Below are 138,961 nucleotides of genomic sequence, written 5' to 3'. Positions count from 1 at the left end.
GTACCGCGTAGAAAGCCGAGGCCATTGCATGGTCAGTGAGCTATTGCAGACACCTGGTAGACACCTGGTAGGCAAAAGTTAGTGGGCAACATGGAAAAGGTGATCTGTGCACAGCCAGTTAGGACACTCCGAAAGCTTGTGCTACCAGATAAACCTGTTGGACTTTAACCTGGTGTCGTGAGACTTCTTACTGTGCTTACCCCAGTCCAATGCCGGCATCTCCACACCATAGCCAGTTAGGGACAGCATGTCGTGTGTACATTTTAAACTGTGGCCTCTATTGAAACAGACCAGCTGGTGTGGCGGGCCGCTCGCTGCAGTGGAGCAGCCCCGACCTACTTCCGACCCATGGGCCGCTTTCTGGATGGAGGGCTGCTTGCGAACAACCCGACACTGGACGCCTTGACTGAAATTCACGAGTACAATCAGAATCTGAAGAGGAAGGTGGGCACCGCTTTGATAAATCTGCTGCTAACTCTTAAGGCAAATGCAGGAAGCTGGGTTAGCCTCTAACTAGGCGAGGCGATGGCTAATGGTATTACCGCTGGACTATTAATCCAGAAACTCAGCTAATGTTCTGGGGACCCGGGTTCGAGTCCCGCCATGGCAGATGGCGGAATTTGAATTCAATAAAAAATATCTGGAATTAAGAATCTACTGATGACCGTGAAACCATTGTCAATTGTCAGAAAAACCTATCTGGCTCGCAATGTCCTTTAGGGAAGGAAATCTGCCGTTGTTACCTGGTCTGGCCTACATGTAACTCCAGAGCCACAGCAATGTGGTTGACTCTCAACTGCCCTCCAAGGGCATTGAGGAATGGGCAATAAATGCTGGCCTAGCCAGTGACGCCCGTGTCCCACAAATGAATATAGACCATAAGATATCGGAGCAGAATTAGGCCATTCGGCCCATCGAGTCTACTCCGCCATTCAATCATGGCTGATTTGATTCTCACCACCATTCTCCTACCTTCTCCCCATAACCGTTGATCCTTTTATTGATCAAGAACCTATCTGTCTCTGTCTTAAAGACACTCAATGACCTGGCCTCCACAGCCCTTTGTGGCAATGAGTTCCACAGATTCACCACCCTCTGGCTGAAGAAATTCCTCCTCATCTCAGTTTTAAAGGAGCGTCCCTTCACTCTGAGGTTGTGGCCTCGAGTTCTAGTCTCTCCCACGAGTGGGAACATTCTCTCCATGTCCACTCTATCTAGGCCTCTCAGTATTCTATAAGTTTCAATTAGATTCCCCCCCCTCATCCTTTTAAACTCCATCAAGTACAGACTCAGAGTCCTCAAACACTCTTAAGACAAATGCAGGAAGTTGGGTTAGTCTCTAACTGGGGGAGGCGATGGCCTAGTGGTATTATAACTGGACTATTCAACAAAAATTGCTGCTCTCGCTGTTGCAAAGAGTGAAACGCAAGTTGTTGAAGATCCAATTGCCCCTTTGTTAGAAACTTGGGTCTTTTAGATGGGAGTAAAAGAAATCCAAAAAGAATTCCAGTCCACATTTTACCCATTTTTATTTTATCCTGTTAGTTCTGTTTCTGCACTGGGCAAAGGAACTTCTTGTCTAGAGATTTGTGCCCTGAACAATTATTCTGTGTCTTTTTTAATCCTATGAATTAGAAATTGAAAATGTGTCCATTTGCTTCCAATATCTTGGAACTGTGATGCTGAGTTTGGAGCAAAGAGTGTGACCATTCTCCCTCTTCTATTGTGAAACCATGTAGTTGGAGACAAAAGGGAGAATTTCTGCATTTAAAACATTGCTTTAAACGTGCTTGTCACTCTTCCACTGACTCTGAGGGTACGTGGACTCTATGGTGTGAAATGAACAGGAAAGGCTGGTTTGGCCCACGATCTTTGTGTCTTACTGACCTCGATTGGAGTGTCGCTGAGGCTGCTAGGGAAGAGCCCGGCTAGGGAGGGAAGCGGACGAAGGAGAAAATCAGTCGGCTTCTTGTTTGGTATCCACCTGGAAGAGTGGCACGGTGGTTACGACTGCTGCCTCACAGTGCCAGGGACCAGGTTCAATTCCGGCCTTGGGTCACTGTCTGTGTGGAGTTTGCACGTTCTCCCCATGTCTGCGTAGATTTCCTCCGGGTGCTCCGGTTTCCTCCCACACTCCAAAGATGTGTAGGTTAGGTGAATTGGCCGTGCTAAATTGCCCCTTAGTGTCCAAAGATGGGCAGGTTAGGTGGATTGGCCATGCTAAATTGCCTCTTAGTGTCGAAAGATGTGCAGGTTAGATGGATTGGCCATGCTGAATTGCCCCTTAGTGTCCAAAGGTGTGTAGGTTAGGTGAATTGGCCATGCTAAATTGTCCCTTAGTGTCCCAAGATGTATAGCTTAGGTGGATTGGCCATGCTAAATTTCCCCTTACTGTACAAAGGTGTGCAGGTTAGGTGGATTGGCCATGCTAAATTGCCCCTTAGTGTCCAAAGATGTGTAGGTTAGGTGGATTGGCCATGCTAAATTGCCCCTTAGTGTCCAAAGATGTGTAGGTTAGGTGGATTGGCCATGCTAAATTGCTCCTTTGTGCCCAAAGAAGTGCAGGTTAGATGGATTGGTCATGCTGAATTGCCCCTTAGTGTCTAAAGATGGGCAGGTTAGGTGAATTGGCCATGCTAAATTGCCCCTTGTTGTCCCCCTGACACTACAGTAAATACGTAGGGTTATGGGTATGTGGCGTTGGTGGGATTGTGGTCAGTGCAGGCTCGATGGGCCGAATAGCCTCCTTCTGTACTGTAGGGATTCTAGGATGTTGAGATCGGATGAGGGTGAGACTGAACCAGATTTAACTCAACTCTGCAGTCAGCCAAACAGTTGATCCCACGCAACAAGTCGTCCAGTCGCGCATGTATTGGAGAGTGAAGTTCATGAACCCTGGTGGAGAACTCCATTCTCTCCTCTGTGATGAGTTACACACAGTGGCCTGAAAAAGACTTGTGAATGCACCCTAATTTAATCAATGAACGTTACAAGGTGAGGAATGGAATTTCGGGAACTTTGCTTTGACAGTTTGTCCTTTTTATTCACACTGTTCAATTTGCAGGGTAGGGGGAGTCAGGCGAAGAAGCTGGGCGTTGTTGTTTCCCTAGGAACAGGAAAGCCCCCGCAGGTTCCCGTGACCTCTGTGGATGTTTTCCGCCCCTCCAATCCCTGGGAACTGGCTAAAACAGTCTTTGGAGCCAGAGAGCTGGGCAAGATGGTAGTTGACTGTGTAAGTATAACATGCAGGGAACGTGCTTTTGCTTTTGTTTTCCCCTTGCATGAATTTACTGTTCCTTAAAGTGGAGCGCTTACTGAAACACTATGCCTGTTGTTTTTGTGCGTCTTGTCACTTTTGGCCTTAGTTCAAATCCAAATGGGCGGCACGGTGGTTAGCACTGCTGCCTCACAGGGACCCGGGTTCGATTCCAGCCTTGGGCCACTGTGTGGAATTTGCACGTTCTCCCTGTGTCTGCGTGGGTTTCCTCCGGGTGCTCCGGTTTCCTCCCACAGTCCAAACATGTGCAGGTTAGGTGCATTAACCATGCCAAATTCTCCCTTTGTGTACCCAACGGCAGCATGGCGGGCACAGTGGTTAGCACTGCTGCTTCATGGCGCCAGGGACCCAGGTTTGGTTACGGCCTTGGGTCACTGTCTGTGCGGAGTTTGCACATTTCCCCCCCCTCCCCCGCCCCGTGTCTGCGTGGGTTTCCTCCAGGTGTTCCGGTTTCCTCCCCCAGTCCAAAGATGTGCAGATTAAGTGGATTGGCCATGCTAAATTGCCACTTAATGTCCCAAGATGTGTACGTTAGATAGATTGGCCAAGCAAAATTGCCCTTAGTGTCCCAAGATGTGTAGGTTAGATGGATTAGCCATGTTAAACGTGTGGGGTCATGGGAATAGGGTGGAGAAGAGGGCCTGTTTACGAAACTCAATCTGAGAGTCAGTGCAGACTCGGTGGGCCAAATGACCTCTTCTGCACTGTGGCCGTTCTCTGATCCTATGAAATTAAATCTGCCTTTTACTACTATCCAGATAAGTTTCAAACTGGTGATTGTACAGTAGCAAACGCAACAACGCACTGAACGATTGGTTGCGTTGTGAACTTTACAGCTATATTTTATACTCCTCTGAACCTTGCTTTCCTGTTTCTGTTAATCATACCAGTAGACTTTGTAACAGCGTATGATCCTCCATCCTTCTTTCCCAGGAATTCTCTGCCTTTCCAACTCCTGCCATCTTCAGGGCTTTGAAATCTAAGCCTGGCACCACCTCATGACTTAGCTTGTGCTATCTTCTTTCCTGCTTGTTTTAGTCCTTTCATTTAATTTGGTACCTCAGTAAAAATGGAGCACCATTGCTTTTTATAACGAGTGCAGGCCTCACTAATGACAGGCACGGGATAAACTGATTTAAAATCTAATGGGTTAGCACTGCTGCCTCACAGCCCCAGGGAGCCGGGTTCGATTCCTGGTTTGGGTGCGGAGTTTGCACGTTCTCCCCGTGACTGCGTGGGTTTCCTCCGGGTGCTCCTCCCACAGTCCGAAAGACGTGCTGATTAGGATGCATTGGCCGTGCTAAATTCTCCCTCAGTGTACCCGAACAGGCGCCGGAGTGTGGCGACTAGGGGATTTTCACAAATTCATTGCAGTGTTAATTTAAGCCTGCTTGTGACGCTAATAAAAACTTAAAGCTTAAACTTAGCTTAAATAAACCAGATCCTTTTGAGTGTCCAAGGACCATCTAGCATTGAGGGTTGTTGTAATTTTTTTTATTTATAGAAGGTTTTAATATAATTATCATCATTAAAATAATGCAACCTTTTAAAAGAAAGTCTATCCTGGATATCTGTTGCCATAATTCGCAAAAAGAATGTTATATTCCTTCTCGACCCACACTGCCACATCTACGTTGGCTACTCTTTAGATCTGATGCCAGTCTGGGAGCAGGTTGCTCTGCCTGTGCTGGGCTTGTGGCAATGGGGAAAACACAATCTCTTTCGACTATGTGAGGAGAAAGTCTCAATGTGTCAGTGTAGTAACGGGACCTCCACCTTCTGTTTGTCAGTGCACTGATTCTGACGGTCGAGCTGTGGATCGAGCCAGAGCCTGGTGCGAAATGGTGGACATTCCGTATTTCAGGTATGGCTTATTATCATTCTCTGTCTCTCTCTCTCTCTCTCAGGGATGTGGGCGTCGCTAACTCGTCATCATCAAATGCTTGCCTGCTGAAGCTCTCCATTTAATGTAACGTCGAGGCCAAAACGTTGTGTGATTTCAAGAAGAAATTAGATTTAGCTCTTGGGGCTAAAGGGATCAAAGGATAGGGGGACGAAGGCAGGATGAGGTTATTACTTTGAAACATAGAAACTAGAAGCAGGAGGAGGCCATTCGGCCCTTCGAGCCTGCTCCACCATTCATTTTGATCATGGCTGATCATCGAGTTCAATATCCTGACCCCACCTTCCCCCATATCCCTTGATCCCTTGAGCCCCAAGAGCTATATCTAATTTCTTCTCGAAATCACACAACGTATTGGCCTCAACTACTTTCTGTGGGAGTGAATTCTACACATTCACCACTCTCTGGGTGAAGAAATTTCTCCTCACCTCAGTTCTAAAAGGTTTACCCCTTATCCTCAAACTGTGATCCCTAGTTCTGGACTCCCCCCCCACCATCTGGAACATTCTTTCTGACTCTACCCTGGCTAATCCTGTTTGAATTTTATAAGTTTCAATGAGATCCCCTCTCACTCTTCTAAACTCCAATAAATACAATCCTCACCGACTTAGTATCTCCTCATATGACAGACTTTGAATTTGATGATCAGCCATGATCATAATGAATGGCAGAGCAGACTCGAAGGGCCGAATGGCCTACTCCTGCTGCTAGTTTCTATGTATGTCTCCGATGCACGGCCGGTGTCGGTTGAATCCGGTTCCCCTCAGAGTGAAGATGCTCCACGGCAGCTGCAGCTGAGTGAGCCGCCCAGCTCCTCCTCATATCCCTATCCCGACTCGCCCTCCGTCAGCTCCTGTCCCCTGTGCAGCCCCGGCAGCCGGGCCTGATGGCACAGCTGTGGCGGGTGAGCACGGCAGTGGGAGTGGCGGCGGGTTTGGCAGTCGGCCGTGAGATGGGGAGCGCGCTGGCTGGGGCTTCAACGGAGGAAGCTCAGAGCCAGCCCAGGCAGACGTTACATACCAGGAGCCCCCACTGGCAGCGAGTGGCTCCAGCGCAGCTTCAGAACCAGCGGAATATGCCGTGCCAGTTTGAAATGGGCGGCATGGTGGCACAGTGGTCGGCACTGCTGCCTCTCAGCGCCAGGGACCAGCGTTCAATTCCCGGCTTGGGTCACTGTGTGGAGTCTGCACGTTCTCCCCGTGTCTGCGTGGGTTTCCTCTCGGTGCCCCGGTTTCCCCCCTCCGTCTGAAAGACGTGCATTGGCCATGCTAAATTCTCCCTCAGTGTACCCGAACAGGTGCCAGAGTGTGGCGACTAGGGGATTTTCGCAGTAACTTCATTGCAGTGTTAATGTAAGCCTACTAGGGACATTAATAAAATAAATAAATTCCTAGCGTGTGCCCCGAACCAGTGCGACCTGACATAGAAACATAGAAGATAGGAGGAGGCCATTTGGCCCTTCGAGCCTGCTCCGCCATTCATTATGATTATGGCTGATCGACCAACCGATTAGCCTAATCCAGCTTTCTCCCCATAACCTTTGATCTCATTCGCCCAAGTGCTCTATCCAGCCGCCTCTTGAATACATTCAATGTTTTGGCATCAACTACTTCCTGTGGTAATGAATTCCACAGGCTCACCACTCTTTGGGTGACGAAATGTCTCCTCATCTCCGTCCTAAATGGTCTACCCTGTATCCTCAGACTGTGACCCCTGGTTCTGGACCCCCCACCATCGGGAACATCCTCCCTACATCTACCCTGTCTAGTCCTGTTAGAATTTTATAAGTCTCTATGAGATCCCCCCTCATTCGTCTGAGCTCCAGCGAAAACAATCCTAACCTGGTCAATCTCTCCTCATACGTCAGTCCCGCCATCCCCGGAATCAGTCTGGTAAACCTTCGCTGCACTCCCTCGAGACCAAGAACAGAAAAGGAGACCAAAACTGCACACAATACTCTAGGTGTGGCCTCACCAAGGCCCTGTATAATTGCAACAATGTAGATCAATTGCAACAACACATCCCTGCTCCTGTACTCGAAACCACTCGCAATGAAGGCCAACGTACCATTTTCCTTCTTTACCACCTGCTGCACCTGCATGCTTACCTTCAGCGACTGGCGCACAAGGACACCCAGGTCCCGCTGCACATTCCCCTCTCCCAATTTACAGCCATTCAGTTAGTAATCTGCCTTCTTGTTTTTGCTTCCAAAGTGAATGACCTCACATTTATCCAAATTATACTGCATCTGCACAGGGCGGCACAGTGGTTAGCACTGCAGCCTACTGGGTTCGATTCCGACTTCGGATCACTGACTGTGTGGAGTTTACACGTTCTCCCTGTGTCTGCGTGAGTTTCCTCTGGGTGCTCTGGTTTCCTCTCACAGTCCAAAGATGTGTGGGTTAGGTGGATTGGCCATGATAAATTGACCCTAGTGTTGGAGGGGGTGGTTAGCAGGGTAAATACATGGGGTTACGGGGATAGAGCCTGGGTGGGATTGTGGTCAGTGCAGACTCGATGGGCCAAATGGCCTCCTTCTGCACTGTAGAGATTCTATGATCTGCCTTTGATTTGCCCACTCACCCAACCTGTCCAGATCACACTGAAGGATCTCTGCATCCTCGTCACAGCTCACCCTCCCACCCAACTTGGTATCGTCTGCAAACTTCGAGATGTTGCATTTGTGTAACATCTTTGTGATGTTTTCAATGAGGTTTCTGGACAATGCAAATTGTCACAATGGTCCGTCCCAAAGTGGGAACTGCTGGTTGGGTTTCTGTGGGATGTGGGAAGGGAAAGTGGGAACGTGTGACTCTGATCCTTGTGATGATTTAATGATCAGACAGTGAAGATCTCAGTCACTCGATGTGAATAAAATTTTCTTGCGATTGGGGGGAAAAGAAGTATGTTTCCCAGGCTTGGTGGGAAGGCGAGCATGTTCTGTATTTGTCATCATGCCTGGACTGGACTGTTCCACAAGACTGGCCGTTCTCAGTATTGCTCCCTCGTCTGTCAACGAAGTTTGTTCGTGTAGGGCTGGCAGGTATCTACATTGCCCGGGGAAAAACAGTTGGGATGCCTTGCTGTGTAAAGTAAAGTTTATTTATCAGTCACACTCCAAAGATGTGTGTGTTAGGTGGATTGGCCATGCTAAAATTGACCGTAGTGTCGGGTAGATTAGCAGGGTAAATGTGCAAGGTTATGGGAATAGGGTCTGGGTGGGTTGTGATCGGTACAGATTTGATGGGCTGAATGGCCTCCTTCTGTACTGTAGGGATTCTATGATTCTATGAAATAAGGCTTACATTAACACTGCAATGGAGTTACTATGAAATTCCCCTAGTTGCCACACTCCGGCGCCTGTTCGGGTCGATGCACCTAACCCGCACATCTTTTAGAATGTAGGAGGAAACCGGAGCACCCGGAGGAAACCCACGCAGACACGGGGGAGAACGTGCAGACTCCGCACAGACAGTGACCCAAGCCGGGAATCGAACCCGGGTCCCTGGCGCTGTGAGGCAGCAGTGCTAACCACTGTGCCACCCCGAGTCTTGACTGTGTGTACGTGGGGTAACTGGGTGAACGCGTTTCGCGAGTGAGCCTAACGCGATGCTGTCGTTCCTTACCCCAGGCTCAACTCGCAGCTGAAGACAGACGTGATGTTGGATGAGATTGACGATGCTATTTTGGTCAACATGCTTTGGGACACTCAAATTTACATCCACCAGGAGAGAGAGAGAATCCAGCAACTGGCTCAGCTTCTGTTAACAGCTTGACTGTGGTGGGGAGTGGGGGGGAGGGTGGGGGGGGGGGGGGGGGGGGGAGGGAGTGGGGGAGAAAACGGAAGGATAAACTGAAGTCAACTTTGCGGGCACCTATCCCATAATGCTGCAGGAGCTGACCGAATATTTGACGTTCTATATATTGAATTTTTCTAACGCTGATAATTAAAACCAAACAATGCTGCTTTGTGCTACAATGCACCAATTGTCCCCCGGTGCGGACTCGCAGAGCCTGTGTGCCTTGCACAAAGAAAGACAAATAGAGAGAAGAAATAGTTGATCTCGAACGTACACGTCCATAAATGTCGTAGCCTGCCTTTTCCCATCACAGCTGCTTGCGTTTTTTTGTCTTGAGAAGGCTGTAGCCAATTGGTGGCCAGTCCCTAGTTTGTGGAAGCTAGGAGGCGGCTCGATGGGCCGAATAGCCTCCACGGCCTCTTGTCTTCTCACCAAGTCAGCTGGAAACGTTTTGGTTGCTTCCCCTTCAAAAGAAAAACCCTGAGTTTACTGCAAGTTATTAAATTGAATAAATAGCAGCAGTAGTACTCAGTACTGGGATGATGGCTCAATCTATAAATTATATCAAGCGTAATATGTGTAGCTGCGTAGAATTAAACATTTCTTAATTGTCGAGGATATAGCCCTCCTTTCGTTTACGAGCACTGGTTTATCAGAATTAGCAAATGGTTAAGCAGAATTAGCAGAATGACCGCAAATTATCAGAATTAGCCAGACACTTGAGCTAAGGAAGAGAAACTATTACTAACAAACAAACAAGGCACGGCAAATGGATGGTCATTATATATTTCTCTCTTTTTAAAAATTTGTTGTCTTTAAGCTTCTGTGCCGGTCCACGGATGTGTTCGAAACTGAGGAAATGTTTGTGGCCTTACTGAACTGACTGGACAATGTAAACTATTACCGTTAAGTTGTGGACCAATCATTATCGTTTGTTAATTAACCAACTGGGGAAAATGTGTGTGAACTGCAGTTCCCACAACACTTTCACAGTGTTACGGGAATTCTTCAATTTCTAAGTCACTTTCGAAGAACAATGTATTTGTATATTGTAGTGAGACTGGAAGAAAATATTGCTTTCTTTTTGATGCTTTGTTACAGGGGAGAGGAATGACTTTTTAGTGCATGGCGGCACAGCGGTTGGCACTGTTGCCTCACAGCGCCAGGAACCCAGGTTCGATTCCGGCCTCGGGTGCCTGTGGGCAGCACAGTGGTTGGCACTGCTGCCTCACAGCGCCAGGAACCCAGGTTCGATTCCGGCCTCGGGTGCCTGTGGGCAGCACAGCGGTTGGCACTACTGCCTCACAGCGCCAGGAATCCAGGTTCAATTCCGGCCTCGGGTGCCTGTGGGCAGCACAGTGGTTGGCACTGCTACCTCACAGCGCCAGGGACCCAAGTTTGATTCCCGGCTTAAGTCACTGTCTGTGTGGAGTTTGCACGTTCTCCCCGTGTCTGCGTGAGTTTCCTCCGGGTGATCCAGTTTCCTCCCACACTCCAAAGATGTGCGGATTAGGTGGATTGGCCGTGCTAAATTGCCCCTTAGTGTCAGGGGGACTAGTGGGTAAAATACTTGGAGTTACAAGGATAGGCCTGGGTGGGATTGTTGTTGGTGCAGTCTCGATGGACTGAATGGCCTCCTTCTGCACTGTAGGGAGTTTATGATTTGTAGTTGCCCCCCTCTAACTCAATTTGGTTGACCTAGAGAATGAGTTTACTGACAGCCTCATAGAATCCCTACAGTTCAGAAGGAGGCCATTCGGCCCATCGAGACTGCACCGACAACAATCCCACCCAGGCCCTATCCCCATAACCCCACATGTTTGCCACGTTAATCCCTCTAACCTACGCAACGTGGGACACTAAGGGGCAATTTAGCATGGCCAATGCACCTAACCCGTGCATCCTTTAGACTGTGGGAGGAAACCGGAGGAAACCCACGCAGACACGGGGAGAACGTGCAAACTCTGCATGGTCGGTGACCCAAGCCGGGAATGGAACCCAGGACCCTGGCGCTGTGAGGCAGCAGTGCTAACCCACTGCGCCACCATGCCTAGGCCTGGAGTTGTTCTGAGATACTAGTTTGTTTTGAGTTAAAGATATGATTTGGTAGAATGAAACCTTTAAACTCCACTCTCTTTGGTGAGTGTAAAACAAAATAGAGTCCTATCTGTGGGACCTCGCCAGATACTAATTGGCTGCTGTGTTGCTACAGTGCAACTGTGACTAGTCTTAAAAAAAAAAGAACTTAATTGGCCGCGAGACACATGAAGTCCTCCTGAGGCTGTGAAAGGTGCTATATTAATGCAAATCTTTATTGTAACGTCCTTGATGGAACAGAGGAGACACTGCCTCAGAAATGGGCAAATGTGATGGAACTGAATTTGTATTTTCATAATTTCTTTTTGTCCTAAGTTGAGACTGAACTGACCCACATTACTTAATGATATGTTTTAATTTATTTGCACTGCACACACTTGGTTTTTGGTGGCCGTGCGTCATGCAACATGTGGCTTCCTGGATCATGTCAAAGTTCTTCTGATCAGCCTGCTGAGATGGAAACTGAAAAATAATTCAATAAGAATCAAATCTCTCACTGACAAGATAATATGAAGGGTTAATACGCTACGCCTCTTGTTTGGCCATCTGTAATGATGAAATTCTGAGCCTTATTTTCACTGACAGTGTATAACGTGGTTACAATAAAAGGATAACTACAACTTCTCAGACTGTAACCGTTTAGACAAAGCACACTCACTTCCCCAAATGGTTGGACTGGACTCGCAGAAGGAAAATTTTAGTCATCGCAGACGGCTGTGGATAATTGGCAAGAATACGCCTGCTCCCATTTATGTAGAGTGTCTGGCAGAATGAAATGTCGTGAGTTGAAACGAGGTGGGAAAGATGCACTGTGAATGGGGAGAGAGAGACCGAAGGGAACCTTTATTGAGGAAGCGGGGAGATAGCAAGGCAAAGTGGCGAGAGGGTTTCGGAGATTGGTAACGGCAGGACTGGCCGTCAATAGCAGTGTGGAGTGCAAGAAGCCAATGCGGGGGGGGGGGGGGGGGGTAGGAGGATTTGATGTGTTGTGTGGAGAAACACACTGAGAGGAGGTTGCTTGGAGATCATAAAAAAATGAAGGACTTGAAGATGAGGTGAGGAGGCCACAGAACATTTTTCAACATATTCATATTTAGAAGTGGCACGGTGGCACAGTGGTTGGCACTGCTGCCTCACAGCGCCAGGGACCCGGGTTCGATTCCAGCCTAGAGTGATTGTGTGCATGTTTTCCCCGTGTCTGCGGGGGTTTCCTCCGGGTGCTCCAGTTTCCTCCCACACTCCCAACGATGTGCAGGTTAGGTGGATTGGCCATGCTAAATTGCCCCTTAGTGTCCAAAGATGTGCTGGCTTGGTGGATTGGCCATGGTAAATGCATGGGGTTACGGGGATAGGGCGGGTGGTTGGGGCCTGGCCAAGATTCTGTGTGCAGTTGGTGCAGATTCGATGGGCTGAATGGCCTCCTCCTGCACTGTAGGGGTTCTGTGACCTTAGAGGGAAGGTTTATTCCCAGAACATTGTTAATCCCCCAAACTTCAGCAGTACAGTGGAATGTTGTGACTATGTACCAACACTTGTAGGTCTTGCAATGAGTCCATTCTGGGGATTGCCTTTGAAACATTACAATTAAACTGTCACCGCGTGCCTCTCCAAGGCACCAGCACCCTACCTTCCGCACGTCCGCTGCTGTTTATTGTAAAAAAAAAGGACAATTCTAATAGGAGTTTTTTATTCATTCATGGGATATTTATTGCCCATCCCTAATTGTCCTTGAGAAGGTGATGGGGAGTTGCCTGCAGTCCGTGTGGTGCAGGTACACCCACAAACTGGAACACCCGGAGGAAACCCACGCAGACACGGGGAGAATGTGCAAACTCCACGCAGACAGTGACCCAAGCCGGGAATCGAACCCGGGTCCCTGGCGCTGTGAGGCAGCAGCGCTAACCACTGTGCCATTGGTCATCAGTCAATTCCAGATTTTTTAAATTGAATTCCAATTCGACCATCTACCATGGCGGGATTTGAACCCGGGTCCCCAGAACATGAGCTGAGTTTCTGTATTAACAGTCTAGCGATAATACCACTAGGCCATCGCCTCCCAGTGTTCCTGTGCGTCTGCTGCCTTTAAGACATTCTGAGAATGTGATGGAGCTACTGTTTCTTTTTCAGTGCTCCTTTTCCCAAAACAAAACTCACCACGATGAAGCCATCAACAGCCTGTGTTTAAACTGTCTTGCAAAGGCCCCACTAATATAAACCATCCTGTTAACACCTAATTTAATCTTTTGAGCAGATGTTGTGGCCCAGATTCAAGTTCAGTGATACAATTATAAGTGGAATAGTTTTTATATTTTTCTCAATCGAATAAACCATTAAGTGTGACTTCTCTCGAAGGAGGGGAATAAGACCCCACATCATAGAATCCTGCAGTGCAGAAGGAAGCCATTCGGCCCATCGAGCCTGCACCAACCACAATCCCACCCAGGCCTGATCTCCATAACCCCACGCATTTACCCTTGCTCGTCCCCCTGACACTAAGGGTCAATTTAGCATGGCCAATCAGCCAAACCCGCACATTTTTGGACTGTGGGAGGAAACCGGAGCACCCAGAGGAAACCCACACGGACAGAGATGTTTTCACAGGAAGGCAATGGCTAGTGATATTATCGCTAGACTATTAATACAGAAACTCAGCTAATGTTCTGAGGACCCGGGTTTGAATCCCACCACGGCAGATGGTAGAATTTGAATTCAACAAAAAAAAAATCTGGAATTAAGAATCTACTGATGACCGTGAAACCATTGTCGATTGTCGGAGAAAACCATCTGGTTCACTCATGTCCCTTTAGGGAAGGAAATCTGCCGTCTTTACCTGGTCTGGCCGACATGTGACTCCAGACCCGCAACAATGTGGTTTAAGAACATAAGAAATAGGAGCAGGAGTAGGCCATCTAGCCCCTCGAGCCTGCCCCGCCATTCAATAAGATCATGGCTGATCTGAAGTGGATCAGTTCCACTTACGCGCCTGATCCCTATAACCCCTAATTCCCTTACCGATCAGGAATCCATCTATCCGTGATTTAAACATATTCAACGAGGTAGCCTCCACCACTTCAGTGGGCAGAGAATGCCAGAGATTCACCACCCTCTGAGAGAAGAAGTTCCTCCTCAACTCTGTCCTAAACTGGGGGCGGTTTGGGGGCGGTACGGTGGTACAGTGGTTAGCACTGCTGCCTCACAGCGCCAGAGAGCCAGGTTTGATTCCCGTCTTGGGTCACTGTGCGGAGTTTGCACGTTCTACCCCGTGTCCGCGTGGGTTTCCTCTGGGTGCTCCGGTTTCCTCCCACAGTCCAAAGACGTGCGGGTTAGGGTGCATTGACCCGAACAGGCGCCGAAATGTGGCGGCTAGGGGAATTTCACAGTAATTCCAATGTAGTATTAATGTAAGCCTTACTTATGACTCGAAGATTAACTTTTAACTTTAATGTGCGGGTTAGGTGGATTGGCCATGCTAAATTGACACTTAGTGTCAGCGGGACTAGCTAGGGTAAAATGCATGGGGTTATGGGGATCAGGCCTGGATGGGATTGTGGTTGGCGCAGATTCGATGGGCCAAATGGCCTCCTCCTGCACTGTAGGGATTCTATGACTTGTCCAACCCTATTTCATGCTGAGGGAAGCAAATTCCATGCCATGTAATTATATGAGACACGCAATAGGGGGCAATGTCTACATGGTTAAATGGGTTTAGACCGATTGAGAAGCATTTCTTACTGCTTTGAGACCGCAGTGTATTAAATTGGTACACCCATTCCTAATATGCACAGTCTCATCTGAGGGGAAGTATGCAAGCAGGGACAGCTGGATCAGCTGGATAGGATTATGAGGCATTGAAAGACAGAGGGCGAGCCCTTGGGGAAGATGTACATTCCTACTGTAACATGTAAAACCCATGCGCTGCACGGTGAGTGACTAATTACTGTCAGGAGATGAGTTACTTGCCGCAGGATTCCCAGCCTTTGACCTGCTCCTCCTGTATTTGTACGGCTGGTCCAGTCACTTTCTGGTCAATGTTAACCGCCCCCAGGATGTTGATACTGGGGAGATTCAGCGATGGCAGTACCACTGTCGGGGGCTGATGGTTAGATTCCTTCTTGTTGGAGATGGCCATTGCCTGGTACTTGTGTGGCACGAATGTTACTTGCCACTTGTCAGCCCAAGTTTGGGTACTGTCCAGGTCTTGCTGCATTTGGACATGGACTGCTTCAGTATCCGTGGAGTCGGGAATGGTGCTGAACATTGTGCAATCATCGGTGAACATTCCCACTTCTAACCTTATGATGGAAAGAAGGCCATTGATAAAGCATAGAATCCTTACAGTGCAGAAGAGGCCATTCGGCCCATCGAGTCTGCACTGACGGTAGGGTGGCACGGTGGCACAGTGGTTAGCACTGCTGCTTCACAGCTCCAGGGACCTGGGTTCGATTCCCGGCTTGGGTCACTGTGTGGAGTTTGCACATTCTCCTCGTGTCTGTGTGGGTTTCCTCCGGGTGCTCCGGTTTCCTCCCACAGTCCAAAGATGTGCGGGTTAGGTTGATTGGTCAACCTAAAATTGCCCTTAGTGTCCTGGGATGCGTAGGTTAGAGGGATTAGTGGGTAAATATGTAGGGATATGGGGGTAGGGCCTGGGTGGGATTGTGGTCGGTGCAGACTCGATGGGCCGAATGGCCTCTTTCTGTGCTGTAGGGTTTCTAAGATGACCCTCGGGCAGAGTATCATATTCAGGCCCTCCCACCCTATCCCTGTAACCCCGCACATTTGTCAGGACTAATCTATCTCAACGAAGGGGCAATTTAGCATTGCCAATCCACCTAACCTGCACATCTTTGGACTGTGGGAGGAAACCGGAGCACCCGGAGGAAACCCACGCAGACACAGGGAGAATATGCAAACTCCACACAGACAGCGACCCGAGGCCGAGAATCGAACCCGAGTCCCTGGTGCTGTGAGGCAGCAATGCCAACCACTGTGCCACCCTACAACAGCTGAAGATGGTTGGGCCCAGGACACTACCGAGTGCCCTCCTCAGTTATTTTAATTGTAGAGTGCCCCGTGCTATATGGAAAGAACTTGATCTGATTGCACCTCCAGCCATGTCCAATTTGAACTGTTACGAGATGAAACTTTACAAATTTTTATAAATATATTTTTTGGGAGAAAAAAAGAATGTGGCCTGAGGTGAAGCAATGACCTTTGCAGCTGATCGTGAAGAAATTTGCCCACAAAGATTTAGCCGTCTCGGGGGCATGGTTTTACCCCATTTTACATGGCACTTCAATTCTGTCGCTGAGTCAAGGGGGTGCCTTGGCGTGCAATAGCCGCAATGCCAGCGAGTGGATAGATTAATAGGAGAGACTGGGATCCAAAGGCAGAGGCTCAGAGTAAAGGGACAACCCTTTAGAACCGAGATGAGGAGGAATTTCTTCAGCCAGAGGGTGATGAATCTGTGGAATTCATTGCCACAGAAGGCTGTGGAGGCCAGGTCATTGAGTAGAAACACAGAAACTAGAAGCAGGAGGAGGCCATTTGGCCCTTCGAGCCTGCTCCGCCATTCATTTTGATCATGGCTGATCATCAAATTCAATATCCAGATCTCCCCTTCCCCCCATATCCCTTGATCCCTTTAGCCCCAAAAGCTATATCTAATTTCTTCTTGAAATCAGATAACGATTTGGCCTCAACTACTTTCTGTGGTAGTGAATTCCACACAAGCTACTCTCTGGGTGAAGAAATTTCTCCTCAGTTCTAAAAGGTTTACCCCTTATCCTCAAACTATGACCCCTAGTTCTGGACTCCCCCACCATCGGGAACATTCTTCCCGAATCTACCCTGTTAGAATTTTATAAGTTTCTATGAGATCCCCTCTCACTCTTCTAAACCCCAGTGAATACAATCCTAACCAACTTAGTCTCTCTTCATATGACAGACCCGCCATCCCAGGAATCAGCCTGGTAAACCTTCGCTGTACTCCCTCTATAACAAGGACATCCTTCCTCTAATATGGATATGAAAACTGGACACAGTACTCCAGGTGTGGCCTGTCTTGAATACACTCCAGGGGTGGCATGGTGGCACAGTAGTTAGCACTACTCACAGCGCCAGGGAGCCGGGTTCAATTCCCGGCTTGGGTCACTGTCTGTGTGGAGTTTGCACGTTCTCCCCGTGTCTGCGTGGGTTTCCTCCGGGTGCTCCGGTTTCCTCCCACAGTCCGAAAGACGTGCTGGTTAGGTGCATTGACCCGAACAGGTGACTAGTGGAATTTCATGGTAACTTCATTGCAGTGTTAATGTCAGCCTTACTTGTGACTAAGAAATAAACTTTACTTTTGAGTGTATTCAAGACAGAGAAAGATAGGTTCTTGATTGGTGAGGGGAATCAAAGGTACGGAGATAAGGCGGGAGAATGAGATTGAGAAACATATCAGCCATGATTGAATGGCGGAGCAGACTCGATGGGCCGAATGGCCTAATTCTGCTCCGATATCTTATGGACTTATGGACAACCAGCCAAATTTAACATTGCAACCCAAAGCACTCAGAATCCTTCACTTTCAACTTACGTTTTCTGATAGCAAAATAACCCCACCGCTGTGTGAAGATAGAAGCTAAACTAAAGATAAGGGGTGGGATTTTCAGACCCCCACCCTCCCCGCCACCCCTCCCAGTGTGTTTTCCGTTGGCAGAGGAGGCTCACCATTGGCCGGCCTGTAAGACCTTCCAGTCCTGGCGATGTCTACAGTGTTTTTGCGTAGCTTGACTGTCCCGCTGCTGGGGAACTCAGTTGGGGGGACGGGGTTGGGGGGGGCTGGGGGGAGGGTTGCAAGTCATCTTCGGCGGGACTGGAAGATCCCACCAGTGGGAAGGGCCAGAAAATCCCAACCAAAGACCTCCTTAATGTTTTTACACAGTGGTATAGAAAATAGAAGCAGGAGGAGGCCAAACGGCCCTTCGAGCCTGCTCTGCCATTCATTTGGATCATGGCTGATCATCAAATTCAATATCTTGATCCCCCCTTCCCCTGTTTTTAAAAACAGGTGGCCAATTTGCCACCTTTGTGGAGTGTTCTGACATTCCACAACCGTTAGCTTCACTATTCCGGACGAGCGAAGTTATTTAGCAATGAAATGAAAGTTGCTGTTGTCCCAGATGACCGTAGGCTGCTCTCGCCTTTGAGGGGGAAGAGGTGACTGGTGATGATTTAACCTGAGGATCACCACACCTCAGACGAGGGGCAAGGTTGAGAAGGCGGGGGCCTTCATGCATAACCTCAGCCGGGACGGGAATTGAACCCACGCTGTTGGCATCGCTCTGCATCACAAGAGCTGTGCGGCCAATTGAGCTGACTGATTTCCCCCGACTCCGCCCCCATAGCAATATTGCCTCAGTCAGCACTTTGGAGGGGCTTAGAGCAAGACTTACAATGTCAGAGTGTGCAGTGGTGTGGCCCTTTAGGGGGTGGGAATTTCCTGAGGGCCACGTGTTCGGTGTGGACCCTATGGGTTGTCATGGCGGGAAGCTGAACTAATTGGCAGGAGGGTGTGTACCAGGGGTCGAGGCGGGGCTCGCAGTTGGAGCCAGGGAGTCCAGTAGAACAGTCAGATTTGTAATCTAGTCAGAACTTCAGAACTTCATTTTGGTAGGTCTAATTTAAATGTCAAAGGTAGGGTTCTGAAGACTGTGGAGGAACAGAGAGATCTTGGGGTCCATATCCACAGATCTCTAAAGGTTGCCACTCAAGTGGATAGAGCTGTGAAGAAGGCCTATAGTGTGTTAGCTTTTATTAACAGGGGGTTGGAGTTTAAGAGCCGTGGGGTTATGCTGCAACTGTACAGGACCTTGGTGAGACCACATTTGAAATATTGTGTGCAGTTCTGGTCACCTCACTATAAGAAGGATGTGGAAGCGCTGGAAAGAGTGCAGAGGAGATTTACCAGGATGCTGCCTGGTTTGGAGGGTAGGTCTTATGAGGAAAGGTTGAGGGAGCTAGGGCTGTTCTCTCTGGAGCGGAGGAGGCTGAGGGGAGACTTAATAGAGGTTTATAAAATGATGAAGGGGATAGATAGAATGAACATTCAAAGACTATTTCCTCGGGTGGATGGAGCTATTACAAGGGGGCATAACTATAGGGTTCATGGTGGGAGATATAGGAAGGATATCAGAGGTAGGTTCTTTACTCAGAGAGTGGTTGGGGTGTGGAATGGACTGCCTGCAGTGATAGTGGAGTCAGACACTTTAGGAACATTTAAGCAGTTATTGGATAGGCACATGGAGCACACCAGGATGATAGGGAGTGGGATAGCTTGATCTTGGTTTCAGATAAAGCTCGGCACAACATCGTGGGCCGAAGGGCCTGTACTGTTCTATGTTCTATTAACTTGTGTACATATGCATACTTCTTTTGACAAAGATTTGGTTTATTCTTGTCACATGTATTAGTATGCAGTGAAAAGTATTGTTTCTTGCGCGCTATACAGACAAAGCATACCGTTCATAGAGAAGGAAAAAAGGATACGAGAGAGTGCAGAATGTAGTGATACAGTCATAGCTCGGATGTAGAGAAAGATCAACTTAATGTGAGATAGGTCCATTCAAAAGTCTGACGGCAGCAGGGAAGAAGCTGTTCTTGAGTCGGTTGGCACGTGATCTCAGACTTTTGTATCTTTTTCCCGACGGAAGAAGGCGGAAGAGAGAATGTCCGGGCTGCGTGGGGTCCTTGATTATGCTGGCTGCTTTCCCGAGGCAGCGGGAAGTGTAGACAGAGTCAATGGATCGGAGACTTTTATTGATAGAGCCACATCGAGCCACCTTCGTTCTGTTACAGAGTGCAAGGGACCCTCTGCAGATCCTCTAAGGAGGAGAAACTTCTGGATTTCCATGTTATTCTACACGTTCAAACGCCTGAGGTTGCTGGGACTTTCAGAGGAGTAATGACCGCAAGGGCTGACGGTTGAAGTGTGATTGCCATGGCAAGTCCCGGGCCATTGTTTGATGTAATGCACTTAAAAGCCAATTGATAAGGAAACAAAGTCTTTCTCCACTCTAAAGCACAGTCTTAGTCACTTAATTATATTGCAGGTCAAATTCCACTGCGGTTGTGACACACATGAATAATAAAATCAATTTTTCCATAAATTTTACTCATCTCTGTGAACTTTGTGCAGGATCTTCCCAGTGGTCTATCGATGCATTCTAAAATTGAAGGGTGGGGAGGTGATTAGGGAGGGGAGCCTTCAACATGTCATTGATGAAGACGAACATCTCGCCATCCCCACACCCCCACTTCTTGCCTTCAAACAACCGCACAACCTCAAACAGACCATTGTCCGCAGCAAACTACCCAGCCTTCAGGAGAACAGTGACCATGACACCACACAACCCTGCCACAGCAACCTCTGCAAGACGTGCCGGATCATCGACACAGATGCCATCATCTCACGTGAGAACACCATCCACCAGGTACACGGTACATACTCTTGCAACTCGGCCAACGTTGTCTACCTGATACGCTGCAGGAAAGGATGCCTCGAGGCATGGTACATTGGGGAAACCATGCAGACGCTACGACAACGGATGAATGAACACCGCTCGACAATCACCAGGCAAAACTGTTCTCTTCCTGTTGAGGAGCACTTCAGCGGTCACGGGCATTCGGCCTCTGATATTCGGCTAAGCGTTCTCCAAGGCGGCCTTCACGACACATGACAGTGCAGAGTCGCTGAGCAGAAACTGATAGCCAAGTTCCGCACACATGAGGACGGCCTCAACCGGGATATTGGGTTCATGTCACACTATCTGTAATCCCCACAGCTTGCCTGGACTTGCAGAATTTCACTAGCTGTCCTGTCTGGAGACAATACACATCTCTTTAACCTGTCTTAATGCTCTCTCCACTCACAATGTTTGTACCTTTAAGACTTGATTAGCTGTAAGTATTCGCATTCCAACCATTATTCTGTAAATTGAGTTTGTGTCTTTATATGCCCTGTTTGTGAACAGAACTCCTCACTCACCTGAAGAAGGAGCTTAAGGCTCCGAAAGCTTGTGGCTTTTGCTACCAAATAAACCTGTTGGACTTTAACCTGTTAAACTTCTTACTGAGGTGATTAGGGCCAGAGCTGAGACTTCTTGTAACAGGTGATTGAAGTGGAAGGTCACCAGTAGAAAACATCTTTTTGAATCCCAATTGACACTCGGAATTTCACATGTCTAATTTTTCTTAATGAACGCCTGTCATTGACCAGTGATGTTTAAAGACAACCTTGGAACCAAATTAGTTGCTCCATGTTATTGCTTGTCCCTATGTTACAACAGTGACTACATTTGAAATGTACTGCATTGGCAATAAAATATGTGGGATGTCCTGATATTGTGAAAGGGGTTTGGCTGAAACGGGAGAAATGTACGTTTCAAACAGAAGGAGTTACCTACTTAGGGTTCAGGATCGATTCAAAGGTCCAAATGGCCTCCTATCGCCTGTGTTTTTCTATGTTTTTATGGGAGACAACTAGGGCAGCACGGTGGCACAGTGGTTAGCACTGCTGCTTCACAGCTCCAGGGACCTGGGTTCGATTCCCGGCTTGGGTCACTGTCTGTGTGGAGTTTGCACATTCTCCTCGTGTCTGCATGGGTTTCCTCCGGGTGCTCCGGTTTCCTCCCACAGTCCAAAGATGTGCGGGTTAGGTTGATTAGCCATGCTAAAATTGCCCCCTAGTGTCCTGAGATGCGTAGGTTAGAGGGATTAGCGGGTAAATATGTAGGGATATAGGGGGTAGGGCCTGGGTGGGATTGTGGTCGGTGCAGACTCGATGGGCCAAATGGCCTCTTTCTGCACTGTAGGGGTTCTATGGTTCTATGAAACTCCGGTTACAAGAACTGCATGACTCTCATCCAGTTCAAAGTAGAATGAAGGTCCTAGCCAGCAGTTATGTGTAGTGGCCGGGCATTGGCGGGGCGGCACGGTGGCACTGCTGCCTCACAACACCAAGGACCCGGGTTCGATTCCCGGCTCGGCTCACTGTCTGTGCGGAGTCTGCACATTCTCCCCGTGTCTGCGTGGGTTTCCTCCGGGTGCTCCGGTTTCCTCCCACAGTCCAAAGATGTGTGGGTTGGATTGATTGGACATGCCAAATTAACCTTTAGTGTCCGGGATGTGATAGGTTAGGGAGATTGCCAGGGTAACTAAGCGGGGATAGGGTCTGGGTGAGATTGTGGTCAGTGCAGACTGGATGGGCCAAATGGCCTCCTCCTGCACTGTAGGGATTCTGTAATTGACAAGGAAGTAGAAAAGATAGTTAGTCAGTGCCCCAGTTGTGAAGCTCAACAGGCTTTACCACCACCGGTGGATTTGCGTCCATGGGAGTGGCCTGGCTGACCATGGGCGGGTCTACATGTAGATTTGGCTGGGTCGTTTATGGGTCATATGTTCCTTATGATGCAGACTAAGTGATGTTAGATGTGCAAGTAATGAAGTCAACAACAGCCATGGCCACGAGCGACAAGTTAAGGAAGATATTTGCTATCCATGGCATTCCAGAGGTGGCAGTGTCGGATAATGGCACATCATTCATGGCAGAAGGATTCCAAAAATTTCTCAAGTATAATGGCATTCGCCATGTGAGGTAGACACCTTACCACCCGGTATCAAATGGTCTGGCAGAACGTGAGGTACAAACATTTACGTTGTCAATAAAAAAAACAGGTAAATAGACCTCTTTATTTACGCATAGCCAGTTTCATTGGCCATGCTAAATTGCCCCTTAGTGTCCAAAGATGTGCAAGTTAGGTGGATTGGCCATGCTAAATTGCCCCTTAGTGTCCAAAGATGTGTAGATTAGGTGGATTGGCCATGCTAAATTGCCCCTTAGTGTCCAAAAATGTGCAGGTTAGGTGGATTAGCCATGTTAAATTGCCCCTTAGTGTCCAAATGTGTAGATTAGGGTGCATTGGCCATGCTAAATTGCCCCTTAGTGTCCAAAAATGTGCAGATTAGGTGGATTAGCCATGCTAAATTGCCCCTTAGTGTCCAAAGATGTGCAGGTTAGGTGGATTGGCCATGTTAAATTGCCCCTTAGTGTCCAAACGTGTAGATTAGGGTGCATTGGCCATGCTAAATTGCCCCTTAGTGTCCAAAAATGTGCAGATTAGGTGGATTAGCCATGCTAAATTGCCCCTTAGTGTCCAAAGATGTGCAGGTTAGGTGGATTGGCCATGTTAAATTGCCCCTTAGTGTCCAAACGTGTAGATTAGGGTGCATTGGCCATGCTAAATTGCCCCTTAGTGTCCAAAGATGTGTAAATTAGGTGGATTAGTCATGGTAAAGTGCCCCTGATGTGCAGGTTAGGTGGATTAGCCATGGTAAATGCGCGGGGATGCAGGGATAAGGCCTGGGTAAGATGCTCTTTCAGAGAGTCGGTGCAAACTCGATGGGCCGAATGGCTTCCGCCTGCACTGTTGGGATTTTATTGGTGTGCGAGTGTGTAGCAGAGTAAGGTGATTGAGTAGACATCACCCAGCTCAGCTTGCGATGACGGGAAGGGGAGGTGGTGGTGGTGACAACAGCTGTCAACACTCTAACCATTTCATTACAGCTACCATCTCTCTGGGGGGGGTTGGGTTTGCAGTTTCCAGAGAGACTCTCAGAGAGACGGGGTGTGGGGGGGGGAAAAATCTGAGAAATTGTACATCTTACAAGAAAAGTTGTTGAAACCTCTGCTCTCTGACTGAATTCGAGCCGCTTTAAACCGGCTCCGTGGGAAAGAGTCGGGAGTTCCTGTCGGACACAGAGGAGTAACAAAGAGCAAAGGAACTTCTATACTAGTTAATAAATAATTAAAATGATCCGCCTTGCATCTGGGCTGTAGCTGCAGTCTCCGTCCTCCAACGCGGAGAATCTTAATGTCAGGAGGGGGGGGGGGGGGGAAAGAAAAGGACTTTTTTAAGTTGTTCTGAAATCTCTCCTGCGTTTCCCAACCTTATAATATTTATATTTCTTTGCCCTGCCTCGGACCATGGCTCTCTCAGCGGATCAAATCTATCGGTCGACACTGAACACCTATCAGGTGAGTGTTGCCTTACGTAGCTGTGTTATAGCAGGGATTGATTGGGGTCTAAATACTGGCCGTCCCTGTACTGCTTTCTAGAAAGTGTGGCCTCCACTCAATGAGCTGCAGTTACATCGGAACATGGGAACAGAGCGACACGGTGGTCGAGTGATTGGCACACCTGCCTCGCAGTGTCAGGGACCCGTGTTCAATTCCTGGCCTCGGGTCACTGTCTGTGTGGAGTCTACGCGTTCTCCCTGTGTCTGCGTGGGTTTCCTCCGCGTGCTCCGGTTTCCTCCCACAGTCCAGAGTTGTGCGGGTTGGGGGGATTGGCTCGATTGCCCCTTAATGTCGGGGTAAATATGTGAGGTTATGGGGATAGGGCCTAGGGGGGAGGATTGTGGTCAGTGCAGACTTGTTGGGCTAAATGGCTTCCTTCTGCACTGTAGGGATTCTATGAACACTCAGCCCCTCGAGCCCACTCCACCACTTAACAAGATCATGGCTGATCTGTGGCCTAACTCTATGTATCTGCCCTAGGCCCATATCCCTTGACATCCCTACTCAATAAATCTTTGTCCATCTCAGACTTAAACCTAACAATTGAACCAACATCCACTGCCATTTGAGGAATAGAGTTCCAAACCTCCCCCACTCTCTGTGTGTAGAAGTGTTTTCGAACATCTCTCCTCAATGGTTTGACGCTAATTTTTAGATTATGGCCCCTGATTCTAGAATCTTCGGAAACACTTTGTCCTTATCCACCCTGTCCTTCCCTGTAAATATTTAGTAGACTTCTAACAGATCACCCTCCCCTCAATCTTCTGAATTTGAGAGAATAATCTCTCAAATCTAATCTCCCCTCATAGTTTAACCCCTGAAGTCCAGGTATCGTTCCTGCTGTATGATTGGTTTGCAATAAACAGAAGAATGCATCAGCACAGAGTGGCACAGTGGTTAGCACTACTGCCTCACAGCGCCAGGGACCCGGGTTCAATTCTCACTGTCTGTGTGGAGTCTGCACGTTCTCCCCGTGTCTGCGTGGGTTTCCTCCGGGTGCTCCGGTTTCCTCCCACATTCCACAGGTTGATTGGCCATGCTAAATTGCCCCTTAGTATCAGAGGGACTAGCAGGATAAATACATGCAGTTACAGGGGATAGGGCCTGGGTGGGATTGTGGTCGGTGCAGACTCGATGGACCGAATGGCCTCCTTCTGCACCGTAGCGTTTCTATGATTCGATCTCAGGATATTTTAGCACAAGTGGCTTTTTGTACGGAATTTACAGGACAGAAACAGGCCATTCGGCCCAACCGATGTGCTGGCACAATCCCCATCACACATCCCCTCCCACTCTGCCACATTTAATCCTATCAAAGAACAATACAGCACAGGAACAGGCCCTTCGGCCCACCAAGCCTGTGTCCATACGTGGATTCTATCCCTCTGTTCGCCTCCGTTCATGTGTCTATCAAGATACGCCTTGAATGTGGCTAACGTGCCCGTTTCCACCACCTCCACTGGCAGCGCGTTCCAGGCACCCATCACCCTCTGTCTGAAAAACTTTCCCCGCACATCTCCCCTAAACTTACCCCCTCTCACCCTAAACCTGTGCCCTCTTGTAGTTGACCTTTTCCACCCTGGGGAAAAAGCCTCTGACTGTCCACCCTGTCTGTGCCCCTCATCATTTTCTAGACCTCTATCAGGTCTCCCCTCAGCCTCCATCTTTCCAGTGAAAACAATCTGAGTTTATCCAACCTCTCCTCATAGCCAACACCCTCGAGAGCCGGCAACATCCCCGTGAACCTTCTTTGCACCCTCTCCAAAGAAACCATGTCTTGGTAGTGTGGTGACCAGAACTGCACGCAATACTCCAAATGCGGCCTAACTAAAGTTTTGTATCAGGGGGTAGGAAACATTCTGAGAGGGGGTAGGGCAGAAATTATTCAGCCTTAGAATCCAAGCAACATTTGTTCCTGCAAAAACACAGTAAGAAGTCTAACAACACCAGGTTAAAGTCCAACAGGTTTATTTGATAGCAAAAGCCACTAGCTTTCGGAACAGGCTGTTCTTTCGTCAGGTGGAGTGGGAGTCCTGATCACAAACAGGGCACAAAGACACAAACTCAATTTACATGAATAATGATTGGAATGTGAGTCTTTACAACTAATCAAGTCTTAAAGGTACAGACAATGTGAGTGGAGGGAGCATTAAGCACAGGTTAAAGAGATGTGTATTGTCTCCAGACAATACAAGTCTCTTTAAGACTTGATTAGCTGTAAAGACTCACATTCCAATCATTATTCATGTAAATTGAGTTTGTGTCTTTGTGCCCTGTTTGTGATCAGGACTCCCACTCCACCTGACGAAAGAACAGCCTGTTCCGAAAGCTTGTGTGGCTTTTGCTACCAAATAAACCTGTTGGATTTTAACCTGGTGTTGTTAGACTTCTTACTGTGTTTACCCCCGTCCAACGCCGGCATCTCCACATGCTGCAAAAACAGTCAGAGAGACATTCACTGGACATCTTGTTGAGTTATTGCTGCTGTTGCCCTTCATCTATCATTCTACCTCAGTGCATTGAAACCTGACCCAGTAAAACACTTGAAGGTATTCTGGCTGCTTTTCCTGGCTGCCTTTTATTCCCCCCCAGGTTAGGGTGGCCAGAATGTAACTCTCCCCTCTTGCACTGTGAGGTAGAGACTGGAGTGGGGAATATCAAGTTCTGTTAATCAGTTAATTGTTGATCCTAAAGGTATCAGTTTAACAGCACATCATTTATTAACAGTAAACCTGGCGGGCTATTCTTAGCTCATTGTACTATGGGGAGGTGGTGGCAGAGTGGTACTGTCACCGGACCAACTGTGTAGAGATCCCAGCTCTGGGAGTTCGAATCCCACCATGGAATTAAACTGATGGCCATGAAACCGTTATTGTAAAAACCCAATCTGCTTCATTAATGCCACCTTATAGGGAAGGAGATCGACCATCCTTACCTACACGTGACTCCAGACTCTTAACTACCCTCTGAAATAGCCGAGCAAGCCACTCAAGTTCAAGGGCAATTAAGGATAGGCAACAAATCAAAGGGGTGGGTGGCACAGTGGTTAGCACTGCTGCCTCACAGCGCCAGGGACCCGGGTTCAATTCCTGGCTTGGGTCACTGTCTGTTGCGGAGTCTGCACGTTCTCCTTGTGTCTGCGTGGGTTTCCTCCGAGTGCTCCGGTTTCCTCCCACAGTCTGAAAGACGTGCTGGTTATGTGCATTGGCCGTGCTAAATTCTCCCTCAGTGTAGCCGGACAGGCGCAGGAATGTGGCACCTAGGGGATTTTCACACTAACTTCATTGCAGTGTTAATGTAAGCCTACTTGCGACACTAATAAATATACTCAACATTTTAAAATCTGACAATGACCCCAACCCTTGATCCAAGTTCAAATCTCGGTGGAACCTTGCTTTTTGGGTGGCACAGTGGTTAGCACTGCTGCGGCACAGTGGTTAGCACTGCTGCCTCACAGCGCCAGGGACCCGGGTTCGATTCCCGGCTTGGGTCACTGTCTGTGTGTGGAGTTTGCATGTTCTCCCCGTGTCTGCGTGGGTTTCCTCCGGGTGCTCTGGTTTCCTCCCACAGTCATCAGAAAGATGTGCGGGTTAGGTTGATTGGCCGTGCTAAATTGCCCCTTAATGTCAAGGGGATTAGCGGGGTAAATGCATGGGGTTATGGCAATAGGGCCTGGGTGGGATTGTTGTCGGTGCAGACTCGATGGGCTGAATGGCCTCCATCTGCACTGCAGGATTCTATCACACACCAAAGAAGGGGCTGAGAGCAGGAAAGGCAACCCCTGGAGGGGAAAGTTTAAAGGAGATGTGGGAGGGAAGATTTTTACACAGTGGGTGCTAAGTGCCTGGAATGCGCTATCAGAGGAGGTGGTAGAAGCAGATGCAATAGCAACGTTTAAGAGGCATCTTGACAGATACATGAACAGGCAGGGAATAGAGGGATACGGACTGCGTAGAGGCAAAAGGTCTTTAGTTGAGAAAGGCGTCATGTGTTGGCGCAGGCTTGGTGGGCCGAAGGGCCTGTTTCTGTGCTGTACTGCTCTTTGTTCCCCAGAGAGCCTTGACCTCCGACACTTGGCATGGTGGTTTTGTAAGGTTTTTACTTTAGCCACCTGCCCTGGCTCCCGAGGTCTCCCACATACCTCAGCAGCAATCGCACCTCCTCGGTGACACCGTTGAGGTTTAAAGTTGCCTGCCCCCTCACGAGCCCGCCCACTGCCCTTAATTGGTTGATAGGGGCTCACAAGCGGCCAATAAAGAAGCCACATATGGTAACATTGGTGAGTGGGACCTGTTACTGGCAGGTGATGATTCAAGACCTGATAGTTTTTCGCCCAATGGGGAAGGGCATGATGCCCCTCGCAAATTAAGAGCAACGTTTCGGCGCCCTTCCCTCTGAGTCACAAGGTTCTGGGTTCAAGTCCAGCTCCTGGCAGCTTGAATAGAAAAATCGTGACTAGCGGCCGGTCACCAGCTAGAGGAATGAATAATCTTATGAATGAGAAGTTAAACTGAGGGGCCACTTCTGCTGGGTCAGGTGGAGGCAAAAAAGAATTCCCGTGGCACTATTTTGAGGAGGAGCTCCCTGGTATCTTGGCCAATTCTTATCCATGGACCAACCCTTTAAACAGATAAATCATCCGACCCAACTGTTTGCCCCTCTCCCATGGCTACATTCATGGCCTTGTGTCCTTGGAGAGGGAGTATGCGGCCTCCACTAGTTTGGCACCGTCCGTGCTGTGGGCACCATCGGGGCTGAAGTGCGCTATTGGCCTCCAGAGCGACAATTTAATTTAATTGGGTAAAGTTCCTTTTATATATTTTTTTCTTTAATCATCGTATCCCTCGGGGGGGCTATCATTTCATAGAATCCTAACAGGGCAGGAGGAGGCCATTTGGCCCATAGGGTCTGCACCGATTCTCTGACAGAGTATCTTACCCAGCCCCACCACCCAGCTCGATCCCATGACTAATCCACCTAACCTACACATCTTTGGACACTAAGGGACAATTTAGCATGGCCAATCCAACTAATCTGCACATATCTGGGCATTAAGGGACAATTTAGCATGGCCAATCCACCTAACCCGCACATCTTTGGACACTAAGGGGCAATTTAGCATGGCAAATCCACCTAACCTACACATCTTTGGACAGTAAGGGGCAATTTAGCATGGCCAATCCATCTAACCTGCACATCTTTGGACACTAAGGAGCAATTTAGCATGGCCAATCCACCTAACCTGCACATCTTTGGACACTAAGGGGCAATTTAGCATGGCCAATCCATCTAACCTGCACATCTTTGGACACTAAGGAGCAATTTAGCATGGCCAATCCACCTAACCTGCACATCTTTGGACACTAAGGGACAATTTAGCATGGCAAATCCACCTAACCTGCACATCTTTGGACACTAAGGGGCAATTTAGCATGGCCTATCCATCTAACCTGCACATCTTTGGACACTAAGGAGCAATTTAGCATGGCCAATCCAACTAATCTGCACACATTTGGGCACTAAGGGACAATTTAGCATGGCCAATCCACCTAACCTGCACATCTTTGGACACTAAGGGGCAATTTAGCATGGCAAATCCACCTAACCTGCACATCTTTGGACACTAAGGGGCAATTTAGCATGGCCAATCCATCTAACCTGCACATCTTTGGACACTAAGGAGCAATTTAGCATGGCCAATCCACCTAACCTGCACATCTTTGGACACTAAGGGACAATTTAGCATGGCAAATCCACCTAACCTGCACATCTTTGGACACTAAGGGGCAATTTAGCATGGCCAATCCATCTAACCTGCACATCTTTGGACACTAAGGAGCAATTTAGCATGGCCAATCCAACTAATCTGCACACATTTGGGCACTAAGGGACAATTTAGCATGGCCAATCCACCTAACCCGCACATCTTTGGACATTAAGGGACAATTTAGCATGGCCAATCCACCTAACCCGCACATCTTTGGACATTAAGGGACAATTTAGCATGGCCAATCCACCTAACCTGCACATCTTTGGACACTAAGGGGCAATTTCGCATGGCCAATCCACCTAACCTGTACATCTTTGGACACTAAGGGGCAATTTAGCATGGCAAATCCACCTAACCTGCACATCTTTGGACACTAAGGGGCAATTTAGCATGGCCAATCCACCTAACCTGTACATCTTTGGACACTAAGGGGCAATTTAGCATGGCCAATCCACCTAACCTGCACATCTTTGGACACTAAGGGGCAATTTAGCATGGCCAATCCACCTAACCTGTACATCTTTGGACACTAAGGGGCAATTTAGCATGGCCAATCCACCTAACCTGCACATCTTTGGACACTAAGGGGCAATTTAGCATGGCCAATCCACCTAACCCACACATCTTTGGACACTAAGGGGCAATTTGGTTTAACTGACTTTTATTTTTCGTTTGGTTAAGCTGTTTGTTTTACCGGAAGTGTCTAAAGCTGGTCTAAACCCTTCATTATCACATTGCTGTTTCTGGCATCTTGCTGTGCTCGGATTGTTTTCCACAGTTGACCGCTTTTCAGAAAGTTCTTTCTTGACCGTAAGGTGCTTTGAGACGTCTGCCGATTGTGAGAAACGCAGTCATTCGATTCCCTGGCCTCTTGAAAGTCAGATCCCGTCAACAAAAATCTTAAAAATCGCAGAGTTTTTAAAAAAAGTGTAAATCTGCTTTCATTCCAACTCTTCTCCCCACCCTCCCTTAGTAATTTTATGTTAATATTTTGTCACGGGCTGCCAAAACAGGCATGGCGCTGTCGAGAGAAAATAACTGTGCAAAGTTCTCTGAGTGACAAAATGTTCCGATCAAGTATTTGCCTGCCTTTGGATCCGTAAGCCAAGAACAGCACAGTCTTTCTCTACTTACACTCCTGTTTTCTTTCCTTGAATTTAATAAAAGGCTCAGTAATTCGTTTGACCCTGTGGATCAAAGCAAGATGCACTTGGCCCTTTGTAATTCAATGCTTGTGTTGTCTGGTCCTCTAATTGTCTTTGTGTCTGATTGCAGAACATCACGGATCAGTTCAATCCGGGACTGCAGAATCTGGTGTTCCTTGGGAGCAATTTTGTCAAAGCTTTCCGCAGTAGGTATCCCATTCCTGCCATACTTTTTGTTCTCGTGTCCACGTTGTTTTCAGGTTAGTTGGACCCCAAGATTGAACGATAAGGGAGCAGATTTATTTCGGCTTACCAAACACCTTCAGAAAAACACTAACCCCCACCCAGTCGGCAAACGGGCTAACCCAGCCCATCCGGCTCTCCCCCTACTGCCCAGTTGGTTGTTCAGGGACCAAAAGAGAAAACGCTGGAAGATCTCAGCGGGTCTGGCAGCATCTGTAAGGAGAGAAAAGAGCTGACGTTTCGAGTCCAGATGACCCTTTGTCAAAGCTAAAAGGCCGAGAAAGTGGGAGATATTTATACTGCTGGGGGAGGGAATGAAAGCTGATTCATAGCCACAGAAACCGGGGGAAAGGCTGCTAATGGCAGCCCACAGAGAGAATAGAAGGTGTGAATGGCCAATGACAGAGAAGCTAAAACCATTCGGACCTCTTAGCCTTTCCCCTGGTTTCTGTGGCTATGACTCATCTTTCATTCCCTCCCCCTGCAGTATAAATATCTCCCACTTTCTCGGCCTTTTAGCTTTGACAAAGAGTCATCTGGACTCGAAACATCAGCTCTTTTCTCTCCTGACAGATGCTGCCAGACCTGCTGAGATTTTCCAGCATTTTCTCTTTTGGTTTCAGATTCCAGCATCCGCAGTAATTTGATCTTATCCATATGGTTGTTCAGGGAACTTTCTGTGCAAACTCCAAACAGACAGTCACCCGAGGCCTGAATTGAACCCGGGTCCCTGGCGCCGTGAGGCAGCAGTGCTAACCACCGTGCTGCCCGTTTGAGGGGAAGCATTGGCGTAGTGGTATTGCCACTAAGAATCCAATTCAAATTTCACCATCAGCCGTGGTGGGATTTGAACCCGGGTCCTCAGAGTATTACCCTGGGTCTCATGCCCCCTAAATATTATCTTGGGGCCTCTGGATTGCCAGGCAAGTAACAGCAACAGGGACAGAGGTTGTGGCGTACTGGTATTGTCACTGGACTAATAATCCAGAGATCCAGGGTAATGCTTTGGGGATCCGGGTTCGAATCTCACCACGGCGGATGGTGAAATATGAATTGAATAAAAGTCTAATTGCAACTATGAAAACATTGTCGATTTTCGCAAAAACTTATCTGGTTCACTAATGTCCCTTAGGGAAGGAATTCTTACCTGGTCTGGCCTATATGTGACTCCAGATCCACAGCAATGTGTGGATGTCTTGCTGAAGTTGTACAAGACATTAGTAAGATCACACTTGGAGTACTATTCACCCTATTATAGAAACTAGAAAGAGTGCAGAATAGATTTACTGGGATGCTACCGGGAATTGATGGTTTGAGTTATAAGGTGAGGCTGGATAGACTGGGACATTTTTCCCTGAAGTGAAGGCGGCTTAGGGGGTGATCTTATAGAGGTCTATAAAATAATGAGGGGCATAGATCAGTTAGACAGTCAACATCTTTTCCCAAAGGTAGGGGAGTCTAAAACTAGAGGGCATAGGTTTAAGGTGAGAGGGGAGAGATACAAAAGGGTCCAGAGAGTCAATTTTTTCTCATAGAGGGTGGTGAGTGTCTGGAACGAGCTGCCAGAGGCAGTAGTAGAGGCGGGTACAATTTTGTCTTTTAAAAAGCATTTAGATAGTTACATGGGTAAGATGGGTATAGAGGGGTATGGACCATATGCGGACAATTGGGGCTAGCTTAGTAGTTTTAAAAAAAAAGGGCAGCATGGACAAGTTGGGCCTGTTTCCATGCTGTAAACCTCTATGACTTGTAACTGCCCTCTGAAATGGCCTTGCAAGCCACTCAGTTTAAGGGCAATTAGGGATGGGCAATAAATGCCGGCCCAGCCAGCGATGCCCATATGCCAAGTAAGGATGAAAAACAGAGAATGTGCGTGAGAGAGGGTGTGAATGAGTGCGTGAGGGAGGGAGCGGTAACTGGGCAATCCCTGATCCTTGACAAAAATGATCGTTCTTCATGTCTGAGCCTGGGAACTGAGGGAGAGCTCGAAGGCACGTGGACTTGAATAATAGACAGCTCCAAATGTGCTTGGGGCCACATTCCACCAGGGCACTGAGACCTCCACAACTCAAACAGAATGATCAGAGAGCACCAGGCCAAAGAACCCGTGTCAGATTCCAGCAAAGTCAGAGCTCCAGGCAATAAAACTGAGCTCCTGGACACCGAACAAAGAACACGGCTTATGAACACATGGTTTGTTCTTGTTGTTGTTATATTTAAGCAGTCTTGCCAGTTCTGATGTGTATCAACTGTTGTACCTCATGATCTTTCATGTTGCTTCAATGGTGCCAAATTGCCATGTTTGTCTGACTGTGTTTTGTTTTTGCTGCACTCAGTCTGATACGGGGCTGAGTGCTGACTTGTTTATAATAATCGCCCACCTTCACTGGAATTACGGTCAGCGTTGACGCTTGTCGGGATGTGGTGTCATGGGAATCAGGTTCTTTCTCCTGACCCCCTCCCCACAAAGGGGTGGCACGGTGGCACAATGGTTAGCATCTGGATATAAATTGTCCCACTGGGAAGACGCAGCATGGGTTCATGAAGGGAAGGTCATGTTTGACTAATTTGGTGGAATTCTTTGAGAACATTACATGTGCAGTGGACAATGGGGAACCTGTGGATGTGGTGTATCTGGATTTCCAGAAGGCATTTGACAAGGTGCTGCACTAAAGACTGCGACATAAGATAAAGGTGCACAGTGTTACGGGTAATGTATTAGCACGGATAGAGGATTGGTTAACTAACAGAAAGCAAAGAGTGGGGGTAAATGGGTGTTTTTCTGGTTGGCGATCAGTCACTAGTGGTGTGCTTCAGGGTTCAGTGTTGGGACCGCAATTGTTTACGATTTACATAGATGATTTGGAGTTGGGGATCAAGTGTAGTGTGTCAACATTCGCCGATGACACTAAAATGAGTGGCAGAGCAAAGTGTGCAAAGGACGCTGAAAGTCTGCAAAAGGATATAGACAGTCTAAGTGAGTGGGCGAGGGTCTGGCAGATGGAGTACAATGTTGGTAAATGTGAGGTCATCCATTTTGGTAGGAATAACAGCAAAATGGACGATTATATAAATGGTAAAAAATTGCAGCATGCTGCTGTGCAGAGGGACCTGGGTGTCCTTGTGCAAGAATCTCAAGGAGTTGGTTTGCAGGTGCAGCGGGTAATTAAGAAGGTAAATGGAATTTTGTCCTTCATTGCGAGAGGGATGGAGTTTGAAAACAGCGAGGTTATGTTGCAGCTGTATAAGGTGCTGGTGAGGCCACACCTGGAGTACTGTGTACAGTTTTGGTCTCCATCACGAGAGAAAGGATATACTGGCACTGGAGGGGGTGCAGAGGTGATTCACTAGGTTGATTCCGGAGTTGAGAGGGTTGGCTTATGAGGAGAGACTGAGTAGACTGGGGCTTTACTCATTGGAATTCAGAAGAATGAGGGGAGATCTTATAGAAACATTTAAGATTATGAACGGAATAGATAAGATGGAGCAGGGAAGTTGTTTCCACTGGCGGGTGAAACTAGAGCTAGGGGGCATAACCTCAAAATAAGCGGGAGCAGATTTAGGACTGAGTTGAGGAGGAACTTCTTCACACAAAGGGTTGTGAATCTGTGGAATTCCCTGCCCAGTGAAGCAGTTGAGGCTACCTCATTGAATGTTTTTAAGGCAAGGATTCATACATTTTTGAACAGTAAAGGAATTAAGGATTATGGTGAGCGGGCGGGTAAGTGGAGCTGAGTCCACAAAAAGATCAGCCATGATCTTATTGAATGGTGGAGCAGGCTCGAGGGGCCAGATGGCCTACTCCTGCTGCTAGTTCTTATGTTCTTATGCACTGCTGCCTCACAGCGCCAGGGACCCAGGTTCAATTTCGGCCTTGGGTCACTGTCTGTGTGGAATTTGCACATTCCCCCCCGTGTCTGCGTGGGTTTCCTCCGGGTGCTACAGTTTCCTCCCACAGTCCAAAGATGTGTGGGTTAGGGTGGATTGGCCATGCTAAATTACCCCTTAGTGTCAAAAGTTAAAGCTTATTTATTAGTCGTAAGTAAGGCTTACATTAACACTGAATGAAGTTACTGTGAAATTCCCCAGTAGCCACAGTTTGGCATCTGTTCAGGTCAATGCACCTAACCAGCACGTCTTTAAGACAGTGGGAGGAAACCGGAGCACCCGGAGGAAACCCACGCAGACACGGGGAGAATGTGCAGACTCCGCACAGACAGTGATCCAAGCCAGAATTGAACCTGGGACACTGATGCTGTGAGGCAGCAGTGCTAACCACTGTGCCATCCCTTTTTGGGGGGGTCCATACCAGGGGGACTAGCTAGGATGAATAACTGGAGTTACCTGGATAGGGCCCTGAGTGGGATTGTGATTGGTGCAGACTCAAGGGGCCAAATGGCCTCCTTCTGCACTGTAGGGAATCTATGATTCTATGAATGATGGTTGCGATTGGATATTGGAAGACAATCTGATCAGTGCTTTGTTCTTTTGAGATATTTGGTGCTGGCTGCCTTCCTCATCCACTCTTCCTTGCCCAGAGGCTGCCTTCATTTGGCATCTAACATGTCCCAACTGGAGGACCCACTGGGCCCACCCAATACCCCATGGTGCAGTGAGGAGTTGGAGCCACGCCAAGGCTGTATCAGGTGAATCTGGCAGATTTCCCTTCTCTAAAGGATATTCTGAACCAGTTTGAACTTTTATAATAATACAACAGCACCCATAGAATCATGCATTTGTGCCACACAAGTGCCAAGCAGTGACCATCTCCAGCAAGAGAGAATCTAACCATCTCTCCTTCCCATTTAATGGCATTACCTTCACTGGATCCCCCCACTATCAACACCCTGGGGGTTATCGTTGACCAGAAACTGAACTAGACCCAGTCATATAAATACTGTGGCTACCAGAGCAGGTCAGAGGCTGGGAATCCTGCTGTGAGTAACTCACCTCCTGACTCCCCAAAGCCTGTCCACCATCTACAAGGCACAAGTCAGGAATGTGATGGAATACTCCCCACTTGCCTGGATGGGTGCAGCTCCAACAGCACTCAAGAAGCTCGACACCATCCAGGGCAAAGCAGCCCCGCTTGATTGCCACTCCTTCCACAAGCATTCAATTCTTCTGACACCCAATGCATAGTGGTAGCAGTGTGTACCATCTACAAGATGCACTGCAGCCACTCACCGAGGTTCCTTAAACAGCATCTTCCAAACCCACGACCTCTACCATCTAGAAGGACAAGGGCAACAGATACCTGGGAACACCACCACCTGGAGGTTCCCCTCCAAGACACTCACCATCCTGACTTGGAAATATATCGCCCGTTCCTTCACTGTCGCTGGATAAAATTCTGGAAGCAGTTTGAAGCAATGTGACATTTGTGTGTGTGTGGGGAAGCTCATTAACTCTATGGGTGGGTGCTTCCTAAAAATAAGACCAATTACTTCTTGTTGACCAAGTTAAACTCCCTAACAGCGCTGTGGGTGTACCTACACCTCAGGGATGGTTCAAGAAGGTGGTTCACGGACTTTCAAGATGGCACCGGGAATCGAACTCGGGTCCCTGGCACTGTGAGGCAGCAGTGCTAACCACTGTGCCACCCCCACGTCTCCTCACCATTTATTTCATGGGGTGAGGGCATTGCTGGCTGGAAACTATTGCAGATACATTACAAACTAGAGCAGACAGTGTTTGGGCTCCCCGATACCGTGTCACAGCAGATAGCTTGGAGAAATACTGATATCCCACACACAAATAAACCCAAAACTCCACATTGAATCTTAAATATTCCACAGCTAAATATTTAAACAGATAATAAAACTAACTCACCATTTTTAGTTGGAACGTCTTTATAGTTCCATCTACTTCTCTCCTGTGTATATAGGAGCTTGAAGATTGTTACTGTTTGGCTGCTCATCCCTAATTGGCCTTGATGTGTAGTCAACCCCCTTTAATCTCGAAGGCGGCACAGTTGTTAACACTGCTGCCTCACAGCGCCAGGGACCCGGGTTCGATTCCCGGCTTGGGTCACTGTCTGGGTGGAGTTTGCATGTTCTCCCCGTGTCTGCGCGGGTTTCCTCCGGGTGCTCTGGTTTCCTCCCACAGTCCAAAGATGTGTAGGTTAGGTGGATTGGCCATGCTAAATTGCCCCTTAGTGTCCAAAGATGTGCAGGTTAGGTGGATTGGCCATGCTAAATTGTCCCTTGGTGTCCAAAGATGTGCAGGTTAGGTGGATTGGCCATGCTAAATTGTCCCTTAGTTCCAGGGGGACAACAAGGTAAATACGTGGGGGTTACGGGGATAGGGCCTGAGTGGGATTGTTCTCAGTGCAGGCTCGATGGGCCGAGTGGCCTCTTTCGGCACTGTAGGGATTCTATGGATTCTATGATTCTACATGTTTAGGGTGCTGGGGGGTAGGTACAGGGGAGATGTTAGGGGGTAAGTTTTTCACACAGAGGGTGGTGGACGAGTGGAATCGGCTGTCGTCAGTGGTGGTGGAGGCGAACTCAATAGGGTCTTTTAAGAGACTCCTGGATGAGTACATGGAGGGTTACAGGTAGGTCTAGAAGGTAGGGATGTGTTCGGCACAACTTGTGGGCCGAAGGGCCTGTTTGTGCTGTAGTTTTTCTATGTTTCTATGTGACTCCAGATCCGCAGCAATTTGGTTGACTCTTAATTGCTTTATGAACTCAGTTCAAGGGCAATTAGGGATGTGCAACAAATGCGGGCGACACCCACAACCCATGAAAGATTTTTAAAAACACTTGACCTCCGACCTTCAACCTCCCACCCCAGCCCGCTATTGGTCACTTCATAGAATCCCTACAGTGCAGAAGGAGGCCCTTTGGCCCATCGAGTCTACACTGACCACAATCCCACCCAGGCCTATTCCCGTAATCCCACATATTTTACCCTGCTAATCCCCCTGACACTAGGCTCAATTTATCCTGGCCAATTAACCTGACCTGCGCATCTTTGGACTGTGGGAGGAAACCCACGCAGACAAAGAACAAAGAACAGTACAGCACAGGAAACAGGCCCTTCGGCCCTCCAAGCCTGTGCCGCTCCTTGGTCCAACTAGACCAATCGTTTGTATCCCTCCATTCCCAGGCTGCTCATGTGACTATCCAGGTAAGTCTTAAACGATGTCAGTGTGCCTGCCTCCACCACCCTACTTGGCAGCGCATTCCAGGCCCCCACCACCCTCTGTGTAAAAAACGTCCCTCTGATATCTGAGTTATACTTCGCCCCTCTCAGCTTGAGCCCGTGACCCCTCGTGATCGTCACCTCCGACCTGGGAAAAAGCTTCCCACTGTTCACCCTATCGATACCCTTCATAATCTTGTACACCTCTATTAGATCTCCCCTCATTCTCCGTCTTTCCAAGGAGAACAACCCCAGTCTACCCAATCTCTCCTCATAGCTAAGACCCTCCATACCAGGCAACATCCTGGTAAACCTTTTCTGCACTCTCTCTAACGTCTCCACGTCCTTCTGGGAGTGCGGCGACCAGAACTGGATGCAGTACTCCAAATGTGGCCTAACCAGCGTTCTATACAGCTGCATCATCAGACTCCAGCTTTTATACTCTATACCCCGTCCTATAAAGGCAAGCATACCATATGCCTTCTTCACCACCTTCTCCACCTGTGTTGCCACCTTCAAGGATTTGTGGACTTGCACACCTAGGTCCCTCTGTGTTTCTATACTCCTGATGACTCTGCCATTTATTGTATAACTCCTCCCTACATTATTTCTTCCAAAATGCATCACTTCGCATTTATCCGGATTAAACTCCATCTGCCACCTCTCCGCCCAATTTTCCAGCCTATTTATATCCTGCTGTATTGCCCGACAATGCTCTTTGCTATCCGCAAGTCCAGCCATCTTCGTGTCATCCGCAAACTTGCTGATTACACCAGTTACACCTTCCAAATCATTTATATATATCACAAATAGCAGAGGTCCCAGTACAGAGCCCTGCGGAACACCACTGGTCACAGACCTCCAGCCGGAAAAAGACCCTTCGACCACTACCCTCTGTCTCCTATGGCCAAGCCAGTTCTCCACCCATCTAGCCACTTCTCCTTGTATCCCATGAGCCTTAACCTTCTTAACCAACCTGCCATGTGGGACTTTGTCAAATGCCTTACTGAAATCCATATAGACGACATCCACGGCCCTTCCTTCATCAACCGTTTTTGTCACTTCCTCAAAAAACTCCACCAAATTTGTAAGGCACGACCTCCCTCTTACAAAACCATGCTGTCTGTCACTAATGAGATTGTTCCGTGAGGAGAATGTGCAAACTCCTCACCGACAGTGACCTGAGGCCAGAATTGAACCTGGGTCCCTGGCGCTGTGAGGGAGCAGTGCTAACCACTGTGCCAGCGTGCTGCCCAAGACTTGACAACTCTATCCTTGTGGCTCCGCCTTTCATGCCAATCCATTTCCATATTGGCCAGTTCTTGATAGCCTACCTTGTTCCTTATCGCAGCACTTTTTTTAGGATTAACAAATGCGCCCTGGTTTTCTGACGGCCCTCTAGTATTTACTTTCCTGCACGCTGTTTATTCAGGAGATTGGCGGTTAATTCCTGGAGATGCCAGGACGACTGTGAGGGGTTGGCTAACCTGACAATGCTGCCTTGGCACTGGTCTGGAGAGGGGCTTTGTGGGAAAAGGTCAGAGTGCGATGGATCCAAGGGCTATTCTGCCTGAAAGTCAAGTTTTTTTTCTGGTTGCCTTTGAGTGCGTGCAACTCCCTTAAGTCATGAGTCATGGTAACATGTTGATTTATTGTCCTTGTTATCCTGTGCTTGAGCAAGACGGATCCACTGTGTTATTTATTTAGGAACCACTCTCTCCTGAGTTCTTAACCGGCCAAGTGTACACACAGATCAACTGATGTTCCTGTCACAGTTTTTACGAGGGGGGATGTTAACCGTCCAATTTTTCTTTCCATTTTCTTGCACTTTGAAAAGTTTATCTATGGGATATTGGATGTCACTGGCTTTGTTACCCATCCCTAATTACCTTTGAACTGAGTGGCTTGCCAGACGGGCAATTAAGAGTCAACCACATTGCTGTGGATCTATGGTCACATGTAGGCCAGACTGGGTAAGGACGCCAGATTTCACAGAATCATAGAATCCCGACAGTGCAGAAAGAGGCCACTTGACCCATCTAGCCTGCACTGGCAACAATCCCACCCAGGCCCTATCCCTGTCACCCCGTTTATTTACCCTGCATGTCCCCCTGACACTAAGGGGCAATTTAGCATGGCCAATCCACCTATTCCACACATCTTTGGACACTAAGGGGCAATTTAGCATGGCCAATGCACCTAACCTACACATCTTTGGGCACTAAGGGGCAATTTAACATGACTAATCCACTAACCTGCACATCTTTGGGCACTAAGGGACAATTTAGCATGGCCAATGCACCTAACCTGCACATCTTTGGACACTAAGGAACAATTTATCATGGCCAAACTACTAACCTGCACCTCTTTGGGCACTAAGGGGCAATTTAGCATGGCCAATCCACCTAACCTGCACATCTTTGGGTACTAAGGGACAATTTAGCATGGACAATGCACCTAACCTACACATCTTTGGACACTAAGGAACAATTTATCATGGTCAATCTACTAACCTGCACCTCTTTGGACACTAAGGGACAATTTAGCATGGAATCCACCTAACCTACACATCTTTGGACACTAAGGGACAATTTAGCACGGCCAATCCACCTAACCTACACATCTTTGGACACTAAGGGACAATTTAGCACGGCCAATCCACCTAACCTGCACATCTTTGGGCTGTGGGAGGAAACTGGAGCACCTGGAGAAAACCCACACAGGCACGGGGAGAATGTGCAGACTCCACACAGACAGTGACCCGAGGCCGGAGCTGAACCTGGGTCCCTGGCGCTGTGAGGCAGCAGTGCTAACCTTTCCTTCGCTAAAGGGCCAGAAGGGTTTTTACGATAATCGAAAATGGTTTCACGTTTCACCATCTGCCATGGTGGGATCTGAACCCGGCTCTCCTGATTGCTAGTCCAGTGACAATACCACTAACGCCACCACCTCATTGCGGACATAGGGCCTCAGGATGTTCCACAGGGCTTTATAGTCAATGAAGTACTTCCTTCTCTAGCCTGTTCTCTGGTGTAAGGTCAGAAATACAGCAGCCACTTTACACACGCAGCAAAGTCCCCCAGGCAGCCGTTGTGCTAATGATTAACCTGAGATTCGTGATGTTGATTGAAGGATGAGTGTTATCTCGGATGTAAGAAAGAACCTAACCGCTCTTCTTCGAAACGGCAAAGGCGGGACCTTTGACATCAATCCGAGATGGGTGAGGGGATGCATGAAAAGTTGACACCTTCAACCCTGCTGCACTCCCTCAGTTTACACTCACTTGTCAGTGGGGGTTTGAAGATGTGCAGGTTAGGTGGATTGGCCATGCTAAATTGTCCCTTAGTGTCCATAGACGTGTGGGTTAGGTAGATTGGCCATACTAAATTGCCGCTTAGTGTCCAAAGATGTGTGGGTTAGGTGGATTGGCCATACTAAATTGCCCCTTAGTGTCCAAAGACGTGTGGGTTAGGTGGATTGGCCATACTAAATTGCCCCTTAGTGTCCAAAGACGTGTGGGTTAGGTGGATTGGCCATACTAAATTGCCGCTTAGTGTACAAAGATGTGTAGGTTAGGTGGATTGGCCATGCTGAATTGCCCCTTAGTGTCCAAAGACGTGTGGGTTAGGTGGATTGGCCATACTAAATTGCCGCTTAGTGTACAAAGATGTGTAGGTTAGGTGGATTGGCCATGCTAAATTGCCCCTTAGTGTTAGGGAGGTGAGTAGGGTAAATGCATGGGGTTACGGGGATAGGGCCTGGGTGGGATTGTTGTCGGGGCAGGCTCAATGGGCAGAATGGCCTCCTTCTGCACCGTAGGGATTCTATCATGGTGCCGCATTTTCCCAATACCTACAGTCGCTGACTCTTTATTGAATACCCACTTTGAAATCTTTCTAATTGTCTTCTAACCTTCCTTGCAGTGCTGGCCACGGCAGCGAACGTTTATTTTGTCGCGGTGGGGAGATTTGGCGAACAAGCTCTTCAGACGTCCACGTCTCAGACACTGGGTAAGAATCAATCCTCCTCAGGACCAGGGCTTCCAGGGCAGGGTCCCTGGTCTCTCCTGAGGTAAGATGGCCGCCTGACCTATGGGACGAACCAGCTCATGCAGTGGATCCCTACAGTGCAGAGAGAGGCCATTCGGCCCATAAAGTCTGCACCACCCACAATCCCACCCAGGCCCTATTCCCATAACCCCACACATTTACCCTGCTGATCCCCCTGACACAAGGGTCAATTTAGCATGGCCAATCAACCTAACCCGCACATCATTGGACCGCCTTATGTGCCGCCATTTTTTTGTCAAGTGTTCTCCAAGGCGAGGAGTATTGGATGCTACCGAATGGAATGCCTCCATTGCCAATGACTCTCGGAGCAGCTGCTACCTTGGTTAATGATGCGCTATCAATAAGGCGAAAGACTACCGATATGCCAATATAAGTGTAGACTTTTATTCACAAGAGAATCAGGAGCAGATCCCAACAATTAACCGACCTGGACTGAACAAGGGGGAGGAGACAGCCACCTTTATACTAGGTGCTGAGGGGAGGAACCAAACTGGAAGGGGATGTGTCCAGGTATGACAAACACACACAACGGTGGTCCATATAGGACAAAGGCACAACTGAGGTCCACCACAGTTAACTGCGGTGTAAACATTGATAACACCTCGGAATAGCAGCAACATAAGAGCTGTGCATTTCCACACCAGCATTTCTGTAACCTAAATGGACTGATCAATATCCTTTTTGTACGGCGGCACAGTGGTTAGCACTGCTGCCTCTCAGCGCCAGGAACCCGGGTTCGATTCCAACCTTAGGTCACTGTCTGTGTGGAGTCTGCACGTTCTCCCCCTACCTGTGTGGATTTCCCCTGGGAGCTCCGGTTTCCTCCCAGAGTCCAAAGATGTGTAGGATAGGTGGATTGGCCATGCTAAATTGCCTCTTAGTGTCCAAAGACGTGTGGGTTAGGTGGATTGGCCATACTAAATTGCCGCTTAGTGTCCAAAGATGTGTGGGTTAGGTGGATTGGCCATGCTAAATTGCCCCTTAGTGTCCAAAGATGTGCAGGTTAGATGGATTGGCCATGCTAAATTGCCCCTTAGTGTCCAAAGATGTGCAGGTTAGGTGGATTGGCCATGCTAAATTGCCCCTTAGTGTCCAAAGATGTGTAGGTTAGGTGGACTGGCCATGTCAAATTTCCCCTTAGTGTCCCCTTAGAATTGGTAGGGTGGATATGGAGATAGGGCTGGGATTGTTGTCAGTACAGGCTCAATGGGCTGAATGGTCCCCCACTGCACTATGGGAATTCTATGATTCTATTCTAGTCCTTTTCGGCTTTGGGTTTGATGCTGGATTGAGTCACTTTTGGCAGGGCTTCACTGAGGATGAGCAGACTGAGGAGACTTTGGGCTGGGTTTATCCTTACACTCTTCCATCTGAAGCGACTCTTCCGGGCCAAGCTGGTCTTGCTCCTTGGCCAACATCATGTCTGTTCCTTTAAGATTTCCTTCAGAATTGTCCATTCTTGATGGCACGATTCAGCCATAAAGGGGGTAGCTGAAATCACTCAAAACCAATTGCTACCAAAGGCCAACCAGGCTAATGTGCTGATTGGAAAACCCACCTATCTGTGGATAGTCATTCCTTAGTACCAACATCCTGGGGGTTACCATTGACCAGAAACTCAACTGGACTCACCACATAAACACAATGGCTACAAGAGCAGATCAAAGGCTAGGAATACTGCGGCGAGTAACTCATCTCCTGACTCCCCAAAGTCTGTCCACCATCTATAAGGCACAAGTCAGGAGTGTGACAGAATTCTCTCCACTTGCCTGGTTGGGTGCAGCTCCAACAACACTCAAGAAGATTGACACCATCCAGGACAAAGCAGCCCCGCTTGATTGGCACCACATCCACAAACATGCACTCCCTCCACCACCGATGCTCAGTCGCGGCAGTGTGTACCATCTACAAGATGCACTGCAGCAATTCACCAAAGATCCTTAGACAGCACCTTCCAAACCCACGATCACTTCCATCTCGGAGGACAAGGGCAGCAGATACATGGGAACACCACCACCTGCAAGTTCTCCTCCAAGCCACTCACCATCCTGACTTGGAAATATATCGGCACGTGGACTGCAGCGATTCAAGGCGGCAGCTCACCACCACCTTCTCAAGGGGCAAATAAGGATGGGCAATGAATGCTGGCCTAGCCAGTGACGCCCATGTCCCATGATTGAATATATAAACAGGAACTAACTCTGCAGCCTGTAGCTATCTCTTTAAAAGAAAATAAAATGACAAATACTTTGACCTGAATCTGAATTTTCACCGTACAATAATCATTGGTTGCTAAGTGACAATCTCATATATTACCTGGTTGAATTGGCTGGAAGGGAACAAAGGCGTGTTGTAAAATGTGTTCATCGCAAAGGTTCCTTATCTCCCACACGGTACATTAAAGTAGCCAACTTCCTGCTGCTCACTTTCTGCACCTTTCGGCTTCAATTGCAATAAGCTGAGGACTACAACATTTTTGCAGTGTAAGGGGAAAAGGCTTTAATCAGTTTACCTTAGAATCCCTGCAGTGCAGAAGGAGGCCATTCAGCCCATCCACTCTACACCAACTCGCCGCAAGAGCATCCCAGCCAGGCACAAGCCTCTGCCCTATCCCTGTAACCCTGCGCATTCACCATGGTCAATCCACTAATCCTACACATCTTTGGCCACTAAGGGGCAATTTAGCATGGCCAATCCCACCTAACCTACACATCTTTCGACACTAAAAGACAATTTAGCATGGCCAATCCACCTAACCTACACACCTTTGGACACTAAGGGGCAATTTGCCATGGCCAATCCACCCATCTTTGATTGGCAAAGATCCACACATCTTTGGACACTAAGGGGCAATTCAGCATGGCCAGTCCACTTACCCTACACATCTTTGGACACTAAGGAGCAATTTAGCATGGCCAATTCACCTAACCTGCACATCTTTGGACACTACAGGGCAATTTAGCATGGCCAATCCACCTAACCCACACATCTTTGGACACTAAGGGGCAATTTAGCATGGCCAATCCACCTAACCTACACATCTTTGGACATTACAGGGCAATTTAGCATAGCCAATCTGCCTAACTTGCACATCCTTGGACACTAAGGGGCAATTTAGCATGGTCAATCCACCTAACCTACACATCTTTGGACACTACAGGGCAATTTAGCATGGCCAATCCACCTAACCTACACATAACAACAAACAAAGAACAAATAAAATTACAGCACAGGAACAGGCCCTTCGGCCTCCAAGCCTGCACTGACCATGCTGCCTGACTCAACTAAAACCCTTCCGGGGACCATATCCCTCCATTCCCATCCTATTCATGTGTTTGGCCAGACGCCCGTTAAAACTCACTGTCGTATCTGCTTCCACTCCCTCCCCCGGCAGCGAGTTCCAGGCACCCACCACCCTCGATGTAAAATACTTGCCCTCGCACCTTAAACATTTTGCCCCTTGTGTCTTAAATCTTTGGAGTGTGGGAGGAAACCGGAGCACCCAGAGGAAACTCATGCAGACACGCAGGGAGAGTGTACAAACCCCACACAGACAGTCACTCAAGGCTGGATTCGAACCCAGGTCCCTGGAGCTGTGAGGCAGCAGTGCTAAGCACTGTGCCACCGTGCCATCCATCTAGTAGTAATGAAAACAGAAAGCAGCCCTCTAGCCCTCACCCCATCCCACCCCACACACTCACCATACCCAATCCGTGCCAACACATGGCACCTCATGTCTCCTATCCACCTCAATGACCCTTATACTCTCCACACCAACCTATGTCTCCCAACCCATGCTATGGCCTCTGAACCAACCTAGTGCCAACTCATGCCAACCCATAACCTCACTCATGGTTGACAGTCCCTATGCTAACTCAAACACCCCACCCACCACCCTTTGCCCTAACACCCTCCACACCAACTCACCTCATCAGCATGATGGGCAGAACTTAAGAGCCATACTGAGATGACATAAATTTTGAGGTATCTATTACAGAATTTGCTATATTAAAATAAACAGTCATTGATAAATGCCAATTTAATACATTTAAATCCCTGACAGTACTTAATCCCTTATAAAAACAAGCATTTGTATTCCTAACCCCACAGCAAAGATCGCTGATCTCTTTATGACAACTGGAAGCTGTCAATCAAACTGTGAACTTAGAGGTCAGGCACTTTGATAATGACACATTGTGGAAAAGGTCAAGCAGAAATAATACAATAATGATGGCACTCAGTCTTATGTCAACAAACATTGAAATTGCAAGCACCAATTTCTTTTAACTGCATGTTTTTTTGTCAAAATTTAAAGAGCAGGGGATTTAGAAAGAATCATAGAATCATAGAAACCCTACAGTGCAGAAGGAGGCCATTCGGCCCATCGAGTCTGCACCGACCACAACCCCACCCAGTCCCTGCACGCTAATCCCTTTTTTTTTTAAATGACTTGACAGCCTGACAGTCTGACAGACCTTATCTGTTTTTCCCCACATTTGTGTCCACTATTAACAATCCCAAAGAGATATATGTCATCCCCCCAAATGGTTAAGGCACCCCTCCCAAAGGGATACCTGATCCCACCAAAAGGGTACCTGACTATTCCAAATAACTGGGAGGCTTAAACGTTTGAATCAAATTGGTAAAGCTTCTGTTTCAGAAACATGGGCGACCACAATTTCTTCTGCGTGAAAGCAACCGCACAAATGTGCCTTTGCATTGGTGAACCGTCCCTCGCCCCCTCGAAAATGAGGCGGTGGGGGGGGGTGGCGAATGTTGCTCTCCAGCATCACTTTGGTTCAGGCAAATTTCGGCATGGTGGCACAGTGGCACTGCTGCTTCACATCGTCAGGGACCCGGGTTCAATTCTGGCCTCGGGTCACTGTCTGTGTGGAGTTTGCATGTTCTTCCAGCCACAGTCCAAAGATGTGTGGGTTAGGTGGATTGGCCATGCTAAATTGACCCTTGTGTCTGGGGATTAGCTGGATAAATATGTGGGGTTGCAGTAATAGGGCCTGGGTGGGATTGTAGTTGGTGCAGGCGTGATGGGCCAAATGGCCTCCTTCTGCATTGTAGGGATTCTATGATGCTATGAGGTCATAGTGTTCAAAGTTTGGAAAGGAATTCTCGGTGGAATGTTGGAGGGGATAATCCCGGACTCCTTGAGGATCCATTCGTTGCCACGATGGAAGAACTACAATGTGTAATTTGCCAAGAGGATGGGCTGAAAGGCCTCCTTCATGTGTACTGAGCCTCTGCTTTTTAATTCAGGTTAAATTTCAAACCAGGTTCCTAACGGTGAATGGGTAGTGGTTTGAATCTCTCCGCTGTTACCTCCTCACATTGATTTCCCTACTTGTTCTCCTGTTCTTGTTAAGGTCAGGTCTTGCTGCAGATGACGGATACTCAGAGGCAACTCAGCAATGACCTGGAAGTGATTGTAAGTACTTCCACTTTTAGGTGGGACATAATTCCAGATTATTTTGATTTGATTTATTATTGTCACATGTATTAGTATACAGTGAAAAACATTGTTTCTTGCACGCTATACAGACAAGGCATACCATTCATAGAGAAGGAAAGGAGAGAGTGCAGGATGTAGTGTTACAGTCATAGCTAGGGTCTAGAGAAAGATCAACTGAATGCGAGGTAGGTCCATTCAAAAGTCTGACAGCAGCAGAGAAGAAGCTGTTCTTGAGTCGGTTGGTACGTGACCTCAGACTTTTGTATCTTTTTCCCGACGGAAAAAGGTGGGAGAGAGAATGTCCGGGGTGCGTGGGGTCCTTAATTACGCTGGCTGCTTTGCCGAGGCAGCGGGAAGTGTAGACAGAGTCAATGGATGGGAGGCTGGTTTGCGTGATGGACTGGGCTACGTTTACGACCCTTTGTCACAAATTGGATTACACAGATTGCCTCGATTGGTCTGAATAATTGATGATTGGACCCAGACTTAGTCACAGAATCACTGGGGGGGGAGGTGGTGGTGTGCTAGTAATCCTGAGGCCCAGGTTGATGCTCTGGGGACATGAGTTCAATCCCACCAGATCAGCTGATGGAATTTAAATTCAATTAATAAAATCTAGAATTATTCTCAGTAGCAGTGACTGTTAGAATGTAACCAGTGACAATTTTGTATCGGATGTAATGTGACCAATAGTAACAAGCTGTAAGGGTCAGCTGACCCAGTAAACCATGGAACCAATTACAGAATGATGTGATGGTCAGCTGACTCACTTTTAATAAGAACTTGTTGGGAATTGTGGGGAGCTTGGATTGGCCCAGGGCAAGGCCTCAAGTTTGGACTAATGAAGTTTCTTTATTAAACCTTTCTTTGATTTATAAGTTGGAATAAGTTTTGTTATATTTTTATTGTCCGCATTTGAAGAGTGCCTTGACCATGAAACCATTGTCGATTCTCATAAAATTGTCGCAGCATGGTGGCACTGCTGCCTCACAGCGCCAGGGACCCAGATTCGATTACCAGCTTGAGTCACTGCCTGTGTGAAGTTTGCACATTCTCCCCCGTGTCTGCATGGGTTTCCTCCGGGTGGGGTTATGGGGATAGGGTGGGATTGTTGTCGGTGCAGACTCGATGGGCCAAATGGCCTCCTTCTGTACTGAAGGGATTCTATGATTCCATGTCTATGGGGATATTGCTTAAATTGGAACTATATTGGATAGCTGTTAAGAATTACACTTTGTTATCTTGAAGGATTTTAATTGTTAAAAGTTATGCTAATTCTTTTTGTTATATTCTAACCGTGATCTTAAATAAAGTTTGTTTTGATAAAAGCTTCCTAGTGGGTCGCTTGAATCATACCCAGAGAGAAACACCTTATACTCACCTTAATGCCAAATTCAAAAGTAAAAGTTGGGGGTCTGGGCTAAGTTCATAAAATACCTTGGAGTTTCTGACCTGGTCCCTAACCATATTCTCCTTACTCCCCTCCATCTTTTCTCCATCTCTTATTAATAGCCTGTGCTAGGCCACGTGCTTTAGTCCTTCATTTATAGACAAAAAGCACACACCATTGCATTATTAATCTGATGTCAATAAAGTTTGCATCCAATTCTGTGCATTTACGAACAGAATACCATGTCTTGAAACAACAGTGAGTCTTCTTAAAGATGATAAAATGTTCCAACGCTGCCAGATGTTTGCCAACTTGACAATGAGGCTTCACAGTGGGCCCGGCATTCTGACATTTGATGTTTGTGCTTTTTAGTTTCGCAGATTCAACGATGAGCTCCTGCGAGAGATGGACCGTAATATGGAGTTGGACGTAGAGTACATAACTGTGAGTAAATCTCGAAGAGTTTCCTTCATTATTCGGTTTCAACATGCATAATAGGAGGATGAGGCCATTCAGCCCCTCTAACGTGCCCCACCTTTTGATACGATCATAGCTGATCTGATCATAACAATCCCTACGGTGCAGAAGGAGCCAATTCGAAGCATCGAGCCTGCCCTGACAACAATCCCATCCAGGCCCTAGCCCCATAACCCCACATATTTACCCTGCTAAACCTGTGACACTAAGGGGCAATTTAGCATGGCCAACCCACCTAGCCCGCACAATTTTCCCATACTCTGTCAATTTTGGCAGTAGGGGGTTTCACAGCTGGTGGGGGGTGGGGTTGGGAGGGGTGGAGTCTAAGCTTGCTGGGGAAGCCAGTTGCAGACTGCCAGGCATGCGCCCTGGTTTCCCATATACTGTGTACAAATCTACACAGTTTATGGGAGATCTGTCAACCACCCGACCCCACACCACCATGGACTTTGCCCCCTCAACTCCGCCCCCCCCCCCCATGGACACCTCCCCAATTGCCACCCCCCCAATCACTAGCCTCCCACTCCGCTCTCCCCACCGATTGCTTGCTCCACTGATTGCTTGCCCTCCCATCACCGGCCACCTGATTGCCGTCCCCCCCCGATGGGCGGCCCAGATCTCTTATTGCCGACCCCATCACCAGCCACCATCAGCAGGGTACCCCACCTGGCTCCGCACCCATCTGGCTGCTCCCCGTGGGGCCCTGCTCCCTCAGGCGCCACCCCTTTGGCACTGCCAGCTGCCCAGTGGGCAGTGCCAGGTTGCCAAGCTGGCACTGCCCAGCTCTGCCCCCCCCACAACACCCAGGGGGGGTCTCAATGGCCTCTTGTCCCACCGACGAGGCCACCAGGTCAGGTCCCTATGAGTGGGAACCATCTGTGATCCTTGCTGGTGAGAACCTCCACTGGCGAGGTTAGAAAGCTAAGCGAGTCAGGACCATTACGTCCCAGGCTTACTAATCATATTTAAATCAGCCTATAAATATTTAAATTGCCCGGGCACGAGGCTGATTACATCATCAAAAATGGCCCGGGAGGATCGTGAAGGGCCTGATGCCCTTCATAGCTGATCTGATCATACAATCCCTACAGTGCAGAAGGAGGCAATTCAATGCATCGAGCCTTTTTATCCTCCCATTCAAATTTACCGCCCCGCTACGCTAATCGACCAGTGCAGTGGGCCGGAGAGATCACGCCCTGGATGCTGGATGTTGACCAACTCCCAGCCTTTCTCATGAGTTGCATTGCATGCATGTTGTCCACTCCCACGTAGCCAATCCCTGAGGGTCAGCGATTAAACTCCAGCTGGTGAGCACCTGGTGTCACCTCCGTTAATTATCACGTCCTTTCTGATCCAACTTTCACTCCACGCCCCCTGAAAGGTCTGCTCTAATTTCTGGCCATGAACCCCAGTCCTAAGTGCCCAACTGAAATAATTTCTCAGTCCAAAGATGTGCCGGTTGGGTGCATTGGCCACACTAAATTGCCCCTTAGTGTCCCAGGATGCATGGGTTAGAGGGATTATCGGGGTAAATATGCGGGGTTACAGGGTGGGGCCTGGGCAGGATTGTAGTCGGTGCAGACTCGATGGGCCGAATGGTCTCTTTCTGCACTTTAGGGATTCTATGATTCTACGTGACCTGCCATCGCCAATTAGCCTCTTAAGTACCAGGTGAGGCAACCCTCGATGCAATGCAACCTTTTAGGTGTTGGCCCATGTACGATCATGGTATCTGGTTCACGCAATGAGGAGTTCTGTTGTTATGGCCACCCCATTCTCCCTCACCCCCCAAAATTAAAAGTTTAAAGTTTATTTATTAGTGTCACAAGTAGGCTTACATTAACACTGCAATGAAGTTACTGTGAAAATCCCCTAGTCGCCACACTCCGGCACCTGTATGGGTACACTGAGGGAGAATTTAGCATGGCCAATGCACCCTAAGAGGATCAGGGGTGATGGGGAAAAGGCAGGGGAATGGAGATGGGAAAAATATCAGCCATGATTGAATGGCAGAGCAGACTCGATGGGCCGAGTGGCCTAATTCTGCTCCTACGTCTTATGGTCTTATGTCTCTCACCTGATGAAGGAGCAATGCTCCAAAAGCTCGTGCTACCAAATAAACCTGTTGGACTTTAACCTGGTGTTGTGAGACTTCTTACTGTGCCTACCCCAGTCCAATGCCAGCAACTCCACATTATGGTCTAACCAGCACGTCTTTCAGACTGTGGTTGGAAACCGGAGAACCCGGAGGAAACCCGCACAGACACGGGGAGGACGTGCAAACTCCGCACAGACAGTGACCCAAACCGGGAATCGAACCCGGGTCCCTGGCGCTGTGAGGCAGCGGTGCTAACCCACTGTGCCACCGTGCCGCCCCACTGACGGCAAACTCCAGACTGTTGACGGGCGCGGGATCCACTCCTGGGAGCAACTGTCGGAGACTCAACATTCCCTTTGCCCGGAACATTCCAGTTCTGAAATTGCGGACGGTTTTAATTCTTTGTAGGATAGTAAACGGCGATTCGAAATGGAACACCGGAAGAGGACTGAAGTCCTCGGGGGAGCAAATGCAGAGCTTCGGCGGCTGGAGCGGATGAGAAGCACACAGGCCAGGGACATGCAGGTAGGTGGGGTGGGGTGGGGAGGGTATGGGTGGGAGGGGTGGAGGGGAGGGGTGGGAGGGATGGGGGTGGCGGTAGGGATGGTGGGAAGGGTCTCTCATTGGTCATTACCTTGTGTAAAAATTGCATTTTTTGTGGTCAATGTCTTGAGGCCAAACGTCAGCCTTTTTGAGACGGCTAATATTTTCAAGGGATTGACATATGTGCGAGATTTGACCCAAGGTGGGTCACAATTTAAGCAATATCCCAATAGAAGTAAACTGCTCTGCAGAGTCAGTTAACATGCTTGTAAGATTTTTCAGCCATCCAGCCTTTTAACCCCTCTGGACAGAGAGACACACCTATCTCTCTTGGCAGCACAGTGGTTAGCACTGCTGCCTCACAGCGCCAGGGATCCGGGTTCGATTCCCGGCTTGTGTCACTGTCTGTGCAGAGTCTGCACGTTCTCCCCGTGTCTGCGTGGGTTTCCTCCCACACTCCAAAGATGTGCGGGTTAAGTCGATTGGCCATGTTAAGCTGCCCCTTACTTTCAGGAGGACTAACTAGGGTTAATGCATGGGGTGTTGGGGATAGGGCCTGGGTGGGATTGTGGTCGGTGCAGGATTGATGGGCCGAATGGCCTCCTTCTGCACTGTAGGGTTCTATGCTTCTGTGATTCTCAAACAGCAGAGCTCCAGAGAGAGGGAGGAAACATGTCTTGCCTTTTTCAGACCTCTTGAGAGTGATACCTATTATCTAGCACATCCCAGATTTTAATTTCCTGACACAGAGAGAGAGAAAGTGCTACTGCTCCTTTTCAAATTCAAACAGCAACTGCCTGCTTGTCTCTCTGTAAGCCTAGCTTCGCCCATTCACATGATTTTCTCCTTTTTTTTGTTCATTTGTGGGACATGGGCATCGCTGGCTGGGCCAGCATTTATTGCCCACCCCTAGTTGCCTGAGGGCAGTTGAGAGTCAACCACATTGCTGTGGCTCTGGAGTCACATGTAGGCCAGACCAGGTAAGGATGGCAGATTTCCTTCCCTAAAGGGACATTAGTGAGCCAGATGGGTTTTTCCCAACATTGACAATAGTTTCACGGTCATCAGATTCTTAATTCCAGATTTTTTAATTGAATTCGAATTCCACCACCTGCCGCGGCGGGATTTGACCCCGGGTCCCCAGAACACTAGCTGAGTTTTGGGATTAATGGTCTAGCGATAATACCACTAGGCCATCGCCTCCCTGATCGAATCAAACCCTACTCTAAAACCCCTAAAATAACAAAACTGCATTAACTTCCAAACACTCTAATAATTAGGAGCAATTATACTTCTGCAGTATGGGGTGCCAGCTGTAGACAATTGGCACCGTATTCGGAGCTGAAGTATAAACATACCCTTCACCAGAAACATGACAGTTAGTACATTTCTTAAAGGCACAGTGTGTCACAGTCCTCAATGGCAGTGTCAGCCTCGGTTTTGTACTCAAGTCGAGTAGGACTTGTACCCACGACTATTTGACTAAGAGGCAAGAATGTGGCCCACAAACCCACAGCTGGTACCTTTTACATAAACTATACACCGTAATTTTGTTGAGTGTAGCTATACTGCTTTCGTGAGTGTAAGCATTGCTGGAAAAAGGGACGAGTTGTCGAAGCGTCTCACCTTGCACTCATCAGGACTGATTCGCAAGATTGCCAAATCTCAAAGTGAATAACAAATTATACCGCACAAGAGGGTGCTGATTGGTTGGCAAGAAGACTCTGATTGGGAGAGACCTTGCCGTGGAGAATGCACCAGAGAACAGTTAACTGCTGAGCTCTTGTTTAAATTCAAACCAGGCAGTTTGATTCTGATTGGTCAAGGCATTGCCATGGGAAATAAACCAGGGAATGGCTGTCCCTGCACCCCCCTCCCCTACCGCCCCAAGCTTTTATTTAGTTGCAAAAGACACAATACATGGACATGCTTAGTTAACTGTTCCCTGGTATATTCTCCATGATGTGGAGATGCTGGTGTTGGACTGGGGTAAACACAGTAAGAAGTCTCACAACATCAGGTTAAAGTCCAACAGGTTTATTTGGTAGCAAAAGCCACTAGCTTTCGGAGCGCTGCTCCTTCGTCAGGTGAGTGGGAGTTCTGTTCACAAACAGGGCATATAAAGACACAAACTCAATTTACAAAATAATGGTTGGAATGAGAGTCTTTACTGGTAATCAAGTCTTCAAGGTACAGACAATGTGAGTGGAGAGAACGTTAAGCACAGGTTAAAGAGATGTGTATTGTCTCCAGACAGGACAGTTAGTGAGATTTTGCAAGCCCAGGCAAGTCGTGGGGGTTACAGATAGTGTGACATGAATCCAAGGATGAACACATCTCTTTAACCTGTGCTTAACGCTCTCTCCACTCACATTGTCTGAACCTTTAAGACTTGATTACCTGTAAAGACTCGCATTCCAACCATTATTTTGTAAATTGAGTTTGTGTCTTTTTATGCCCTGTTTGTGAACAGAACTCCCACTTACCTGACGAAGGAACAGCGCTCCGAAAGCTAGTGGCTTTTGCTACCAAATAAACCTGTTGGACTTTAACTTGGTGTGAGACTTCTTACTATATTCTCCATGGCAACACCTCTACCAAGCAGAGTCCTCTTGCAACCAATCAGCACCCTCTACTCATGCAGTATAAATGGTTCTTGTGTTAGATTTAGAATTCTTATAAATCTGTCCTGATGAGTGCAAGATGTAAAGATTCAACAGCATGTCCCTTTTTTCAGCAATACTCAATACCTCTCCTGCCAAGTGACTTTGAGTGCAAATATGTTGAAGAATGACCTAGACACAGTGCTGGAGAGAAAGGATTGAGGGATAATTGGGCAATGCTGCACCTCACAGGGGATCAGGTCTGTCGATAGGGGACATTTCCCAAATTGAGGTCTCAGTGAGTGTCGGCATCCTTCTGATCTCCGTCCTGGATGTATCACAGCTTGGTATGACTCCTGCTCTGACCAAGAATGCAAGAGAATCAAAGGTAATCGGGGATAGATGGGGAATGTGGAGCTCGAAATGCCAGTAGATCAGCTATGATCTTATCAAATGCTAGAAGGCTCAAGGGATCGAATGGCCCACTTTTGCTCCTCTCTTCCACCTTCTTCCTACCGGGCGGCACGGTAGCACAGTGGTTAGCACTGCCGCTTCACAGCTCCAAGGACCTGGGTTCGATTCCCGGCTTAGGTCATTGTCTGTGTGGAGTTTGCACATTCTCCTCGTGTCTGCGTGGGTTTCCTCCGGGTGCTCCGGTTTCCTCCCACAGTCCAAAGATGTGCGGGTTAGGTTGATTGGCCATGCTTAAATTGCCCCTTAGTGTCCTGAGATGTGTAGGTTAGAGGGATTAGTGGGTAAAGTGTGTGGGGGTATGGGGGTGGGGCCTGGTGGGATTGTGGTCGGTGCAGACTCGATGGGCCGAATGGCCTCTTTCTGTACTGTAGGGTTTCTATGATTTCTATGAAAAAAGATACAAAAGTCTGAGGACACGTACCAACCGATTCAAGAACAGCTTCTCTGCTGCCATCAGACCTTTGAATGGACCTATCATATATTAAGTTGATCTTCCTCTACACCCTAGTTGATTGGCCAGGTTAAAAAAAATTGCCCCTTAGAGTCCTGGGATGCGTAGGTTAGAAGGATTAGCGGGTAAAATATGTGGGGGTAGGGCCTGGGTGGGATTGTGGTCGGTGCAGACTTGATGGGCCGAATGGCCTCCTTCTGCACTGTAGGGTTTCTATGACTGTAACATTCTGTACTCTCTTGTTTCCTTCTCCGCTATGTACTCTATGAATGGTATGCTTTGTCTGGAAAGCACGCAAGAAACAATACTTTTCACTGTATCCCAATACATGTGACAATAATAAATCAAATGAAACCAAATCACTCTGGGAGCAAGGGATTGTGGTTAGGTGAGATTGAGATTCCAGACGTAGTCTTCCCTTTTGGCACTAACTCATCCCTGTTCCCTGATAATGGCAGACACTAGCGTCAGGTCAAAGTGGACGTCCCCACTGGCTCACTGCCAAGTTGAATAGACATGTGTTCCTGCGTCCAGTGACATATCTATCCATGTGTCTGGGCAGTGAATGCATGTATTCAAAGGTTATCGGGGATAGACCTTTGATTGAAGTTGCAACATTTGTTCCCTTATGGAATCCTCCCGATAAGACTACTGCTGACTAACCTGTTCCCAGACCTTCGGCTTTAAACTATTGACTTTTGCCATCATGCCTTTTGGTAACTTAGCTTGGCTAAAGTAAACAATGCATTTGAAATACAGTCATAGAGGTTTACAGCATGGAAACAGGCCCTTCTGCCCAACTTGTCCATGCCACCCTTTTTTAAAACCCCGAAGCTAGTCCCAATTGCCTGCAATTGGCCCATATCCCTCTATACCCATCTTACCCATGTAACTATCTAAACACTTTTTAAAAGACAAAATTGTACCCGCCTCTACTACTACCTCTGGCAGCTCCTTCCAGACACTCACCACCCTCTGTGTGAAAGAATTGCCCCTCTGGACACTTTTGTATCTCTCACCTTAAACTTATGCCCTCTAGTTTTAGACTCCCCTACCTTTGGGAAAAGATATTGACTATCTAGCTGATCTATGCCCCTCATTATTTTTATATGTTAAGTATGTTAAAATATTATAAAATATCAGCATACATGTTTTGAAATCACAATTACCCGTTTTGATTTACTTACTGCACTCACATATGTGTAAATTGTTAGTGTTCACTGGTCTAAGAATCATTTATAAATCCTTACTGATTTCTTGTCCTCTGTCTATAAATCTTATTAGCTGGTTCGGAATCTCCTTTCACTCTGCTACATTGTCATTTGTGTGGGATAGGAGTTTGTCTGTGAGTTGCTTCCCTTCATCCTCTCTTTACAATAGCTCATTGTGCACGCCCGTGTAAATAAGCTGGAACAGTTTGCTACTCTGGGGAGTAGGTCAGTGAATTCCGAGACGGTTTATTAATTTATTGGTGTTCTTTTATAAAGCAAATTGGTCAAAGTCTACCCATTAACTTACTCCATTTCATCGATAGCTAAAGGTCAATATTTCCCTTGTGACTAAGCTGAGCTTACAAGTTGATCCAGATTTAAGGACACAGTGGTTAGCGCTGCCGCCTCACAGCAGGGACCCGGGTTCGATTCCGGCCTCGGGTCACTGTGTGCATGGAGTTTGCACATTCTCCCCATGTCTGCCTGGGTTTCCTGCGGGTGTCACCCGGGTCCCCGGCGCTGTGAAGCAGCAGCATTAACCACTGTGGCGCTGTGCCGCCCAAAAGAACATGTTGCAAATCACAGGTAGGCCAGACCAGTTAAGGATGGCAGATTTCCTTCCCTACAGGGCATTAGTGACCTGGAAACTACCAGCTGAGTTTTTATGACAATCCATTACTGAGACTGGTTTTTAATTCCAGATTTGAATGCTAGTTCAGTGTCATTACTACTACAACACTGTCTTCCCTGATAGAATAATGGTGTTTAGATTTGGTATGGAATTGGAAAACATGTGTCAAAACTCAACAAGAACCATAGAACCCCTACAGTACAGAAAGAGGCCATTCGGCCCATCGAGTCTGCACCGACAACAATCCCACCCAGGCCCTATCCCCATATCCCTACATATTTACCTGCTAATCCCTCTAATCTACGCATCCCGGGACACTAAGGGGCAATTTAGCATGGCCAATCAACCTAACCCGCACATCTTTGGACTGTGGGAGGAAACCGGAGCACCCGCAGGAAACCCACGCAGACACGGGGAGAATGTGCAAACTCCACACAGACAGTGACCCGAGCCGGGAATCAAACCCAGGTCCCTGGAGCTGTGAAGCAGCAGTGCCAACCACTGTGCCACCGTGCCGTCCCTTAGACTTCTTAGGCAGCACCTTCCAAACCCATGACTTATACCGTCTAGAAGGACAAAGGCAACAGATACATGGGAACACAATCATCTGCAAGTTTCCCCCCAAACCACTCACCGTCCTGACTAGGAAATATATCGGCTGTTCCTTCACTGTACCTCAGTCAAAATCCTGGAATTCCCTCCCTAACAGCACTGTGGGTGTACCTTTTTTTGTATTCATTCGTGGGACATGGGCGTCGCTGGCTGGGCCAGCATTTATTGCCCATCCCTAGTTGCCCCTTGAGAAGGTGGTGGTGAGCTGCCTTCTTGAATCGCTGCAGCCCACGTGCTGTGGGTTGGCCCACAATGCCGTTAGGGTGGGAATTCCAGGATTTTGACCCAGCGTCTGCGAAGGGACGGACGATATATTTCCAAGTCAGGATGGTGAGTGGCTTGGAGGGGAACTTGCAGGTGGTGGTTTTCCCATGTATCTGCTGCCCTTGTTCTTCTAGATGGAAGTGGTCATGGGTTTGGAAGGTGCTGTCTAAGGATCTTTGGTGAGTTGCTGCAGTGCATCTTGTAGATGGTACACACTGCTGCTACTGAGCGTCGGTGGTGGAGGGGATGGACTGCAATGGTTCAAGAAGGCAGCTTGCCACCACCTTCTCAAGGGGCAATTAGGGATGGGTAATAAATGCTGGCCTAGCCAGTGACGCTTGCATCCTGTAAATGAATGGAAAATTAGTCGGCCTTCAGTCTCACCAGGTGATGACCCGTTTCTGAGCAAGGCTGTGGTAAGACAGGATCTGCAAGCAAATTAGTTGTGATTCGCTCTTTTGTGACACTTGTGTGCTGTCTGATCTGTTTCAGGAGAAGATCTACAATCTGGAGTCCAACATGGAAGTCTTTCTCAAGAGCAGTTACAGACAGGCCCTGGCTGAAGAGAGACGGCGTTACCGGTTCTTGGCCGAGAAACACTTCCACCTTTCCTATCAGTTCCTGAGCTTCTACAACAAGGTTGGCACCAAACACCGACTATCGGGTCCTGCTGACTCCTTATAAAGGCCTTCCCTGGGCCCCAAACCCATCTCCTCCAAAATATCCAGCACTGGGAGCAATGTCCTGCAACTGGCACACCAGCCGGTATCAATTCTTACGCCAACAGTTCCCTACCCGACTCTGTTCCCATCACTGGAGGTGTCCTATATACTCACCACTTAGCTCAATAATGGTGACCATGAAAGCATCTTCGATTGTCGGAAAAAACCCATCTGGTTCGCTAATGTCCTTTAGGGAAGGAAATCTGCCATCCTTACTTGGTCTGGCCTACATGTGACTCCGGAGCTGCAGCAATGTGGTTGACTCCCAACTGGCCCTCTGAAATGACCTTGCAAGCCATTTGGTTGTATTCAAGATGGCGGCTCACCATCAGCTCCTCAAGCGCAATTAGGGAGGGGCAACAGACTTTGGCTTTGCCAATGATGCTTACATTCTATGAGTGGATAATATGATCTTGGGGGTGGGGGGGGGGGGTGCGTGGAGTTCTCCGGCCGTCCACGCTGACCGGATTCTCTGGTGCTGCTGGTGGTACACCCGTGCCCACGGATATCCCGCTGGCCTGGGATGGCATCAATGGGAACTCCCATTGACAGCGGTGAGACCAGAGAATCCCACCGCCAACAAATGCCGCGCCAAATTCCATTGCCGAGGAGCACGTGGCTGGGAGGGCGGAGAATTCCCCCGCCCCCCCCCCCCCCCCCGCCCGATTTCACTTCTGTAGTGATCAATTGTTCTGTGTTTGATTATGTGAGTCTGGTAGCTGATCAATGCTCACTGTGCTTGATTGATAATCATAGAATCCGTAAATGCAGAAGGAGGCCATTTGGCCCATCGAGTCTGCACCGACCACAACCCCACCCAGGCCCTATCCCCCATAACTTCACATATTTACCCTAGCCAGTTCCCCTGACGCTAAAGGGCAATTTAGCATGGCCAATCCACCTAACCCGCACATCTTTGGACACTACTGGGCAATTTAGTATGGTCAATCCACCTAACCTGCACATCTTTGGACTGTGGGAGGAAACTGGAGCACTCGGAGGAAACCCACGCAGACACGGGGAGAACGTGCAAATTCCACACTGACAGTCACCCAAGCCGGGAATCGAACCCGGGTCCCTGGCGCTGTGAGGCAGCAGAGCTAGCCACTGTGACCACTGGGTGGTGACCCAGTGAACCACAGAAGCTATGCGAAACTGGGCTGTCGGCATGGGTGCTGACAGTTTGTGATTCCAGAGCTATTTTAACGTCTTGTAAATAGACCTGTTGCACACTTGGAAACAAGTGGGTGGGTTTCCTCCGGGTGCTCTGGTTTCCTCCCACAGTCTGAAAGACGTGCTGGTTAGGGTGCATTGGCCGGAACAAGCGCCGGAGTGGCGACTAGGGGAATTTCACAGTAACTTCATTGCAGTGTTAACGTTAGCCTTACTTGTGAGTAATAAATTAACTTTAAGTGTCATCTATGCATAATTCTAGTGTAGGTAACATATTCAATTGCTGCAATAGGCTTGTGAATTAAGCTATTGGCATCATTGATGTATTTTGAATCTGTCGCCCTGAAAGCGCTGTTGAGACAAGAATCTCACAGTGTAGAGGTTCACTGGGACTCAGACTCTTTCCTTCCTATAGTGCAGGATCACATGATTGTCAATGCCACAAGACATTAGCCTTCTCTCCATCATTAACCTTCCAGATACTCTCTGCCTCCCGCTGTTCCCTTTCTTCTTTCTCTCTTTCAGGCCCAGGAAACTCTACACAACAAAGTTCCGGGATGGAAAGAACACACCAGTCCCGTGACTTCCGGGAACAGATCTGGGAGAGCGAGTCCGCGGGCCTCTTCCACAGGAATGGCTCTCAGTCCGGTAATCAGCGACTCGGGAAGGGATGCTTCCCTCCCTTATCATTTTCCGGTCACGAAGTAACAGGATAGCGGAACACATGGGTGGCGCGATGGCACTGTGGTTAGCACCGCTGCCTCACAGCGCCAGGGACCCGGGTTCAATTCCGGCCTCGGGTCACTGTCTGTGTGAAGTTTGCACGTTCTCCCCGTGTCTGCGTGGGTTTCCTCCAGGTGCTCCGGTTTCCTCCCACGCTCTGGTTTCCTCCTACACTCCAAAGATGTGCGGGTTAGGTGGATTGGCCGTGCTAATTCGTTTTTCATTTGTGGGACATGGGCGTCACTGGCTGGCCAGCATTTATTGTCCATGTTAATTGCCCTTGAGAAGGTGGTGGTGAGCTGCCTTCTTGAATCGCTGCAATCCATGTGTTTGGGTTGACCCACAATGCCGTTAGGGAGGGAATTCTAGGATTTTGACCCAGCGACTGCAAAGTAACAGCGATGTATTTCCAAGTCAGGATGGTGAGCGGCTTGGAGGAGAACTTGCAGGTGGTGGTGTTCCCATGTATCTGCTGCTCTTGTCCTTCTAGATGGAAGTGGTTGTGGGTTTGGAAGGTGCTGTCTCAGGATCTTTGGTGAATTGTCTTTAAATTGACAATAAGGGACAATTTAGCATGGTCAATCCACCTAACCTGCACATCTTTGGACACTAAGGGACAATTTAGCATGGCCAATCTACCTAACCTGCACATCTTTGGACGCTGAGGGACAATTTATCATGGCCAGTCCACCTAACCTGCACATCTTTGGACACTAAGGGGCAACTTAGCATGGCCAATCTACCTAACCTGGACATCTTTGGACGCTGAGGGACAATTTATCATGGCCAGTCCACCTAACTGCACATCTTTGGACTGTGGGAGGAAACTGGAGCACCCGGAGGAAACCCACGCAGACTCGGGGGAGAACGTGCAGACTCCACACAGACAGTGACCTGAGGCCAGAATTGAACCCGGATCCCTGGCACTGTGAGGCAGCAGTGCTAACCACTGCGCCACCGTGTGTGACCCCCGTCATTGCAGTACTGTGAAACTGGACTTTCCTGGTATAGCGAATTGCGTAACTTGTGGGAAAACAATGAATTGAAGTCTGAGGGTTGACTGATTTTGTGCTTTTCTGTTTTGAATAAAAACTTCCGCCTGCAGAATGAGGACATCATCTCACGGTGCAGCTACATTGCCAGCCCCCAGCCAGTGAGACGTGAGTTAAATGGGGCGGAACTGATCTCATACCCACACTCAAACCATAGGCAAACCGAAGAAAGAGACCCCTCAATGAGTAAGATGTTTCCGAGATGCGTATCTCTCTTTCTTTCCCTCTATCTATCTCTTGCATATTTTTCTAATAACCTCACATCTGCAAGAACTTCCAGATGTTCACGCATTTCCTCATTCCACCTATTTAGGTTATAAATTCCGACATAACCCCGTTACTACAATCTAAACACCCAAATAATACTGAGATCTTTTTCCTTACAAGCCACCCAAGCTGCAACTTTAATGTTAATGTAAGCTTACTTGTGACACCAATAAATAAACTTTAAAACTGTCAAGGTGCCTCAAGATCTTGTATGTTTCAACCAAGGTGCCTCTTACTCTTCTAAACTCGAGTGGATACAAGCCTAGCCTCTCCAACCTTTCCTCATAACACAACCCGCCTATTTCTGGTATTAGCCGAGTATAAGGTAATGAAGGGGTTGGATAGGGTAGAAGTGGAGAGATTCTTTCCACTTAGAAAGGAAGCTAGAACTAGAGGGCACAGCCTCAAAATAAAGGGGGGTCAGTTTAGGACAGAGTTGAGGAGGAACTTCTTCTCTCAGAGGGTGGTGAATCTCTGGAATTCTCTGCCCACTGAAGTGGTGGAGGCTACCTCGTTAAATATGTTTAAGTCACGGATAGATGGATTCCTGATCGGTAAGGGAATTAAGGGTTATGGGGAGCGGGCGGGTAAGTGGAACTGATTCACTTCAGATCAGCCATGATCTTATTGAATGGCGGGGCAGGCTCGAGGGGCTAGATGGCCTACTCCTGCTCCTATTTCTTATGTTCTTATGTAAACTTTCTCTGAACATCTTCGAATGCATTTACACGTTTCCTTCAGCAAGGAGACCAATGCCGTTAGGTGGGGGGGTAATTCCAATACTAATACAATGCACAGTTCTCCAGGTGTGGTCTTACTGTACAAATGAAACATAATCTCTCTACTTTTGTATTCAATTCCCCTCACAATAAATGACAACATTCTGTTAGCTTTTCTACTTTCCAACACGCTCTGAAAGGTGTGTTGGTTAGGGGTGCATTGACCCGAACTGGAGCCGGAGTGTGGAGACGAGGGGATTTTCACACTAACTTCATTGCAGTGTTAATGTAAGCCTCATTTGTGACACTAATAAATAAACTTTACTGACCTACTTATTTGCAATTGCATATTAGCCATTTGTGCTTCGTGCACTAGGACACCCAGATCCCTCTGCTTCTCAGAGCTCTGCAATCTCTCACCATTTAGATAATATGTTCCTTTTTTAATTCTTCCTGCCAAAATGGACAGTTTCGCATTTGCCCACGCTATATACTCTGTTTAGTCATAGAGTCATAGAGGTTTACAGCATGGAAACAGGCCCTTCGGCCCAACTTGTCCATGCCGCCCCTTTGTTTTTAACCACTAAGCTAGTCCCAATTGCCACGATTGGCCCATATCCCTCTATACCCATCTTACCCATGTAACCGTCTAAACGCTTTTTAAAAGACAGAATTGTACCCGCCTCTACTACTGCCTCTGGCAGCTCGTTCCAGACACTCACCACCCTCTGTGTGAAAAAATTGCCCCTCTGGACCCTTTTGTATCTCTCCCCTCTCACCTTAAACCTATGTCCTCTAGTTTTAGACTCCTCTACCTTTGGGAAAAGATATTGACTATCCAGCTAATCTATGCCCCTCATTATTTTATAGATCTCTATAAGATCACCCCTCAGCCTCCTACGCTCCAGAGAGCGTAGAAGACCTTTTGCCCACACAAACTGTCTATGTCCTATTGTAGCCTTCCTATGTCTACTTTGACAACATACTTTCCTATCTATCTTTGTATCATCAGCGTGCATGCAGCCTTAGTTACTGTTGATATTTGCCATTCTTTTCCCAGGATCAGGCTCTGACGGTCATCTGTCAAGGTCTGGCTCACTTGGAGACAAGATCAACGCAATGAACAGCCCTCGTGTCCAGGCCATAGCCTCTCATTCTGCCGGCAGTAATCAAACCATGTTAAGTTTCGGGAAAGGGGATATCATTGCGATACTGGTGCCAGAGGCAAAGAATGGCTGGCTTTACGGAAAGCTGGAAGGAACACCCAAGTATGTAATACCGATGGTGGTGTGGTCGCACAGAGCTTCAATCTCGTTGATAAAAGAGAGACACATTGTCCAAATCTTTCATAGGAACATAGGAATTAGGAGCAAGCGTCAGCAATTTCAGCCCTTTGAGCTTGCCCTGCCATTCGCGGCACAGTGGTTAGCACTGCTGCCTCACAGCACCAGGGTCCCAGGTTCAATTCCGGCCTCGGGTCACTGTCTGTGTGGAGTTTGCACATTCTCCCCGTGTCTGCGTGGGTTTCCTCCGGGTGCTCCGGTTTCCTCCCACAGTCCAAAGATGTGCAGGTTGTGGCCATGCTAAATTGCCCCTCGTGTCAGGGGGATTACCAGGGTGAATGTGTGGAGTTACAGGAATTAGGGTCTGGGTGGGATTGTGGTCGGTGCAGACTCGATGGGCCGAATGGCCTCCTTCTGTACTGTAGGGATTCTATGATCCAATCAGATCATGGCTGATCTCTCCCTGGTCTCAAATCCACCTCCCCACCTGTTCCTCATATCATAGCAATCCCACCCAGGCCCTATCCCCATAACCCCATGCATTTACCCTAGCTAGTCCCCTGACTCTAAGAGGCAATTCAACATGGCCAATCCACCTAACCCGCACATCTTTAACCCGCTTTTAAAATCAGAAATCTATCTATCTCCCTCTTGAAACCATTCAATGATTCAGACTCCACCGCGCGATGGGGCAGCGAGTTCCACAAATTCACCCCCCTCTGCAAGAAGTAGTTCCTCCTCATCTCAGTTTTAAATCTACCGCCTCTCAACCTATACCTGTGACCTCTTGTTCGAGATTGTCCCACAAGGGGAAACATTTGGTCCACATTTACTTTATCAGTCCTTTTTAGTATTTTATCTACCTCAATCAGATCCCCCCTCATCCTTCTAAACTCCAGTGAGTACAAGCCCAAACTGTTTAACCTCTCCTCATACGTCAACCCTTTGATTACAACAATTTACTCTGATGAAGAGGCCCCAATCACACCCCCATCAGCCTGTTCACCAGCATATGAGAAATAACATTGAATCACAGGATCCCTACAGTGCAGGTGGAGCCCATTCAGCCCATCGAACCTGCACCGACTGTCCGACAGAGCATCTTACCCAGGCTCACCCTGCCCCATTCCCTTAACCCCACATATTTAGCATGGCTAATTCCCCCTAACCTACACATCTTGGGACAATGAGGGTCAATTTAGCATGGCCAATCCACCTAACCCGCACATCTTTGGAGTGTGGGAGGATACAGGAGCACCCGGAGGAAACCCACGCCGACATGGGGAGAATGTGCAAACTCCACACAGACAGTGACCCAAGCCGGGAGTCGGGCCCGGGTCCCTGGCGCTGTGAGGCAGCTGTGCCAACCACCGTGCTGCCCCATAATGTAGCTGTTGAAAAGACAGAGAAAGGTGCAGCTGGAAGGATTATGATTGTCGAGGGACTAATTCCTGTTGAACATGACAAACTTGTATATTCACTCCTCACAATCCAAGCCCTTCACTCACTCAGTCGTTCGAGTTTTTCTTCTCTATCTCTGTTTAATAATATATTTCTCCCGACAGATAATGGGCAGAGTATGTTGTCTGGAACTACCAGGTTTCCCAGTCCTTCTAAGGAACTCTTTTAAGCGAATAACTGCCCTTTACTGAGCAAATGTTACTTGGGTATAACTGTAATATTATCTTACTCAATTCTACCGCTCCGCCCTCCATAACCTTCAAACAAATCTCTCTCGCACTGTGCCAATCAGAATCATTTGCAGCATTGGAAGGACAAGGGTGGCACAGTGGTTGGCACTGCTGTCTCACAGCGCCAGGGACCCGTGTTCGATTGAGCCTTGGGTGACTGTCTGTGTGGAGTTTGCATGTTCTCACCATGTCTGCGTGGGTTTCCTTCCAGATGCTCTGGTTTCCTCCCACAGTCTAAAGATGTGTAGGTTAGGTGGATTGGCCATGCTAAGGTGTCCCTTAGCGTCCAAAGATGTGTAGGTTAGGTGGATTGGCCATGCTAAGGTGTTCCTTAGCGTCCAAAGATGTGCAGGTTAGGTGGATTGGCCATGCTAAATTGCCCCTTAGTGTCCAAAGATATGCAGGTTAGGTGGATTGGCCATGCTAAATTGTCCCTTAGTGTCCAAAGATGTGCAGGTTAGGTGGATTGGCCATGCTAAATTGTCCCTTAGTGTCCAAAGATGTGTGGGTTAGGTGGGTTGGCCAAGGTAAGTGCATCGGGTTACCAGGTTAGGGCAAAGGGGATGGGCCTAGGTAAGATGCTCTTACGGAGAGTCGGTGCAGACCCGATGGGCCGAACAGCCTCCTTCTGCACTGTAGGGATTCTATGGTTCTATGGCAGCAGATACTTGGGGAACACCACCGCCTGGAGGTTCCCCTCCAAGACACCCAGCATCCTGACTTGGAAATATATCGGCTGTTCCTTCATTGTCGCTCGGTTGAAATCCTGGAATTCCCTCCCTAACAGCACTGTGGGTGTACCTACACCTCAGGGACTGCAGCGATTCAAGAAGGCAGCTCACCGCCACCTTCTCAAGGGCAACTAGGGATGGGCAGTAAATGCTGGCCCAGCCAGCGATGCCCACATCCGGTTAATGAATGGATTTATTAAGTGTCAGAGTTACTTCACTGTTTCAACTCAATATTTATCTTTTTGTTCATCATGGAAGGACTTTGGCCAAAAACAGTAGCTTACCAGTGTGCCCTTGGTGTGGTTTCACATCTTGACTTTGTTTGCTCAATATTACTTTTGTTGATCTGACTGCCTCAGCCCTGCCTCTCTCTTCAGTTAGGACAGAGGTTCCCTCTCCTCAAACTGTGAGTCTTGTAATTCCCCCTTAGTTTGAGACCTCCCCTTTAGTTCCTGGGATGGCAGGTCTGTCATATGAGGAGAGACTAAGTCAGTTAGGATTATATTCACTGGAGTTTAGAAGAGTGAGAGGGGATCTCATAAAAACTCATAAAATTCTAACAGGGTTAGACAGAGTAGATTCAGAAAGAATGTTCCCAATGGTGGGGGAGTCCAGAACTAGGGTTCATAGTTTGAGGATAAGGGGTAAAACCTTTAAGGATTGAGTTGAGGAGAAATTTCTTCACCCAGCCACGGTGGCACAATGGTTAGCACTGCTGCCTCACAGCGCCAGGGACCCGGGTTCAATTCCCGGCTTGGGCCACTGTCTGTGCAAAGTTTGCACATTCTCCCCGTGTCTGCGTGGGTTTCCTCCGGGTGCTCCGTTTCCCTTCCACGGTCCGAAAGACGTGCTGGTTAGGGTGCATTGGCCATGCTAAATTCTCCCTCAGTGTACCTGAACGGGTGTCGGAGTGTGGCGACTAGGGGATTTTCACAGTAACTTCATTGCAGTGTTAATGTGAGCCTACTTGCGACACTAATAAATAAACATTAAACAGAGAATGTTGAATCTGTGGAATTCACTACCACAGAAAGTAGTTGAGGCCAAAACATTGTGTGATTTCAAGAAGGAATTAGGGGCTAAAGGGATCAAGGGATATGGGGGGGAGGGGGAATCAGGATATTGAATTTGATGATCAACCATGATCAGAATGAATGGCGGAGCAGGCACGAAGGGCCGAATGGCCTCCTCCTGCTTCTAGTTTCCATGTTTAATTGCATCCATCCCTTCAAATTTGACCAAAACACATTTCTCCACACCCGTGATGCCCTGACACACATCAATGCTCGCATTGGAATGTAATCAACTCATAGAATCATAGAAACCCTACAGTGCAGAAGGAGGCCATTCGGCCCATCGAGTCTGCACCGACCACAATCCCACCCAGGCCCTACCCCCACATATTTTACCCGCTAATCCCTCTAACCTACACATCCCAGGACTCTAAGGGGCAATTTTTTAACCTGGCCAATCAACCTAACCCGCACATCTTTGGACTGTGGGAGGAAACCGGAGCACCCGGAGGAAACCCACGCAGACACCGAGGAGAACGCGCAAACTCCACACAGACAGAGACCCGAGCCGGGAATCGAACCTGGGACCCTGGAGCTGTGAAGCAGCAGTGCTGACCACTGTGCTGCTGTGCCGCCAACTGTCTATGAGGAATGGAGTGCTGGCAACGCACTTCGTGTGGGAGTATGGCAACAGGTTCAAACCATTCAGCAGCCTTGCAATAAAATCTGTGCTCATTTGTTGGTAAATAAAGGCTGGAATGTTACCACTGTTCAGGTGGGATTTTCCCATCCCACTGCAGTAGATGGAGATTTGGCTGGGTGCCAAATTCTCTGACCTCGCTGCAGCGGGAGCGTGGCGTGAACGGCCGGTAAGATCGCGCCCCAAGTGTTGGAAATAAAACCTCGTTGAGTGGGCGGTGAAGAGTATCGGGTCTTGCCAGTGGAGAAATGTTTCCTTTTGTCATTAACCTGTGATTATTTATTGGTGTCCATTAACACTGTGCTCACAGGCAGGGCTGGTTCCCATGTTCGTTTGTGAGACCCTTGGAGGAGGAGATACGGAGACGGGAGCCCTCAGCCAGGTAACTGGGTCATTCGGCGTTTGGGAGATGTTCTTATGTATACCGTTCCCAATAGGTGTTCGAGGATTGGCTTCAGGTCTGCTTGGCATTTTTGGGGTGGCACGGTGGCACAGCGGTTAGCACTGCTGCCCCGCAGTGCCAGGGACCCGGGTTCGATTCCCCGGCTTGGGTCACTGTCTGTGCAGTCTCTGCACGTTCTCCCCGTGTCTGCGTGGGTTTCCTCCGGGTGCTCCGGTTTCCTTCCACAGTCCAAAAAACATGTTGGTTAGGTGCATTGGCCATGCTAAATTCTCCCTCAGTGTACCCGAACAGGCGCCGGAGTGTGTGGCGACGAGGGGATTTTCATAGTAAGTTCATTGCAGTGTTAACGTAAGCCTACTTGTGACACTAATAAAATAAACTTCAACTTGAAGGGGCGCCGGACTGTGGCGACTGGGGGATTTTCACAGTAACTTCATTGCAGTGTTAGTGTAAGCCGACTTGTAACACTAATAGATAAACTTTAAAGACTGTATGATCAATTGAAGTAAATCAGCTAAACAGAGGAACAAATTAAGGGGGCAACCCCTTTAAAGGATTACATAAGAGCACGAGCACAAGAAGTGGAGGCGATGGCCCAGTGGTGTTATTGCTAGACTATTAATCCAGAAACTCAGCTAATGTTCTGGGGACCCGGGTTCGAATCCCGCCACGGCAGATGGTGGAATTTGAATTCAATAAAAAAAATCTGGAATTAAGAATCTACTGATGACCATGAAACCGTTGTCAGAAAAACCCACCTGGTTCACTAATGTCCTTTAAGGAAGGAAATCTGCCATCCTTACCTGGTCTGACCTACATGTGACTCCAGAGCCACAGCAATGTGATTGCTCTCAACTGCCCTCCAAGGGCAAGTAGGGATGGGCAATAAATGCTGGCCCAGCCAGCGACGCCCATGTCCCATGAATGAATAAAAAGTGTAGAAGCAGGAGTGGCTACCATGCCCTTCTATCCTGCCCCGCCATTTAACTCGGGCAGTGAATTCCAGACACCCACCATTTCTTCCTCGTGTCCCCCTACACCTACTGCCACTTATCTCGTATCTATGTACCTTGGTTCTAGAATTCTCCACCAAGGGAAGCAGTTTTATCCTGTCCACTCTATCTCTTCCCCTCATAATTTTTTTTACAATCTCCCAGATAATTCAAAAAAGGAGAGAAGCTTGAACATATTCCTTTTGGATGCAGAGAACGGGTTTTGGGGGGGGAATGGGGTGGACCTTGCAGATAAACGTCCATCACTTCGAGCAAAGAGCCAGGTCAGGAGCTGGGCTGATCATGTTAAATTGGTTGTTTGTGTAGCCGTTAGCACACTCAGGAATGTTCAGCAAGTGCTGCCCTCTTGCAGAATCGCACTGGACAGTGGACATTTTACTTTGGGGTTTGCAAGCGCGGGCCAGTTGAGCAAGTGGGTCTTTTTTGAATTACCCAGGAGCTTGGGGAAGCTATAGTTCTGTTGAGGATTAACCAGGCAATGCACGGTGAGTACTCGATCTCCCAAACTTTTATTACTTGCTAGCAAGGAGAACAGACAGAGTGAATTTTACTATGGTTTTCTGTCGATTCAAACAGATCATTCGCAGTGATAGTTACTACAGCAAATGAGAAACGGGCAAATTTCAAATCCTTCATTTGCATACATGGTCCACCAATCATAGCATAGCTTTTTGCTCTTTCTTATCCAATAGAAAACCATTTCCTTCATTAGCATAATATGTCACTATATGTTATTTTTTGGAATTGTCATGGTAACATGTCTTTGTTTCATCCTGTGACCAAGGCCGGGAATGCAGTGTTTATGAAACTGACACAAGGTTTAGATTAGTCTCTTTCCTTGCCCTTCAATGAGGCCTTGTCTGATAATAAGCCTTTTCCATCCTTGCTGACAGAGCCATAGTTGTTGTCACTTAATTTCCACGTCACTTTCTCCATGGCAACAGCTTAGCCAGTCAGAGCCAACTTGCCAACCAGTCAACAGCCTTTCCTCCTGTGGTAGGAATTGGCGTGATTGTTTGAAATTTGGCATTTTTGCATTTGTCCTGATGAGTGCAAGATGGGAAACTTCGACAACATGGAAACACAACTCAATTGAACTCAATGGCCAACCAATCGGCGTAGCCCATGTTACACCGTACGCGTTGCTAGGGTTACTCCCTCGAGTGTGTTGCTAACAAAGGGTGGTGTTTGTGTACGAGGTTTTGATGGGGAGCTGAGCTGTACATTCCGTTTCTTTTCCAGGATGTATCCTTTGCGGAGTAGCCGCAGTGCCGAAGATCTATTGGATGCGAAGGATTACATGTTGCCGCCGGCGGATTACAGCAGCAGCAAAGCAACGTCAGTGCCACCCGCGCCACCGCTGCCTTCCGGCATCTCCACGAGGAGCCAAAGTCCTGCCCCTCCAAACCTGGGCAGCAGAAGGAACAGTGCAACCAGCCTGGCCGTGTCAGAGAGTGGCCGGAGCAGGGTGAGTTACGCAATCTCATTACTTCTGTTAAAATGGAGTTCATAGAAGAAGAATCATAGAATCCCTACGGTGCAGAATGAGGCCATTCGGCCCATCGAGCCTGCACCGGCAACAATCCCCACCCAGTTCTTATCCCTCTAACCCCACATATTAACCCCATCAATCCCGCTAACCTATGCATCCGGGACACTAACGGGCAATTTAGCATGGCCAATCCACCTAATCTGCATATCTTTGGACACTAAGGGGCAATTTAGCATGGCCATTCCACCTAACCTGCATATCTTTGGACACCAAGGAGCAATTTAGCACGGCCAATCCACCTAATCTGCACATCTTTGGACTGTGGGAGGAAACCGGAGCACCCGGAGGAAACCCCACGCAGACACGGGGAGAACGTGCAAACTCCACACAGACAGTGACCCAAGGCTGGAATCGAACCCAGGTCGTTGGTGCTGTGAGGCAGCAGTGCTAACCACTGTGCCACCGTACCGTCCTTTGCGTCCAATAGATCTTGTAGAAAACTCAGTGCGTTCTCTCTGATATAGTCCAGGAAGCCAGGTGATGAAGGATAGAACTGGAGCCAATACTTACACACTTTTAGAGGCATTTATTTACACAGTGGAAGATTGTCATCGACTTCAGGAAGCGTAGAGGAGAACATGCTTCTGTCTACATCAACGGGGACAAAGTAGAAAAGGTTGGGAACTTCAAGTTTTTAGGTGTCCAGATCACCAACAACCTGCCCTGGTCCCCCCATGTTGACAGTATCGTTAAGAAGGTCCACCAATGCCTCTACTTTCTCAGAAGACTAAGGAAACTTGGCATGTCAGCTTCGAGTCTCACCAACGTTTACAGATGCACCATAGAAAGCATTCTTTCCAGATGTATCACAGCTTGGTGTGGCTCCTGCTCTGCCCAAGACCGCAAGAAATTACAAAACCTTGTGAATGTAGCCCAATCCATCGCGCAAACCAGCTTCACATCCATTGACTCTGTCTACACTTCCTGCTGCCTCCGCAAAGCAGCCAGCAAAATCAAGTACCCCACACAGCCAGCATAATCAAGGACCCCACGCACCCCAGACATTCTCTCTTCCACCTTCTTCTGTCGGGAAAAAGATACAAAGGTCTGAGGTCACATACCAACCAACTCAAGAACAGCTTCTTCCCTTCTGCTGTCAGACCTTTGAATGGACCTACCTTGCATTAAGTTGATCTTTCTCTGAACCCTAGCTATGGCTGTAACACTACATTCTGCACTCTCTTGTTTCCTTCTCTATGAACAGTATGCTTTGTCTGTATAGCACGCAAGAAACAATACTTTTCACTGTATGCTAATACATGTGACAATAGTAAATCAAATCAAATAAAATCAAAAGATTACAAGCATGCACCTCCTAACCCAGTGACCACAGTTTCCGTATGTGTCTATCTATGGGAGCTTACGTGAATCATTGGTTAACATCCACCATCCAAATACAATTAAACGCAATGAGTATACAAACAGCTGTATATCTGAATGGTGAATTCACTCAGGTCTCCAGCTGATCCTGCACCTCTGATCCATCTTCACGATCGTGCAATTCATCCGCTCTCAACCCCCTTTTGAAATGTTCCACTCGCATTATCTTCCATCATTCTTTCAGCTCATAAATCGCTCCGCCAAAAAACAGAAATTCCCTCCAGCCCCCCTCTGAGCCAATCACCTTCATTGGTCTCCTTTGGTTCCTCCTACCAATGGGAATTATTTTTCGTTGTTTACCCTGTCCTTGTTCCTTCTACTTTGAAACACCTCAGTTGAAACCGTCTGACCCTTCTTTGCTTGAAAGAGAACGGCCTCAACCTCTTAAGCCCTGGGTGGCACAGTGGTTAGCACGGCTGCCTCACGGCGCCAGGGATCCAGGTTCAATTCTCAGCTTGGGTCACTGTATGTGTGGAGTTTGCACGTTCTCCCAGTATCTGCGTGGGTTTCCTCCGGGTGCTCCGGTTTCCTCCCACAGTCCAAAGCTGTGCGTGTTAGGTGGATTGGCCATGCTAAGTTGCCCCTTAGTGTCCAAAGATGTGTATGTTTGGTGGATTGGCCATGCTAAATTGCCCCTTAGTGTCAGGGGGACTGGCAGGGTAAATATACGGGGTTACGGGGATAGGGCCGAGGTGAGATTGTTGTCGGTACATGCCCGATGGGCTAAATGGCCTCCTTCTGCACTGTAGGGATTCTTTGATTGACTCTCGCCATTAGAATGCATACAATGCAGAAGGAGGCCATTCAGCCCATCGACCACATCCCATCCAGGCCTTATTCCCATAACCCCACACATTTCCCCTGCTAATCTATGGAGCATGAGGTTAGTCCTATAATGAACTTGTGAACTGACATGCACAGAACATGACAGATATTTGATGACAAAAAGGTCTGTGACCTCGCGATGAGCTTGCAGGCCACTCTTAAGGCCTTGGTGCTCGCAGTGTGAAGCCTTAATAAGCAATTCAGGTCAAAGCTGGATCTTTTCCTAACTTTATATCCTTCCTGAACAGTCAGGAGCGATTTTTTGATGTCGTGCCGACTGTCCCTTTAAGACCAGACTTACTGAGTAAGGGTCACATGGTCTGGACAACCAATCAACGCCGATAGTGGAATTCTCCGGCCCCGCTGGTCTACACGCTGGAAATTCCCGCCCAACAGTCAATGGGGTTTCACATTGTCCACAATCCGCTCACTAAAATTCCAGTGACGGGCAGGATGGGAGAATTCCGGTCCTAGTGTGGGGAATCTCCCTCAGGGAGGGAGATTTCCGAGTCAGAGGGAGTGTACAGTGACTAACTTAGAATTACAGATTCCCTACAGTGCAGAGAGAGGCCATTCGGCCCATCGAGTCTGCACTGACAACAATCCCACCCAGGCCCCTTCCCCATAACTCCACAAAATTACCCGACTAATCCACCTAACCTACACATCTTTGGACACTGAGGGACAATTTAGCATGGCCAATCCACCTAAACCGCACATCTTTGGACACTAAGAGACAATTTAGCATGGCCAATCCACCTAAACCGCACATCTTTGGACACTAAGAGACAATTTAGCATGGCCAATCCATCTAAGTTGCACATCTCTGGACACTAAGGGGCAATTTAGCATGGCCAATCAAATTAACCTGCACATCTCTGGACATTAAGGGGCAACTTAGCATGGCCAATCCGCCTAACCTGCACATCTTTGGAATGTGGGAGGAAACCAGAGCACACGGAGGAAACCCACGCAGACATGGGGAGAATGTGCAGACTCCACACAGACAGTGACCCAAGCCGGGAATCGAACCCGGGTCCCTGGCGCTGTGAGGCAGCAGTGCTAACCACTGTGCCACCATTAGCATGCAGCTAACGAAGCAACCTTGTCTCTAAATTTAGCCTATGGGAGTACATCTTCACAGATATATTTGTACCTTCTCTCCCTGTAAATGTATTAAAGTCTGTTGGCCATAATATACTCTGATCAGCGTACTGTAGGTGTGTGCTTTCTGAGAGCAGAGGTTCTGGGGATGCTTTTCCTTCCATTCTTGCCCACCCATCGAAAGAACAATCCATTCACACCCAGTAGCTAAAACTCAGCGTCATTAAGGTCGATCAATAGAGGCTCATGTTTTTGATTCGATTTAACTTATTATTGTCACACGTATTGGAATACAGTGAAAAGTATTCTTTCTGGGGCATCATAGTGGCACAGTGGTTAGCACTGCTGCCTCACAGCACCAGGGACACGGGTTCGATTCCCGGCTTGGGTCACTGTCTGTGCAGAGTCTGCACGTTCTCCCCGTGTCTGCGTGGGTTTCCTCCGGGTGCTCCGGTTTCTTCCCAAAATCCGAAAGATGTGCTGGTTAGGGTGCATTGGCCATGCTAAATTCTCCCTCAGCGTACCCGAACAGGCGCCGGAGTGTGGCGACTGGGGGATTTTCGCTGTAACTTCCTTGCAGTGTTAATGTAAGCCTACTTGTGGCACTAATAAATAAACTTCAAAAGAAAATCTGTACAGATAAAACATAATGTTCATAGAGTACATAGGGGAGAAGGAAAGGAGAGAGTGCAGAATGTAGTGTTACAGTCATAGCTAGGGTGTAGAGAAAGATCAACTTAATGTGAGGTAAGTCCATTCAAAAGTCTGATGGCAGCAGGGAAGAAGCTGTTCTTGAGTCGGTTGGTACGTGATCTGTCTTTTGTATCTTTTTTTCCCAATGGAAGAAGATGGAAGAGAGAATGTCCGGGGTGCGTAGGCTTCTTGATTATCGCAGAATAGAATCATAGAATCCCTACAGTGCAGAAAGAGGTCGTTCGGCCCATCGAGCCCACAACGACAATGATCCCACCCAGACCCGATCCCCATAACCCCATGTATTCACCCCTGATACTAATGGACAATTAAGCATGGCCAATCCTGCAGACTGTAACACTACATTCTGCACATCTTTCGGACTGTGGGAGGAAACCGGAGCACCCGGAGGAAACCCACACAGACACGGGGGAGAACGTGCAAACTCCACACAGACAGTGACCCAAGCCGGGAATCGAACCCGGGTCCCTGGCGCCGTGAGGCAGCGGTGCTAACCCACTGTGCCACCGTGCCACCCCAGGCTGGCTGCTCGTCAGGATGGAGCTTGTCAGTGTGGGTTTCTGGGTCCACTACTCCGCAGCTGGAGATGCCGGACTTCCCTCTGGGAGACGGCTTCCTCACTGAAGGCCGATAATTGGATATTTATGACGTGCATTATTCTCCCTCCAACTGCAGACAAAATTTGCTTCGATTCTTCTGGACACGACCTCGCAGCCAGATTTCTGGTGGCTTCAGGGCAGCTCCTCATTCTGCTAAAACGCGGGGACTCTCTGTAAGAAAGCATGGCTTTTTGTGACACCCCACCCCACCCTCCGCTGCTTGCAGTGTTTAACCCTCTCCCACTCCGCACAGTTCTCAAATGGCCATCGCACATTTGCAGGTGCCCCACTTGCCATCGTAGACACGACCTCCCCACGGCCAGTCTGGAAACTATTTTAATATTACATCAACAACAACTTACATAGCATCCCTCATGTAATTAGGGGAGGTGTGGAGGGTTGGTATTGTCACTGGACTAGTAAACCAAGGCGGCACGGTGGCACGATGGTTAGCACTGCTGCCCCACAGCGCCAGGGACCTGGGTTCGATTCCCAGCTTGGGTCGCTGTCTGTGTGGAGTTCTAACAGAATAGATCTGCAAATGCTAGGACACTTACATGTTTAAAGCACTCTCGTCCATTAGTATATAGGCTAAGATGCTGAAGGTGCTCTGGTTTCCTCCCACAGTCCAAAGATGTGCGGGTTAGGTGGATTGGCCATGCTAAATTTTCCCTCAGTACCTGAACAGGCGCCGGAGTGTGGGGGATTTTCATAGTAACTTCATTGCAGTGTTAATGTAAGCCTACATGTGACACTAGTAAATAAATAATCCAGAGACTCAGGATAATGTTCTGGGGACCCGTGTTTGAACCACACCATGGCAAATGGTGAAATTTGAATTCAGTAAAAATCTGGAATTGAAAGTCTAATGATGACTATTGTCGATTGTCGGAAAAGCCCATCTGGCTCACTAATGTCCCTTTGGGGAAGGAAATCTGCTGTCCTTACCCTGTCTGGCCTACATGTGACTCCAGAGCCACAGCAATGTGGTTGAGTCTTAAATACCCTTGGAAAATACCACTCAGTTCCAGAACAATAAAGATGCCCACATTCACTTAAAAAAACCAGTGTCCCAAGCACTTTGCCAGAGATTTATCAGACACAATTTGACACGGAGTCACCTAACGGGACAAGCTTGGTCAAAGAAGGAGGTCAAACAAGCAGGAGAGGTTAGAGTCGTATAACTCAGAACGAGGCCCTTCAGCCCATCTTGTCTGCGCTGGCCACCAAGCACCTATCTATAGGGCAGGGAGTTTAAAGTTTATTTATTAGTGTCACAAGTAAGGCTTACATTAGCACTGCGATGAAGTTACTGTGAAAATCCCTCAGTCGCCACACTCCGCCACCTGTTCGGGTACACTGAGGGAGAATTAAGCATGGCCAATGCACCTAACCAGCACATCTTTCAGACTGTGGGAGGAAACCGGAGCGCCCGGAGGAAACCCACGCAGACACGAGGAGAACGTGCAGACTCCACGCAGACAGTGACCCGAGCCGGGAGTCGAACCCGGGTCCCTGGCACCGCACGGCAGCAGTGCTAACCACTGTGCCGCCCTGCTGCACCTAGTGCTCAGACAGAACAGGTGGTGGGGCAAAGTAAGATGGGGATTCGCCGGAGGAGGACAGAGATGAGTACATTAAGGGGACAAATAGCAGACTTGAACCAGCGAAGTATCTGGCTCGGACTGTCTGGTTTGTGCACTTTGTAGGTTATCCCCTTCTCCATACTGAGATGTGACCTCTACAAGTGCTCCTTCCAAGGACCCGGTCCCCTGCTGTGTGGTACACGGTTATCGAGCACTCGATTCCCCTCCACTTCGGGGTGCTATCATTTCCCCACGTCCCTCTCCCCCATCCAACAGTTTGACTGAGATTCAGAGGGTGATCCAAGGCCTGAAACACTTGGCTGTGCACAAGCCTGCTATTGTGAAGCTTGTGTGTAAAGCTTCCATTCTACCCACTTGGGCCAATGTGTGCATGTGAAGACCAATCATTATGGAATCTACTGTTAAGGACCAGACCAGAAACTCCAAGGTATATTCTGAAGTTTGCCTGGACCCTAACTTTTCCTTGTGATTTTGGCATTAGAGTGAACAAAAGATGTTTCACTCCAGGTAAGATTCAAGTGACCCACTGGGAAGCTTTTACCAAAAAAAATTATTTAAGATCACAGTTAGAATACAACAGAATTATTTCAAATAACTTTTACCAGTTAAAGTACTTAAACACGACAAGGTATAATTCTTAACAGCTAGCTATCTCTATTGTTCCAATTTAGCAATATCCCCCATAAATCCCTTCTTTAGAACCAGCTAGCACAGAAACCAGAGGAACAGGATTTCCAACCTGTTGACACCTCTGGAGAATGTTCCGGACAGATACTTGTCTTCTAATTCTCACGCAGCATCTCCCAGAGAAATCTCCACCAGCAAACACCAGAATCTCAGAGAAAGAGAATCATAGAATCCCTACAGAGCAGAAGGAGGCCATTCGGCCCATCAACTCAGCACCGACCACAATCCCAACCAGGCCCTATTCCCGTAACCCCACATATTTACCCTAGCTAATCCCCTGACACTAGGGTCAATTTAGTATGGCCAATCAACCTAACCCGCACATCTTTGGGCTGTGGGAGGAAACCGGAGCACCCAGAGGAAACCCACGCAGACACGAGGAGAATGTGCAAACTCCACACAGACAGTGACCCAAGCCAAGAATCGAACCTGGGTCCCTGGCGCTGTGTGGCAGCAGTACTAACCACTGAGATTTATTTCTTAGCAGATTCCAGTCTCCAGACTTCGAAAGGAGCAAGAGATATAGAGAAAGCGACTTCTCTCTAAAGATCCCAAAAAGCAGGCTAACTTGAGTTCTCTGTGAAAGCCTCGCCGCACCCAGTCGTATGACCTTACCTGTCAATCAACCTAATGAAGCCCCGCTCTGAAATGCCAGGGGAAAACACAAAATAATGGAACCCTGCATTAGTTCAGATTAAAGCAAACACGGTGGCAATTAAGATCAGTTATGCTGCCGCTGTAATAATACGGTGCTGCTGGATCCAGATGGAATGGTTCCGAATGCAACAGATCATGCACAGGAAACATGACTAAAATACATTTCTTAAAGGCACAGTATCATCACATTACTTGGCGAAATTTGGAAAGCCATAGCTAATGGGCTCCAGGTGGTGTGTCCCTCTCTATAGTCAAGTAGACAGTCCTTGTTGGTGCAATTGCCAATATTTGAAGATTCCACCACTTAAATTGAAACCATTTGGGACGCCAGAGATGATCTAAATGGTGAACAGATGCGATTATGCAGTGAGAGAGGGTTGACATAAGTTGTTTTAACTTGGTGACTTTGACCTTTCCTCCAACACTGTGCATGTACGCCTGACCTGATGATCTGTGAGGTTCCACTTTTTCTCTCTCTATCCTTCCCTGGAGTTGTCAAACTACTTAAAGATAAGACCGGTTCTCAAATTTAGCCTCAAGGATCTGAGCCTGATCAAATGCACGATTGAAGGGGTGATTGGTAAGGTTTTCTGCGTGTTTGAGCTTGGCTGCCAATATTCTGGTGTTGAGTGTTTCCGCTGACCTCTGTTCTCACAGAATCCCTACAGTGCAGAAGGAGGCCATTCGGCCCATCGAATCTGCACCGACAACAATCCCACCCAGGTCCTATCCCTGTGACCCCACATATTTACCCTGCTAATCCCCCTGACCCTAAGGGGCAATTTAACATGGTCAGTCCACCTAACCTGCACATCTTTGGACACAAAGGAGCAATTTAGCATGGCCAATCCACCTAACCTGCACATCTTTGGACACAAAGGAGCAATTTAGCATGGCCAATCCACCTAACCTGCACATCTTTGGACACAAAGGAGCAATTTAGCATGGCCAATCCACCTAACCTGCACATCTTTGGACACTAAGGGGCAATCTAGCATGGTTCAATTCTGGCCTTGGGTGACTGTGTAGAGTTTGCACGTTCTCCCCGTGTCTGTATCGGTTTCCTCCGGGTGCTCCGGTTTTCTCCCACACTCCAAAGATGTGCGGGTTAGGCGGATTGACCATGCTAAATTGCCCCTTACTGTCAGGGGGAGTCGCAGGGTAAATATGTGGGGTTACAGGGATAGGGCTTGGGTGGGATTGTGGTCGGTGCAGACCTGATGGGCCGAATAGCCTCCTTCTGCACTGTAGGAGTCTATGATTGTATGATCTACCCTATCTATATCCCTCATAATTTTGTACACCTCAAGCAGGTCCCCCCTCAGACTTCTCTGCTCTAAGGTAAACAACCCCAGCTTATCCAGCCTCTCTTCATAGCTGTAACACTCCATCCCAGGCACCACCCTGGTGAATCTCCCCCGCACCTCTCCAGTGCAATCATATCCTTCCTATAGTGAGATGACCAGTCGAAACAGGGTATCAATTTCTAAACTTTGTCAGTTCCGTTCGTTGTAACTGGAATGCTGTGGAGTCGGAGACTCTGTGGAGAATAAATACCCAGATCCTTTGGAGAGAGAAGGAGAGAGATAACAGTAGGTGGTGCTGTTGCATTAAGGACGGTGAGGAACACATTCGGCCTGGTTTCCCATCAGCCTGTTCAGCTCCGAGAAACGCGTCAAGTGTTCATATCCCTCACACATGACTAACAATGCTGTCAATGCCCACATTCTCCAAGAAAGAGGGATGCCCAGTTGCAGAGGGGGAGGTTGCGTGTGGGGGGGTGGGGGTGGAGGGGGGTGGGGGTGGAGGGGGGTGCGGGCGTGGGGGGCAGGGTTACACATGGCATGCATTCCTATCTCATTCACTGGCAGAAACAGAGACCCGATGGACAATTCTCTGATAAAAGCAAAATACTGCGGGTGCTGGAATCTCAAACAGAAAATGCTGGAAAATCTCAGCGGGTCTGACAGCATCTGTGGAGAGAGAGAATCGAACCAACGTTTCGGGTCCGGATGATCCTTCATCCTGCTCTGACGAAGGGTCATCCAGACTCGAAACGTTGGCTCTATTCTCTCCCCACAGATGCTGTCAGACCTGCTGAGATTTTCCAGCATTTTCTGTCTGTGCGTTGGACAGTTTTCCTGTGTGTTATGGACTGGTGTTGTTCTCAATGGTGGAATCTCAATGGGCGGCGCGGTGGCACAGTGGGTTAGCACTGCTGCCTCACAGCGCCAGGGAGCCAGGTTCGATTCCCGGCTTGGGTCACTGTCTGTGCGGAGTTTGCACATTCTCCCCCGTGTCTGCGTGGGTTTCCTCCGGGTGCTCCGGTTTCCTCCCACAGTCCAAAAGACGTGCTGGTTAGGGTGCATTGGCCGTGCTAAATTCTCCCTCAGTGTACCCGAACAGTTGCCGGAGTGTGGCGACTAGGGGATTTTCACAGTGACTCCGTTGCAGTGTTAATGTAAGCCTACTTGTGACACTAATAGATAAATTAAGGTGTTGGGGGAGGGGGGTGTAGGGTGGGTGACCTTGGTTGCTGTGTGCTGCCTGGGCGCAATCTTCTCTCAGTGAGTCCAGCTGCTGCCTTCTGGGACAGAATTTTACCCCCCCTCCTACCCGTGCGGGGATTGGGGCAAAACATTACAGTCCCGCTTTCAATGGCTCCCCTCCCCACTCCCCGTGCATCCACCATGGATGGGGGAGAGGAGGAGGTGGGGGAGACAGGCTGTGGTGGTACTGCGACATCCTGCCTTGTTCTGTGATAGGACGTTAAGTAAAAGCACCTCCTTACAACGGTGAGGTTCATTGGTTTGATGTTTAGTACCGCAGTAATACGTCACTGCCCCGAATACTGGAACTGCTGTTGTTTTATTACAGCTCCAAGCTTTGTAGGTCCTCTCATTACATCAACATGTCATAGAATCCCTACAGTTCAGAAGGAGGCCACTCAGCCCATCGAGTCTGCACCGACCACAATCCCACCCAGTCCCTATCCCCATAACCCCATGCATTTACCCCTAGCTAGTCCCCCAAACACTAAGGGGCAATTTACCAATCCACCTAATCTGCACATCTTTGGAGTGTGGGAGGAAACCGGAGAACCCAGAGGAAACCCACGCAGACATGTGGAGAACGTGCAAACTCCACACAGTGACCCAAGCCGGGATTTGAACCCGGGACCCTGGCACTGTGAGGCAGCAGTGCTAACCACTGTGCCACCGTGCCGCCTTTAACATGTCCCTTAACTCCTTCATTCACAATTTTCAAGTCTTATTGCATATTTACATGGATTGCATGTTTGCTTTAATAGCTGATCACATGATTTGATGGTGATGTCATTAGGGCGTTGCCACAGGTTGTGCTCTGTGCAGTGCAGAGAGCAGCTTTCAATAAACCTGGTTGTTAGTTTGAATCTACATGTGCAAACCATATTCTTTTCTTTTTTGTGAAAACCCACAACCCCCTAATATAGTTAGGACATTACAAGTTTTCATTCCTGACGTTACTAACATTACCAACGGTGGCACAGTGGTTAGCACTGCTGCCTCACAGCGCCAGGGACCTGGGTTCAATTCCGGCCTCGGGTCACTGTCTGTGTAGCGTTTGCTCGTTCTCCCCCTGCGTGGGTTTCCTGCGGGTGCTCCGGTTTCCTCCCATAGTCCGAAAGATCAGCCAGGGGTTCCTGCTCCTGATCACTGTCCAGTGATCCCTGGGTTAGAGAGAGCGGGGAAATCAGCCAGGGTTCCTGCTCCTGATCCCTGTCCAGGGATCCCTGGGTTGGAGAGAGAGGGGAAATCAGCCAGGGTTCCTGCTCCTGATCATTTTCCAGTGATCCCTGGATTAGAGAGAGGGGAAATCAGCCAGGGTTCCTGCTCCTGATCACTGTCCAGTGATCACTGGGTTCGAGAGAGAGGGGAAATCAGCCAGGGTTCCTGCTCCTGATCACTGTCCACAGGTTAGGTGGATTGGCCATGCTAAATTGCCACTTAGTGTCCAAAGATGTGCAGGTTAGGTGGATTGGCCATGCTAAATTGCCCCTTAGTGTCCAAAAATGTGCAGGTTAGGTGGATTGGCCATGCTAAATTGCCCCTTAGTGTCCAAAGATGTGCAGGTTAGGTGGATTGGCCATGCTAAATTGCCCCTTAGTGTCCAAAGATGTGCTGGTTAGGTGGATTAGCCATGCTAAATTGCCCCTTAGTGTCCAAAGATGTACAGGTTAGGTGGATTAGCCATGCTAAATTGCTCCTTCGTGTCCAAAGATGTGCAGGTTAGGGGGAGTGGCCATGCTAAATTGCCCCTTAGTGTCAGGGAGAATGGTGGGTAAAATAATTGAAGTTATGGGGATAGGGCCTGGATGGGATTGTGGTTGGTGCAGGCTCGATGGGCTGAATGGCCTCCTCCTGCACTGTAGGGATTCTATGATTCTATGAAGTTCATTATCAGACAGAACACTCGCAGACAGTGAAACACATAAAACAAACTTCACCTAAAAGTTGATATATTGTAAAAATTTACATTGTAAATTGGACTCATGTTTAATTAAGGCTTTATAATTCTCTCCCCATAATTCTTCGCCACATAAAATCTTGAAGTTTAATTTCTGCAGAACCTTTGTTATGTGTGACTGCCAATTACACGGGGAGCAATTTTTATGATAGTCAGGAGAGATGTGTCTCTCTCTCTGTGGAGATGCCGGCGTTGGACTGGGGTAAACACAGTAAGAAGTTTAACAACACCAGGTTAAAGTCCAACAGGTTTATTTGGTAGCAAAAGCCACACAAGCTTTCGGAGCTCTTAGCCCCTTCTTCAGGTGAGTGGGAATTTTGTTCACAAACAGAGCTTATAAAGACACAGACTCAATTTACATGAATAATGGTTGGAATTCGTCTCTTAAAGACTTGATTAGTTGTAAGTATTCGCATTCCAACCATTATTCATGTAAATTGAGTCTGTGTCTTTATAAGCTCTGTTTGTGAACAGAATTCCCACTCACCTGAAGAAGGGGCTAAGAGCTCCGAAAGCTTGTGTGGCTTTTGCTACCAAATAAACCTGTTGGACTTTAACCTGGTGTTGTTAAACTTCTTACTCTCTCTCTCTGGACAGTGATCAGGAGCAGGAACCCTGGCTGATCTTTCGGACTATGGGAGGAAACCGGAGCACCCGGAGGAAACCCATGCAGAAACAGGGAGAATGTGCAAACTCCATACAGGCAGTTATCCAAGGCCAGAATCAAACCCAAGTCCCTTTATGATAACCTGCACATCTTTGGACACCATCCTAATAACTACAAAATCGAAAAGGGCGGAAGGATCTTTTTTGTTTTGTGAGGAGATTTAACTCCTGGACAGACCAGGCCGGGGTAGGATTGGATTGGCTGGTGATCTCTGCTTATTGGGAACCGCGGAAATATTGACTTATGTTAGTGTGAGATAGCTCTCTCTCTCTCTCTCTCTCTCCCCCCGCCCCCCCCCCCACCCCCACCCCCCCATCCCCCTCCATTCCCCCTCCATCTATAAAACTATCACAGTTCATAAACCCTTTGGTAAGCATGAATATATGATTTTTAAAAGCACATGTGTGTACCTGTCTGTCACTGAGAGTTTCAACTGAATGTGTTGCGACATCCTGTCTCCCAACGAGCAACGGTAACCCCAAATTCCTTCTTGTCTTTTTAGATCTTAAGTGGCGCAGATTCCCAACTGGAACTCTTCCCGAGGTAAGATGCATTCCTAGTCCAGCGATTCTCCAGATAGAGGGCGTGCCTCAAAGCAGTGCTCGCTAAAATCAGCTGTGTTTGGACATGAGGGCTAACATTGGGCACGGCCTGTTTGTTAGCCGAAAGAATCACTTTCATAGAATCATTGAATCATTAGAATCCTGTGCAATGCAGAAGGAGGCCTTTTGGCCCATCGAGTCTACACTGACCACAGTCCCACCCAGGCCCTATCCCCATAACCCCACGTATTTATCCTGCTGGTTCCCCTCTGACTCTAAGGGACAATTTAGCATGGCCAATCCACCTAACCCACACATCTTTGGACACTAAGGGACAATTCAGCATGGCCAAGCCACCTAACACGCACATCTTTGGACACTAAGGGGCAATTTAGCATGGCCAATCCAACTAACCTGCACATCTTTGGACACTAAGGAGCAATTTACCAAAGCACCTAACCCGCACATCTTTGGACACTAAGGGGCAATTTAGCATGGCCAATCCACCTAACCTGCACATCTTTGGACACTAAGGGGCAATTCAGCATGGCCAATCCACCTAACACGCACATCTTTGGACACTAAGGGGCAATTTAGCATGGCCAATCCACCAAACCTACACATCTTTGGACACCATCCTAATAACTACAAAATCGAAAAGGGCGGAAGGATCTTTTTTGTTTTGTGAGGAGATTTAACTCCTGGACAGACCAGGCCGGGGTAGGATTGGATTAGCTGGTGATCTCTGCTTATTGGGAACCGCGGAAATATTGACTTAAAACCGGAGTCAACTAAATTGCTGTGGCTCTGGAGTCACACGTAGGCCAGACCGGGTAAGGACAACAGATTTCCTTCCTAAAGGACATTAAGTTTAACGTTTATTTTATTAGTGTCACAAGTAGACTTACCTTAACGCTGCAATGAAGTTACTGTGAAAATCCCCTAGTTGCCACACTCTGGCGCCTGTTCGGGTACACTGAGGGAGAGTTTAGCACAGCCAATGCACCTAACCAGCACGTCTTTCGGACTGTGGGAGGAAACCGGAGCACCCGGAGGAAACCCACGCAGACACGGGGAGAACGTGCAAACTCCACACAGACAGTGACCCAAGCCGGGAATTGAACTGGAGTCCCTGGCACAGGCCCGTGTCCCTGACTATGTGAGGCAGCAGAGCTAACCACTGTGCCACCATAAGCGAACCAGATGGGTTTTTCCGACAATGGTTTCATGGTCACCAGTAGATTCTTAATTCCCAGGTTTTTTTTATTGAATTCAAATTTCCACCATCTGCCATGGGCGGGATTCGAACCCGGGTCCCCAGAACATTAGCTGAGTTTCTGGATTAATAGTCTAGCAGTAATAGCACTAGGCCGTTGCCTCCCCTCGTACAGGGGAGGGTATTGAAAGGAGGAACAGGTTCAAGGCCGAGCGGTCCACTCCTGCTCCTATATCTAACATTCTTATGAAATTTAGAGGAAAGAGAGGAGGAAGGGGCGGCACAGTGGTTAGCGCTGCTGCCTCACAGCGCCAGGGACCCGGGTTCGATTCCCGGCTTGGGTCACTGTCTGTGCGGAATCTGCACATTCTCCCCACGTCTGCGTGGGTTTCCTCCGGGGGCTCCGGTTTCCTCCCACAGTCCCAAAGACGTGCTGGTTAGGGCACATCGGCCGTGCTAAATTCTCCCTCAGTGTACCCGAACAGGCGCCGGAGTGTGGCGACTAGGGGATTTTCACAGTAACTTCATTGCGGTGTTAATGTAAACCTACTTGTGACACGAATAAATAAATGAACTTTAAATGAACATTAGAACGGATGCAAATTCTTTTTTGCTTTTTGTTTCAAATCTCTCTCTCTGTTTCAGGGGAACCAATCCTTTTGCCACGGTGAAACTCAAACCGACTGTCACTAACGACCGATCAAAACCCTTTGTGAGGTAAAATGGATGCCTTCGAAAGCAAGTCCCGTTGCACTTTAGACCGGCAGCAGGAAGAGCACGATCAGGACTGTTGATTTATTTTCCAAACCCTTTATTGTGCTCCTGCATCGAGACGCCTGAGGGAAATAAAAATCTAATCTTCTGCCGGGGAGGACGTTAATTAGGAACTGCATCAATGCTTCTACTTTCACCATGCCTGGGAATTTTTATGATTAGCAGCTTAATTACAGATGCCACACGAAGGAAGATGAACGGTTGGCCAGCCTGCCATGCATTCTCCTCAGTGGTCCTGATTCAGAGAACAGTATTAGCTACCAGGGCCTGGGCTTCCAGCGGTGAGGGAGGGGGGGAGGGGGGGGGGGGGTGGTTGGGTGGTTGGTTGTGCGGAGGGGGGGAGTGGATTGCGATGGGAGTTCATTTATTTCAGCGGGAGTCAGTGAGGCACTCTCCTTCCATTTTGGCTCTCTGTAGCATTGTTGGATTTGAGAATATCACTTCCCCCCCCACCCTGATTGCAGGGAATCTTTGGGAAGCGGAAACGTCCATCAACCATGCCCCTTGTCCCAGCGGTGCAGAATTCCACTCGGGTCTCTTGACCATAGAATCCCAACAGTGCAGAAAGAGGCCATTCGGCCCCATTGGGTTTGCACCAGCCACAATCCCACACAGGCCCTATTCCCGTAACCCTGCTAGTCCCCCTGACACTAAGGGGCAATTTAGCATGGCCAATCCACCTAACCTGCACATCTTTGGACACGAAGAGGCAATTTAGCATGGCCAATCCACCTAACCTGTACATTTTTGGACACTAAGGGGCAATTTAGCATGGCCAATCCATGTAACCTGCACATCTTTGGACACTAAGGGGCAATTTAACCTGGCCAATCCACCTAACCTACACATCTTTGGACACTGAGGGACAATTTAGCATGGCCAATCCACTTAACCTGCATATCTTTGGACACTAAGGAGCAATTTAGCATGGCCAATTCACCTAACCCGCACATCCTCGAACTGTGGGAGGAAACCGGACCACGTGAAGGAAACCCACGCAGACGCGGGGAGAACGGTGAAACTCCACATAGACAGTGACCCAAGCCAGGAATCGAACCCGAGTCCCTAGCACTGTGAGGCAGCAGTGCTAACCACTGTGCCACCGTGCCACACCATTGTGGAGAAGGTCAGAAACTCCAATGTATTTTATGAAGTTAGCCTAGGCCCCAACCTTTCCCTTTGATTTTGGCGTGAGGGTGAGCATAAGATGTTTCACTCCAGCTATGATTCAAGTGACCCACTAGGGAGCTTTTATCAAAACAAACTTTATTTAAGATCACAGTTAGAATATAACAAAAAGAATTAGCGTAACTTTTACCAATTAAAATACTTAAACATGACAAGGTATAATTCTTAACAGCTGGCTAAGTCCTGTAGACAGATAGATCGAGGAATAGAGGACTAAGGGGAAATGGTACAGAAAAGGAGTTGAAGCTGGCATAGATCAGCCATGATATTAAATGGTGGGGCAGGCTTGAAGGGTCTGGTGGCCTACTCCTGGTTTTACGTCTTGTGTTCTTGTGCTTTTCATTTAAACTCCCCGTCTGGATCCTATTTGCCTTTGTTGCCACTTTCCTGGCATCACAGAGCAGAAACGGTGTCAGACCCATGGATGTTGAATTCTTTCGTGAGGTAAATTTAGGCCATTTAAGAGTCAACCCCATTGCTGTGGCTCTGGAGTCACACATAGGCCAGACCAGGTAAGGATGGCAGATTTCCTTCCCTAAAGGACATTAGTGAACCAGATGGGGTTTTTTTTACAACAATTGATGGAAGTTTCATGGTCATCATTATTGAGACTAGCTTTATTTACCACTTGTTTTATTTTATTAACTAATTGAATTTAAATTTCACCATCTTCCGTGGTGGGATTCGAACCCGGGTCCCCAGAGCATTACCCCGGGTCTTTGGATTACTGGTTCAGTGACAATACCAGTAAGCCACCACCTCTCCCTGTTGCTGTTACTCGTCCAGCAATCCAGAGGCCCCAAGCTAATGCTTAGGGGGCATGAGACCCTGGGTAATGCTCTGGGGACCTGGGTTCGAATCCCACCACAGCAGATGGTGAAATTTGAATTTGATGAATTTCTGTAATTAAATGACAATCATCCATCTGGGGATTTCTTCACAAATTTCACCATCTGCCATGGTGGGATTCGAACCTGGGTCCCCAGAGCATTACCCTGGGTCTGTGGATTACTAGTCCAGCCACAATGCCAATATGCCACCACCTCTCTTTCCAGGGAAGGAAATCTGCCGTCCTTACCCGGTCTGGCCTACATGTGACTCCAGACCCACAGCAACATGGTGTGACTCTTAACTGCCCCACTGAAATGACTGAGCGAGACACTCAGTTCATGGGCAAATCAGGGATGGGCAACAAATACTGGCTCAGCCTGCGACGGCCACATAGAAACATAGAAGCAGGAGTAGGCCATTCAGCCCTTCGAGCCTGCCCCACATTTCATTTTGATCATGGCTGATCATCAAATTCTATATCCTGATCCCACCTTTCCCTCCAAATCCCTTGATCCCTTCAGCCCTATCACATCAGATCAGCCATGATCTCATTGAATGGCAGAGCAGACTTGATGGGCCAAATGGCCTACTCCTGTGTCTTACGCTGGTGTTAAGATTGGCCTTGCCTGTAGGACGATGAGGGTATTGGTAGAACAAATCTCCATCCGTTTCCTGCCATCTCACCCGATCATGGCAAGGAACAGAAAGCTCCCTTGACACAAGAATCTGTCTTGGAACTTGGAGCTATATCTAATTTCTTCTTGATAGAAACACAGAGTGAATTGAAAGGAAATTAGCGCCACACCACCATCTTCCCTTGACTGGTTGATGCTCCACTTGAGTCTTCTTTCTTCATCTAACCCTGTCCGAATCTAACCAATATCCCCCTACGCTTTTCTCCATCATGTCCTTATCTGCATTCTCCGACTCCTTTGTGCCGACCAGCAGTGTTACTCTGACTGGGTTCTGATGTCATAAGACCATAAGACATAGGAGCAGAATTAGGCCACTCGGCCCATCGCGTCTGCTCCGCCATTCAATCATGGCTGATATTTTTCTCATCCCCATTCTCCTGCCTTTTCCCCATAACCCCTGATCCTCTTATTAATCAAGAACCCATCTATCTCTGTCTTAAAGACACTCAATGACCTGACCTTCACAGCCTTCTGCGGCAAAGAGTTCCACAGATGCACCACTCTCTGGCTGAAGAAATTCCTCCTCATCTCTGTTTTAAAGGATCGTCCCTTTAGCCTGAGGTTGTGCCCTCTGATTCTTATTAGTGGAAATATCCCCTCCATGTCCACTCTATCTGGGCCTCGCAGTATCCTGTAAGTTTCAATAGGATCCTTCCTCATCCTTCTAAACTCTAACGAGTACAGACCCAGAGTCCTCAACCGTTCCTCATACGACAAGCTCTTCATTCCAGGGATCATTCTTGAGAACCTCCTCTGGACCCTATCCAAGGTCAGCACATCCTTCCTTAGATACGGGGCCCCAAACTGCTCACAATACTCCAAATGGGGTCTGACCAGAGCCTGATACAGCCTCAGAAGTACATCCTGCTCTTGTATTCTAGCCCTCTCGACATGAATGTCAACATTGCATTTGCCTTCCTAACTGCCGACTGAACCTGCACGTTAACCTTAAGAGAATCTTGAACAATGACTCCCAAGTCCCTTTGTGTTTCTGATTTCCTAAGCATTTTCCCATTTGGAAAATAGTCTATGCCTCCATCCCTCCTTCCAAAGTGCATAACCTCGCACTTTTCCGCATTGTATTCCATCTGCCACTTCTTTGCCCACTCTCCTAACCCGCCCAAGTCCTTCTGCAGCCCCCCCCTGCTTCCTCAATACTACCTGTCCCTCTACATATCTTTGTATCATCTGCAAACTTAGCAACAGTGCCTTCAGTTCCTTCCTCCAAATTGTTAATGTATATTGTGAAAAGTTGTGGTCCCAGCACCGACCCCTGAGGCACACCACTAGTCGCCGGCTGCCATCCTGAAAAAGACCCCTTCATCCCCACTCTCTGCCTTCTGCCAGTCAGCCAATGTCAGATAATAAACAACTTCTCCCCATCCAAAATCCATTCTCCCAAGGTGAAAAGGTCCGTCAAGTGTAGCCTCGCTCCCGAAAGACCCCGGCTTTCTTCACTGGTAAAAGGGTAGAAGTGATTCAAGGTGACATGCTCTTCCGATGAGACGTTGAAGACTGAGGTTGCTGGCTGGGTGAGGTTACATCGATATGGGATCCGATCCTTCTCCAGTTTCACAGCTCCTGTGGATTTTTTTGGGTTGGTTCGAATCCAGCTTGGGCGAATTACTGGTGGCTCCTGTTTCCTTCTGGATAAGTGTTTAGTCTCTGGGGTCAGGGTTCATAAGCAGTGCAGACGGATCAAATGTAGGCTCTTTCGTGAAATAATCAGTCTAGTTCCAGATGGATGTGGGTTCCTAAAAAAAACAAAGCAATTCCTGTGGGAGGTAGCATGGCCCAGGTGGAGATATTGGGTCAGAGAGATTCAGATGTTACGATACAGGTTCTTGTGTCAAGGGAGCTTGTTTCGTTCCCTGCCATGATAGGGTGAGACGGCAGGAAATGGAGAATTGTTCCACCAATACCTTCACACATAGTCCGACAGGCAAGGCCAACCTTAGCACCAGTGTAAAACACAGGAGCAGAAGTAGGCCATTCGGCCCATCGAGTCTGCTCTGTCATTCATTGAGATTGTGGTTGACCTGATGTGATAATCCTCAACTCCACTTTCCCACCTTATCCCCGTAACCCTTGATTCCCTTACTGATTAAAAATCTGTCCATCTCAGCCTTGGACCATACTCAATGACCCAGCCTCTACGGCCCTCTGTGGTAAAGATTTCCACCGATTCACTACCCTCTGAGAGAAGAAATTCCTACTCATCTCTGTCTTCAATAGGTGACCCCCTCACTCTGAGATTATGCCCTCTGGTCCTAGACTCTCGCACAAGGGGAAACAACCTCTCAGCATCTACCCTGAGAATCCAATATGTCTCAATAAGGTCACCTCTCATTCTTCTAAACTCCAATGAGTACAGGCCCAATCCACTCAACCTCTCCTCATGAGAAAATCCCTCCATACCCGGGATCAACCTAGTGAACCTTCTCTGGACTGCCTCCGATGGCAGTATGGGTGGCATTCTCTGGTCTCCCCGTGGGGTCTTTCTCACGGCAGGCGGTGGCGCGCCTTTGGCCAGCGACAGGATCTTCTGGTGAAACGCCTTTTGGAAATCAATGGGATTTTCCAGTCTCCACACTGCCAGGAAACCCACAACAGGGGGCGCACTTTCAGTGGGACCAGAAGATCCCGCCGGTGTGAATGGCTGGAAATTTCTGACATATATCATGGTAAATTGCCCCTTAGTGACCCAAGATGTGTAGCTTTGGGGGATTTTGTAGCCCAATCCATCACGCAAACCAGCCTCCCATCCATTGACTCTGTCTACACTTCCCGCTGCCTCGGCAAAGCAGCCAGCATAATTAAGGACCCCACGCACCCCGGACATTCTCTCTTCCACCTTCCTTCGGGAAAAAGATACAAAAGTCTGAGGTCACGTACCAACCGACTCAAGGACAGCTTCTTCCCTGCTGCTGTCAGACTTTTGAATGGACCTACCTCGCATTAAGTTGACCTTTCTCTACACCCGAGCTATGACTGTAACACTACATTCTGCACTCTCTCGTTTCCTTCTCTATGAACGGTATGTTTTGTCTGTACAGCGCGCAAGAAACAATACTTTTCACTGTATACTGATACATGTGACAATAATAAATCAAATCAAAAGATTAGCCATGGCAAACATGTGGGATTATGAGGATAGGGTGGAGGGGTGGGCCTGGGTGGAATACTCTGTCAGAGTCACTCCAGACTCAATGGGCCGAATGGCCTCCTTCTGCACTGTTGGGATTCTATGAACCTGCTCATCCCCAATGTAGTTTCCAAATATGGATTGACTGATGTTAAAAATATGGAAGAAAAATATGGAAGGCTAATAAGGTTAGTGTTGAGAACAACAGTTACTGGTCACTTATATAGAAAGGATATTATTAAACTAGAAAGAGTGCAGAAGAGATTTACTAGGATGCTACCGGGACTTGATGGATTGAGTTATAAGGAGAGGCTGGATGGACTGGGACTTTTTTCTCTGGAGAGTAGGAGGCTGAGGGGTGATCTTATAGAGGTCTATAAAATAATGAGGGGCATAGATCAGCTAGATAGTCAATATCTTTTCCCAAAGGTAGGGGAGTCTAAAACTGGAGGGCATAGGTTTAAGGGGAGAGATACAAACGGGTCCAGAGGGGCAATGATTTCACACAGAGGGTGGTGAGTGTCTGGAACAAGCTGCCAGAGGTAGTAGTAGAGGTGGGTACAATTTTGTCTTTTAAAAAGTGTTTAGACAGTTACATGGATAAGATGGGTATGGAGGGATATGGGCCAAATGCAGGCAATTGGGACTGGCTTAGGGGTTTAAAAAAAAAAGGTGGCATGGGAAAGTTGGGCTGAAGGGCCTGTTTCCATGTTGTAAACCTCAATGACTCTGTGACAGTCTGACCTGACCAACTATAATTATTGGGGAAAAGGACTATTAGTTATATACTATAATGAAATGCAATAAAGAATATGTAATAGATTCTCATAACAAGATCATTTCTATTTTATTTTTAATTGTATTTAATCTGTGCATTCAACCGTCTTAAAATAGAAGTTGGATAACTCCATTCTGGAGAGCTTGTTGAAATTGTAATGTAATTCCTGTAGAGTGTATTTTGCAATAAAGTATTGACCTGATGTGCGTGTACTCTTATGTGTGCAGAGGCTGTTTGCCAGTTTCGTATGGTCAAATGTCTTGCCACTAGGTTGGGGCAAAGAAGTAGAGGTTGGACTCTACACAAGAGTGTGCCACATTTAGCTAGGTTTGGGCAAAGCACCTCGATTCCCAGATGGCAAAAAAAACAGGGAAATAAGGGCCGGAATTCTCCGGCCATTCACGCCTTGAATCATAGAATCCCTAAAGTGCAGAAGAGGCCATTCAGCCCCTCGGGTCTGCACCGACTCTCTGAGAATATCTTACCCAGGTCTCCTTCCCCCTACCCTATCCCTATAACCCCACATGTTTACCATGACTAATCCACCTAACCTACACATTTTAGGACACTAAAGGGACAATTTAGCATGGCTAATCCACCTAACCTATACATCTTGGGACATTAAGGGGCAATTTAGCATGGCCAATCCACCTAACCTACACATCTTGGGACATTAAGGGGCAATTTAGCATGGCCAATCCACCTAACCTACACATCTTGGGACATTAAGGGGCAATTTAGCATAGCCAATCCACCTAACCTATACATCTTGGGACATTAAGGGGCAATTTAGCATGGCCAATCCATCTAACCTACATGTTTTGGGACACTAAGGGGCAATTATAGCATGGCCAATCCACCTAACCTTCTCATCTTGGGACACTAAGGAGCAAGTTAGCATAGCCTATCTTCCTAACCCGCACATCTCTGTGGGAGGAAACCGGAGCATCCAGAGGAAACCCACGCAGACACGGGGAGAGTGTGCAAACTCCACACAGACAATGACCTACGGCTGGAATCGCACTTGGGTCCCTGGCGCCGTGAGGCAGCAGTGCCAACCATTGCACCCCGTGCCACTGCTCAGCCAAATCCCCATTTCACTGCAGCGGGGCTGGAGAATCCTAGCGGCTGGTGAGGTCAGAGAAGCCTAAGAATATTGGCGGGAGTTGCTTTTTTATTCCGTCTGAGTTGGGTGCTTTGAAGTGGGGATTGAACCCACGGTCTAACTCAGAGGCAGGAATACTACCAACTGGTACATTCTCACGTTGGCTTTCAGAGCTGAATCGTTGAGGTTCCTTGACATCATTGCCACGCTACGATTGGCTTTGATCCCGAGGTCACCGCCATGACCTCACAATCAGTTTGGAACACCACCAAAAAATTGAATCCAAACTGTTGGTTGGAAAGGCTGAAGATGGTCAAAGGCTGCGAAATCTCGCTGAAGGTATGGCTGTAATCATTGTCCAATTTTTCTTCAACCATTCATGGCATGTCAGTTGGGAGGTTAATCATTCTTATGGGTATATCATTTTATTTACTTATTTACTTAACACTGCAATGAAGTTACTGTGAAAATCCCCTAGTCACCACAGTCCGGCGCCTGTGCGGGAGAATTTGGCATGGCCAATGCCAGCACGTCTTTCGGACTGTGGGAGGAAACCGGAGCATCTTGAGAAAACCCACGCAGACACAGGGAGAATGTGCAGAGTCCGCATAGACAGTGACCCGAGCTGGGAATTGAACCGGGTCCCTGGCGCTGTGAGGCAGCAGTGCTAACCACTGTGCCGCCCCACATCATGGTGGAGTTGACAATGTCTTAACAATGCTTCCTCTTGTGGCCATTTGAATTAATCATGAGGGGCAGAGATAAGGTGAATAGCCAAGGTCTTTTCCCCAGGGTAGGGGAGTCTGAAACTAGAGGGCATAGGTTAAAGGTGAGAGGGGAGAGATTTAAAAGGGGTCAGAGGGGCAACCTTTTCACACAGAGGGTGGTGCGTGTATGGAATGAGCTGCCAGAGGAGGTGGGAGAGGCGGGTACAATGACAACATGTAAAAGACATTTGGACGGGTACATGGATGGGAAAGGTTTAGAGGGATATGGGCCAAATGCAGGCAAATGGGACTAGTTCAGTTTCGGAAACCTGGTCGGCATGGACAAGGGGGCCGAAGGGCCTGTTTCCGTGCTGTATATCTAGAATCGTAGAATCCCGACAGTGCCGAAGGAGGCCATTCGGTCCATCGAGTCGGCACTTCCCTGTAACCCCACATATTTACCTTGCCAATCCCCCTGACACAAAGGGGCAATTTAGCACAGCCAGTCAACCTAACCCGCACATCTTTGGAGTGTGGGAGGAAAGCGGTACACCCGGAGAAAACCCACGCAGACACGGGGAGAACGTGCAAGCTCCACACAGACAGTGACGCAAGCCGGGAATCGAACCCGGGTCCCTGGCGCTGTGAGGCAGCAGTGTGCCGCCGTGCCGCCCTATGACTCTATATGGTTTACCCCGTATCCTCAGACTGTGGCCCCTCGCTCTATACATCCCCATCATCGGGAACATCCTTCCTGCTTCTACCCTGTCTAAGTCCAGTTAGAATTTCGGGAGATTCCCCCCTCATTCTTCTAAACTCCAGCGAATACAATCCTAACCCACTCAATCTCTCCTCATACGTTAGTCCCGCTATTCCCAGGAATTAGTCTATGGTTGATGTCAATTTGATCAGATTCCATTTGGTTTTCAGCCATTTACAAGTTAACACGTAACCAATGTGTCCTCAGGGCTCTGCTGATTAGTGTGGTGGGTGGCATTAGCACTCCCAGATATTGAGGGAAAAGAGAGCCCCGGGCAGTTACATCGATTAGTAATAAGGGTGGCACAGTGGCTAGCACTGCTGCCTCACAGCGCCAGGCACCAGGGTTCAATTCCCGGCTTGGGTCACTGTCTGTGTTCTCCCCGTGTCTGCGTGGGTTTCCTCCGGATGCTCCGGTTTTGTCCCACAGTCCAAAGATGTGCAGGTTGGGTGGATTGGCCATGCTAAATTACCCCTTAGTGTCCAAAGATGTGCTGGTTAGGTGCATTGGCCATGCTAAATTGCCCCTTAGTGTCAGGGGAGGAGCTAGGGTAAATACGGGTGTTCTACGGATAGGACCTGGTTGGGATTGTTGTCAGTGCAGGCTCGATGGGCCAAATGGCCTCCTTCTGCACTGTAGATTCAATGATTCTTCAGGTTGTCACCCCGAGCCTGTTTGGCCGCATTTTGAACGCACCTTCCTCAGTCCTCAAGTCCTGGGGTGGGACTCGAACCCGGAGCTTCTGGCTCAGAGGCAGGGACGCTCACCCCACTGCGCCACATGGCCTCTGTGTCAAGGAACACGGTCTCAAGGAGTTCCTGGAACAGAGCCCAGGGCCGGAAAGGCCAACTCCGATTTTGCTCCCGTCTCTAATGGATTCCGCTCCCACCTCACATTCTGGGAGGGGTTTCTGTGAGCTGATGACATTCTGTGTAGAAAATGTTCTCTCAGCCTCTCCCATCAAATGCCAAGTGACTGTTCGCCACCGTGGTGACCCCAAAGAGGAAATAAGAGTTGGAGTTGCGGGGTGGAGAGGGGCGTAGGTGGGGACGTGGGGGGGTTGTGGGGGGGGGCCGACAGGAGGTGGGAGTGTGTGGACAGGGGTGGGGTGGGCAGTGGGTGGGTGGGAGGATGTGGGCAGGTTTCGGGGGGGGGGGGGGGGTGCAGAGTGTGGGGTGGTTAGAGGGGAGAGGAGCCAGGGGTTGTTGGAACTGTTAGGGGGGACTGTTAGGGCTGTCTATAAAAGAACGAGGGGGATAGATCAATTAGATAATCAATATCTTTTCCCAAAGGTAGAGGAGTCTAAAACTAGAGGGTGTCGGTTTATGGTGAGAGGGGAGAGATACAAAAGGGTCCAGAGGGGCAATTGTTTCACACAGAGGGTTGCGAGTGTTTGGAACGAGCTGCCAGAGGTAGTAGTAGAGGCGGGTACAATTTAGTCTTTTAAAAAGCGTTTGGACAGTTACATGGGTAAGGTGGGTATGGAGGGATATGGGTCAAACGTGAGCAATTGGGACTAGCTTCGGGGTTTTAAAAAAAGGGCGGCATGGACAAGTTGGGCCGTCGGGCCTGTTTCCATGCTGTAAACCTCTATGATTCTATCGGTAGAATTCTGATTGCATTATCGAGAGGTGGTGGCACAGTCAGTACAGGACAGCTGCAGATTCAAAGCAGTTGAGTGGACAACTGCAGTGTAAATAAAGCTTTCGCGTGTCCTTGGGCGCTATATTTAGTCCCGAATCCCCAGCGTTTGTGTTGTACAGCCTTCCGTTTGAGTGCACTAAAAAATGTCAAAGGTGTAGCTTCCCCAGCTGTTGCCGAGCGGCCGGTCCAGCAGTCAAGGCGCTACCTTACCAGGCTGGGTAACTCGACCAAGCACCAAGCGCAGATGTTTCTGGGATCTCGGGCACTTTCCACACTGAGTCACGTGACAATGACAGCTGGGCTGCTGCCACGAGCAAACCTTATTGACGCAACGGGGCTTCTCGATATCATTTGCAGGCTTTCCGATGGACCTCATCCAAGAAATTCTGATACCCCCCTGGGTGATTCCTCTTGTCAGCTCGGAGTCCTGGCTATTTCTGTGTGACATCACGTCAAACCCCTGGCTGTGGAGGGTGCTGATGATACTCTTGTTCCTCTTGTGAGTATTGGCCCCCTGGCATTTTCTCACTTCCTCTGCCATTGTACAATTGGTGAGTTGTGTTTTCATCGGTTCACTTCAGCCTTTCTCTTCCCCCTGTTCCGCATTCTCTTTTAAACCCCCCCCCTCCCTCCCTCCCTCTCTAAGAAATGGTAATCCGCAGGGGGCACTTGCAACAGAGGCGGGGCATTCCCCCGGGAGAGGCCATTTTTAATCATAGAATAGAGCCATAGAATTGCGACAGTGCAGAAGGAGACCATTCAGCCCATCAAGCCTGCACCGACTCTCTGACAGAGCATCTTAATCAGGGTCTCTCCTCTGCGTAACCCCACCACACATTTACCATGGCCAATCTCCTGAACCTTCGCATCTTTGGACACTAAGGGGCAATTTAGCATGGCCAATCCACCTAACCTGCACACCTTTGGACATTAAAGGGCAATTTAGCATGGCTAATCCATCTAACCTGCACATCTTTGGACACTAAGGGGCAATTTAGCATGGCCAATCCACCTAACCTGCACATCTTTGGACACTAAGGGGGCAATTTAGCATGGCCAATCCACCTAACCTGCACATCTTTGGATACTAAGGGACAATTTAGCATGGCCAATCCACCTAACCTGCACACCTTTGGATACTAAGGGACAATTTAGCATGGCCAATCCACCTAACCTGCACACCTTTGGATACTAAAGGACAATTTAGCATGGCCAATCCACCTAACCTGCACACCTTTGGACACTAAGGGGCAATTTAGCATGGCCAATCCACCTAACCTGCACACCTTTGGACACTAAGGGGCAATTTAGCATGGCCAATCCACCTAACCTGCACATCTTTGGACACTAAGGGGCAATTTAGCATGGCCAATCCACCTAACCTACACATCTTTGGACACTAAGAGGCAATTTAGCATGGCCAATCCACCTAGCCTACACATTGTTGGAGTGTGGGAGGAAACCGGAGCACCCGGAGGAAACCCACGCAGACACAGGGAGAACGCGCAGACTCCACACAGACAGTGACCGGAGGCTGGAATTGAACCTGGGTCCCTGGCGCTGTGAGCCCGCAGTGCTAATCACTGTGCCACCGTGCCACCCCAACAGTGGAAAGAAAAACCTATAGTATTTTTTTAAATGGCAAAGTTCATTGAACCCAATCTCCATCGTTCCATTTTGTCTTCACTTTTGATATCCCATGATAACGGTCACCGAAAGATTGTAAAAATTGCACTTCTGCCCATTTTAATCATATGTTTTCCTCACAATCGTTAATCTGTCTCTTCCTTTCTCTGTCTGGGTCCTGATATTGTCTGGAAGGATGGTAGCTACAGGAGTAAGCTACAAATTTCTCTTCCTATCTCACTTTGCCGCTTTTTTCCCTTCTGACTCTGTCAGGGAAACAGCAGAATGAACCCTTTTATAAATCTATACGGTTTGTTCTGGGCTGCTTGGTGTTGCTATGGCAATAGCAATTTGCATTGATGTAAATATGTTTAACTGATAGGAATATTTTGTCACAAAAGCATGGCACAGAAGCAACCAAAGAGGATGTTTGGAGGAGCAAGATCTTGGTGGAATGGGTTATGAAATGTGTTGGATAGCTATGGTTTTGCCACAGTTCACAGAAGTTACTTTATCCAGCATTGCTCACTTTTCTGTGGGAAAGTGGTCAGGGATTTTGTCCTCCCCGTGTTGTTAAGTGACAGCCTGAACTGCTACCATTTCCCCCACAGTCCAAAGAGTAAAGTAAAGTAAAGTTTATTCATTAGTCACAAGTAAGGCTTGCATCAACACTGCAATGAAGTTACTGTGAAATTCCCTTAGTCGCCATACTCCGGTGCCTGTTCGGGTCAATGCACACTAACCAGCACGTCTTTCAGACTGTGGGAGGAAACCGGAGCACCCGGAGGAAACCCACCCAGACACGGGGAGAACGTGCAAACTCCGCACAGACAATGACCCAAGCCAGGAATTGAACCCGGGTCCCTGGCTCTATGAGGCAGCAGTGCTAACCACTGTGCCACCGTGCCACCATGTAGAGGTTAGGTGGATTGGCCATGCTAAATTGCCCCTTAGTTTCCAAAGGTGTGCAGGTTAGATGGATTGGCCATAGTAAATTGTCCTTTAGTGTCAGGGGGATAAGCAGGGTAAATATGTGGGGTTACGGGGATTGGGCCTGGGTGGGATTGTGGTCGGTGCAGGCTTGGTGGGCCGAATGGCCTCCTTCTGCACTGTAGAGATTCTAAGATTCTCTGAACTCCAGTGCTCAGGAAAAGGGCTAGCACAAACGTGATGGACCAAATGGCTTTTTTATGTATAGCGTGATTCTACGATTCTCTCTCTCCTTTCCTCGGTTCCTCTTTCTGGTTGGCATAGTTCTGGATTGTGAGGCAGTGATGTGATTGTGGCTCCCCTTGTTTCAGGTACACCAACTGGCCGTACAGTACGTTTAAGGAGCTGTGTGTTCCTGGACCACCTCCAACATTATTCCTTGGCTCGATTCCATACATCTGGCGAAAGGTGAGGAGTTAGACCGAACGTGGCAAGTCCTGATCATACACAGGAGTACATGTGGAGTAACCAGGGTTTTGTGTCCGGGGTGTTTCACTGGGGGACAAAATCTTCATAGTGTTATTAAGCCTCTTTCTTCTTTTCCTTATTCATCTGTGGGATATGGACATCGCTGGCTGGCCAGCATTTATTGCCCATCCCTAGTTGCCCTTGGCTTGGTCATTTCAGAGGGCAGTTGAGAGTCAACCACATTGCTGTGGCTCTGGAGTCACACGTAGACCAGACCAAGTAAGGATGGCAGATTTCCTTCCCTAAAGGGACATTAATGAACCAGATGGGTTTTTCCGACAATCGGCAATGGTTTCATGGTCATCAGTAGATTCTTAATTCCAGATATTTTTTCCTTATTGAATTCAAATTCCACCATCTGCCGTGACGGGATTCGAACCCAGGTCCCCAGAACATTAGCTGGGTTTCCGGATTAATAGTCTGGCGATAATACCACTAGGCCATTGCCTCCCCCTTATCTCTCTTGGCAGATGCTGGCAGACTTGTTGAGTTTTCCCAGCATCCTCTTCGTCCCTGTTTCAGATTCCGGCCTCTGCTTATTCATTCAACCAAAGAGGAATAGACTTCCTCCTGATAGCCTCTCCCATTGGCTGTGTTTAATGATTAATAACGCATAGCACTGTGTCTAGATAGACTGTTATTGATCCTATATATTCTAGTAACCGTTGTCATGACCACAGAAGTAAAGGGGGAGGGATGTTATATATTTAAAAGGGTTGCAAGGTTGCTTTAAGAGCAGAGCACAGAGCAGCTCCTCAATAAAACCTGTTGTGTGTTAGTTTGAATACACGCGTGCAAGCCAAGTCCTTTTTTTCTGTTTGAAACCCACAACCCCTAACATAGTTAGGACATTACACTTTCCAATTGACATAGGAAGGCAGTGCGTCACAAACATGGAGGTATTGGCTGTCCAATGGCTGGAGTGTGGGGGCAAATCATGTGACGAAAACACCAAGAATAAATTTAATCAAAGTTGGCAATAGTAGATCTGTAACGTTTTTTCCTTGTCTCATCTGTAGGACCTGCACGTTGTCGATGTGGAATGTTACAACGCGTTTGGCAATATCTGGGGGTAAGACTGCCCGTGCTTAGTCAAAATGAAACGAATGCACAAAGCACTGGAAATGTACAATTCAGATAGCATCTGTAAATAGAAATACGGGTTATTGGCATTTGGGCAATCCACACTCAAACTCAAAGACTGAAAGGTAGATATGCGAGATTGGAAAATCGAAGGAAACAGCCAGTTAGCTCAATTGGTTAATGTGTTAATAATGCCAGGATTGCGTTTCTTTGCTTTACAGCAGCGGTGGACAACCTGTGGCCCATGGCCCACCAGGGTTCTGAGTGCAGCCCACCTGTCAATGGTTAGCACTGCTGCTTCACAGCTCCAGTGACCTGGATTCAATTCCAGCCTTGGGTCGATGTCTGTGTGGAGTTTGCACATTCTCCCCCGTGTCTGTGTGGGTTTCCTCCGGGTGCTCGGGTTTCCTCCAACACTCCAAAGATGTGTAGGTTAGGTGGATTGGCCATGCTAAATTATCCCTTTGTGCCCAAAGATGTGCAGGTTAGGTGGATTGGCTATGCTAAATTACCTCTTAGCGTCCAAAAGATGTGCAGGTTAGGTGAATTGGCCATGCTAAATTGTCCCGTAGTGTCCAAAGATGTGCAGGTTAGGTGGATTGGCCATGCTAAACTGTCCCTTAGTGTCCAAAGATGTGCAGGTTAGGTGGATTGGCCATGCTAAATTGTCCCTTAGTGTCCAAAGATGTGCAGGTTAGGTGGATTGGCCATGCTAAACTGTCCCTTAGTGTCCAAAGATGTGCAGGTTAGGTGGATTAGCCATGCTAAATTTAAATTGCCCCTTAGTGTCAGCGGGATTAGCAGGGTAAATACATGGGGTTATGGGAATAGGGCCTGGGTGGAATTGTTGTTGGTGCAGTCTCAATGGGCCGAATGGCCTCCTTCTTCACTGTAGGGTTTCTGTGATTCCATTCTAAGATTCAAGGACCCGGGTTCGAATCCCGCCAAGTTTATTGAGCTCAATAAAAATCTGGATTTAAGTTAAGGATGAAACCATTGTCGATTGTTGGAAAAACCCATCTGGGTCACTAATGTGCCTTTCGGGAAGGAAATCTGCCGTCCTTACCCGGTCTGGCCTACATGTGACTCCAGAGCCACAGCAATGTGGTTGACTCTTAAGTTCCCTCAGAAATGGAGGATGGTCAGGGTCGGGCAGAAAATGCTGGCCCAGTTAACCAAGGGCACGTCCCATGCAATGAATAAAGAATAAAAAAGTTACGCCCAGGAATTCTCCCTCAGTGGACAGAGTGGATAGTCAGAAGCTTTTTCCTATGGAAGAAAAGTCAAGTACTCGGGGACATAGGTTTAAGGAGCGTGGGGAAAAGTTTAGAGGAGATGTGCGAGGCAAGTTTTTTTACACAGAGGGTGGTGAATGTCTGGAACGCGCTGCCCAGGGAGGTGGTGGGAGCAGGTACGATAGCGGCATTTAAGGGGCAAATAGATGAATACACGAATAGGATGGGAATGGAAGGGTACGGACTCTGTAAGTGCACACGGTTTTAGTTTAGGCAGGCATCATGATCGGCACAGGCTTGGAGGGCCGAAGGGCCTGTTCCTGTGCTGTACTGTTCTTTGTTCTTTGACTCTGTCAGTGAGGTTGAAGGACCCCAGACTTTGTGACAAAGCAAGAGGGATACATTGGGACAGGTGGTCTTGTAGATGGTGGCGTTTCTTTCCTTTAATTAATCAATGCTCTTTCTCTTTAATCTGGAATAATATTTGTAGGCTGTACTTGGGCCGCCAGGCAGTCCTTGTTCTCACTGACACGGAAATAATCCACAACGTGTTTATTGAAGATAATTGCGAAATCTTCCACAACCCTAAGGTGAGTTAATACTGTTGACTTTTATACTGAGTGAATATTGTTAGCACGGTGGCACAGTGGTTAGCGCTGCTGCCTCACGGGACCCGGGTTCGATTCTGGCCTCGGGTGACTGTCTGTGTGGAGTCTGCATGATCTTCCTGTGTCTGTGTGGGTTTGCTCCGGTTTCCTCCCACAGTCCGAAAGACGTGCTGGTTAGGGTGGATTGGCCGTGCTAAATTCTCCCTCAGTGTAACCCGAACAGGCGCCAGAGTGTGGCAACCAGGGGATTTTCACAGTAACTTCATTGCTGTGTTAATGTAAGCCTACTTGTATTTATTTGAACAGCATTCCAGTAGAATCTTATTTTATTCGGTACGTTACTTGTTTAGTTAAAGTTCCCGGTTAGTTAAATAAATAAATCGTTAAGTGTTCATTTTAAAGTGAGTGTCAGATATTTTACTGAACATTATTGAAGGACAGTTACACCTCCCCACACACTTTTAACACATTACAAGGCGAGGTATTCCTCTTTGGGGGATATAACGTCACGTTTCAAAAGGGGGACAACCTCCGTATCGTAACACAACCCTCTGAGAGAAAAAGATTTTCCTCATCTCTGCCCTAAAAGGGTGACTCCTAATTTAAAATGGCGGCCCCTAGTTCTGGGCTCACCCACAAGAGGAAACATCCTTTCCACGTCCACCTTGTTGAGCCCATTCAGGATCTCATAAACTTCCATCAATTCGCCCTCTCACTCTGCTAAACTCCAGTGGAAACAAGCTCAGTCTGTCCAACCTTTCCTCATTAGACAACCCACACATTCCAGCTATCAGTTGAAGCTTGGATTGTTTTCTCCACAGCAGAGGAGGCTGAGGGGGAACATGATTGAGGTCTATAAGTTTATGAGAGGCATGGGCAGGGTGACTAAGGAGCAGCTGTTCCCCCTTGTTTGAGGGGTCAATCACGAGGGGGCAGAGTTTTAGGGTGAGGGGCAGGAGATTCAGAGGGGATTTGAGATAAAAAGAATTCACCCAGAGGATGGTGGGAATCTGGAATGCGCTGCCTGGGAAGGTAGTGGGGGCCGGAAACCTTACAACCTTTAAACAATATCTGGATGAGCACTTGAAATATCATAACATTCAAGGATATGGAACAAGTGCAGGAAAATGGGATTAGTGCGCCTTTAGTAGTAGCTATTGTCGGTGCAGACTCGATGGGTCGAATGGCCTTTTCGGCTCTGTACGACTCTATGGGCGGGAGTTTCCGGTTGTGCTCACTGGAGTGGCATGGCGGCACAGTGGTTAGCATGGCTGCCTCACAGCTCCAGGGTCCTGGGTTCGATTCCTGGCTTGGGTGACTGTCTGTGCGGAGTCTGCACATTCTCCCCGTGTCTGCATGGGTTTCCTCCGGGTGCTCCGGTTTCCTCCCACAGTCCAAAGATGTGCAGGTTAGGTGGATTGGCCATGCTAAATTGCTCCTTAGTGTCCAAAGATGTGTAAGTAAGGTGGACTGGCCATGCTAAATTGCCCCTTAGTGTCCAAAGATGTGTAGGTTAGGTGGACTAGCCATGCTAAATTGCCCCTTAGTGTCCAAAGATGTGTAGGTTAGGTGGATTGGCCATGCTAAATTGCCCCTTAGTGTCCAAAGATGTGTAGGTTAGGTGGATTGGCCATGCTAAATTGCCCCTTATTGTCCAAAGATGTGTAGGTTAGATGGATTGGCCATGCTAAATTGCCCCTTAGTGTCCAACGATGTGCAGGTTAGGTGGATTGGCCATGCTAAATTGCCCCTTAGTGTCCAATGATGTGCAGGTTAGGTGGATTGGCCATGCTAAATTGCCCTTTAATGTCCAAAGATGTGTAGGTTAGAGGGATTAGCGGGGTAAATATGTGAGTTTATGGGAATAGGGCCCGGGTGGGATTGTTGTCAGTGCAGACTCGATGGGCCGAATGGCCTCCTTCTGCACTGTAGGGATTCCAGAAAATTTTGCCTGAGGTCAACGGACCTTTACAGGGTCCGTGTCCCGTCCGCTACGATTCCCATGGCGGGCGGGACGGGAAAACTCCATCTGATGCTTGCCCACTTATACCCACTGCCGGTTGATAATTTTTTATTTTTCCCTCAGGCAGGCCAATCTCAGTATCCATTTAGTGAGAGTTTCTTTCAGCCTGACGATGATGATTGGAAGAGATATCATCTGCTCCTGACTCCAGCTTTCGCTCCCACTCAGCTGAAGCAGGTTTGTGTTCGCACTTCTGATATCCTCGTGTCATGGGTGGCCCTCCTTCGTCTCAGTGGGCCACAAGACCGAAACCGGGCTTGTTCACTAACCTTGACCCCAGGAATAAGATTAAATACATAGAAACATAGAAACTATGTTGGAATATAGTGTTAAATTCTGGTCTCCACACTACCAGAAGGATGTGGAGACTTTGGAGAGGGTACGGAAAAGATTTGCCAGGATGTTGCCTGGTATGGAGGGCATTAGCTATGAGGAGAGGTTGGAAAATCTTGGTTTGTTCTCACTGGAACGACGGAGGTTGAGGGGGGACCTGATAGAAGTCTACAAGATTATGAGGGGCACGGACAGAGTGGATAGTCAGAAGCTTTTTCCCAGGGTGGAAGAGTCAATTAATAGGGGGCACAGGTGCGAGGGGCAAGGTTTAAAGGAGATGTACGAGGCAGATCTTTTACACAGACATGGATTTCTTTCTTTCCTCTCCTACTGGACTCCCGGGGGAGATAGTGGAAGCGGATACGGTAGTGACTTTTAAGGGGCGTCTTGACAAGTATATGAATAGGATGGGAATGGAGGGATATGGTCCCTGGAAGGGTCAGGGGTTTTAGTTCAGTCGGGCAGCATGGTCGGTGCAGGCTTGGAGAGCCGAAGGGCCTGTTCCTGTGCTGTAGTTTTCTTTGTTCTTTGCTCTTTGTAGAAACAGGAGGAGGCCATTCAGCCCTTCGAGCCTGTTCCAACATTCATTTTGATCATGGCTGATCATCAAATTCAATATCCTGATTCCCCCTTCCCCCCATATCCCTCGATCCCTTTAGCCCCAAGAGCTGGATCTAATTTCTTCTTGAAATCACACAACGTTTTGACCTCAACTACTTTCTGTGGGAGTGAATTCCACACATTTAAATTGAATTTAAATTCAATTAAGCAATCTGCAATTAAAAGTTAGTTTTATTAATAGTTGATTGTTACAATGAAACATCTACACCATTTATATCTGTTAGGGAAGGAAATCTGCTGTCCTTACCCGGTCTGGCCTACATCTGATTCTAGATCAGCAATGGGCAACCTGGGCTAGTGAGTGGGCCGTGTGAGTGGCCCTCCTTCATCTCAGTGGGCCGCAAGATTGAAATCGGGCTTGTTCACTAACCATGACCCCATGAATAAGATTAAATACATTGAATACAGGCCGAATATTTCATATCGAGTTATAGAAAATGCTGAATCGTTTATATATTAATGGAACTGTTGTCAACTTCAAAGGGTAAAGACAGAAGAAATATTGATGCTTTGGACACAGAGGGAGCGCACGGCTCTCACAGTCAATGTTGTGAGGAATCAGCACCCACCTCACTTCACTCACCCTTGCTTTACGTGCGAATCACTTCAGTCACACCGGTAGGAAAAAAACTACACGGACGGGAATCAGCGGAGTGTGACAACCCTGCACCTGGGCAACGGGCAACAAAATGTCTCGTGGGGCCGCATTCAGAGCCCAGATGGTTGCATGTGGCCCCCAGGCCGCAGGTTGCCCACCGCTGATGCATTGGTTTCACAGATCAGGTGGTGTAGGTGGATGGATTCTCGGGAGCCCCATGCTGAAGGATAGAGAGGTTATTTAAAGACTCTTTCAGAGGGCCCCATGAGGGAAGGTGGATTCTAGATTGAGTGAGATTGACAGGGACTTCATCTGCCAGGAACAAAGAGACACGGTCTCAGAATAGATATGCTCCCACGCTGGAATGGGGCTGGAACCACAACACTCAAGTGCAGAGATGTCAGTGCTACTTGACTTGATCATTCCAATGCACTCCATGTTCTAACTTCCATGTCCTGCAACTAGTGTAATGAGAATTACAGTGTGCATTTTACGGCACAGTGGCACGATGGTTAGCACTGCTGACTCACAGCACCAGGGACCCGGGTTCGATTCCGAGCTTGGGTCACTGTCTGTGTGGAGTCTGCACATTCTCCCCGTGTCCGCGTGGGTTTCCTCCAGGTGCTCAAATTTCCACCCACAGTCCAAAAGATGTGCTGGTTAGGTGGATTGGCCGTGCTAAATCCTCCCTCAGTGTACCCGAACAGGTGCCGGAGTGTGGCAACTAGGGGATTTTCACAGTAACTTCATTACAGTGTTAATGTAAGGCCTACTCGTGACACTGATAAATACACTTTAAAACTTTAAAAACGTAAAAAAACATTTAAAAACTTTAAATTTAAGACTTTCATGCACAGATTGTACCAGCAGAGGGAGTCCAGAAGGAGAGTAAAGGAATCCATGCTTTGTCAGCATGTTAAATATGGGAAATTCTGAAATTGTGCCTCCCCCCCCCGCAGTTCTATATTCCCTCATGAGGGGAAAGACCCTCTCAGCATCTACTCTATCAAGCCCACTCAGAATTTATATTTTAAGGTCACCCCTTGTTAGGGTACGAGATCAGAAACCCCAAGGTATATTATGAAGCTGGACAAGACCCCAACTATTTGCTACTTTGGCATTAGTGTGAGGATACAATGTTTCACTCCAGGTACGATTCTATTGACACACTAGGAAGCTTTTATCAAAACAAACTTTATTTAACAATACAGTTTAACTATCCCTAAAGGGATAGATTAGCAATTAATTCAATTCAAGAAATATTCCTCTTATAGACTTAAACCCCCTCTTCAAAATCAGTTGGCAAACATCACAAACTGACATGCTTGTACTTGGTAAAGAGCCTTTTGAACACCTCTGAAGAGAGAAAGAGTCAAAGAGAGAGGGAGAGACACCTGTCTTCTGACAGCCCCAACCAGCAGCCTCCAGAGAGAGAGAAAGAGTCCTCTTGCTTCTTTCTGAACCGGACAGAAAACTGACTATTTTAAAACAAAAGAGAAGCCGTGTATCTTCTCTGCAAACATAACTCCTCCCATTAGCACATGGCTCTGTCTCTTGTCAATCAACCTCATCAAAACCCTGAAACCCCAAGGGAAACCTAAGTAAACAGAAATGCATTAACCCGATTTAGAGTCCTGCAGGAAGGGTCAGAACATTTCAGCCACTGTGAGCAGGTTTAGCCTACATTCATTGAGTTTAGAAGATTGTGCTGAAACTGTGCCTTTAAGAAATGTATTTTTATCATGTTTCTTGTAAGGGGTATGTTTAAAATTCAGCTCTGTTTTACATGGTGCCAATTTGTCTGGGCAACACGTTGCAAATGCAGGACAATGACTGAATTTAGCAAATAGTGTGTTTGTCTAAATTCCTCTGGGTGCTCTGGTTTCCCCCCACAGTCTGAAAGACGTGCTGGTTAGGTGTATTGGCCATGCTAAATTCTCCCTCAGTGTACCCGAACAGGCGCCAGAGTGTGGCGACTGGGGGATTTTCACAGTAACTTGATTGTAGTGTTAATGTAAACCTACTTGTGACTAATAAATAAACTTCAATTTTCTAATTATTAGGGCCAAACCATTCAGGAGTGATGTTAGAAACACTTCCACACGCAGAGAGTGGTGGAGATTTGGAAATCTATTCCTCAAACGGCGGTGGATTCTGGTTCAATTGTTAGATTTAAGTGTGAGATAGACAACTTTTTTTTGAGCAGTCGTGTCAAGGGATATGGGCCTGGGGCAGGTACACGGAGTTAGGCCACAGATCAGCCATGGTCTCACTAGGCACAGTAAGAAGTCTCACAACACCAGGTTAAAGTCCAACAGGTTTATTTGGAATTACGAGCTTTTGGAGCGCTGCTCCTTCATCGTGTGAGTCTCAACGCAGGCATCTCCACATCATGATCTTATTGAATGGCGGAGTGGGCTCGAGGGGCTGAATGGCCTACTCCTGTTTTTTTATTCATTCGTAGGACATGGGCGTCGCTGGCTGGGCCAGCATTTATTGCCCATCCCTAGTTGCCCCTTGAGAAGGTGGTGGTGAGCTGCCTTCTTGAATCGCTGCAGTCCACGTGCTGTGGGTTGACCCACAATGCCGTTAGGGAGGGAATTCCAGGATTTTGACCCAGCGACTGCGAAGGAACGGCCGATATATTCCCAAGTCAGGACGGTGAGTGGCTTGGAGGGGAACTTGCAGGTGGTGGCGTTCCCATGTATCTGCTGCCCTTGTCCTTCTAGATGGAAGTGGTCATGGGTTTGGAAGGTGCGGTCTAAGGATCTTTGGTGAATTGCTGCAGTGCATCTTGTAGATGGTACACACTGCTGCTACTGAGCGTCGGTGGTGGAGGGAGTGGATGTTTGTAGATGTGGTGCCAATCAAGCGGGGCTGCTTGGTCCTGGATGGTGTCTACATCCCGATTGTGGCTGGTCTCATCTCTTGGTTGGCGAACTTCCCTCGCTTTCCTCGTGTTGTCGACGACTCTCTTTCCCTCTGTGTTTTGCAGATATTTCCACTCGTGGTTACGAATGCGGATGATCTTGTGCAGTGCTTTGGAAAGTTCTGTAGAGAGAGCAGCCCCGTTACCGTGAGAGAGTGAGCACTATTCACCTCGCGCCTTTAGGCCTCATTCTACACTTGGGATTGAAGTACCATTGCATCCTTTGTGTTTATAGAGCGTGTGATTTGGTCGGGACTGTATAGCGGGACTCTGATCAGATTCCGTCAGCCAAATGGCTTTGGTTAAAATAGCTCCCGGGAGCCTGAGAGGAAATTTCTAACTTGCCGCCACACCCTGCCCATGAGGTTGGGCAGAAGCCCTGCAAGTTGGCGCAGGGGTGGGTAGCGGCTCAGTTGGTAACACTCTGGATCACTGGGTTCTGGTTTCGAGTCCTGCTTCAGGCCCTGTGCACAGAAATCGAGAGCAGGTACTCCAGTGCGGTGCGGAGGGAGTGCCACGCTGCCGGGGGTGCTGCCTTTTGGAGTTGAGAAGCTCGATCGAGACGCCAGAAGCCTGATCGAGTGAATGTTTCCAAGGTGCTGTTTTTCGAAGAACGGTGGGGGGGGGGAGGGGGTTATCTTTGGTTTCCTGTTTATCCCTCAGTCAACGAATGGGACTTTTTGGCCTGCTTGCCCCAAAACCAGAAAATCCTGTCCGAGATCAACGGATCTTTGCATGGACCTCCCCCCACCCCCAACCCCCACAACCCGCCCCCCCCCCCCAACCCCCTGCCCATAGCTAGTGGGACGGGAAACTCCACCCCCCCAACATCAAAAAACCAGATTATCTACTCATTGTCACACATTTACCCTGACACTAAGGGGCAATTTAGCACGGCCAATCCACCTAACCCGCACATCTTTGGAGTGTGGGAGGAAACCGGAGCACCCGGAGGAAACCCACGCAGACACGGGGAGAATGTGCAGACTCCACACAGACAGTGACCCGAGGCTGGAATTGAACCCGGGTCATTGTCACATTGTTGTTGGTGGGATCTTGCTGTGCACAAAATTAGCTGCTGCTTTTCCCACATTACGACAGTGACTACACTTCAGAAAGAGCCTCATTTTCTTTATCCACGGGACAGGCAGCACGGCGGCACAGTGGTTAGCACTGTTGCCTCACAGCGCCAGGGACCCGGGTTCAATTCTGGTCTTGGCTCACAGTCTGTGTGGAGTTTGCACGTTCTCCCCGTGTCTGTGTGGGTTTCCTCCGGGTGCTCCGGTTTCCTCCCATAGACTAAAGATGTGCGGGTTAGGTGGATTGGCCATGCTAAATTGCACCTTAGTGTCAGGGGGATTAGCAGTGTAAATATGTGGGGTTACGGGGCCTGGGTGGGATTATGGTCGGTGCAGACTCGATGGGCTGAATGGCCTCCATCTGCAATGTAGGGATTCTATGATTCAAGGGATGCGGGCTTCACTACTCAGCCAACATTCATTCCAATTCCCTTCCCTTACCTAATGATCCGTTTCTGTAGCTAGTAATTCCCGGAACAGGTTGCTAGTCTGTCGCCAGGGGCTTATAGCTTGAGAGGTGCCACTCCACATCAAGCGTGGCTGACCAGGAGTCTCTCCCACTCTTAGCGCCAGCCACTGGCATGTTTGGAAGGATTTTGCATGTTGACACTCAACCTGTTTGGCCGCGTTATGAATGCACCTTCCCGTGGCCATCAAGTCCTGGGATGGGACTCGAACCCGGATCTTCTGGCTCAGAGGCAGGGACGTTAACCCCACTGCACCACAAGAGCTCCCCAGCTTTCATTCCCCATCCCTAATTGCCCATGACTTTAAAATGCTTAGAGACATCTGGGGGCCATGAAAGGCGTGATATAAATGGAAAGTTTCCTTCTGTATCATTGAGCTTTAGTGAGATCGATTGCTCACACTTTGATGTTTGGTTCCTTTCTTTCAAGATTATTTACCCAGTATGTTCGGAATGTCCTGATGATGTCAGTCTTTGATCTGGACACCCGCAGGGATGACGCAAGCCACACGTTCCTCCATTACTGGGACCTCCTGCTCCAGGCCCACACTAGATACTCCACAATCTCGGTGACATGTGGGTAATGTATGCAGCATGTTCAGGTCTAAACGGGCTGCCTAGCAACACAGCAGTGTGTCTGGTCCACAACAACCATGGCGGAATAGACGGGGTGGTCTTCATCGCTGAAAAAAATCCTTGACTATCAGAGTAAAGGACATCTCTGTATACAAACAGGAAGCAAAGAGTGGCAGGGTGGCACAGTGGTTAGCACTGCTGCCTCACAGCGCCAGGGATCCGGGCTCGATTCCAGCCTCGGGTGACCCTCTGTGTGTAGTCTGCATGTTCTCCCCGTGTCTGCATGGGTATCCTCTGGGTGCTCCGGTTTCCTTCCACACTCCAAAGATCTTCAGGTTAGGTGGATTAGTCATGCTAAATTGCCCTTTAATGTCCAAAGATGTGCTGGTTATGTGGATTGGCCATGCTAAATTGCCGTTTAACCTCCAAAGATGTGCTGGTTAGGGGGATTGGTCATGCTAAATTGTCCTTTAGTGTCCAAAGATGTGCTGGTTAGGTGGATTGACCATGCTAAATTGCCATTTAATGTCTAAAGATGTGCAGGTTAGGTGGATTGGCTATGCTAAATTGCCCCTTAGTGTCAGGAGGATTAGCAGGGTAAATACGTGGGGTTACGGAGATAGGGCCTGGGTGGGATTGTTGACGGTGCAGGCTCGATGGGCCGAATGGCCTCCTTCTGCGCTGTAGGGATTCTAAGTACTGCATCTTTCTTTCTTTGATTTGGACAGGCTGAGTGAGTGGGCGAGGATATGGCAAATGGAGTATAACGTTGATAAATGCGAGGTTATACACTTTGGAGGAAATAATAACAAATGGGATTACTATCTCAATGGAAACAAATTAAAACATGCTACCGTGCAAAGGGACCTGGGGGTCCTTGTGCATGAGACGCAAAAGCCCAGTCTGCAGGTACAACAGGTGATCAAGAAGGCAAATGGGATGTTGGCCTATATTGCGAGGGGGATAGAATATAAAAGCAGGGATGTCTTGATGCACCTGTACAGGGCATTGGTGAGGCCGCAGCTGGAATACTGTGTGCAGTATTGGTCCCCTTATATGAGGAAGGATATATTGGCATTGGAGGGAGTGCAGAGAAGGTTCACCAGGTTGATACCGGAGATGAGGGGTTTGGATTATGAGGAGAGGCTGAGGAGATTGGGTTTGTACTCGTTGGAGTTTAGAAGGATGAGGGGGGATCTTATGGAGACTTATAAGATAATGCGGGGGCTGGATAGGGTGGAGGCGGAGAGATTCTTTCCACTTAGTAAGGAAGTTAAAACTAGAGGACACAGCCTCAAAATAAAGAGGGGTCGGTTTAAGACAGAGTTGAGGAGGAACTTCTTCTCCCAGAGGGTGGTGAATCTCTGGAATTCTCTGCCCACTGAGGTGGTGGAGGCTACCTCGCTGAATATGTTTAAAGCGCGGATGGATGGATTCCTGAGCGGTAAGGGAATTAAGGGTTATGGGGATCAGGCGGGTAAGTGGTACTGATCCACGTCAGATCAGCCATGATCTTATTGAATGGCGGGGCAGGCTCGAGGGGCTAGATGGCCTACTCCTGCTCCTATTTCTTATGTTCTTATGTTGTTATGTACTAATTTCCTCTTTTCTCCGGGTGGTTTCCAGCACACACAGATCTTCAATCTCTCTCTCTGTGACGGAGGTGTGGACTATCCTCTCTCGAATGGAGGCAAATTAACAGTAGTCTGTGGGTGGGAATCTCTGTCTGCGCTCGCCCCGAAACTGGAAAATCCCCCCCCCCGAGATCAACGGACCTTTCCATGGTCCGCCCCTCGCCTGCTCCGATTCCGTGGCGGGCAGGATGGTAAAATTCGTCCCATTGTATGTTTGTTGCTCTTGTCTTCCAGACTGAATGGAATATCTCACCATCGTTTCCCTAACATTTAGGTTCAATTTCTTGGATATTAACACTCCCTTCATTGTGACAAAGCTGGCCTCAGTATTGGTATAAGGATAATGTTATTATTACGTATTCATGGGATGTGGGCATTGCTGGCTTGGCCAACATTTGATGTCCATCCCTAATTGCCCCTTGAGAACATGATGGTGAGCCACCATCTTGAGCCGCTGCAGTCTGTGTGGTGTAGGTACACCCACAGTGCTGTTAGGGAGGGAGTTCCAGTTCCATTAAGTATGCAATCCATCTTAAAGCTCAGGACACGACAGTGATGCCTCTTTTGAATTCCTGCTGTCTTTCCCAGTGATATTCCCAGTCTTAATGCCCCTCCTTCGGAAGATGAAGTTCTACTTGTTTTGGAAAGGGGCTGTCGATTACTTCACAGACTTGGTCCGTCATGCTCGGGCTAGGAGGAGAGACTGCATGGACGCACAAGTACGATTCTAAATTTGTTTTTGCCGCAGTTTAAGGATTTTCCCTTTGAAAACCGTGCAAAGGGACCTGGGGGTCCTTGTGCATGAGACGCAAAAGCCCAGTCTGCAGGTACAACAGGTGATCAAGAAGGCAAATGAGATGTTGGCCTATATCGCGAGGGGGATAGAATATAAAAGCAGGGATGTCTTGATGCACCTGTACAGGGCATTGGTGAGGCCGCAGCTGGAATACTGTGTGCAGTATTGGTCCCCTTATATGAGGAAGGATATATTGGCATTGGAGGGAGTGCAGAGAAGGTTCACCAGGTTGATACCGGAGATGAGGGGTTTGGATTATGAGGAGAGGCTGAGGAGATTGGGTTTGTACTCGTTGGAGTTTAGAAGGATGAGGGGGGATCTTATGGAGACTTATAAGATAATGCGGGGGCTGGATAGGGTGGAGGGGGAGAGATTCTTTCCACTTAGTAAGGAAGTTAAAACTAGAGGACACAGCCTCAAAATAAAGGGGGGTCGGTTTAAGACAGAGTTGAGGAGGAACTTCTTCTCCCAGAGGGTGGTGAATCTCTGGAATTCTCTGCCCACTGAGGTGGTGGAGGCTACCTCGCTGAGTATGTTTAAAGCGCGGATGGATGGATTCCTGATCGGTAAGGGAATTAAGGGTTATGGGGATCAGGTGGGTAAGTGGTACTGATCCACGTCAGATCAGCCATGATCTTATTGAATGGCGGGGCAGGCTCGAGGGGCTAGATGGCCTACTCCTGCTCCTATTTCTTATGTTCTTATGTTCTTAAATTCTTTATTCTCTCTGTCTCTCCCCCCTGCTCTCCGTCTCTCTCTTTGTCTCTCTTTCTTTGTCTCCTTCCCTGTCTCTGTGTCTCTCTCTCTATCATTCCCTCTCTCTCTCTTTGTATCTCTCTGTCTCTGTCTCTCTTTCTATCTCTCTCTCTCTCTGATTTTCTCTCTCTCTGTCTCTCTCTCTGTCTCTGTCTCTCTCTGTCTCACTCTGTCTCTGTCTCACTCTCTCTCCCTCTCTGTCTCTGTCTCTCTCTGTCTGTTTTTCTCTCTCTCTCTCTCTCCCTTTCTCTGTCTGTCTGTCTCTCCCTCTCTGTCTCACTCTCACCCTCTCTGTCTCTCTCTCTCCCCTTCTCTGTCTGTCTGTGTCTCTCTCTCCATCTCTGCCTCACTCTCTCCCTCTCTATCTCACTCTCTCCCTCTCTGTCTCTCTCTCTCCCCTTCTCTGTCTGTCTCTCTCCCTCTCTGTCTCACTCGCTCCCTCTCTGTCTCCGTCTCTCTCTCTCTCTCTGTGTCTCTGTCTCTCTCTCTCTCTCTCTATCTGTCTCTCTCTCTCTGTCTCCTCCCCCACTCTCCCTCCACCCCAAGAAAGATCATTCAACGCATCCTCCCACAGTCCGAAAGCTGTGCGGGTTCGGTGGATTGGCCGTGCTAAATTGCTCCTTAGTGTTAGGGGGACTAGCTAGGGTAAATGCATGGGGTTATGGGGATAGGGCCTGGGTGGGATTGTGGTCGGTGCAGATGCGATGGACCGAATGGCCTCCTTCTGCACTGTAAGATTCTATGATCTCCCAACAAGGAGGGCAAGTCAGACAAGTAGCCTTGTTACTGATGATGAGAATAATTTAAGTGCTCAAGTTGAGTCTGTTCTATAGTCTGGACATCACAGAGCAACACAGACATGACACTGGTCTCTAAGAGTACCATGGATTTATTGACATGTTTTAAAATATACCCGCAACCACAAATTGTCTGCACACAACGCAGCTTGTAGAAGCGTCTGTTACTTTGCTCTGAGTCCACACCCAGGCTTAACCGAGTGAGCACAGTGAGCGGCATTCAGTTACCGGACTCACAAAATCAAACACAGAACAACGACCCCAAAGGGGTTTTTGTAACCATCAACAATGAACACCATTAGACTTTTAATTCCAGATTTTTACTGAATTCAAATTTCACCATCTGCCGTGGTGGGATTCGAACCGGGATCTCTAGATACCCCGGGTCTCTTGATTATGGATCCAGTGACAATGCCACTATGCCACCGCCTCCCCTAATAACAGAGGTAAAAGATTTAGAAGGACAGGCAGAGGTCACCGTCAACTTAAACCAGTTACTGATGGAGTTCCAGATCTCCAAGTCTCTCTATCCCTTGCATTATTCTTAGTCTAAAACCTCGTTGCCTCGTTGCAGAGAAATGCCAGTTTCCTTCAGTACTTGCTGGACCACGAGGAAGTCAGGACTGAGAGGAGAAAGAAGCCACTACCAGCCTCTGGTAAGTAACCCAGCTATCGGTTTCCTTTATTCCTACATGGGGCATTGTGGTGTCACTGTTGTAGGGTCTGTTCTTCTGTCAGAATAGACATGGGCAAAACTGGTCCAAAGTCGAACTTCTTTCATTGAGCGCCACTTAAAATTAACATGACAGAAAGCGGAAAGGACTGATTTACTGGAGAGGGAGAGAGACCGGCAGAAAGCTGGCCCCAAAATACAGATTTGATCCAAAACTTGCACAGAATTGAACTGAACTGATCTAAACAGATAGCTGTTACATACAATATATGCATTGTTATCCGTGTTATTGAAAGATCTGGGCACACATAGTCTCCAACTTACATAGAAACAGAGAAACATAGAAACCCTACAGTGCAGAAGGAGGCCATTCGGCCCATCGAGTCTGCACCGACCACAATCCCACCCAGGCCCTACCCCCACACATTTTACCCGCTAATCCCTCTAACCTACGCATCCCAGGACTCTAAGGGACAATTTTTAACCTGGCCAATCAACCTAACCCGCACATCTTTGGACTGTGGGAGGAAACCGGAGCACCCGGAGGAAACCCACGCAGACACGAGGAGAATGTGCAAACTCCACACAGACAGTGACCCGAGCCGGGAATCGAACCCGGGACCCTGGAGCTGTGAAGCAGCAGTGCTAACCACTGTGCTACCGTGCCGCCCTAAATGGGGCAATTGGCAGCTGTGTTGCCGTGAAAAGCTTTGTTTAGCCGTTTCTGCTAACATTGTATTTTGAAAGAATGCGGTCAATTTCTAAACTCATCCCAGAATTCCCAGCTGGGTTTTAAAATGTGGTTGTTTGCTTTGCAGCTTAGTTACACGGGCAAAAATACCTTAAAATGAACTATTTTAACTGCAGCACACCACATAAAGGATCGCACACACTGACAAGGTCAACATTTGTTGCCCATCCCTAATTGCCCTTCAACTGAGTAACCCACTTGACCGTTTCAGAGGGTAGTTAAGAATCAGCCATGTTGCTGTGGCTCTGGAGTCACATGTAGGCTAGACCGGGTAAGGACGGCAGATTTCCTTCCCTAAAGGGACATTACTGAACCAGATGGGTTTTTACAACGAGCTTTTCAATTCCAGATTTATCAATTGAATTTAAATTCCACCAGTTGCCGTGGTGGGATTTGAACCCTTGTTGCCAAAGTATTAGCCTGGGCCTTTGGATTACTAGTCCACTCATAGTATGATAACACCAACCTCATGCTTATAACCAATGCTACCGTCCTGGGGGATCTCCAATTCCAATTCCCTTCCCTTCCCTGGGCAGGCTTCCGTACTTTCCATAGATAGTTATTCCCAGAACAGGTCGCTAGTCTGTCGCCAGGGACTTATAGCTTGAGGAGGCGCCACTCCACATCAAGCGTGGCTGACCAGGAGTCTCTCCCGATCTTACCACCAGCCATTGGCATGTTTGGAAGGACTTTGCAGGTTGACACTCAACCTGTTTGGCTGCGTTATGAACAGACCTTCCTTGGCCACAAGTCCTGGGGTGGGACTCGAACCCGGAGCTTCTGGCTCAGGGGCAGGGATGCTAACACCACTGTGCTACAGCACCTCCAGGGTGCCCTGGTGATCTATCACACAACAATCTTGTCAGGAGTAAGTACAATTCTGATTATGGCTTCTTTACTCCTTCTCCAATTTTTTCTGACCAAATTTCAGAGTTCAGCAGGGCGGGGCAGGGGCTGCTGGAGAAAGAGGTGGGGCTGGATTTGATTTAACTTTCTTTAGAATCAGACCATCATGGGTTCGAATCCCACTGTACCCCGGCTGACACCTCCTGTGCAGTGCTGAGGGAGTGCAGCACAGTCGGAGGTGCCCATAATGTTAGCCTTTTTGTCCGAGGCCAATATTAACCCTCCACCAGTGTCCAGAAAATTGATTACCTAGTTATGATTACCTGTGGGAACTTGCTATGTGCCAATTGGCTGTTGTGTTTCCAAAATGGCCACCGTGACTGTCCTTTGTTGCTCGCAAGGCACTTTGGGATATTGTTTTGGGATTTGTGGAAGGTGCTACGCAAATACAACACACGTTCCTTCCATCTCTCCTTGAGCCTTCCATCGTCCATTTTGTTTTCCTTCGCAGTGTTGACTGAGGGTGAAATTGTTGCCCTGGTCCTTCGCTTTCTCCTCAGCGCGTACAAGACAGCGACCTACACTTTGGAATTTGCAGCGTACTTGCTGGCCAGACACCCCAGTGTCCAACACCAACTGCAGCAGGAGATCTGCACGACCGTGAGACACAAGGTACCAAGACCAGGCCTAGTACACCTGGCCATCAGTGGGTCGCCACAAGAACTTTGGAAATAGGATCGGGCATCGTACATCCACTCGAACCTGCCCTGTCAGTAAATACCATCACTGCTCATTTCATTTTGGCCTCAACTCCACTCGCCTCCCGCCCCATAACACAGTTATGTTATAATTACAACATAAGTTATAACACCTCACAATAGGCTCCCTCAATGCTGTACTGGGGTGGCACGGTAGCACAGTGGTTAGCACTGCTGTCTCACAGCGCCAGGGACCCGGGTTCGATTCCCGTCTTGGGTCACTGTCTGTGTGGAGTCTGCAGGTTCCCCCCGTGTCTGCGTGGGTTTCCTCCGGGTGCTCCGGTTTCCTCCCACAGTCTGAAAGAAGTGCTGGTTAGGGTGCATTGGCCGTGCTAAATTCTCCCTCAGTGTACCCGAACAGGCGCCAGAGTGTGGCGACTAGGGGAATTTTACAGTAACTTCATTGCAGTGTTAATGTAAGCCTTCTTGTAACACTAATAAATAAACTTTAACCCTTGATCCCCCCCCTTTGTTGCTCATAAATCTGCCAAACTCAACCCTGAGTATATTCAATGACCTCGACCTTGCTTGGTGAGGGAGAGAATTCCAAGCACTAACCACTCTCCGCAAAGAGAAATTCCTCCTTATCTCAGTCTAAAACTCAGTGTGCCTGCCCCCGTCAGATCCGGCTGGTGTTTTTAAACACAGCTATTGCACCAATGTATTCCACTTGGAGGCCATGTGTTGTTTAGATCAGTGGTGGGCAACCTAAGAGCCGGAGTGGGGGGAGGGGGTGGGGGGGGGGTGGGGGGGGGGGGTGGTGGGGGGGGCACATGCGGCCCATCTAGGTTCTGAGTGCGGCCCCCCACGAGACATTTTGTTGACTTTTGCCCAACGCGCAGGGTTGCCTCATTCCGCTGATTCCCATCCGTGTAGTTTTTTTCCTCCCGGTGTGACTGAAGTGATTCGCACGTAAAGCAAGGGTGAGTGAAGTGAGGTGGGTGCTGATTGCTCACAACATTGACTGTGAGAGCTGTGCGTTCCCTCTGTGTCCAAAGTGTCAATGTTTCTTTTGTCTTTACCATGTGAAGTTGACAGCAGTTCCATTCATATATAAACGATTCAGCATTTTCTATAACTCAAAGAACAAAGAACAAAGAACAATACAGCACAGGAACAGGCCCTTCGGCCCTCCAAGCCCGCGCCGCTCCCCGGTCCAGGATTGAATCCTGAATCCAGGATCCCCGCCCAATTTTCCAGCCTATCTACATACCAATATCCTATCCACCGAGCTGTCCCTCACAGCTACGATGCTTTGTTCATCACAACCTATTAACTCACCCCCACCCCCCCATTCCAGACCATGTGATCTCCAGGGAGAGGCGAAAACCCAGAGTGAAAACCCCAGGGCCAATATGGGGGAAAAAAATCTGGGAAATTCCTCTCCGACCCCCTGAGGCGATCGAAACGAGTCCAGGAGATCACACTGGCCCTGATCGGAAAATGCTTCCCAACCCTAGTCATTTCCACTTCCACGAACACCATATGAATTCCCTGCCCCCGAGACAGGTTCCCAACTATCCGCAGTCTCGCTCTGTACTGGCACCAGCAAGATGATCATAGAATGAAGCCTTGAAACGAGAAACAAGGAACAATTAGCCCGCGCCGCTCCCTGGTCCAAACTAGACCACTCTTTTGTATCCCTCCATTCCCACTCCGTTCATATAGCTGTCTAGATAAGTCTTAAACGTTCCCAGTGTGTCCGCCTCCACCACCTTGCCCGGCAACACATTCCAGGCCCCCACGACCCTCTGTGTAAAATATGTCCTTCTGATATCTGTGTTAAACCTCCCCCCCTTCACCTTGAACCTATGACCCCTCGTGAACGTCACCACCGACCCGGGGAAAAGCTTCCCACCGTTCACCCTATCTATGCCTTTCATAATTTTATACACCTCTATTAAGTCTCCCCTCATCCTTCGTCTTTCCAAGGAGAACAACCCCAGTTTCCCCAATCTCTCCTCATAACCAAGCCCCTCCATACTCGATATGAACTATTCGGCCTGTATTAAATGTATTGAAGTTTTAAGTTTAAAGTTTATGTATTAGTGTCACAAGTAGGCTTACATTAACACTGCAATCAAGTTACTGTGAAAATTCCCTAATCGTGTCAAGTTACTAAGTTATTCCCGGTGCCTGTTCGGGTACACTGAGAGAGAATTTAGCATGGCTAATGCACCCTAACCAGCACATAGAAATAAATAGAAATCATAGAAACCCTACAGTACAGAAAGAGGACATTCGGCCCATCGAGTCTGCACCGACCACAAACCCACCCAGGCCCTACCCCCATATCCCGACGTATTTTACCCGCTAATCCACGCATCCCAGGACACTAAAGGGCAATTTTAGCATGGCCAATCATCCTAACCCGCACATCTTTGGACTGTGGGAGGAAACCGGAGCACCCGGAGGAAACCCACACAGACAAAGAACAAAGAACAGTACAGCACAGGAAACAGGCCCTTCGGCCCTCCAAGCCTGTGCCGCTCCTTGGTCCAACTAGACCAATCGTTTGTATCCCTCCATTCCCAGGCTGCTCATGTGACTATCCAGGTAAGTCTTAAACGATGTCAGCGTGCCTGCCTCCACCACCCTACTTGGCAGCGCATTCCAGGCCCCCACCACCCTCTGTGTAAAAAACATCCCTCTAATATCTGAGTTATACTTCGCCCCTCTCACCTTGAGGCCGTGACCCCTCGTGAACGTCACTTCTGATCTGGGAAAAATCTTCCCACCGTTCACCCTATCCATCCCCTTCATAATCTTGTACACCTCTATTAGATCTCCCCTCATTCTCCGTCTTTCCAGGGAGAACAACCCCAGTTTACCCAATCTCTCCTCATTGCTAAGACCCTCCATACCAGGCAACATTCTGGTAAACCTTCTCTGCACTCTCTCTAACGCCTCCACGTCCTTCTGGTATTGCGGCGACCAGAACTGGACGCAGTACTCCAAATGTGGCCTAACCAGCGTTCTATACAGCTGCATCATCAGACTCCAGCTTTTATACTCTATACCCCGTCCTATAAAGGCAAGCATACCACATGCCTTCTTCACTACCTTCTCCACCTGTGTTGCCACCTTCAAGGATTTGTGGACTTGCACACCTAGGTCCCTCTGTGTTTCTATACTCCTGATGACTCTGCCACTTATTGCATAACTCCTCCCTACATTATTTCTTCCAAAATGCATCACTTCGCATTTATCCAGATTAAACTCCATCTGCCACCTCTCCGCCCAATTTTCCAGCCTATCTATATCCTGCTGTATTGCCCGACAATGCTCTTCGCTATCCGCAAGTCCAGCCATCTTCGTGTCATCCGCAAACTTGCTGATTACACCAGTTACACCTTCTTCCAAATCATTTATATATATCACAAATAGCAGAGGTCCCAGTACAGAGCCCTGCGGAACACCACTGGTCACAGACCTCCAGCCGGAAAAAGACCCTTCGACCACTACCCTCTGTCTCCTATGGCCAAGCCAGTTCTCCACCCATCGAGCCACTTCTCCTTGTATCCCATGAGCCTTAACCTTCTTAACCAACCTGCCATGTGGGACTTTGTCAAATGCCTTACTGAAATCCATATAGACGACATCCACGGCCCTTCCTTCATCAACCGTTTTTGTCACTTCCTCAAAAAACTCCACCAAATTTGTAAGGCACGACCTCCCTCTTACAAAACCATGCTGTCTGTCACTAATGAGATTGTTTCGTTCTAAATGCACATACATCCTGTCTCTAAGAATCCTCTCCAACAACTTCCCTACCACGGACGTCAAGCTCACCGACCTATAATTTCCTGGGTTATCTCTGCTACCCTTCTTAAACAATGGGACCACATTCGCTATCCTCCAATCCTCAGGGACCTCACCCGTGTCCAAAGAAGCGACAAAGATTTCCGTCAGAGGCCCAGCAATTTCATCTCTCGTCTCCCATAGCAGTCGAGGATAGATGCCATCAGGCCCTGGGGCTTTGTCAGTTTTAATGTTCCCTAAAAAACCTAACACTTCCTCTCTTGTAATGGAGATTTTCTCTAACGGGTCAACACCTCCCTCCGAGACACTCCTGGTTAACACGCCCCTCTCCTTCGTGAATACCGATGCAAAGTATTCATTTAGGATCTCCCCTATTCCCTTGGGTTCTAAGCATAATTCCCCTCCTTTGTCCCTGAGAGGTCCGATTTTCTCCCTGACAACTCTTTTGTTCCTAACGTATGAATAGAATGCCTTAGGATTCTCCTTAATCCTGCCTGCCAAGAAGATCTCGTGACCTCTTTTTGCCCTTCTAACTCCCCGTTTGAGATCTTTCCTACTCTCTCTGTATTCCTCCAGAGCTCCATCTGTTTTCTGTTGCCTGGACTTAACGTACGCCTCCCTTTTCATTTTAATCAGATCCTCAATTTCCCTGGTTATCCACGGCTCTCGAATCCTACCTTTCCTATCTTTCCTTTTTACAGGCACATGCCTATCCTGCAGCCTTATCAATAGTTCCTTAAAAGACTCCCATATGCCAGACGCGGACTTACCCTCGAACATCCTCTCCCAATCAACATCCACCAATTCCTGCCTAATCCGGCTATAGTTAGCCTTCCCCCAATTTAGCACCCTGCCCGTAGGATAGCACTCATCCTTGTCCATTACTATCCTAAAGTTAACAGAGTTGTGGTCACTATTTGCCACATGTTCCTCTACCGAAACTTTGACGACCTGACCGGGCTCATTTCCCAGAACTAGGTCCAGTATAGCCCCCTCTCTAGTCGGGCTATCTACATACTGTTCCAAAGAACCTTCCAGTACGCATTTTACAAATTCCTCCCTGTCCGGACACCCAGCTCTAAGCACTTTCCAGTCTGTGCCAGGGAAATTAAAGTCCCCCACTACAACAACCCTATTTTTTCTGCACCTATCCAGAATCTCCTGTCATATCCTTTCCTCCACTTCCCGTGGGCTGTTGGGTAGTCTGTAGTACACCCCCAGCACGGGGAGAATGTGCAAACTCTATACAGACAGTGACCCAAGCCGGGAATCGAACCCAGGACCCTGGAGCTGTGAAGCAGCAGTGCTAACCACTGTGCTACCGTGCCGCCCGACATCTTTTGGAGTGTGGGAGGAAACCCGAGCACCCGGAGGAAACCCACGCAGACACGGGGAGAACGTGCAAACTCCACACAGCCAGTGACCCAAGCTGGGAATCGAACCCAAGTTTAAGTTTAAGTTTATTAAGTTTTAGGTTTATTTACTAGTGTCACAAGTAAGCTTACATTAACACTGCAATGAAGTTACTGTGAAAAATCCCCTGGCGATGTGAGGTCACTGTGATTATTTATGCACTGTCTTGGACGGTGAACAATCCTAACTTCTCCAACCTCTTATTGAAGGCTTTGATGTATTCATTTTAATTCATTCATGGGATGTGGGTGTCTCTGGCTGGGCCAACAGTTGTTACCCATCCTGAATAAACCTTGGCCATTTCAGAAGCTTGAAAACAGGAGCAGGAGGAGGCCATTCGGCCCTGCTTCACCATTCATCATAATCATGGCTGATCATCCAACTCAGTAGCCTGATCCCGCCTTCCTCCATATCCTTTGATCCCCTTCGCCTATATCTAACTGCTTCTCGAAATCATTCAATGCTTTGACCTCAACTACTTTCTTTGGAGTGAATTCCACAAGCTCACCACTCTCTGCGTGAAGAAACGTCTCCTCATCTCCGTTCTATCCTGTATCCTCAGACTGTGACCCCTGGTCTAGACTTCCCCACCATCGGGAACATCCTTCTTGCACCTACCCTGACTAGTCCTGTTGGAATTTTACCTGTTTCCATGTAGGCCAGCCTGGGTAAGAACGGCAGATTTCCTTCCCTAAAAGGCATTAGTGAAGCAAATAGGTTTTTATGACAATCGATTCACGGTCACCGTTAGATTTTTAATTCCAGATTTTCATTGAATTCAAATTTCACCGTCTGCCCGGGTGGGATTTGAACCTGGGTCCCCGGAGCATTAGCTTGGGTCCCTGGATTACTAGTCTGTTGACAATACCACTGCGCTATTGCCCAGTGACAATGCCATTATGCATCGCCTCCCCTAACATCCTGGTAAACTTCCTTATGAAAGGAACCAGAACTCCATGGCATTCCCGAAACAGGGAACTGTCTCACGTAGGATTGTGGGTGCGATTTCCACCTCTCTGCTGGCCATCGAGGCGTTATACATTCTTAGTGACTGTTCGTGGAATGCTCAATAAATTAGTAACTTGACAATTCCTTGATAAGTTAAAACTCTTAATATTTAAGTGTGCCTCTGATTCCCCCCCCCCCCCCCCCCCCTCTCCCTCTCCGTTTTGTCAGGGTTTCACTTATGAGAGCGTCACTGGGATGGAATACCTCGACATGGTCGTCATGGAGACACTTCGGTTATTCCCCCCTCTGGTTTGGCTGCAGAGAACCTGCCGGAAATCGGTGGATGTTTGCGATGTGAAAATTCCCAAAGGAATCAACGTCACGGTGCCCGTCTGGGTGATGCACCACAGCAGAGAACTTTGGGATCATCCTTGCCGATTTAGTCCACTGAGGTAACCAGGAAATGCCAGCTTCCACCCCGGCGGCCATCTTGTTTATAACCAGTTGACACCTCGAAGTGCTTCATCCACTTATAATCTTGGAAATTTGGGGGCTTTTTAAAAATTAATTTATGGGACATGGGCATCACTGGCTGGCCAGTATTTATTGCCTATTTGCCCTTTGGGGAGGGGGCAGTTGAGAGTCAACCACATTTCTGTGGCTCCGGAGTCACATACAGGCCAGACCATGATGTGGAGATGCCAGTGTTGGACTGGGGTGGGCACAGTAAGAAGTCTCACAACACCAGGTTAAAGTCCAACAGGTTTATTTGGGATCACGAGCTTTTGGAGTGCTTCATCGGATGATGAAGGAGCAGCGCTCCTAAAGCTCCAAATTAACCTGTTGGACTTTAATCTGATGTTGTGAGATTTCTTACTGTAAGCCACACCAGGTAAGGATGGCAGATTTCCTTCCCTAAAGAACATTAGTGAACCAGATGGGTTTTTCCGACAATGGTTTCATGGTCATCAGTAGATTCAAAATGCCATTTTTAAAAATTGAATTCAAATTCCACCAGCTGCCGTGGTGGGATTTGAACCCGGATCCTCAGAAGATAAAATGAGTTTCTGGATTAATAGTCTAGCAATAACACCACTAGGCCATTGCCTCCCCATTGCATGTAGAGTAGTAAAAGGGTTGACATCTTTCTTTGAACATGGCATTGCACTGCTCTCTGCGGAAGAGAACTCCACCCTCTGAGAAAAGGCATTCCCAATACTCACCTCCATTTTAATGAGCGACATCTTATCTTCAAACTGTGCCCCCTAGTTCTCGATTCCCCCACAAGAGGGGGCATCCTCCCAGCATCCATCCTGTCAAGACCCTGTGGTGAACCATCGTTGGTTCCCACTGGATAGTACTGAGCCAGGGTCTGGCCAGTACTACAAGGATGTACATATGTTACTGTTGGGTTGTGCTACTTGTTGCTGTTGGGGTTAGGGTGGGGTTGTTACACCTTTGTACTGTAGTGTTGTGGTACATCCCTGTCGGGCTGCGCCTCCTGGGAGAGGTATAAAAGTCCCTGCTCTGGCTGGGACCCCTTCGGTCTGGGATCGTGTATATAATTATTGGCTGCTTCATTACAGTAAATAAAAGCCTTTTATTTCCCGAGCATCTAGCCTCGTGTTTGATAACGCGCATCAGACCCCCTCAGAATTCGTTGTTTGAATAAGGTCACCCCCTCATTACTCCAAACTCCAATGAGTGTAGGCCCCACCTGCCTTTGCTCATTAGGTAACTGCTTGAGTCCAGGAATCAGCCTGGTGAACCTTCTCTGAACTGCTTCCAATGCAAGTATATCACTCCTTAGTTAAGGAGAGCAAAACTGTACACGATGCGCTAAATGTGATATCACCAATATCCTGTACAGTTGTAGCAAGTCTTCCTGATTTACATACTCCACCCTTCCTGCAATAAAGGCTAACATTCCACATGCCTTTCTAATTCATTGCTGTACCTCATTGATAGAGTCATAGAGGTTTACAGCATGGAAACAGGCCCTTCAGCCTGTTTGGGGGAATCTAAAACTAGAGGGCATAGGTTTAAGGTGAGAGGGGAGAGATACAAAAATGTCCAGAGGGACAATTTGTTCACACAGAGAGTGGTGAGTGTCTGGAACAAGCTGCCAGAGGTAGTAGTAGAGGCGGGCACAATTTTGTCCTTTAAAAATCATTTAGACAGTTACATGGGTAAAATGGGTATAGAGGAATATGGACCAAATGCGGACAATTGGGATTAGCTTAGGGGTTTAAAAAAAAGGGGCGGCATGACCAAGTTGGGCCAAAGGGCCGGTTTCCATGCTGCAAACCTCTATGACTCTGTGACTCTATCAACAAATTTGGTAACAAGAGTACCCCTGTCTACCCCTTCATCCAACTCATTGCATTTTGGTAGAACTAACGTAGGGGGGAGCTATACGATAAATGGCAGAACCATAAAGGGTGTAGATACGCAGAGGGACCTGGGTGTGCAAGTCCACAGATCCTTGAAGGTGACATCACAGGTGGAGAAGGTAGTGAAGAAGGCATATGGCATGCTTGCCTTTATAGGACGGGGCATAGAGTATAAAAGTTGGGGTCTGATGTTGCAGTTGTATAGAACGTTGGCTCGGCCGCATTTGGAATACTGCGCCAAGTTCTGGTCGCCACACTACCAGAAGGACGTGGAGGCTTTAGAGAGAGTGCAGAGGAGGTTTACCAGGATGTTGCCTGGTATGGAAGGGCTTAGTTATGAGGAGAGATTGGGTAAACTGGGGTTGTTCTCACTGGAAAGACGGAGGATGAGGGGTGACCTAATAGAGGTGTATAAAATTATGAAAGGCATAGATAGGGTGAACGGTGGGAAGCTTTTTCCCAGGTCGGTGGTGACGTTCACGAGGGGGTCATAGGTTCAAGGTGAGGGGGGGGGGGGAGGTTTAACACGGATATCAGAAGGACGTATTTTACACAGAGGGTGGTGGGGGCCTGGAATGCGCTGCCGGGCAAGGTGGTGGAGGCGGACACACTGGGAACGTTTAAGATTTATCTAGATAGCCACATGAATGGAGTGGGAATGGAGGGATACAAAAGAATGGTCTAGTTTGGACCAGGGAGCGGCGTGGGCTTGGAGGGCCGAAGGGCCTGTTCCTGTGCTGTATTGTTCTTTGTTCATTAATATACAGGCACGATCCCTGAGTCACTTTCCCTCGATGCAACTTAACCTGAAAATGACCCATTTATTTGGTGAGGGTGCAGAAGATGCTCCCTGGGTTAGAGGGTGTGAGCTATAAGGAGAGGCTGGACAAACTAGGCTTGTTTTTTCTGGAGCGGCGGAGGCTGGGGGGAGACCTGATAGAAGTCTATAAAATGATGAGAGGCATCGATAGGGTTGACAATCAGAATCTTTTTCCCAGAGTTGAAATGTCTAATACTTGAGGACATGCAGTTAAGGTGAGAGGGGAAAGTTCAAAGGTGATGTGAGGGGCAAGTCTTTTTACACAGAGAGTGGCAGATGTCTGGAACGCGCTGCCAGGGGTGGTGGTGGAGGCAGATACAATAGGGGCGTTTAAGGGGCTTTTAGATAGACACATGAATATGCGAGGAATAGGGAGATATGGAGCAAGGGCAGGCAGAAGGGGTTATTTGGCGCGTGTTCGGCACAACATCGTGGATCGAAGGGCCTGTTCCTGTGCTGTCCTGTTCGATGTTCTATTCTGACTCTTTGTTCCCTGTTAGTTAGTCAATCCACTATCCGTGCTCAAATATCACCCACAACACAACGCTGCCTCACAGCGCCAGCGATCAGGGTTCGATTCCCGGCTTGGGTCACTGTCTGTGTGGAGTTTGCACGTTCTCCCCGTGTCTGCGTGGGTTTCCTCCGGGTGCTCTGGTTTCCTCCCACAGTCTGAAAGATGTGCGGGTTAAGTGGATTGGCCACGCTAAATTGTCCCTTAGTGTCAGGGGGGTGTAGCTCGGGTAAATGCATGGGGTTATGGGGACAGGGCCTGGGTGGGATTGTGGTCGGTGCAGACTCGATGGGCTGAATGGCTTCCTTCTGCATTGTAGGATTCTATGATTCTGACACGATAACCTCTTCTGCAACATTATATCTGGCACTTTAGTGAAGACCTTTTGGAAATCCAGGTATACGGCATCTACCTGTCCCCCTTTATCCACCCTGCTTATTACGCCCCTAAAGAACTCTAATAAATTTGTCAAGCCCGATTTCCCTTTCACGAAACCATGTTGACTCTACCTGATGGGATTATGATTTTCTAAGTGCCCTGTCACCAACTCCTTCATAGTGGATTCTAGCACTTTCTCAATGATAGGCCTAAAATTGACTAACCATCTGAGCTTCCCACAGTCCTCTGGGGTAGAGAGTTCCAAAGATTCACCACCCTCTGAGTGATGACATTCCTCCTCATCTCGTTTCAAAATGGCCGACTGCAGGTTTCCTGTGACTGACTATTGGTTTCTTTTGTCAATCTCTGCAGGTTCACCAGAGAAGAGAAAGATGCCCGGGACCCTGACTGCTTCTTGCCCTTTGGCCTTGGCGCAATGAGCTGCATTGGGAGCGACTTCACTGTCATGATGATAAAAGTAGCTTTGGCCTCGATCCTCACACGCTACAGATTTACCTGGTGTTCACTGACCCCAGTGAGTAGCAACGCTGTTTGACCATAACACATGAAGAAATAGGAACAGGAGTAGGCCATTTGGCCCCTCGAGCCTGATCTGTCAATAGGAATCCCACCCCGGGTCCTCCGGTTTCCTCCCACAGTCTGAAAGATGTGCTGGTTAGGTGCATTGACCCGAACAGGCGCCGGAGTGTGGCGACTAGGGGATTTTCACAGTAACTCCATTGCAGTGTTAATATAAGCCTTACTTGTAACTTTACTTTACATTCCTCACGTCCACTTTCCTGCCCTTTCCCCGTAACCTTTGACTCCCTTACTGATCAAAAATCTATCCATCTCAGCCTTAAATATACACAAGGTCTCTGTCCCCCCACAGCTCTCTGTGGTAAGGAGTTCCAAAGATTCATAACCCTCTGAGAGAAGAAATTCCCCCTCATCTCAGTCCTAAATTGGCACCCCTTTATTCTGAGACTATGCCCTCTGGTTCTAGACTCTTCCATGAGGGGAAATATCCTCTCAGCATTTACCCAGTCAAGCCCCTTAAGAATCCCAGATTTTCCAGGGTAGCACAGTGGTTAGCACTGCTGCCTCACAGCAGCAGAGACCCAGGTTCGATTCCCGGCTTGGGTCACTGTCTGTTTGGAATTTGCAAGTTCTCCCCGTGTCTGCGTGGGTTTCCTCCCACAGTCCAAAGATGTGCAGGTTAGGTGGATTGGCCATGCTAAATTGCCCCTTAGAGTCCAAAGATGCTATTTAGGTGGATTGGTCATGCTAAATTGCCCCTTAGTGTCCAAAGATGTGCAGGTTAGGTGGATTGACCATGCTAAATTGCCCCTCAGTGTCTAAAGATGTGCGGGTTAGGTTGATTGGCCATGCTAAATTGCCCCTTAGTGTCAGGGAGATTAGCAGGATAAATGTGTGGGATTAAGAGTATAGGGCCTGGGTGCGACTGTTGTTGGTGCAGGTTTGATGGGCCAAATGGCCTTCTTCTGCACTGTAAAGATTCTATAATTCCATAATTTCCAGGAGACATGGGAGACATCCTTTAGCAACACCTCACCTCACTGCTGATGTTGAGATGAAGTAGAGAGTAAGGAGGCCCAAATTGGAGCCTACGTGCCAGCCGGGCCTGGGCCGGTTCAGTTGATTGGCCTGTTTCTGTCCTGTAGATTTGATGTAATTCGATTGAAATTAGGGGGGAAGGGGGTGTCGGGGAATTTAATATCCGCTCCCTCCTGGGACTGCACTAGGGAGGAAAGGATGGGGCTATTTAACTGAGCAGGGAAGCATGAAGTGGACCACCCTTTGCCTTCCTGACCCCTCCCTGATTAAGGTCAGCCATCCCACTCCTTGGCCAATTGACATCCTTAAGTGGCCACTTAAGGCCCTCATCCCACCGCCACCATCCCGTTCTCTCAATGATGGTGGTGATTTCCATGCCCGCAGGCTCAGTCTGGGGTCAGGTTCCTCCCGACGTGGCATCCTATGCTCCCATGGGGCAGCCCATGGAGTGCCCACCCTGGGGGAGTAAGGGCTACCACTGCTGAAAGCCCCCTCTTCCGGCCTCCTCACCCCCACCCCCTTTCCTGACGCCCCTCACTGGGCCTTGCCCAACTGATGCCGGGCTGAACTCCTCCCTCTTGGCTGCTGTCTGTGCTGGCTCCAATGGTAGTTGCTGGGGTAATGGGACTGACGCCTCTGGGCCACTGGACAGACCGACAGAACCTGGTGGCGCCCCCCCCCTCCTCTCTACCCAGAACCATTTTAGCTTCAGCTTAAGGTCTCCAGGGAGTGCAGCGAAGGTCTACCAGGCTGATTCCGGGGATGGCGGGACTGATGTATGAGGAGAGATTGACTAGGTTAGGATTATTTTCGCTGGAGTTCAGACGAATGAGGGGGGAATCTCATAGAGACTTATAAAATTCTAACAGGACTAGACAGGGTAGATGCAGGAAGGATGTTCCCGATGGTGGGGTGTCCAGAACCAGGGGTCACAGACTGAGGATACAGGGTAGCACATTTAGGACGGAGATGAGGAGACATTTCTTCACCCAAAGAGTGGTGAGCCTGTGGAATTCATTACCACAGGAAGTAGTTGATGCCGAAACATTGAATGTATTCAAGAGGCGGCTGGATATAGCACTTGGGGCGAATGGGATCAAAGGTTATGGGGAAAAAGCAGGATTAGGTTATTGGGTTGGATGATCAGCCATGATCGTAATGAATGGCGGAACAGGCTCGAAGGGCCGAATGGCCTCCTCCTGCTCCTATCTTCTGTGTTTCTAAAGTAAAGTAAAGTTTATTTATTAGTTACAAGTAAGTTTTACATTAACACTGCAATGAAGTTACTGTGAAATTCCCCTAGTCGCCGCACTCCGGTGCCTGTTCGGATCAATGCACCTAACCAGCACGTCTTTCAGAATGTGGGGGGAAACCGGAGCACCCGGAGGAAACCCACGCTGACACGGGGAGAACGTGCAGATTCTGCACAGACAGTGACCCAAGCCGGGAATTGAATCCGGGTCCCTGGCGCTGTGATGCAACAGTGCTGACCCACTGTGCCACCCTAAAAAATTGTTCTCTTTTGTCATCCTCATTGACCATTTCTCTTCACCAGTGGGGGCGGAACGCTGGCACAGTGGTTAGCACAGCTGCCCCACAGTTCCAGGGACCCGAGTTCGATTCCAGCCTCGGGTGACTGTCTGTGTGGAGTTTGCACATTCTCCCCGTATCTGCGTGGGTTTCCTCCGGGTGCTCCGGTTTCCTCCCACAGTCCGAAAGATGTGCGGGTTAAGTTGATTGGCCATGCTAAATTGACCTTAGTGTCTGGGAGATTAGCTAGGGTAAATGCGTGGGGTTGTGGGGAGCGGGCCTGGGTGGGATTGTGGTCTGTACAGACTCGATGGGCCGAATGGCCTCCTTCTGCACTGTAGGGATTCTATCACTTCCAGGAGACATCCTTTAGCAACACCTGAGGCTGGTGCTGAGATGAGGTAGAGAGTGAGGGGGCCGAAACCCTGGAGCAGTTCAGTTGAATGGCCTGTTTCTGTGCTGTAGATTCAATGTATTTCGATTGAAATTGGGGGAAAAGGGGGCGTCGGGGAATTTAATACCCGCTGTGAGGCAGCAGTGCTAACCACTGTGCCGCCCCAAAAGATTGTTGTCCTTTGTCATTCTCATTGAACATTTCTTTTCACCAGATATAAAAATATTCAAAATGGGGGAAACGCCAATTGACTGATGAACATCATCCAATTGGGTTAAGAACCTTTTCGCTTTCCGATTGGAGTCGGAAGGCAATGGGTCACAAGGATGGATGCGTTGGCCGAATAATGGCTGGCGTGTGGGGGACCAGTCATGTGATAAGACCTCCAGGAATACATGGCATCACATTTGACCACTTTCAGTGGACCTAGAAGATGGAAGTACTTCCGCAACACCCCCTCTGATTTCAAAATCCAACCTTCACTGGGCTCAGGACTCTGGTGCGAGGTCTGAAACACTGGGGCTTCTCTGGCTTTGATTTGATTTGATTTATTATTGTCACATGTATTGGCATACAGTGAAAAGTATTGTTTCTTGCACGCAATACAGACAAAGCATACCATTCATAGAGAAGGAAAGGAGAGAGTGCAGAATGTAGTGTTGCAGTCATAGCTAGGGTGTAGAAAAAGATCAACTTAATGCAAGGTAGGTCCGTTCAAAAGTCTGACAGCAGCAGGGAAGAAGCTGTTCTTGAGTCAGTTGGTACGTGACCTCAGACTTTTGTATCTTTTTCCCGAAGGAAGAAGGTGGAAGAGAGAATGTCCGGGGTGCGTGGGTTCCTTAATTATGCTGGCTGCTTTGCCGAGGCAGCGGGAAGTGTAGACAGAGTCAATGGATGGGAGGCTGGTTTGCGTGATGGATTGGGCTACATTCACGACTTTTTGTAGTTTCTTGTGGTCTTGGGCAGAACAGGAGCCCATACCAAGCTGTGATACAACCAGAAAGAATGCTTTCTATGGTGCATCTGTAAAGGTTGGTGAGAGTCGTAGCTGACATGCCAAATTTCCTTAGTCTTCTGAGAAAGTAGAGGCGTTGGTGGGCTTTCTTAACTATAGTGTCGGCATGGGGGGACCAGGACAAGTTGTTGGTGATCTGGACACCAAAAATTCGAAGCTCTCGACCATTGCACGGCACGGTAGCACAGTGGTTAGCACTGCTGCTTCACAGCTCCAGGGACCTGGGTTCGATTCCCGGCTTGGGTCACTGTCTGTGTGGAGTTTGCACATTCTCCTCGTGTCTGCGTGGGTTTCCTCTGGGTGCTCCGGTTTCCTCCCACAGCCCAAAGATGTGCGGGTTAGGTTGATTGGCCATGCTAAAAATTGCCCCTTAGTGTCCTGAAATGTGTAGGTTAGAGGGATTAGTGGGTAAAATATGTGGGGGTGTGGGGGTAGGGCCTGGGTGGGATTGTGGTCGGTGCAGACTTGATGGGCCGAATGGCCTCTTTCTGTATTGTGGGGGTTCTATGGTTCTATGATTTCTACTTCGTCCCTGTTGATGTAGACAGGGGCATGTTCTCCTTTACGCTTCCTGAAGTCTTTGACAATCTCCTTCATTTTGTTGACATTGAGGAAGAGATTATTGTTGCCGCACCAGTTCACCAGATTCTCTATCTCATTCCTGTACTCTGTCTCGTCATTGTTTGAGATCCGACCCACTACGGTGGTGTAGTCAGCAAACTTGAAAATCAGGCTTGCACTCCTGGCTCTGGGTTGGAGGGGGCCTTTCAGGGGTTCAGCAAGTGCCGAACTGGACAAACTTCTCACAGTATCTCCGTCTCTCCTTTCCCCAACAGATGTACCTGGACATTGAGACCTTGGGCGCGACCAGGTCGAAACTACCCATCATCCTCCAGCTGGACCTGTTGTAGAGAGAGGCCAAGTTGACAACCCCATGGTCAACCTTGACATTCAGCCATCTGTACTCAAGGGTGGAGAACTCGAAAGGAAGAGATTAGATTCAGAGGAACTCCTAGAAGATGACCGTTGATAATTGTATGTTTGCCCCTTTTTGTAAGAATGGCCAATGACGGTGAGAAGATTCTGGAGCATGAGGGAGTGACTTGATTCCCAATTTCGCCGTGTAGATCAAGGGTTCCAGCTCCCCACCCCCACCAATTCCTGGTTAGTATGAATCTCACTCAAAATAATAAACAGATATTTGTAAATATGGAGACCTCGCCTCAGTTTTTCTTTATTACACTGGAATAGGAAGCAAGGAAGAGGAGGGAGGCTATTTAGCCCCTCGAGCTTGTACTATCATGCAGTGAGATCATGGCTGACCATTGGCCTGACTCCACAGCCCGGGGTTATGGTCAGGACGTTTTCGGGCTTGCCACACGCACCCACCTCAGGAAAGAGTGCAATCCCCCACACAATGGGGGCGGCATGGTGGCACAGTGGTTAGCATTGCTGCCTCACAGTGCCAGGGACCCGGGTTCAATTCCCGACTCAGGTCACTGTCTGTGTGGAGTTTGCACGTTCTCCCCGTGTCTGCGTTGGTTTCCTCCGGGTGCTCCGGTTTCCTCCCACAGTACAAAGATGTGCGGGTTCGGTGGAGTGACCATGCTAAGTTGACCCTTAGTGTCCGGGGGACTAGCTAAGGTAAATGCATGGGGTTATAGGGATAGGGCCTGGGTGGGATTGTGGTCGATGCAGACTCGATGGGCCGAATAGCCTCCTTCTGCACTGTAGAATTCTATGATTCTGTGAATTTTTTGATTGCCCCGATGTGTGTTCTCCAGAACTGTGTACAGTTCTGGTCACCCTATTATAGAAAGGATATTATTAAACTAGAAAGAATGCAGAAAAGATTTACTAGGATGCTACTGGATCTTGATGGTTTGAGTTATATGAAGAGGCTGGATAGACTGGGACTTTTTTCTCTGGAGCGTAGGAGGCTGAGGGGTGATCTTATAGAGGTCTATAAAATAATGAGGGGCATAGATCGGCTAGATAGTCAATATCTTTTCCCAAAGGTAGGGGAGTCTAAAACTAGAGGGCATAGGTTTAAGGTGAGAGGGGAGAGATACAAAAGTGTCCAGAGGGGCAATTTTTTCATACAGAGGGTCTGGAACAAGCTGCCAGAGGTAGTAGTAGAGGTGGGTACAATTTTGTCTTTTAAAAAGCATTTAGACAGTTACATGGGTAAGATGGGTATAGAGGGATATGGGCCAAATGCAGGCAATTGGGATTAGTTTAGTGGTTTAAAAAAAAGGACAAGTTGGGCCGAAGGGCCTGTTTCCATGCTGTAAACCTCTATGACTCCATGATTATTTGACGCAACGTTCTGGAGTTTACCCTTGCCCTGAAGGCTTCTGCATAATCCTGGGGGGTTGGCAGCGGGACAGAATCAGGCTTAACCTTTGGTGATAAGTCCAACAACATCAACTTGCCAGGATTTGAGGTGAAGAATCATCCAGTCAGGGGAAGGCGATGGCCTAGTGGTCTTATCGCTAGACTGTTAATCCAGAAACTCAGCTCATGTTCTGGGGACCTGGGTTCGAATCCCGCCGCGGCAGGTGGTGGAATTTGAATTCAACAAATGAAAATCTGGAATTAAGAATTTACTGATGACCATGAAACCATTGTCGATTGTCGGAAAAACCCATCTGGTTCAATAATGTCCTTTAGGGAAGGAAGTCTGCCGTTCTCACCAGGTCTGGCCTACATGTGACTCCAGAGCCACAGCAATGTGGTTGATTCTCAACTGCCCTCGGGCAACTAGGGATGGGCAATAAATGCTGACCCAGCCAGCGATGCCCATGTCCCACGAATTAATAAACAAGAAGTCTTTGTTGTACAAGCCCGATGAAAAGAGGAAAAATGACTTGCACCAAAAGCCCTTCACAGCTACAGGAGATCTCAAAGTTCTTTACAGCCACTTAACTAGTAGTCGCTGTTGTTAAGTAGGAAACGCAGCAACCAACTTGCACTTGGGATCCGGGTTCGAATCCCGCCACAGCAGATGGTGAAATTTGAATTCAATAAAAAAAATTTGGAATTAAGAATCTACTGATGACCATTGTCGATTGTCCGAAAAACCCATCTGGTTCACTAATGTCCTTTAGGGAAGGAAATCTGCCATCCTTACCTGGTCTGGCCTACATGTGACTCCAGATTCGCAGTAATGTGTGGTTGGTTCCCAGCTGCCCTCGGGCAACTAAGAATGGGCAATAAATGCTGGCCAGTCAATGACACCCATGTTCCAAGAGTGAAAAGAAAGATTCCACAAACAGCAATGTGACAGATCATCTGATTATTATTTTGTGAAGCTGCTGGAGCGGGGAAGGGGGTGTGAATGTTGGCCAAGGATAACTCTCCCACTCTTCTTTGACACAGTGCCCTGCGACCTTTGACATTCACCTGATTGCACAGATGGGGCCCTGAGGCTAATGCCTCATCTCAGAGACGGCACCTCCTCCAACAGTGTAGCACTCCTTTAGTACGGCGCTGGAGTGTCAGTGTAGATTTTGGTACGCAAGGTCCCGGGGTAAAACTTGAACCCAGAACTGTATGACTCAACACCAATGGAGTCGCACTCGGGATGATGGGTTGATGGAGGTTATTTGACCAGTCAAACCAAGGGCTTTGCTTGTCCGTGAAGCTAAGCTCAAGCCTAAGCGACCATCTTAAGCAAACGGAATTGCAGGAAAGTAGACGCATGACCCCCTTAGTATACTTGCCACTCACCTAGATGGGCTTAACCACAGCAATGCTTAGGAATCTCAGCGCCAACCAGAGCAAATCCACTCACTTAACAGAACCCTTGCCACTAGACCCAATCTCCATTCCCTCTACCACACTGAGGACTATCTACAGGATGCACTGTAGCAACTCGCCCAGATTACTTGGGGAGCCTTTTACAGAATCATAGAATCCCTACAGTGCAGATGGAGGCCATTCAGCCCATCGGGTCTGCATCTACTCTCCGACCGAATATCTTACTCAGGCCCTATCCCCCTAACCCCACATATTTATCTTGCTAATCCCCCCCCGTCACGCGACACTAAGGGGCAATTTAGCATGGCCGATCCACACAACCTGCACATCTTTAGAGTGTGGGAGGAAACAGGAGCACCCAGAGGACACCCACGCAGACACGGGGAGAATGTGCAGACTCCACACAGACAGTGACCCGAGGCCGGAATCGAACCTGGGTCCCTGGCACTGTGAGGCAGCAGTGCTAACCACTGTGCCACCATGCCGTGCCAATAGATGGGTGTTCAAACAGGTTCACTTCACGCTTCTGGATGTGACGGCAAACAGAATTACAGCAAAGTAGACGGAAGACCCCCTTAATATATTCATACATCCTTAATGCAATCCCACCCAGGTCCTATCCCTATAACCCCACGCCTTCACCTTAGCGAGTCCCCCTGACATTGAGGTGCAATTTAGCATGGCCAATCCACCTAACCCGCATCTACTCTCCGATAGAGCATCTTATTCATGCCCTATCCCCATAATCCTGCATATTTATCCTGCTACTCCCCCACCTTGTGACACCAAGAGGCAATTTAGCATGGTCAATCCACCCAACCTATACATCTTTGGAGTGTGGGAGGAAAC

The 138,961-nt window shown here is 48.3% G+C and overlaps 2 protein-coding genes across 4 annotated transcripts in view; both read left to right on the top strand.

The window, feature by feature from the left end:
- pla2g6 (phospholipase A2, group VI (cytosolic, calcium-independent)) overlaps positions 1–11,698 on the top strand; it is a 105,028-nt gene extending 93,330 nt beyond the window's left edge. For 2 of the 3 annotated variants that reach the window (XM_078237437.1, XM_078237436.1), the window contains exons 15-18: positions 290–444; positions 3,065–3,232; positions 5,068–5,141; positions 8,812–8,963. In XM_078237437.1, the coding sequence (XP_078093563.1) occupies positions 290–444; positions 3,065–3,232; positions 5,068–5,141; positions 8,812–8,956 (542 nt within the window). In that variant the 3' untranslated portion in view covers positions 8,957–8,963. Of the gene's footprint in view, positions 1–289; positions 445–3,064; positions 3,233–5,067; positions 5,142–8,811 lie in introns of all 3 variants that reach the window. The other variant, XM_078237438.1, reaches the window with a different exon arrangement.
- Positions 11,699–23,753: 12,055 nt separating this feature from the next.
- Positions 23,754–112,605, top strand: LOC144509469 (BAR/IMD domain-containing adapter protein 2-like 2). Its single transcript, XM_078238380.1, has 21 exons — positions 23,754–24,152; positions 31,240–31,315; positions 42,425–42,511; positions 47,950–48,011; positions 49,798–49,869; positions 52,409–52,525; positions 59,282–59,428; positions 61,210–61,332; positions 62,513–62,645; positions 64,506–64,713; positions 69,174–69,245; positions 71,522–71,747; positions 85,080–85,120; positions 86,981–87,052; positions 98,320–98,403; positions 100,890–100,986; positions 102,066–102,118; positions 103,855–103,954; positions 106,059–106,172; positions 110,543–110,631; positions 112,452–112,605. The coding sequence occupies exons 1-21, from the start codon at positions 24,102–24,104 to the stop codon at positions 112,603–112,605; spliced, it is 2,178 nt and encodes a 725-aa protein (XP_078094506.1). The 5' UTR covers positions 23,754–24,101.
- Positions 112,606–138,961: the final 26,356 nt, after the last annotated feature.

This window comes from Mustelus asterias, chromosome 21 (genome assembly GCF_964213995.1).
Source record: "Mustelus asterias chromosome 21, sMusAst1.hap1.1, whole genome shotgun sequence".
Lineage (NCBI taxonomy): Eukaryota > Metazoa > Chordata > Chondrichthyes > Carcharhiniformes > Triakidae > Mustelus > Mustelus asterias.
The sequence above is the reverse complement of the archived record's forward strand: the minus strand, read 5'-3'. Positions and strand labels throughout refer to the sequence as shown.

Coding starts and splice junctions, on each gene's coding strand:
- LOC144509469 (XM_078238380.1), top strand. CDS start 24,102: ATGGCTCTCTCAGCGGATCAAATCTATCGGTCGACACTGAACACCTAT. Junction 48,012..49,797: donor GCAATGACCTGGAAGTGATT/GTAAGTACTTCC, acceptor TGTGCTTTTTAG/TTTCGCAGATTCAACGATGA. Junction 64,714..69,173: donor AAGCTGGAAGGAACACCCAA/GTATGTAATACC, acceptor CTGTGCTCACAG/GCAGGGCTGGTTCCCATGTT.